At 40.4% G+C, this 144179-nt stretch overlaps 2 protein-coding genes across 4 annotated transcripts; one reads left to right on the forward strand and one right to left on the reverse strand.

Annotated features, from left to right (window-relative positions):
• Nucleotides 1-7998: 7998 nt before the first annotated feature.
• On the forward strand, nt 7999-38848 carry SCLT1 (sodium channel and clathrin linker 1). 2 transcript variants are annotated; one of them, XM_021541614.2, is made up of 21 exons: nt 7999-8130; nt 9922-9988; nt 10645-10697; nt 11568-11637; nt 12446-12501; nt 12871-12976; nt 13662-13784; nt 15538-15582; nt 17011-17081; nt 19460-19550; nt 19706-19797; nt 20380-20557; nt 21538-21636; nt 22129-22200; nt 22912-22986; nt 23459-23595; nt 24549-24741; nt 26119-26315; nt 35537-35615; nt 36707-36802; nt 38607-38848. In XM_021541614.2, the coding sequence occupies exons 2-21, from the start codon at nt 9935-9937 to the stop codon at nt 38667-38669; spliced, it is 1950 nt and encodes a 649-aa protein (XP_021397289.2). In that variant the 5' UTR covers nt 7999-8130; nt 9922-9934; the 3' UTR covers nt 38670-38848. The 2 variants fall into 2 exon arrangements, with proteins under 2 accessions (XP_021397289.2, XP_077639167.1); XM_077783041.1 differs by having other exon boundaries at nt 9927-9988.
• A 2352-nt stretch (nt 38849-41200) lies between these two features.
• JADE1 (jade family PHD finger 1) lies at nt 41201-84748 on the reverse strand. 2 transcript variants are annotated; one of them, XM_077783040.1, is made up of 11 exons: nt 84729-84748; nt 75717-75794; nt 62373-62455; nt 58839-58996; nt 55642-55829; nt 52267-52478; nt 51442-51609; nt 49697-49813; nt 46893-47423; nt 45214-45331; nt 41201-44688 (listed from the first exon to the last, which is right to left on the reverse strand). In XM_077783040.1, exons 2-11 carry the CDS (start codon nt 75766-75768, stop codon nt 43787-43789), a joined length of 2529 nt encoding a protein of 842 aa, XP_077639166.1. In that variant the 5' UTR covers nt 75769-75794; nt 84729-84748; the 3' UTR covers nt 41201-43786. The 2 variants fall into 2 exon arrangements, with proteins under 2 accessions (XP_077639166.1, XP_021397285.2); XM_021541610.3 differs by lacking the exon at nt 84729-84748 and adding an exon at nt 84159-84187.
• Between the last annotated feature and the right edge of the window lie 59431 nt (nt 84749-144179).

A 144179-nucleotide genomic window follows, 5' to 3' on the forward strand; every position in this document is an offset into this window, starting at 1 on the left:
TCTATTTCAATAAAGTATCTAGTCTTATTTACAAACTCATTCTTTTAAACTTGTTTCTAGCTCCATTGCTCTCTCAACAATGTCTGTCCTATTCCATGGCACATCTCAAATTTCCATTCAGATACATATGTAAACCTTCTGTCAAACTCTGAAAATTTTCTACAAGTCCATTTCCTGAAGCAGAACTTCTCCCTGCCCAGCACAGGAGCTGTGTAAGTGCTGTTGCAGGGCACAATGTCTGCAGGAACACTGGAGCTGTGACATTACAGCCAGCAAAAGCAATTACTAAGTAGAAAGAGATCCTCACCTGGTCCAAGAACTGAACCTCTGTGGCTCATCCTCACGGGGTGACCCTGCTCCAGGGAGGAATCTCCACACAGCTCTCGAGCCCTGGGGTCAGATGCTGCCCTACCAGCAAAAGAACAAGGGGTTAGTGAAGCTTTTTGGACACATTCTGTCCTCAGAGTGGTTTGACAAAACATCCGTCAACACGGATCTTTAATAAAGACAGCTTGCACCTATTCTTGCAACAGACTTTCATGTGTTATTTCCTCAAAGTCTCTGTTTTAATGCATTTTGATATTAAAAGTGTCTAAACAAGATTAAACATGAGCTCTACACCCTGCCATGCCCCAAGCCCTAAGGAAGAGCTGGACATCCTCACACTCATGCAAGCTGGGGCAGCTCTCACATAGGGAGGGAGCTGCTGCAGCATTTAACAACACTTAAAAATCACCCCTGCATTGAGGGCATCCAGACCTGGGAGAAAGCCCTTCCCACCACCCTCTTGGATTTCCCTCCCTGCCACTGGCTTTGCTTCCAGCTTGGGAAGATTTGTCCTGGGGCCATTTCAGCACCACAAAGGGCTTTTCCAGCCTCAGAGGTTCCATGGGAGCACAGTGACTGACCCAGCTGCGCACCCAGGCACGGGGGAAGCTCTAAACACAGATTATCCTGCCATGAGCCAGAGCACTCCAGGGCATCCTTGGAATAGCTGCGGAGAGCAGGAAAAACACACAGCTGCAGCACTGATCCTGCTCCCTGCTTTCCCAGAGGGGCAGGAACACCTTTTCCTCCTGATCCTGAGAGCTCCAAGGGAAATCCCTGTTAGGGTGGCACTGAAGGTGCCACTTTTCTGGCACTCTTTCCTTAGAACCACGGCCCAGCAGGTTTCTGTGAGAGCGGGGATTACTGCTGCAGTTCAGAAGCTGCACATCCCTAAAGCATTTCCTTAGAAACATGAAGCTTGCCATGTGCATTTTGTAGTCCAGTTTGTAATTTAAGCGTATTTCAAGAGAGTTTAAATTGGAATGAGGTGACTTGGTGCCAGCACAGCATTAGCTATGGGACATCAGGAGACTCACCAGACGACATTCTCTGCAGAACCTCCATTCTCAGCACTCCAGTTGCAGTATTCGCATTTCCCACAGACTCCGAGCTCTGTTTCCACGGCTCCCATCAGGAAACTGGTGGCCGCTTCCAGATGCAAATCCCCAGGGCACCGCTGATCCCAACCACTGCTCCTCTTCCTCCATCCTTTACCCCTTTTATAGCCACGACCCCACCCAGGACACAAAAGGAGGCTCCCAGGTGCCTCCCGAGACCCAAATCATTCCAGGTGCATCAGGAAATAAATAGAAATTAGCTCGTCCCTTTTTGGGGTAATGAATTATCTTTTTCTCTATTCCCCCTTCTGTCTCCTGTTCCCTAAGGCAAAACACCTGGACCAGGTGGGGGTCAGGGGGAAAATGTCAAGTCCAAAGCCAAACCAAACTTGTTTTTCCATCGGTTTCCATCAGGACTGTTCAGGTTTTCCCACTGACCCTCGGCAGTAGCCACAGGAGCAGCTTCTCCGTGCGACACCCGCTGCTCCCCGAGAAACAGAGCTCAGCCCAGCCCACAGAACGTTGTCACCGCAGCTGGGAAAGCGGCGCGAGCTTTATTCCATGAGACACGATCCTGGAGAGCCTCAAGACCCGGGACAAACCCGTCTCACACAGCAGCGGAGCATTTATTGCAGAGGATGTTTCGGATCGCGCCCGCGCTGTTCCGCCCCTGCCCCGCCCGCGGCCCCGAGGCGAGCGGCGGCCCCGGCTGCGGCGGGCGGCGGTGCTGCCGCCGTGTGGGCAGAGCGCGGCACTGCAGCCCCGCCGAGCGGCTCGGGACGCGCTGGAGCTTCCCAAGATGACGACAAAAAAGGGCAGGAAAATCGAGGCGCCGAGTCCGTCCATGGCAAAGCAAGACAACAGAGTGGTAGGAAGGGAAGGACACAGAGGTGTAAGTAAGGAAATGCAAGGCTGGGATGGGAAAAGGCAAAGCAAGGCAAAGGAATGGTAGACAAAGGTAAGCAAGGCCAGGGACAAAAGTTGAAAGCAAGACAAGGCAGGAAGACGGGCATGCAAGGCAATGAAGTGCCAGGGAGTGGTAAGAGGCCAAGGCAAGTCTAGGGTTGGCTTTGTCAGGAAAGACAAGGTAATAAAAGCTGATAAGGAAAACACCAGAAAATTATCTCAAAGGAAGAAAAGGGGTGTTCCTCTGAGAAGGTGACATGGCTGACAGGCAGGCTGAGGTGCCTTCAATCAACACATGCAGCATGGGCGAGAAGCAGGAGCTGCTGTGTTGCAGGAAAGTTATGACCCTGTTGCACTACTGGAATTTGGTGGAACGAATCCCATGACTGGAGTGTCACTACTGATAGCTACAGCCTGTTCAGAAGATACAGGGGCTGAAGGAGATGGAGGGATTGCCCTCTACATCAAGAAGTGGATTCCACATGAGGAGCTGTGTTTGAAGAACAGCCACGAGCAAGTCCAAAGCCTGTAGGTAAGAATCAGTAACCAAGGCAGCCAAGGAGCCCTGGGGTTAGTATCTACTACAGGCTGCCTGAAAAAGGGGATCCTGCTGACAAAGGCTTCTTTCTAAAGCTACAGGAAGCATTGTGATCATTGGCTTTTGTCCTGCTGGAGGGCTTCAACCACTGCGCAGTGCAGATCCTTTCTTGACAGGTGACTGAAACAGAGTTTCAGTGACCTTTTCAGTTAAGGTCTGTCACATGCAAATAAATGTTGCTTTTGGCATCACTAGAAATTAATGCCAGCTGTAGATATTACAAGATCCCAAATCTCTTGCTCACTGAAAATTTTGAAAGAAAGCTGTCTTCAGCAAGATTTAGGATCAAATGCAAAGAGCCACATCTCCTTCCTGATTAATTTTGTAGCCACAATTTCATGTCTTTTGACTCTTAACATGGATAATCTTAAGCCGTACTTTGTCATCATTTGGTCAGCTCATGAGGTTTTTTTTCTTTTTAAAATTGTATTTTCTCAAGGCAGAGAAACTGTAACTATCTATCTTTGAGTAGAGAGCACATACAAAGTGTCAGGGTGAAAGATTACTCATATCAGCAAGGAAAAGGCAGGTATTGAAGGAGACTGTTGAAGGAGAGGTAAAATCTTAAATGCTAAAACTGAAGACAGAGCATCACTAGTCAACTAGTCCAAAGATTTGTCTATTTGCTTTTAAACTGATACAAAGCAAGAAAAAGTAAATTATTATAACTACTTTAAATCTAGTAAAAAATGTGCTGAGGTGTGTATTAAGACAAAGGTGGAAGTTTACAAGTTACAAATGCTTAAAACACTCCTTGCTAGGGACAGATAGCATTGCATCAGGCAGTTTACTATTCCAGCCATTCTTGAAAGATTTGCATCTCAAAAAGATATGGCATATAAATTCTTAAATTAGACCAATAATGACATACACACAAAAAAGAGAAACATTCTCTTTTCTCCTCCCTTTCTTTTCTGCTTTTTTGTCATAGAGTATGTGACTAAGGAGAAACTGAAAGAATCCATGAGTGACAGAGCTGACTCCAATCAATCCTCCCTGATGGAGTGATCAAAGGCCAACTGTAGGGGACAAAATAGGGCTTTACCTTTTGAAGTGCATTTCATCCTGTTGAGATCAGCACAAACACAAGGGATGAAACCGACTTCCCACGGCCGCCATCCAAGCTATGACACTGTAACTCAGTACCACCTGCACATTTTTTTGCTTGAATCCTCAAAGTAATGATTCTATCTGCATCCCTTAAAATCCAATTCTGTCAGCTTTTCAATGTTCAGAAATGAACTATTTAAGATAGCACAGAGGAAAAAAAGAACAAAACAAACATATTTTATTGTGTAAGTAAGTAGATTTGAGATGGAATTACTAAAAGGTAAGTATAGATGGACCCCCGGACACAGAGTTCTCTTTTTACAGTGGCACTTAAGGATTGTACTTCAATTACACAGATATCTTCCCCCCCACACACATTGACTGCCTCTTAAGATTAGAACCTAATCTGCCACAAAATTACATGAAATAAAACAGTGAGAAATATACTTGAGAATGACTGTTGTTTGCAAAGAAGGTAATTTATATATATACAGTTATTGATAAGGTAGAACAAGAGTTCCAAAACTGGACTGTATTACAAAGCACTTCTTCAAACTAATTTTGGATTATTGCTGTAAGGTACTAACTGGTCTGCTCTAGACTAATTTACAGACATTCATAAAATAGTGACAAATCCATGCTTTAGAAACCTGGGATATTTCATGCCTTTGTGCTAGCAGAACATGAAAATGGAAGTGATTGGCATTTTTCAATGTAGATTAGTAGCATTTAGAGTTTTTATTCTAATGTACTAACTGATTCTTTGTATTTTTTCTCATTTTTTTCAGGTGATTTTTCATCTTTAGGTTTAGTTCATGGAGGGCTGTGAAACTTCTGTAAAGGTAAAAACATGGTGTATAGAATACATATATACATAAACAGAAATAAAAAAGTATGTTAGAATTCCATGGGAATGGAATTTTCCCTAGAAGAGGGTCCTGAGTTCACATTGAAATTTCTCTACTTGTTTTGCTATTAAAAGTGATACATTTAAATGGAGTGAAAATGACAAGGGGTTTTTTTTAAGTCATCAAGACTCTTTCCAGTGTAACAGTGGGAGGGGTTTAGTCATGTTTAAGCTACTGAAGGTAGCCTCTGAGATGATGCAGATGGATTGTTGATGTGGGGAACTCTTTTTCATATTTTCCCACTCTAGACAGTAGAAATAAAAATTGGATTCGTGTAGGGAATAATCAAGGCAGTATTAAATTAAAACAAAGTCTATTGATAAAGCACCTACTCCTTTTATGATAAAAAATCAAACAAAACATCAAACAAACGTGGTTTATGTCTTAGATAAGGACTAAAAAGTCAGATGACAGAGTAGCAATTTTTCGTAGTCTTGTAATACTTCAAAACCTTATAAGTGTGGTCCTGTCAAAACTTCCATTTAAATTATTTGCTCTTAATCTAGATTTAAAAAAAATATTTCAAGCTGAATTATCTTCAGAAAAAATGAAAATTTAGGTGACTTCTAGGTGTGTGGCTTGAGGACAAAAGATACTATAGATTAAACAATCAATAGTATTACATATACATACACCCCCATACCCCCACATGTGTATTTATGTGCTTTTATAGCTATATGTATATATAAACACATAAATATGCAAACACACATAACACATATATCTTTGTGTCCCTCAGCTAAAAATCAGTGGCAGAATATAAACTCAATGAACTAGAATACCTTTCACAACCTTAGGTGACAGACAAAGCAAGCAAAATATGAAACTTCTATGCTAAACAGTGGATTGTTTTGTATGTTTGTCTGTGTGACTCTTTCTGTCTGTCAGATTCCCTCCCATGAGAGATACACTCATTACAAAAGGACAGAATGAGAGCTTGACATGGCAGAAACTATCAAAAAGCAAAAACAATTTACTGTGTTGCTTTCCTCAGCTTAGCATGCAGCCCAATTAACAGATTATCTGTGTGTAAAATTATGGTTATAAAATCTGCATATTGATTGGTAATGTATACAAAATTTGGGAAGTTATGGTATTCAATTGTCCTAGTAAATAACACTGCAAAGCTGGAGAGCTTCACAGCTGGATGTATAAATGACAAAGGTGGATGAACGAAGGGTGCATCTTTATTAAAAAACATTTTAACAAGCCAGTCAGAATTCAGTATGTCCATTGGCTATTAAATTATGCAACTTTATCTGTGAACAGCTGAACAATGTAAATATAAGTATTTTCTACTGCATCAACTCAGCAAATCAGAATTGGCTTTACGGTCAAAAAAATCATAACAATTTAAGGTCAAATAATCAATTCACAAGTGAACAGGAAATCAAGTTTTAAATAAGTGGTATTATAACAGTTTTTGCAGTTAGAAAATAATTCTGCTGCTCCTAAAGAGCATCATCCAGATTTAGTTGACCAGATATTGGAGTTTCAGTGCTCCTGTGCATCACTACTCCTCTTGGCTTCATAGGGCACAAAAAGCAGATAGGGAGGTTGTTTGTAAAGCACGATGGGGGAGAAAGTACTGAGTTAATTCTGGAGAAAATAAATCAGATACAGGAGAAACGAATGGTGTGGTTAGGTTAACTGACAAACTAGTTATCTGGGTTGTCAGGTTAGGTTCACCGTTTACTCAAAGACATGTTTTATCAGATTTGCTCATGAATTTGTTACAGGGAGCTGTTTTAATCACTGTTTAGAAGAAAGACACAGAACAAGAAGTATGTGAAATGTGCATATACCTTTTCAGAAGACACCTCTGCGGTTTTTCATACCCTTTTCCTGTTTTAGATCAGTGTGCTAAGGGGATGGTTAAACTCAGATGATGTAACTTGTTATGACCTTCCTCTTACTAGTCCTCATTTACAGAATGAAATTTACTTTAAGGATTTTATTAGTTTGAAATTTCGTCGTAAAAATGTTTTTTTTTTTTTCTCTTATTACGCCCTTTGGAAAACAATTGGAGAGCGCAATTGAATCAAAGCTCTGAAACTGATTTAAGAATATAAAGCAAAATGCTGTAGTTGCTTAGAAATGTATACAGCAAGTCTTATTAAGCTTTTCAATCACACGTCTACGTAAATACCTTCCAAAACCCCCAGAAACATTTATCAAGAGGACAGATAAACAAAACTACATGAATTTAGAGGATTTGGTAACATCAGAAAAACAGACCGGGGGGAAAAACTTTTAATGTTTGAGGCACAAGGAGCGCAGGCACCTCCGCTCCCCGCAGCCCCCGGGGAAGTTCAGCGAGGCGCTTCCCTCACGGAGGCCGCGCCATGTCCGCTCCACGTCACGGGGCGGGCCGGAGGCAGCGGCGGGGCCGGCCCGGCTCTCGGCCCTTCTGAGGCGGCTCCGCGGGCCCCGGGCCGGCTGTGGCTGTGCCGGGCCCGGGGCTGCTCCTGGCCGGGCACCGGGCTCTGGGCAGGGAGCGGAGGGGCGGCTCTCGCCGCGGCCCCCGCCCCGGGGCGCCGGCGGCTGAGGGAGCGCGTCCCGCCCCGGCGAGCGGCTGCTGCCGCCTCTGCTCCTGCGGCGCGGCTCCGCCTTCCCTTCCTTCCCTTTCCTTCCCTTCCCCTTCCCTTTCCCTTCCCTTTCCCTTCCCTTTCCCTTCCCTTTCCCTTCCCTTTTCCTTCCCTTTCCCTTCCCTTTCCCTTCCCTTTCCCTTCCTTCCCTTTTCCTTCCCGTTCCCTTCCTTCCCTTCCCCTTCCCTTCCCCTTCCCTTTCCTTCCCTTCCCCTTCCCTTTCCCTTCCCTTTTCCTTCCCTTTTCCTTCCCTTTCCTTTCCCTTTCCCTTCCCTTTCCCTTCCCTTTCCCTTCCCTTTCCCTTCCCTTTCCCTTCCCTTTCCCTTCCCTTTCCCTTCCCTTTTCCTTCCCTTTCCCTTCCCTTTCCCTTCCTTTTCCCTTCCCTTTCCCTTCCTTCCCTTTCCCTTCCCTTTCCCTTCCTTCCCTTTTCTTTCCCTTTCCCTTCCCCTTTCCCTTCCCCCTTCCCTTCCCTTCCCTTCCCTTCCCTTCCCTTCCCTTCCCTTCCCTTTCCCTTTCCCTTTCCCTTTCCCTTTCCCTTTCCCTTTCCCTTTCCCTTCCCTTTCCCTTCCCTTTCCCTTCCCTTTCCCTCCCCCTTTCCCCTTTCCCTTTTCCCTTTTCCTTCCCTTTGCTCCAGCCGGACAAGCGGCTCTTCCCCCCGAGGCTTCGTGGAGTTTATCTGGGGAAAGCGCGGCCGGGTGAGTGCTGGTAGTGAGAGTTTATATTCGGTAGCGCTGGAGGTTTGTGTTCCGTAGCTTTCCCAGTGAGGAGCAGCGTGGGTAGTGCTTTTAGTTAGTGCTTTTAGTTAGCTAAACACCAGCAATTGAAAGCTGCTAATGAGGGTGATGGCTAAAAGCACATGCTTTTTCTTATGAATGGCTCTTTAGTTATGAAATCACGGCGTTCCCTACGCTTTGGGAAGATCTCTTTCTCGTTATTCGTGAAATTTGCTCTATGGACTAAAATCGGTATTTTTAATTAAGTGTTGCTTGCTGGGTTTAATGTGACTTAACGTGACCTAATCAGAGTACATGTCAATTACTCACCAACAAAGTAACAGGCCAAACAGATTTGCTTCTGCCGAGTTTCTATTCCTGTAAGTTGGAGATGGGGAATGGGCTTTGTCCCAGGGAATGTCGCTGTCCCCAGTTAGTGCTTCAGGAGAACTTGGCAGCAGGAGCAGGGCACGATGCATCCATCACTCAAACCTCAGAATTCCACTGGGTACCAAGTTCCCTGCGGTGGCAAAGGTGAAAGACCAGCTTTTGGTTCCAAGGATTTCAGTAGCAGAAAAATTTCTGTCTGAGATAACACAGTCATTCTGGATCAAAAAAATCTGTGTCTTTCTTGTGCTTTGCAAGAGTATTTATTATTCTGTGATGTGAAAAAATATGTTTTTTTCAAATAATGGAATGTTGCCTTTTCATATGTATTTCTTTTGCCTGGGGCTTATTTTGTAAATCTTTAGAATCTAAGTAGAACTCGAATTAAATTCACTGTGAAATGGTGAATTCCCTTTCCTATCAAAGAGTTTAATCCTTTAAAAAAAAAAAAATTTCTACGTTTTCACAGGACAAGATTTGAAGTTGGCTTCTATGCCAGCTGAGCCCTAAGTTGTTTTAGGCCTACTCTGAGCCTGGTACATGGATATTAATGTTTCTCTTGCTTCATGAATGTGAAATTAAAGTTCTAAAACACTGCATATGTATAGTACCTCTGAAAAGAGATTCTCTAAGCAATAGAGAGTGTTGTAGAGTGTTGTGTTAAATATATAGCTGTAAAGAAGGTTGAGTTCTGCCTGAATTCTTTTTGAAATATTAGTAGCTGGGCCTACAAATAATAATCCTCCATTCAGTTCCATACTTTTGTGATACACGCTGAACTTTTTTCAGAATGTATTGAATGCTTTACTGTTGAAAGTGAGCTTCTATCAGTGATGTTTAAAATCTGTCCCTTTTTGTACCTTTGGCATCTCACATTTACATCCTTTGGCTTGTAAGGGCAGCAGCTTTCCTGTTTCCTGCCATTCCTTTGCTGTTGCCTCCTTTCTATCCCCACTGTCTTTTTCCTATATCCTCCTGCAGAAGTTTAGAACTAGTAAAAGACAATGGGATGTGTATCAAGAAAAATGGGCAAGAAGTTGTTTAAATCAAAATATAGCCATTGCATTCACCACTTATTTTTTTCTTCTTTGTTACCCTTTGCAGTTACAAAAGCCTTACTCAGATTCTTACAAAACAGAACAAAAATAATTCTTAAAACAGAATGTGAAAGAAATGTAACTCATTATTATTGTTACAGTTCTTGTAGATTTTTTCAAGTCCTCTTTTTTTTTTAACAGTTGTGCTAAATAGAAGAATTTTAGAAGCTTTTTTTTTTTTTTTGCCCTTGAAGCATTATATTGTTAAACATATTTCTGACTGCCAGTCCCATTTATGTAGATAGAGGCCTGTGTTATAGCCATGATTCCCAAACATTGTGTTTTTCAGATCAGAGGTTAAAATGGCACTTGGACACTGTGAAGCCAGTGAGCTTCTGAGAATTACTGCTGAGCAGGTATGTGAAGATGGAAGTAGTAAGAATTTTTTGATTTTGTTTTGTGATAAACATCTTTTCAAATATGGAACACAGCTCACTTCAGCGTTGTCTGGCCCTGGTTTGGGTCCATCATACAACGCAGCAACAGCTGAAAAAAACTGCACTAACAGTGAATTATGGTATTTTTAGTGAATTTCTGAAAGTTTCATCCCTGAAAGAGCCCTTGGTTTGTAATTCAGCACACTTTTTCACTTTTATAGACTTCCCTTTTCTAAAAGATTGGTCTCCTGTTGAGATAGCTTTTTGTGCTGGGTACCATAAGCCTGTCTGAAAGCTTGTGCAGAAGCAGGGCTTCACTGCTTTCCTGATGCTGAGATGCATGGAAATGAGCCAAGCACTTCGACAAACCCATAATTGTTCTTTTAAGATTTAGTTGATTTTCCCTCAGATGTAATTATGCTTTAGATCAGAGCATGTCCAGGAAAAAAAAAAAAAAATCATTATTTTGTCATATTGGGCCAACATTTGAGGGTTTTTGAACATAAACCTGGAAGTGATTCTGTGGCATGTTGTGTACAGATTACAGTACAGATAGTTTCGGGTTTCGTATAGAAGATTAAAACCACATGCATTTATGTGCAATTACTAATGAGTAAATCACCATTCCATTACAGGAACATGCCCTTGGTGGTAATGGCACATCAGGATCCAGGATAATGGACCAAAGGTAACTGATTCCAAGTGATAAGTGGGAATACTGCAGTGTATTTGAAGGAAATTGCCATGTGCTCACAGGAGTGTAAATATCCAGGTGAACTGGGTCTTGTATAGATGTGTCTGTAGAAGTGTTACTGTGATAGTTGTTTTTAGGTGGTATTGTGTTTATTCAGTAAATTGAATTATTGACTTTGCTTCCACAAGCTGTAAAATAAACTATGAGAGATGAATGAAGGAATTTCTAGTCAAAGTTTTGAGAGAATAAACAAAAGTTCTGGTAAGATCACACTGATCTAGGTAACACAGGTAACTGCTGTCTGTTGAGATTGGAGGATGTTTTTAAAAATGTTTTTTTGACACTCTTCAACTAAGAGTTGTCTATCAGTGGATGGTTTCATGATCACTGTAATTTCCTCTTACAAAAATAACCTAGCTTTTCTTGTTAGGTTTTAATATAGAATTTTCAGAGAATTGCTATCAATTATGGAAATATTGGGAGGGAGAAAGTCTAGAACTACAGTGTTCTGCATTGTCTTTTAGGCCTCTTTACTATTGTATGTGAAAGCAACAATGAAGTGTAGTCTTTTAGTATTTGGGATTCTGTGCGAATTGATTAAACATATTAATTTTGTATTAATAGTAATTTATTATGTCCCATTATATGTTCTATTTCTTTTATGTAGGACCCTTGCTGTTAATGATCATTATTTAAAAGTAGTGATTAAATTTGTTTATTTGATTCTGGGGAATGTTGAGCTTGGAACTCAAAAGTGACTGTTCTGTTCTGACCTCTAGATTAAGAATTCTTTAAAATTAGTTAATTTTCAGAGCATTTCAGCACTTCCAAAACTCATTCTGATCATGCTTTTCAACTTCTTAGCTTGTCAGCTCTAATCACAGAGTATGGGAAAAACGTGCAAGAAATGAGAGAACAGCTGCAGCTTTATCAGGTATGGGAATTTCCTACATTTCAGACTGGATCTTCTTGTAGAGGTGTGAATATGTTGGGCACTAGTTTTTATCGTGCTTCACGAAGCTGCTGGACTGCAGGCTGCCTCAAGGGGATGAATGGAGAGCTTCTGTGAAAAGGTTGGGCGATTGTCCAAATTGCAGCAGTGTAATCCTGTGGGTTGAGGTGGAAGGGATCCATCTTCCTTTCACATGACTGAAAACATAAGTGATATTAAAACTTATGGCACACAAAAAGCAATTTTTGCTTGTGATCTTCATGCAGAAGTTACACGCTGCTTTTGGTTTAATGCACTTAATTTGTTTGATCTGTGCATTATAAAGATTTTGCAAATAGTCTTGCAGCCTGATCAATTTCAGGAGGCAACAGAACCACTGTGGCTTCCTTGCACTAGTAAACAAAACAGCCAGTTTGTTTCATATAACTGGAGTTTCTCCTCATTTAATTCTGAAGCTTTCATCACATGCTTGCAGCATATGAGTTATCCACTCTACCCCTAAAGCTTGAGTTAATTAAAAATCAATCTGTAAGAGCCATGAGAATTTCAAAAGGTTAAGTTTAATGTCTGTAATAACTTCCAAATGCTGAGGTGTAACAGGACTTGGCAGCCATTAAATTTGAGTGGAATCTTGTGACTTGCCTTAAAAAAGCAATTGACTTTCATTTACTGTATTATGCTGGATTAAATTGTCCAACTTTTACAGTGTCAGACAGAAATACAGGATGACAGTGGTACCAGAGTTTATGTAATTTAAATGAGTGCTTACTCTTGAATGTCTTTGTTTCAGGCACAAATGGGTGAGATGAAGCTAAAATTGGAAGAAGTCACCAAGGAAAATGAAAGGTAAAAATTGCACTGCCATGTTGCTACTACTGTTTCAAGTGATTCTTAAACATTAAAAAGCTTTTTTAACTTAGGACCTTGAAATCTTTGAAATCTTCTACTAAGTAAATTCAGGATCCTAATGTTAGAATGTCTTGAAGTGCTTGATACAGATTACAACACCAGGTATAGGAGATTTTGCCATGTCACTAAGAACTAGATGTGAAACTATTTCAAACTGTCCCTTTTGTTTATAGATCATAACTTAATAGATTTAAATTTGACTTGGAAGGAAGTAGTATGTACAGGTGAAGGGCACGGTATATTTCAGATGTTAAAATAATCCCTTTTAAAGAAATACCTTGCTGAACTTAGTTCTTTGAATTTCAGTCTGCATGCAGAGTTGAAAGAGTCTCTTGAGAAGCAACTGGAGGCTCTTCCTGCAGATGAAAGCACAGTGAGAACCCTTCAAGAGGAACTACGGCTGGCAAAGCAAGTGTGTGAGATAAACATTTCTATTGTTTTATTTCTCTTGTTGTGCCTTGGTAGACTGGGGAGGGTGTTTTATTTCTTGATTTAGAAATAATTTGCTCGGAGTTCCTTGAGTCTGTTTTGAGCCCCTCTTGAACTCAAAGATTGAAGAAACTTCTTTCCTAGATTCATAAAATAATTTTTTAATATTAATTTGTGTCAGTAATTTTACCTGGTTGACTTGATCTGTATGTCGAATTAACGATCAGCAACTCCTTGAAATATTATGTTCAATCAAGCTTTTTGTAGTAACTTGTCATTTTAATCAAAACTATTGTAATGTGATATGAGGAGGAAAGTGTGGGATGTAGAAAATAGTATCTAAATGTAAAAATACAAGCAAATTTTGTTCAGTTTATTACAATATATCAATTGAATTTTGGTACTTGAATAGTATCTATACTGCAGGCCTGTCTAAAGACCTGTGAAAGTTTGAGCGCTTCAAAAAAAAAAAAAGGCAAAATACTGGAAGTGGAATTTGAACTTCCAAGCACCTATTTTTGTGCACTTGAATTTAAGTTTTAAAAAAACTTATGCAGAGAAAAGTATAGGTAATGGCTTTTCTTCAAAATAGAAATTAAGACCTGTCTTTTTAGACAATGACAGATGAAAACAAACGTGCTGTAATAGAATATTGTTCTGTAAATTAGGAAAAAGACCGAGCAGTTGAGCGCTGGCAGACGTTGTCACAGGAGCACGACCGACTTCAGCAGCAGTACCAGGAGCGCCTGACTGAAACACACGTTCTCATAGCTGAAAGGAAAAAGCAGAATGTAATTTTCATTTATTGTTGCTCTTTTTTTATTTTCATATACCTATATATATATATATATATATATATATATATATATAATACATACATACACAAAATATGCATGTGCATATAAATAATCCTGTGTTTGAATTGCATGGTCAGTAATCATCAGGACAGTAAAACATCTGAAAAAGTTGCTTAAGATTTCTGAATTCTGAGGTGGAAGTCTATCTGTTCTCCTAGCTGGAAAAGTAGTCACCATTTCCTGCTGTTATTCAGTAGAGAAGTAAACAGGTGAAAAAATCAAATTCATTAGTCTTTGTCTAATGCTAGCTTGCATTTAGCAGCCTGTTTTTCTTATGCTGAATCTGGGGAAGGCCTTTCAGGAAATTCTTAGAAAAGTTGTTCTGCTCTGATGAGCTATGTAGAGATGCTCAGTGTGTGGAGAAGTAATAGAAATTTGATGCATTTATGTACTTTGCTACATGTATTTCTAAGAGAGAACCTACAAATTCTTTTAATATTTTCTCTCCATTTTCAAACACATTTGACTTGTGGGCACAGCTACAGCTCACCTCAGACATATTTTTTTACTGATTTTTGGTTTTTTGTGGTATTGAGTTCACCTTGGCAATGTGATAATTTCTGAGAAAGAGGATAAGTGTCTGTGCAGCTGTTGTACTATTTCTTAATGATTTCAAGGAATAGTTAAGAAGACCCTGATCTTTGTGTGGTTCCAGTTTTCTGCTCATGTTTCTAATATTAAATTTTTTTTGGTTGTATTGTCAGTTACTAATAACATATACAGTGGAGTATAGAGAGCCACTGGTAGCTGTTGTAGGGCTTCCAGATTCCATTTCTTATTAGTAAGTAAATTTTTGGTGCATTTTAATGCCACCATGACAAGAACAAGGCTTCTATTCTTAAATGCTAATTGTCTCCCAGAGAAAACTGCTCTCCAGTTAAATAAACTTATTTCAGGTTTAGTTTTCAATGAAGGAGTAGCAAACAGCTGTGAAAAGCAAATAGAAAAAGTCAGATCAAGTAGAATTGACAGAAGGCAAGGAGGAGAGGGGACATCATAAGGACTGGATGTAGAAGGCAAGGGAGAAGCAGGAATAAGTTTCTAGCATATTCGTTGGCCTTGAGACTGTTAGTACATTTAGAAGATACTTCAGCTCAGGGACCTCAGTCCTCTCTCTGCTCTGAAGGCACTTGGCATGCTGCATATGGTTTTTCTGAGTTATGCTAGTTTTCCTAGAATGGTAAGAGTTCACATTCAGAGACTCAAGACCTTAACTGAGCATTTTTTTTTTTAGGGACACAAGACGTCCTTGTATGGCAAAGAACAAATGAAAATGTCCATAACAGGAATTTTTTAATCAATGGGTGCATGTCTGTTACTTTGCTTAGCAAAAATGCTTGTAGTACATGTAGTAGTCTGTGTGTCTCTTTAAAAGCACTGTGTGCTTTAAAAGTACATGCTTTAAAACCACATGTGTACTTTCATGTTTTCATATTAAGTGCATGTGAGTTTTGGAAGGAGGCAGTTTGTGGCCCAGGGAAAATTGGATAAATTATTCAGTAGTAAACCTAATTTTATGGGGTATGAGGTCAACAGCTAAAAACAATCTAGCTGAAATCTATGGAGACACACTGAATTTCCCGCTGCATGTATAGTTTTAAAATGTTTTCAGTTGACTATGAAGCTTTCTAATTATTCACTCTTTCTGACTATAATTATTATAAGAAGTTCTGAATTCTCTTTTTAGGATCAACGGACTAGCGTTCAGCAGCTGACTCGCCAACTGCACATGGTGAGTAAAACCTTCTGAACAGTGAACTAGTAATTTATTTATTTTCCTAGCAGACCCTCAAAGTACAAAAACAAAGCAAAAATACCTTCACACATACCTGATGTCACTCAAATTTGCAAACTTCTCCAGCAACCAGGAAGCAGTGATGGCTTTATTCCTGTACTCCAAACACCAGGTCAATGTGGTTGAGAGGTCAGCTTTTAATTTTATGTGAGCTCTTTCTTTTACACTTCAGGGGTAAGCTTACACTCAGAACTGCAGTATGTGGCTAGTGTACTTCTCACATGTCTTCACAGAGGAAACTTTTTTTTAAATTATGCCCTCTTGCATAAGCTAGCTCTGGCATATTTTTATCCATTCCTGTTTTGGCACTGCTGTCTTGAGTGTCTTTGTCGCCTCTATGCACATTTTGCTGAGCTCTAATAACCTTCCAGTGCTTTATCCACATCCTTAGACTGGGAGACTTCTTAGTTTATAAGCTTTAGCTTAGGCCTTCCAAAATTGACGAGCAGTTTTAGTAGAAAGTGTCAAGTAGTTTCTGTTGAAAAATTGAGGTGAAAGAGGAGGTGAGGTTTTTGACTGAGCAACTTGTTTTTGATTCTTGTATGATTTATTTTTGGGTGTTTGTTCTGAATACTGGGAGTGCAAAAAGACTCCTAACCTACTCTAACAGTCTATTTGTGTTTTTATCACTGAAATATTTTTCCTCACATCAGAGAAAAGAATTAAGACAATATTTAAGATAAAGATAATCCATTTGTTTGCATTATCCAAAAGATATTTGGCACCACCTGTTACCAAAGGCATAAAGATGTCATGGGATAAAGCATCGAACCTTTTTTGAACTAACAAACTGAAAAATAGGAAGTGAGGAGACAAGTTAATTAGCCATGTTTTTTATTGTGGTGAAACAGCTGTGTTTCCTAGATGTGCCAAGGTTGGAATTGTTCAGTATATTTATGCATGCTCTGGAAATGAGAATTCAGTACTGAGGCAAGAGTGTTCACTGCTATTGTTAAAATATTTAACTGTACTAAACTAGAGAAATTTGCAGAAAGATCTCATTGATTATCTGAGTTAATTTCATCTGGTATTTTGTTGTTATTAATGAAACAAAAATAATAGATGTGGGCAAGATGGGGTTTTTACTTTGAGTACTCTATGGTGGTCTTGAAATGAACTGTTAGCACTCAGAATAGATATTTTAGAAACAAGAAAGTGCCCGAAAACAACTCTTAGCAACAGTCAAAAAAACAAGAAAAACATTAGTAATTAATAGGAGAGAGGAGAGAAAAGGAGAATATTGTGCATTTTGAATGCTGCCTGCCATTGTGGTCATTTTTACTATCTCAGTGTAAGGCATGTGTAACACATTTAACCTTTTCAATACTGTAATGAACATGTTACAAATATCTTTTTATTTCACAGACCAATCAGCAGTTTCTGAAAACTGTGACAGAACAAGATGTGGAACTAGAGCAGCTACGAAAACAACTGAGGTATAAACCAGGCAGATTGAAAAAAAAAAATTAACATATTTTCTTTAGCTTTTCCTAACCTGCTGCTGTGTCATGGGCCTTGTTTGTACTGCAAGTTATTGTTATCCTCATAGTTACAATGCTTTCAGTACCTGTCACTGAAGTTTGTATAGACATCATTAGTGTTATGGTAACATATTTCCAGTTAGTGTTGTTTGGTTCAGCTTTTCCCTGAAGTAGTCAACATTTGACCTTTGATTTAAAAGGGAAAAAATTGTATCACATCACAATTGATTCTGAAGATAGGCTTTCATAGAATACAGTTTGCTCAAAAGCCAGTTACATGGTTACTTATTGCAATTCTGAAATTTGAATGTTCAAACAAGCTTCCAAGTCTTAATTTTTAAATAAAATTTGCTTTTACCCTTTATCAATAAAGAGCTCTAAACCATAGGTTCTGTGGAAGTTGAAAGTAAAAGAAGTGTTAATTACATTCCTGAAGTATATGAAGAGAAAGGATAAATAATACCTATTACACAATTCATGATTATTTCTGTTCACAGCTGAAGTCTATTCAATGCCAGTTAATGTAACTCTTCTCTCTTTTAACTAGCAATGGTTGATCTAAAATTAAAATTTTATATCATTCAACAGTGGATTTATGAACTGAGATTAAAACAACAAATTCAGTCATTGTTAATCTCTAGTTACAGACACTGATGACATTCACCTTCCTCTCAGATCATCCTAGAGTCCTTGCACCCCTAAAACCAATGTTTTACTCCCAGTGTTAATGGCAGCAGCTCTGTCTAGCCCTAAAAGGGGCTGCAGTGTTTCTCCAAGAAGTCTGGTGTATTTTCACCAGTTGCTTCTATAACATGAAGATGTAGTCTGCATGGATTATATAGCATATGGTGCAGGCAATTCTAACCCTTTGGGATGTTTTCCACAGTTTTACATGATTTATGGTAATAGAGTACTAAGTCAGGAATGCAAAAGTAGATTTTAAAAAATGACTTGTATGTTAGAGAATTGAGGTTTAAATTATGTTTGTATGGCCTGGATAAAACACACAAATTAAGAAACTTGGCATAGCTAGGGCATGAATCTGCATCTCAGAATCTTAAAGCTCTTAAATAGAGATAACTTGCCAAGATTAGGTTAAAGATATCTTTTACAGTAAAGAATAAATAGAATCAATTTGTTGCCTGTAAAATGCAGACCCCTGAAACTGAACCTGGTTGTTAAAATGCATTGTTAATGCTTAAGGTGTTCTGATTTTTATGACCATTTTTCTTCTTTTTCCCTTCTTATGCTGCCTTTTGAGTTTTTACTTTGTTTTACAACACTTCTAAAATATTTTGTAGGAGGCAATTTAATATCCTCCTGAATTTATAGTACTTCTTGTAGGAGAAAGATGCAATGTTTCAGATGGACTAAGGTCAAAGTTTTGGGCCAACACTGTGTTTAGGAATAATGTTTTTGTTGTAGTTTTTGCATCTTAAAGAAATTGTAACCAAATCAACTTTTCCAATTAACTGGGCTGAAATAAAGTATTTGCTGTAAAATTGCTTCTATTATGTATATTTTGCTTAAGATTTTCATGTCGGTACAGTATGCTTGACTTGTATGCCATTAATTCAAAATCAGTATTTCTAGAAGAAAGATTTGCTTGAAGTTGATTGTCAGAAGTATGAAATATTTTCCAGCTTCTCTCATGACTGTTGGTGTTGCAGTTTGCATGAGCTAATCTAATACGTGCTTGCTGTGTTTTACCTTTGTGATAGAGCCAGTCATTGGTTTTTAAATTTAGCCTCATATGCAGGCTGAATAATTGGGTTACACCCCAGGTGAAGGCTCTCTGTGTCTTTCTGTTCCCAAGTCAGAGGAGTGGGAGGGTTGCTTTTTTCAACAGACTTTTCTACTGAGGATGAAGAGCCACCAGTCATGAACATGATTCACTAACTATTTTTTCCCCTTTTCTCCTTCAGCCCACAAAACCTATTCGGATTACAAAGCACGTTAACTAAGTTCTTTAGAAGTGTATAATGATTGTTTTAATTCCTAGTCCTATTACTTTTAAAAAGTAAAATCTAATTCTGGAAAAGACTTCTCCATTACGTATCTGTGACTAAGTTATTGAATCATTGAAGTTTTTGATTTCCTAGTCCTTCTTTAATCAATGCATACACCTTCCTTATAATCTATAAAGTAATTTCCACAGGACTTTTGGAATTTGGTATTCCTCTCTCTCTGTGCCACATAGGGAGAAGGTGTAATCCTCTTCTACCCTGTGAAAACAGTATTGTGGAATTTTTCTGCTCTTCACAGCAATTGTGACAAACTTTTAATTGAGCCATTTTTTCCCCCTCTATAATAACTGTTTTTTTTATATACAGGCAAGCCAAAATAGATGGGCAGGCAGCAAATGCTAAGCTTGAAGAAATGATGGCATTGAAAGAGAAACTTCAGAGTCAATTGGAGAGAAAGGTATCCTAGAGAAATGAATCATTTCTGTTGCAACTGCGTGGGCTGTCATTTTCTGAATGCTGACATTAAATGAACTGCAAGTTGTTACCTAGCTTGTTTTATGTGACCATATCTTTATTTTGTTCAAATCTGGATAACACTTTCATTCTTTCCAGGAAGAAGACAGGATGTCTGCTCAGGAGAGAGAAACAGCATCTGACAAACGCTTGCAGCAAATGCAGTCTAATATAAAACAGTTAGAAATAAGGTAAAGAGAGCTCACTGTGTGTTACTAACAGGATACATGCAAACCCTACAATAGAAGGGTTGTCTGTCCTTGCATGTTTTGTGGCAAACATGTTAGGAAGTAACAAAGACATGTTTTTGATGATCCCTCTGAGGTTCTCTTCTTTCTCATGTCTGCCAATACTGACAATCATAAACAATAAGAATTCCTGAGCTGTTGTGAAATTACCAGTGGTTTTCTTTCTCTAAAAGCTGCGACTTCATTGCCCACATCCAATTATTCAGTTTCCTCCACAGAGGAAAACTTTATTTCTTTTGGGGCTGTTCTGTTCTGGTTAAATATAGAACATTTTCAGTGATGTATCCCAGGATATCACTGGGATTCTTCTAAGGATCTTCTGAGATTACATATCTGAGTTAACTCCTATAATTCTGTTTCTTTCTAGGACTTGATTGATCATCAAACACAAAACACTCTGTCCAAAAACAAGCAGAAAACAATGCAATTTGGGCAATTTATGAATAGCTACTTACTAATAGCTCAATTTGAATGGATCAGTGTCCTAATTGACCATCTCATTGTCAAATTTCTACTGTCTCATAGATTGTGTGTGACTGTTCAAGATGCTGAACGGCTGAGAACAGAAAAAGTAGCCCTGGAGGAGCAGATCAGTGAGCTTCAGACCAAGTGTGCCAGTCTAGAAAGTGAGACATACGACGCTGTTGCAAAAGTCCAAGATTGCATACAGCTCTTGGAAGAAGCTAACCTGCAAAAAAGTCAAGTAAGGCATTGGATGAAGGTGTTTTCTGGAAATGAAGATTATTAGGATACACAAGCTAGCTTCTTTTGTGTCTGTTGTGCTAAAATTAGTCCTGCATAAAGAGCAAGCTGGGATGTGACCACTCATCACTCAGATTTGTCATACAGTATGAACTTCAAAGCGTATGTTGAGTGCCTGGATAAAGGTCATCTAAGTGGTAACACTGTACCTAAACACGAATCTTCCAAAGTTTTTGACAAGAGTTCAGAGTTTCTTACCAAATACTAGTGTCAGGAAAAAAGAGGAAGGTTCTGTTACAAATTTATAACTGTTAAAGACAAGGCATAGAAAACAAGGAAAGTGCAGAGTCATCAACAAAGAGACCTAGGCATGTGGAGAGCCTTAAAATAAACTTTTATATACAATGTGTGATTGAACTATCATAGAATAACATTTATGCCAAAACTACTGATGTGAAAACATGGCTCAAGGGGCCAAAACAAGGCAGACAATTCTTAATTTACTGCTCTGGCTTAAACATCTTGAATTTTTCAAACTGAGAAGAAAATTCAATGAACATAAGCGAAAAAAAAAATAGTGTTCAGTTAATGAACAAAATAAAAAACATGCACATTAATACACATATCTGTTAACACTTTCTGTTTCAAATTGTTTTCTCCCTGCTCTGTAGGAGACTGAGGTGGAAATTTTGCTCTGGGTTCTTGTGCTTTCTTCTGCGTAATTCCATGTTCAGCCGGAATCTCCCAGTCCCCATAGAAAAAGGCATCTATTGACACTAACTCTTTGTGTGGTTCTGATTTACAGGAATGTGCATTTAGTGTCACGTGTTTTCAGTGTCAGTGTTACTGAGTCTCAGTGTCAGCTACTCCAAAGTAAAAAGGAAAAGAAGGTGTCTTTTGAGAAGTGTGTGTTTTTCTCTTGGCGCTCTTAGTATCACACTGACATATCAGTCATATTTCATTTTGTTATTTTTCTTCTAGGCACTCTTTGGGGAGAAACAGAAGGAAGAAGAGATCAAAAAACTGCAGGAAGAAATGTCTCAACTTGCAGAAAATACTGCTGCAAGAATTAGAAAGGAAGTAAGTTATGATGTTTAGTAAGAATGGGAAGATTTTTTTTTGTTTTCCTCAGAGTGAAAAACTACTGCTGGTGTATGGTCATCACAAGCAGTTTTCTCACAAGAGTTTGGATAATATAAGTGGCAAAGCAGCATGCTGATAGCACCATCCTCTTCAGCATTTGTTGTCCAAACATGTGTTCTAAACAAGAAGCAAAACTGTTGGTGTCTCTGCAGACACTGGCATGGAGAAGGTTGCACTGTGAAGATGTGAATGGTAGTTGTGGTGTCTTCATTTGTGTTTTTTTTCTCCTAAACACCCTCAGTTAAAGTAGTATGGATTGATAATAATCATTCTTCTAACATTTTTGTCTTAAGAGCTGTCAGTTCTTGCAGTCCCAGGTATTTTCATGCTTTAAATACATGCACCACCTATATACGACATATATATGTCAAAAAGCAAGATGGAAAAGTAGTTTTTGGGCCTAATTTTGTAGTTTTGTTTTGGTCACAGGTAGACACTGCAAAGAAGCAATGTAACATGCAGGTTTCTCGGCTGACAGAAGAAGTTTCAGCTCTTCAGATGGTATGGAGTGGATTGATAAAAATATTTTCAGTAGCAAAACATTCAAGACTTCTAAGACTTTAAGTTAGACTTTTGATGATCAGATACTTCCACTAGAACTTAGTATTTTAGGTCAATCAACATGTGATTAATGAGTAATTGTGTAGGACAGTCCTCTCTTACTGTATAGCACATTACATCCTGCCTGTCTCCAGAGATGAGTTCACAGGCATTTTGAAAGTGAGATCTGGGCTCTAGAAAATGCTTCCCATGTGATGGCATTTGTTAAATATCCCTGTTTCTTTCAGAGACACAATAAACTCAACCTTCCATGCTTATCTGTAGTTGTGTGTGTACAAAGGAAAGCTGATATGAAAGCTGAGAAAGTATCCTAAGACAAAGTCTGTGGATCACAGACATCATATTTCTGAGTGAACCAGGAACTTGTAATAAATTATGCAGGTGACCAAAAGAATTCTGTGCTTATCCACCTATTTATGCATTAAATAGATTTTAAAAAGGTTTCATTTGATGTGTCTTGGTCTGTATATTGAGTGATTCTGTAGAGAAAATAATGAGCAGGTAAATATAATCAAATGCATCCAAGGCAGTAGCAAGAACTGCATTTACACTGTGGTGGGGGGGGGGGGGGTGGGAGGGTTTGGCTTCAGCACTTCCTGAATTTTTATTTTGATTTATTAAATCTTATTTTAAAATTACTTTTATGAAAAGGAATGTGGAGAAAAACAAAGTCAAATTGAACGAGCCATTAGAGAAAAGAGAGCAGTGGAAGAAGAACTTGACAAGGTAAGGCAATTGTATGTATTTTTACATCACGTTTAAGATCTCTTTACAGAAGGAAAAATACATAGATATTTTCCCCATTTTTCATGTGTTTTGCCCTTAATGTCTTATTTTATTTTTGAGTCGATTTTCATAATTGCCTATTTTCATATATTTACTTTAAGGTTGTTTGCATTCTTGTTTTTTTTTTTTTTTAATCCAGAGCTCTTTCAAAGCTGCAGCACCAAACTGAAAAAGAAAGTTCTTTGAAAAGTGTAAAAAGTAAAAGAGATGTGTAGCTTAACCAAAAGAATGCTGATACATATTCCAGTTAAGATCAGTAGACAGAAAACAAAATAAATATCTTTGAAAGCTTTTCTCTTTTTCAAGTGGCAGCAACAATGTTAGAAATACAATTTAATTTTAAATTATGGGAAAATAGGATGCAATGAGAAAATTTACATGTGAATTACTCACATGTAAATTTTCTGTTCAGATTTACAGGGAGCACGAACCTGACAGTAGAAAGCTGGAGCAGCTGCATCAGAAGTATTTACTTGCAGAAGCTGCCAAGGATGACCTTCAGCGGAGTCTACAGATGACACAAAAGAAACTGAAACAACTGGAAATGAAGTAAGTGATGTTACAGGTGGTTACAGAAGGAGGGAAAAAAAGCAATGGTAACTATTTCAGACTATTTAAACTGTTCAATGTGTGTTGTTAGAGCTTTGTCAAATCCTTTTATTCAGTAGCAGACATAGTATCAAGATACCGTAATTGTGAAACTGTCTTGGTTTGAAAAGACAGGAGTCTGTGAAGGAAGGGAAATGCCTCCTGTGAAATGAAAAAGGTAAACCCCCTCCCTCCAAATTACCACAATTTCAAAAAAGGCTCTCAGGCAAAGATACAGGAATGGGAATAACAGTTCTTTACTAGGATAAAAATGAAATAAAAGTAAATAATAAAAATGTAATTAGTACAAACAAAACTAGTGATGGAGTCAGAAACCTGTCACCCTGAGGAGTCAGGGTGTTGGTAGTATCCAGTTAAATGGCTGCTCCTCCTGGAGTGGCAGATGAAATGCTGCTGAAGCAGTGATCTGTAGAAGGGTGTAGTTTTCTCTGAAGGTCTGGTAGTAGTTGGGCCTGGTCTTCCTCTGGGAATCCAGCAGAGAAGAGAGCTGATTCTCTGGGAATCCAGAGAAGGGCTGCTTGGTGTCCCAAAAAGTGCTGATTTTATGCAGGTACAGATGCTTGGCTCCTCCCTCTGGGCGGAGCATCTCACAATGGGATGATGTAACTTTACCAGTCATGCAGTGAGTCATTCAATAGTCTATTAACAGAAGATATCTCCCTGGAGGGAGACATTGTTCTTGGAAGAGATAAGAAAACTGCCCAACCTCTAACAGATGGCAATACATGCTTATTTTACAAGCCAGGACAGACACTAAGATTGATTTTATCAATTCCATTATCATGATAAAGTTCTTTGCTGATTTGTGGGTAGCTCCCAGTCTATATCTTTCATTCTCTGGTTCAGGAGATGTTCAGTTCTTCAGTTGCAACCAAACTTTCCTTCTCTTTTAGCTCTGAGGAAGAGAAATCTCGTTGGCAGGAAGTTATCTGTAAATTGCAAAGCACTCTGGATTCAGAAAGAGAAAAGAGTTCCTTTGTCAGTGAACAAAGACTAAAACTTCAGCAGGAGAATGAACTATTGCAAAACGAAATGGAGGGTTTGAGAAAACTGGCAGTAGAGGCCCAAAAAAAAGCTAAAGTAAAGGTATGTTTTCGGTTTGTGGGTGGTTTTTTTTGGTTTTTTTTTTTTCATAATGTAAGGCTAATATTTGCTTAGTAAGGTGGCAGTTCTCAGAAAAAAGCATAAAATGTTTAAACCAAGGTTGAGGCTTTCAGTGATGCTTCCTGGTTGCTGCTTAAAAGTAGTTTTATTATTGCATTGTGTGTCCTCAGAATCCATGGGGGAGCTCAGTGTCTGCTAATTAATTTGTATTTTAATGTGTATTAAATTCTCCTTGATCAGATGACCCTAAAGGTTCTTTGCTTTAAATAAGATGAATAGATTAAATAATGCAAGTCCCAATCTTCATTTATTTATTGTGTCTGATGTGTCAGAAATCTTTGGCTGTCTGACTTTCTGTCCAGAATGTTCCTCTACTTGTGTGTCCACCATGTTGTCAGGGCAGTGTGTAACTAATAAATTATTTAACAGTGTGGCTGTCAGCACTGACTCTTATTTTCTGGACAGAAGAAATTGTTCTCTATGCTTAGCTGCAAACAAGAGATTTAGCTGCAAGCTGGTTTGTTCTTTTTGAACATGTTCATTAGATGCCCCTGAGCAGGCTGCAGATGGGATAAGGAATCAGTAGTAACCTCAACAGATTCAGGGCACCTGTGGCTTCTGGAGGGAGGAACAGCTTTCATCCTTGATGTGCTTTCTGAACATGCAAAGCTGGTACTTTCCCCTCTGCAGTGTAAAGATACCAAAGAAAGGGAACTGAGGATCTGGAGCAATGAAGACAACCTCAGTAAGCAATTTTACAAGGTGTGAGTGGGGACCAGCTCAAATCTGGCTTCTACTTTGCACTACAAGATAAAGAAAGCTGTGAAATTGAACAGGGACTCTTGTACAAGTCCAGAACCCTTTGCTTAAACAAAGGATGAGACTCTTGTAACAGAGAGGTGGTAGATATGAAGCACAGAAAGCAAATACTAAATCTTTGTCTGTCTCGTTTTTAATCAGGCAGGCTTCCATTACAGTCACAGATAAGATTCACTGCTTGATTTCATTTCCCTCTGATGTACAAAGGATTGCAGATGCAGTTATGAAACTCCTAACACATTTAGCTAGATGAAAAAGAACCAACTTTTTTCTGTGGAGGAAACACAAGGGAGAAGAATAAAGATTGCTTACAAAAATAAGCATACACAGCTCATTATCCTTTATTGTCAGTTGTCCTATTTGCTTAAATTGGCTTTGGGAACACGTATCTCTGAGTTTATAATTAGAAGCTTAATTTTGTATGTTACACACTTTCAAGAAATGTTTATAAATTTAACTCAGACGTTGTAAAACAAATGGGAAAAAAAAAAGGCAAAGAGCGAGAGATTTGATTGTGCAGGATTTGTGGTTTTTTTTTAGATAAGCACAATGGAGCATGAGCTTGCAGTGAAAGAACATGGATATGAAGCTCGACTCAGGGAGATGGAGGACACCAGTCACAAGTCCACTACTGAGCTCAGACGTCTCTTGGTAGCTCAGCAAAAAGCAACAAACAGGTGGAAAGAAGAAACAAAAAACCTTACTGAAACTACAGAAGCCAGGATCAATAAGCTGAAGTAAGTGCAGTTTTGTTCTCCTTCTGCAAAGTGTGTTTCACATACTGTTTGGGGTATGGCAGTAGACCTGTGGTGAAAAACCATGAAGAGCAAACCATCCAGTCTCAAAGATGTGCTTGCAGCAAAACAAAGAGTGATCTACACAGAACCTGTGATGCTCTCTGTGAAGTTAGCACTGAAGTAAAGCTTACATTGTTTCATTATCTTGTAGATAATGTGGGAGGTTTTATAATGACAAAAAGTAAATAGAATATATTACTTTTGATTTTTGTCTTTCAAGATACAGCACACTCAATTTAGACAATTTTAACTTTGGATTATGAGAACTTCTATACCTCTTCAGAAAAGCCATAACATCAGTTGTGGAGTGAATCTCCAGACTTCTAAAATAAACGGAACAAAAACCTCTGTATGTGTAATATGCTCTTCTGAGCAGTTGCTGTTATAAATGAAGATAAAAATGGGTTGTATGATTCTCCTAAGAAAAAATATGGTAAACTTTACTTTTCTCTTAATTCATCCATATTTCTAAGCTGATGCTTGTATTTTGCAGTGTAGAATACAAGAATATTTTCAGTTTTGCAAGTTTCCCCTATGCTTCATTTAATTTCTAGGTTCAGGAAATGCTGTCAGTTAGCTCAAGTAGGCTACTAATTTGAGATTAAATTAGCCTGGTATTTTTATTGAATGCAGAGAAGTTTATGTCCTCAAGATCTCCTTCAAAACTGGTTAAAAATTGGAGAAGGTTGACACACTGGTCAACAATAACTGCTGATATATGAAGCCTTCTTTCATAAATCTAATTTCTTTAAAATTAAAGTAGTTAGAAAGGAATATAACATTGCATTCATTACCTTTTAGTGGGTTTGAGAACAAAAAGTCAGGTTTTGCAGCTCTGTTAACTTGATAAATTTGAAGCAGCCCTTTAGTCACTTTAAGTGATGCACTCGTGTGGCTCTTTGCTCAGACTGATTTTAGAAATTATGTTACTATCATGTTAACATGGAAGCAAAATTTTTCCCTATTAAAATTGGGAACCAGTGATTTCTACCTTTCATTTCCTTTGGGGTAGTCGTGGGTTTTTTTCAAGTTTTATTAATGCAATGCTTTACATATTCTCAACTTCAATCATATTTCCACTATCCCATGCAGTTTTGTAGTTACCATTTCTGAAGCATAGCTTGGCTGTCAGAATTCCAGTGGTGTGAGTGGAATTAGAGCCCAGCTCTCTAAACACAGGAAAATCTACCTTGTTATCTACTGTTAACCTGGATATCCATCTTTGCAGTGAAGTATGTGCTCATCTTTACCTTCCCTAAGCAATCACTTACAGGGGGCTTTTTACCTTATCTGTTCAGACACAGGCTGGCTTTATTTTCCCCTAAAACATCCTGCATTTTGCAAAGGTTATTATTAAACAGTTCTTTAGGAAAGGGAAAAGTCTCTTTCAGAACACAAGAGCCTGTTTGTGAGACCCTGGGAGCTGACAGTTTTAGTGCTGTATCTTCACTGTAGGTTATTAGCTGGCTCTTACTGATACTATTTTAGCATCTTTTGTAAATGCAGTAACTGGAGAAGAAAATTATTTTGTAATCTCTCATGCTAAGGTAAATTTTAACTCTTAAACTTATAGTTTATTTTCTGTAAATCAAAATGCAAAACTTCACAGCTGAGTATCTAAGTTCATCACTAGATCCTGGATGTGGTTCAGCAGGTTCCAGTTAAAAGGGGAAAATTGCAGACTTCCAAAATAATTCAAGTTATCTGTGATACAGCTGTTTTCCCTCTAAAAGCTTTACTGTTCAGTGTTAAAAAGTTATTACAGCAGACCAAAAGATTTAGACCATATTTATCTGCAGCAAAATGCTGACATAGAAAATACAAGGAAGTCTGCTTTGTGAACCTGGATGAAAAGTGGGTAATAAATCTTGGAAATGTCCCTGTTTATGTGACTTCAGTAGACATTTTGGTGCAAGCCTAAAAACTAATCAGTTACTTTAGGATATGGTTTTGTGTGTTATGCTTTTTCATACTGTATGAACTAGAAATAGAAGTCTTTATCAGGCATTTGCTCTACCTGGCAAGGAAGCTGGCTATAGAAACAGGAAGGTTGTAATTTAGAATGACATCAGGAATTTGATGTTAAATCTGTGCAGTGATGCTCTGATATCATGGTGACAAGTAGTCTAACAGAACCTTATCGGTATTATCTGGAAATTTTAAAGCCAGCTTATTTTTCACTTCCTATGTATTGCCAGACACTCAGCAATGTAGTGCAGAATGCAGCTGGTATGAAAATTAGCTCCAGGATTCTCATTGTAGTAGTTATTCAGCACAAAAGTCCTTGCTTATACTATAAATGTATAATTATCATATTTCTTTTCATCTATCACAATAACATTTTGAGTGCAAGTACAGAGCAGCAAATAGCTTCTTTTTGTGTTGGAACTAAAATCAAGTTGCTGATTATTTAAAAAGCAGAATAATGTTGCAGCAAATGCATTTATCAGGGAAATTTCATTAAGAATACAAAATAAAACTGATACTGGTAATGGATTAATTAATCTATTGTTAATTAAATGCCGTGTTTGGAAGGTCTCTTGAGGCTAATGCAGGAAATGTTCTCACTAAGCCTCGTGGTGGGGTCCAAGAGAACAGAGGATCCACGTAAATACATGAGCAAATGCACAGGATGTGTTGGTGCCATGTAGCAGAATTTAATTTTTTAACAAAAATACAGTTTTCAACAAGAATCATTACGTTGCAGCATGGTAATGTGTTTTATAGCTGCGTGTTTTTTTAGGAAGTTATAAACGTTCTAACCAAGTCCTATCCATGTGTGGGGGAAGCGTTTTAGATTGCATTCCACCAGGAGGCTGGTGTTAGTGCAGCTCCCATAAACACTGACTCAGTGTCCCATTTGTTGGTGTAGGTGTTTCCCATTCCTTTGCCTGAAAGTCATGTTGGTTTTCCAGTTCTGTCCTCATTGCTTTCATTTTCCATGTGAAGGTGTCTGAAGCATTTTGGCTTCTCTATTGAACTTACCAGCAGCAGCTGCTAACTTTTCCACATTCCATGAGCACATGCTGCTCATTTGTCATGTTCTAAGTCTGCAGGGTTTTGTTGGTGAGGTGTAACCTACATGCACAAAAGAAGCATTAAATAATTTTAAGGAATGAAGCAGCCTCAGTGAATGTTAGGGGGTTTTTGATCTTTAAAAAAATTTAAGAAGTAAAAGTAAATTTTGCAAACTGTAATGGTAGAGCATATGTAAAAACATAAGAATCTAGTAGATCAGTGAAAAAACTGTAGGTAGAAGTGTTGATAAGTAAATTGATACTTCCAAGCTTCATTGAAAATTATTCTGTGCTTTTCTGAACCTTTGCATCTCATTCAAGTTAAATGTGTAACTGTTGCTGATAAAACTGAACTTGGAATTCAGAACCAGTGCTGGAACAGGAGGCAGTGCACTGAATACTTGCAGGCTAAATTACATTTACATTTTCTTCATACAGTCTTCATTTATGAGAAAAGCTTTCTTCCCTCTGAGCATCTTAAGATCCTGCATGCATCTTAAGGAGAATTTATTGGTAACAGACCTCATCTTCACCTTGTAGAAGGGCAAGGAGCCAGTTTTGCCTCACTCTCCTTGTGCCAAGTCAACCCTGAAGGTAACTAAGGAGATCAGTGCTCCTTGTGACACAGGTCATCATTCCAAATACAAACTTTGCTCTTGGCAGCATGGCCAACAACTCACTGCCAGGTTTATTCCCTTTATTCCCACAGTGTCTGCTCTGGCAGAGTCAGAAACCAAACTGCTCTGACCCCTGCTTGCATCCATGTTAAATGTAGTTTGAGTTCTAATGGTATGTACTGAAGTGAACTTAGCAAATGTTTACAATTACAAAATAGTAGTAAAAGAGTATAAAGTGAGTGCTCACTGTAAAAAGTTGTAAAAAAGTGATCTTTCCTATTATTTATAGGGGTTTAATTTGAGAACAGAAGTATAGAAATATTTTAAAACTGTCAAACTTCTTTCAGAACATGAAAAGAGCTTTTTAAGTCTTGGTGAATAATTTACATATTTCATGTTCATTAGTCTAACTGATTCTTGAGTTACTAATTGATTCTTTCCCCCTCCTCCTGTTTATGTGGAATGTTGTCCAAGTAATCTAAATAACCAAATCAGACCTAATGCTGAAAAAGCTATTTTGATGTCCAGTGTCACTTCTCTACAAATGAGTGTTGAATTTGGTAAGAACTAGAAGCAATCCATGTTGCTGCTGTTGCTGATCCGCAGGGCGTAGAGCTTCCAATTGTAAAACTTTAGGCTCTCAGTTTGAATGTCCCAAAAATTTAAAGTGATCTGCCTTTGATAGCTATGGTAAAAAAATCAATGTCAAGTGCTTTTTACTTTTCTTGTCTTTATTTGAAATAATTTATTTTTAAAAGAGGTGAGGAAAGCATGCACAAGTTTTTAAAGGCTCTTGCTTTCACTGAAGCACTATAATCCAGAAGAATGGTTCCTCTGGCCAAATTTGGGGGAAGAGACTGGCTGAGACTGCTCACCTTACAGCATCACTGTAAAGCTCTGTAGCTCATCAGACTTCAGCTGAGAAGAATAAATGACAGCACACAGGAAGGTGGAATCAGCAATACCAAAGGAATGTTTAGGAAATTTGTAAATTGGAAGGAAATAAACTTCAGTAGCAACAGAACATAGGGTAGAATGGGAATAGTTGAAAGAGACAATTCTGACAGAATAATTCAGGCAAAACCAGGGTAACTCAGTCTGCCAGCATCTGCTTAAATAAAATGAAGTGACAGACTATGCAAGTTTTAAAAATAAAGGGAAGATGATTGATTTGTTCTGTAAAGCCCAACTTTACAGGTCTGTAGATAAATGCATGAATAGAAAAGATGGTTAACACTATCTCATTGGCATATCAGTATTTTTTGTAGATTTTTTTCATGTCCTTACCCTGAGAATGAAAAGTTGGGGTAAATAGAGAGTTTTGCAGATAAGCAGATAAACCCTTGCCAGACTCTGCACCAGTTGCCAACACCAAGGGCGTATTTTTGTTGAATGTGATTCTGGTTGGAGCAGGGAACAGAATAAGATTCACATGGATAAACAAAGTTTTCTATTGAATCAAAAACCTGAATCATCACAGAATGCCCTTCAGTGGACTAGATCTGGACAACTGCAGACAGGGAAAAAGGTCAATCCTCTAACTTGAAAACCTGACAGGAAATTGACAGTTCTCTCAACTTTGCCATGGATATTGCTTTGACCTGTCAGACACATGGATAATTGCTCAGTTTAGATACAGTTTAGCTTGAATAGGGGTAGAAATAGCTATACACAGGTCTGTTCTTCTAAAAAACAGTGCAAGAAATAATTTATAAATGTTGGCTTAAACTATAAAGGGGGACAAGTTTGCTTCCATGAAACATTGCATTTGAGGAGCTTTAAAATCTGAACTCTTTAATTACAGAAGTAATAAAATGCAGTAACAAAATACAGTGTGAACAAATTAATAAGTTAATAATCCTGTTCATCTGCCATTATTGTCTAGTAGCAAGATAAAACTATTGGGAGGAGAAAAATAAAAAAAACTTGTAGCATAAACCCATTTATTTAAGTAACTATACACAATGGCTTAATTTCCTCAACAGTCAGTTGTGGGAACTCAAAATGTCCCTCAGACATTTTTGGATGTTCCGGGTCCAGGTTAGAAGCATTTGAGACCCTGGCAGGCAGCTGGAAACAGCTGTGATTTTGGATTTGAGCCATGGAATGATTTACCAACCTTGCAGGAAGAACAAGGAGTCACAAAAGTTTAGATATTGTAGTAGAATTAGTCACAAAGTAGAGGGAAGAATTCTTTAGTGCTGTATGGGGGGGTTTTAACACCTGTACAGGGCGGTTTTAGTTTTGTACATGGGGGTCAGAAGTTTTAAGATGGAGGGATTTCGGCCTGCTCCTGTCTTCCCACTTTCTTCTTCCTTACCTCCAAGCTCTTGGTGATGTTGGCACTCACAGATTGGTTTAGAGTAGAAAGGCACCATTTAATATAGGTAGTAAGTATTGGGGAAAAACTGTAAACATGTAACACATAATATATCATATAAAAGATAGCAGCAGCCCTGGGCGGGGAGAGAGAAGAAGAAGACGAGAGTCAGAGAGGATGTCAGGGTGTGTGTGTGTCTCTGCCTGAGCTGTGAGCAAACCGCAGCAGCCTGAGAAGACAATCTTTTAGATAGCTTACAATAAATAACCATGAGACCGAACAACAGAGACTGCTGAGCCTTTCTTTGGAAGCACAGGTTGGAGGAGAAGCTTTTCCACCACACGAAGCCACCCCGCAGCCTAGGGTGGCCTTGGACAGTCACTTGTATTTTAATTGTCAGTGTTGCCTTTTTTCCACGCGGCCCCGTCCCCCAGGCGCCGGCCCGCAGCCGCCCATGGGTGGCCGGTGTGAGCAGCGCGCCGCTGCCCCGGCTCTCTGCCGAGATCCCCAGGCAGCAGTGAGTTCATGTGACACGGGCAGCACTGCTCTGAGAGCACTAAAGGACCCGAGACAAAGAGACCAAGAGAGGCCACCTGCGTGCAGATCGAAGAAAGTTGTATTGCTCGAACCCCGCAGGGACAAGTGACGAGGGGCAAGGGTCTGGTTAGAATTTTTATAGGGAGTATAGGTGATAAGGTAAAACCAATAGAGATAGTGTCCAGCCTGAGTACATTACAGGTCAAATCCAATGGGAATAACTCAGGGGAGGGGTGAGTGCTCAGGGGAATACAGAAAAGAAAACTTTCTAACTTCAGATTCAGAAGGCTTTTTGCCTTTTGCACTTCGCGCGTCTGCGCGTCACCACAGTCGGTACTTAACAAAAGGGAATCCTTGCTATATGGTTTTTATATTTAAAGACTTTGCTTAGCTTAAACCTTCTGACTGCAGCTATTTTGGGTGTCTTTGTTCCAGTTTTTGCCTCTGACACATTTCTTTGTCATAGTTAAGAGTCCCTGACTCATCGGTAGGCATGCGTGGGGTTTGGAGTTCTCTGTTTTTCTGTGATTTAAAATAGTCTGCCTCTGAGGAATGACGTTTTTTGCTGGCAATATATAAAGTGTTGACCATGAATGCTTTCTCCTTTTCCCTGCATCCTGAAGAGTACATGGAGTGAATTGCATGGCATCTTGAGATGAAGAAGTTGCCTCTTTTTCTGTGACATTATTCTTGGCTGCACTTGTGCAATGTTTGGCAGCCATAGCTGCTTATTTTAAGATGTTCATTAAAGAAAAAAAAATTACCAGGATGAGAGACAGCTGCAGGTACTGGCAGTATACAAAATTCATAATTACTAAGAGTAACTGAAGCATATTACAGTATAATTCAACCAAAGAAACAGCTGGCACATGCTATATTTGTCATGAGAGCTTTGCAGAAAGTACTTGCTGCAGCTGGTGGATTTATCACCCGTCTGCTGAAATGCTGGAAGCTCACCTTTTGTTTCCTACTCACTTAGCAAAGACAATGTGCAGTGGGGGCTGATGTAATTATCCAGCAGTTGCAGTTATTGCTCAGTTCTAATATTGAGATCTCATAAGTTGTATTTGGGGGAGGGCTAACACTCAGATTGAATCAATTGTCTAGTTCAATCACCTTCACATTTCCTTATGCTTACAAGGTTAAACTGTTTCCTTTTAAATATGTGTTCAGTGTGATCTCATTATAAAAATAATTTCTTGATCACAGCTGTGTATGAGCCTGTAAACTCTGTTTATGGTCTGTGCTGCTAAGCATGCTAATTCCATACCTCAGCACAAGCACAGGAGACAGGCACCTTTCAGTAACTGAGAATATTTAGAGCACCTAAAAATTGGTCTCCTGTATTGAAAATGCCTCATTTGATGCTTAGTACTAGAATACAGAGGGCAAATTACAAAAATAGTATTACATACTAACATACTGTCTAGATCCTGCAATCTTAATTCTTACTTTATATAAAGAGTGTTCACATGTGATAACAGGTATAACCTAGATGTGATTTTAACTGTTTAACAACATTGAAATATCTGCCTATGTACTTTCATTTCTATGAAAGTTCAAAGTTGTTGAACTATTTTTGTGATATCTACCTGGGACTGGTGAAAGAAGTTAAGAGGGTGGGTTGAGAATAGGTGAGTGCAAACTCATCACCAGATGTAGTGGTGACCTGATGTTACACATGCATTGCAACCTTGTATTTCAAATGCCATGTATCAGTTTTCAAAATTTTATGAAGTACTACGTTTAGAAGTTTATAAAAGGAAATTATTGTTGAGAACTAAGTGTCATCATTAAAATAGCAGAATTTAAGGTGAAGATCTGAAGTTAAAAGTATCTGCTACCCTACCCCCATTCCTTCAAAAATAAAGGCTTTAGCTTCCCCTGCAGTGCATGCAGCCTCAGCAACAGGTGAAGCATTTAAGGTGAGGTGGTAGAGATTGGTCAGAGGTTAGAGCAGCTCACTTAGGTTTGCATCTTTCCCTGACCAAAATTACTGGAGTTGTGTCTTTAGTCATCCTTCTTCTTGTGCTGATAGAAGGCAATAACTGTTTCCTTTAGGCACTAGCTCAGAGATTGTCTGTCATAACCCAGATGTTTTTTGTCTTCAATACTGTGTAAATTGAAGATCACTAAAACTCATTCAGTATAAAAGTGAAAAGACTGCTTTGAAGTAGGTGGTATTTTCATTTTCCTCACAAAGTGTCACATTGTTGTCTGTCTCACAAGTATAGAATGATTTATTTTTAGGTACTTCAAAGCACCTTTAAAAACGCCTGCAGTGAGGTCTGGTTATGGAACACTAATTAGAATGTTAATCTCAATATTGAACTTACTGTGCAAAACACATCTTATATTTATTGCATACTAGATAGCATGCCTCCAAAATAAGATTCAATAAACAGGAAAAAAAACCCTGTAAAATGTCAAGTGCCCTTGACAAAGTCTTGCTGATTCCAACAAACACATCTTGTTCCTCTGCCATTACAGTTTTGAATGCACAGCATGAAGAAGTGCTGTGTGGTGCTTTTGAAATGGGTGTTTTAAGAGTAACCCTGTAATTAAAACCCACCATAAGCCTCCACAATTCATGGAACTATCTATGAAATTACATTCCAATAACTGAAGTACTACTGTTTGCCAATCAGCATCTTTTCTTCTGATTCCCAGAAGTGAGCTGCATCAACAAAAACTCCGTAGCCAGGAGCTCATTTCCCAGCTGGAAATAGCAAATGAGAAGGTAACTGAGGTAAGATAATGACTGATGTGACAGCTACTTTCAGTTACAACCTGATGTGCATATACTTAAAGTCTTAGCAGAAACCTATTTAGGTGAGTTATGTTGCTGGTTTAGAGAAAATTAAGGATTTTTGACAGAGGTAGTCAGTAACAATTGGGAAGGCTCACCCTTTCTTGCTGACTGACATGTTCCAATGGCAGGAAGACAAATGAACTTTAGTCTCAAATTACAAAAGTGAAAGGGAAATCATCTTTCTATCTTTCTATGTGACTAATCTAGCAATTCTAGACAAATTTCAGGAAATGTTTCTGACCTTACTTCTGCCTCTGAATCCCTGCAAGCCCCAAAACAGGAGCAGGCACATTGGGATTATGAATAATGTGGCACATACAGACACCAAGTTCTCCACGTGCTGTGTGTATGCAGAATTTACATTCTGTGTCCATACATGAATATATCTAAAAACAATATCCATTAAAGATTAAGGGCAGGGTTGTTTTGGAATGTGCACTGTTCAATAATTAATGGCCACTTTAGGAGAGGGCTTTCCTGTCAGCCTTATAAATCTGTGATTACATCCGGTTCTATCCAGGATAAGTTCTTCTGGCTTGTTTTTTTTGTAGTGCTGTGGTATTTAGAGGACAAAAACTATAAGAGAAGTGAGTAAAGGCTGGTTAAGAAAGGCTTTTTACAGACCCTTTGAAGGGAACAGAGGAGATCTGTACCAGATTTATCATCCCATTTGTATTATCTACTGTATTTCTCTTTCTTCTAAGCTAAATAGCTAAAACAGTTACGTTGTAAGGTTTCATGGATTAAATAACCTGAATTAAAATGTCAGCCTTAATCCATCTTGCTTCAAGGTGGTGAAATGAGTAAAACTTCCCTGCAGATTGATTGATTGGAAAAGTCAGATGATGTCACATTTGAGCTGGAAATACTCTATGATGTGTCAGCATTTTGTCCTCAGGCTTTTATTGTAAAGGAAGAACAGTTCCACTTCTGACATTTGTCTTGTGTTAAGCTTTTTTTTCACTACAGAATGAGTAGATTCAGTGAAAAAGAACTTGGCATTGTGATGAGAGATTCTGTTTCCACAGGATGAGACGTTGATGATGGAGTATCGGGAATACATCGACAGGCTTCAGAGGCGGCTGAGCCAGGCAGAACAAAGAGCAGCCACAGCATCCCAACAGGTACTCAGCTCACAAAAAGTGTTATCCAAGCACATGGAGTTTGCAGAAGTACTCATTTTACATCAGAGTGATCACTGATGAGCATTATTGCCAGCAGTATTTTAACAAGCTTGGATTTTGGACGTCCCCTTCTGACATGATGTTTATTTGACAGCTTAGATTTGCATGTGGAAACCAGCTTGCTGTGAATTAAACCTGCATGGTTCAGAATGTGTGAATGAAGGTATACAGGCCTTTCCAGCTTTAGAAATGGCAAGTTAGCAAAGACAAAAAAAACCTTAAATAACTGTAGCTCCTGTTTGCTGGTCTGGGGAGCACCCACTGCAGTTACATTGGCTGTGTATTACAGCTGCAGCAGCTCCTGCAGTGGTGAAAACTGCAGACATAGTAAGAAATGCTTGTTTCTTTCCAGAGAGGTAAAGGAGAGAGATTGTATCCTTCTCGGTATTCTGTTTTTCCATAGTGTTTAAGCTGTACAGCTTGAAGCAAATCCCATGGGGGTTTATACACTGAGTTGTTTTGGTTTGTTGGTTTGTTTTTTTTTTTTTCCCAAAGAAGTTCATTACTCAAGTTGGCCTCCTATTAAGTAAAGATGGTCTTTCTGCCTCCTGCTTTTTTTAGAGTGATTTAGGAAAACTATTTGCAAACTACAGCTTGTTAATGCAGGTGACCCCATGTGAGCTGCAAAGAGGAGCTGTTTGGCTGACCTAAATTGCTCAGTTAGGACAAATGGCATTTTCTTTCCCAACAGCAGTGAATAAATGGGCATAGCTGCCAAGCTGTCATAACATAAGCTGTGGTTCCTGGCTTTAAATGCTCTCTGTCATGACAAGGTCTATTCAGCTGCTGAAGATTTGCTCTGAAAGAAGAATTAATTTTTTTTAACCTCTTGTTTATTATGTGGATCTGTTTAGCTCTAATGCTTCTAAGATGCTGTCTTCCCATAAAAACCCAAACATCCTTATGTCACATTTCAAGGGAATAAACTTGTGGCCTTGGTGCCCATAGAGGAAGAGGTCTTGCTGTTCCTGAAAACATTGGTAATTAGCTGTTCCTGGCCATGCCTTCTCTGGAAGATAACAAAGAGATCTGATGTTGTGCAGCCCAAGTGCTGTTGCCAGATTTCAGAATTGCCTTGCCCTCGTGGCAGAGGTTACTGCAAAGGCTGGCTGCTCTGTAGTTACTTCAGAACCGCTGTGCCAAGCCCCTTCCTTTTTCTCTCCACCCCAAAAAACCAAATACCGGAATCTGGGTCTTTATTCTCTCCTAGGCCCCAGAAGGCTGAATGTTCCCATGTGAATTCCATCAGACTCAGTGATAATTCTCTCTCCTAACCTATAGGCTGAGGGCTGCTTTCTGGCTTGTGTGGTCTCACTGCGTTATCCACTTTCACTGTAAAATTGTATCAAACATAGACTAGAGCTGGACTAGTAGGGAGCCTGGAAATTACACTTTTACTGTGGTCAGTTCAATGACTAAATCTTACCTTATTCTGAAATAATAGTGATTTCACTAAGAAACATAAAAAATACAAGATAATGTTTGCACAAGTTTAAAACATCTATCCTGTAGGTGTCTTAGTGTATTCCTGCTACCTATCATCTTGTATTCTCTGGGATCTGAATTAATACAAAAGCAGTAGTCATCTACAGAGTACATTGTAAACCCTGCTGTTCATCCCAAAGTCACACTGCCTGTGCTTGTTCCCTCTCCTTCATGACACATTTAGTATGGAAGTTCTACTGTTACTTTGATCTTACAAAGAATTATTACAAAGATATCATCTGCTTGTGTTTCATTACAGCTCAGCCTGATAACTACACAGAATAAAAAAGCTACTTCCCTGAAGGATCTGGAAAACATTTAAACATGTGTTTTTATCATTCACCATGTTGGGAGTTAAGAGTATTGCTGGAGAAACTTCATATTGGAGCACTACCGTCAAAAGCACAGCAAGGCTTGTAAAACTTCAATTCTGATAAGAAAGGAAGTGGATGAAGATCCTGTCTCTGTATGCACAATAAAGGTTGGAAGAAGACTGCAAAATGTTGTCATTCAAGTCCTTTAATGTAGCAAATGAAAAAATCTGACATGTGCTGTGGCACATTCATGTTTTTTTGGTCTAAAATCCAGTAACTCCACCTGTGATGAGATTGTGTACAGGGAGTTGGTAACACTTCTATTGAAATTCACTTTGGCTTTGCTCCTATGCAGCCAGTATCTTTAATTTTTCCTTGTAGCACAGAACTTACAGTTCCTTAACTTGGGAACAATTTGAAGATCCTTTGTGAATTATAATTAGACTCATTACAGCATGAGTGCCAAAGAGTTTCTCTTTTGATGGTCAGTGTTTGAGCTGCCTCTGTTGCCTTCCAGTGTGAAGAATTCAGTTTGGTTTGGTTTGATGCCCCTAAGGTGCAGGTAATAATGAAAATACTCAGCTCATTCCTAAGCTCTGTAATCTTCCTGCAGTTGTGCTTTTTCTTCTTACTATACTTAATATTCTTCTCAGTATTTCTTCTTAATAAAATAATTTCTTAATTATTTTAAAATTCCTTGCTTTTCTGTTGGTCTGCTCCCTTGGTCTGGACGTATCTGGAAACTTCCATCCTCTTAGTTCAGTTTTCAAAAAAGTGAAGTCATCCAGCCTTTATACCTTTTGAAATAGTGAATTTCAGTTGTATAGATGCCAAGATGTGGGAATCCTCATGTACATGGGGTTTTTTTGAAGTTGAAACATGTCATAGCTATTATTGTACAATTACAGCCAAACTCCCATTTTTTCTTTTAGCATGTATTACAGGCATTAGGTAGGTGTTTAACTGATTTTTGAAGTGCTCACATCTTGGCCTTAACTGACACAATTGCTTGTCCTTCCACTTAAATGTGAAGAGTGCAATTCTGGTTTCTAACCTCTCATTCAGCTGCTGGGTAGTGCTTGCCCAGTGCTTGATGGAAATGTCTCATTTGGATTAATAAAGCTGTGTGTCCATGGCAGTGGATCTTCAGCATATTTGTATTTTAGAGGACTGAACTGGGCTGATCCCCCTGTGGAAGCAAGACTTTGTGCTGCCTCCTGAAATCTTGGCTGTTTAGGTAGAGCCTGCAAGATGGATGCACTCTTAGAAACAATTCCTGCTTCCTGCAGTGAAAGCCACTAGTTCCTACAGTGGTTGCTTTTCTTTTTGATAGATGTCTCTATCCACTGCAATCTCTAAATCTCAGTTTTGGTTAAAAGATGTTGAAGATTCTCCAAAACAACATGGATACATTTTTCAGAAGCTCCAAGCAGCTGTTTGGATGAGATTTCCATCAATCAACAGAGTGATACAGAGGCAGGCAAGTACCTTGTTTCCATTTGCATGATGCACAGCTGAGATGATGACAGGCCACCTGGAAGATTTTGTGTGAGCCATTAATCCCCTTCACTCTTCAAAGGCAAGCTCTGGCTGTGAAGTGAAACCTGGCTGGAAGGGGCAGTCGCTTCTCAGGATCTGGGTATTTGTTCCTGGAAACACACAGCACCTGTGTGCTTCCCTGTTAATTATGATTATATTCATTTCACCTTGGGACGCAGCTCCTATGTGGTGCTGTTTGTTTGCCAGAACAGGAGCTGCACAAGGGATTGACACAAGCACCTCATGGTGAAGGGAAGGGGCAGGAGAGCAACTCCAGCAGATGACACAGGAAAGGAAAAGGTTTCTATCCTGATCTGCCTTGTAGCACCATGAACAGGAATGTGGTGACATGGAGCTCATCATACACCCACCACCTCCTTTCATTTCCCTGAGGTGACTAAAGGAGGCTACTCCCATGTTGCTCCCAAATTGGGATGTCTTATTTTTTTTCCAAGATGGATTGCTCTGGGTGTCCTTTCACAGCCTTGCCTTGCTTTTCTTGCTCAGCACCAAGTCCATTCTGTATTTCTGCATCTGGAGTTAGAGGAATCTTCATCTCCTGGAAATCCTGCCGTGCAAGAAAACATTCTCTCAAGTAATGCATGATCTCAGGCAGTTTAGAGTGTGAATGAACTTTCAGCCTGATTATCCCAAAGACCCAAGGCTTCAAACCTCATGTTCCTTTTCCAGTGGAACACGTACAGAGATTTTTGTAAGGATCTTTTACATCCTGTCTACAAATGTAAATGCTTTGAGGTAAGCAACATCTCTGTGAGGATGCCAAGGACAAAACCACACAGTTGTGCTGTTGATGGGATGGGCACAGCTGTCAGTAACAAGCAGTCCTGAAAAAAAACCCTTAAAAATTTACAAAATCTTGCAGCTGCAGTGTGCATGGTGATACCTGTACTAATCCATGAAAGCTGTTCACACCATTGCAGTGAAGTGTTTTTGTAAGAAGCCAAATACAAATACGGGGAGGTCTAAACCACTGCTGGCAAGCATACTGCAAAAATGTACAGCATTTATTCACATACAGACAAAAGGCACAATTCTACGGAATATTTTAACAAAAAATACAGCTGTTTCAACTAGGTCTTTAGAAATACTTCAAAAAAGGGAGAAAATAAATACAGGATTGGGCCATGTAATATAAAATAGTCATCTCTACATATACTTTTTTATTTCTGTTTCTCTTCATGCACCTTTTAATTAATTTCAGCTGAATGGACACCAAAGCTAGGCACATAGTGAAAAATCTGTACAAATTTTACAAATGTCATCACAATTGTCTCAAACTTCTGAAATCAAGATTTGTACACAACATGAACCCTTCATTTAGATCTGTGTGAGTTTATAACCTAACAAATGGCATTCCAGGCAACTCTACAGACGTTCAGCTAGCCTACAGAACACACGGATCATATCAAAGATCTCTTGGTCAGTCAGCACAAAGAAAGGTCACGCTTGGAAACAGAAATCCACCAAATGCCAGTAAAACACGGGGTGGGTTTGCCACTGCAGTACCTGTAACACCTCCTGCTGAGGGCCAAGCACAGGGACAAAACTAACTTACAGAGCTGGTCGTACCACAGCCTTTTTGGTTTGGGGTCAGCTCCACTGGAAACCTCACAAAGCTTTCTGCCCTCAGTGCCAGGGGACACAGCAGCTAAGGCATTCACTCTGCACAACATAAGCGTTCCTGATATATAGTGCAAATTAACAAGGTACCTCTGTCCAAGGGCTGTGAGGTTAAAGGTTTACTCAGAATCCAAATTTAGGGTATTCCACCCATGGCTTGACAATTCCTGTGTGGTCATGAGCTTCTTTCTTACAGAAAATACCAGTGCCTGTCTGGAGAATGTTGCTGGATGTTGAGTAGAACTTACTGGCCTTTTCTCTGTCTGCTGATTGTACTTTGAAGACATCCCAAGAGTGACTATGTAACCTCAGTCACCAGTGCCCTACCTGACTATCACCTCCGTAAGTTATGTATTATTCTTGGGACCAGCAACAGGATTTTGAAAGTGTATTACCTTACATAACAGGGATGCATTCTGGTAAAATATTTAATCAATAACATTACCTTGCATAGCAAGATAGGGTTTTAAGCCTTTTTTATTTTCTGATTGAATCCTCAGTCCTATGGCAGAGGAATTGTGTGTTGTCAGTGTTCCCTCCTCGGGAGGCAAAGGTCAAGCATTCCAAGGTGAGTGGATGCCGTAACAGCAGGCTGGGAGTGGGAAAGGGGAGGAGAAGGAGGCTCTTTATGCCTGTCTCTCCATTAACACATTGCTGCTACAACTTTTCCACCGGTACATACCTCTCCTACATCTATGAAAAATTCCAAAATGTACAGGCTCCTAATGCTCCACTGCGATGTGTTCACTCTACTCAGTACAAAACAGTATCCTCACGACCTGTTTATATTATTGCTCACAGCTTACTCATTATTGCCACTTGCAATTATTAAAAAAGTACACAGTCAGAATACAAGTTCCCTTTTCCATCAAATCTAATCCATAATAGAACGAAATAGTTTTTTCTTTGCTTGACTGTAAAGAGCTAATCACAATGTATTGCCTTTGTGTTTTACCCTATTTAAAAATATATATTTGTGTCCATTTAAAGCAACCTTTTAGTGTCATAAGCCTGACTCTCCCAGTACATATCATTAGTGCATCTGTGGTGGCCTTTGGGAAATCCTCCTGCCTAGTGCCATAGAAAACTTCTGTCTGGAATTGTCATCACACTCCCAAAAGCAGGTGCCTGACTATGGGTGACAGGTTATTCCATGGAGTGCTGGAACCCCCAAACCTGCTCCTTGCTCAGAACTGAGCCATTTGGAAACATCCTTTGTGTCAGTCCCAATCTTTCAAGCCCTGCCCTGTCCCTTCCTCCTCCTCCAGTGCAACGTTGTGGCTGTGCCTGGTCATCACTTAGTAAACTCTGGAGCATAGTTTGAGCTGCCACCTGTGCTCAAACTGAACACAACAGAACACATTCTGCAAAGAGAGAAGAAAGAGTTGTCCCTGCCCAGGGACAGAGAGCATTTCTACTGGGACTTACCAGTGCAGTGCAGTATGGTCTAACAACCATCTTCCATTCAATACACACGAGTTAAATTAAGAGCTTGTGCTTTTCCAGAAGTCAGGGGAAGGGAGTCAAAGTTTCAGTGCCTTTTAGCTAGAAGGGATGAATACAGCCTGATTCTGCCTACCCCACATCCAGCCCCTTTTAAAAGATTTTTGTGAGCTATGTGCATCCCAACTCCTGTTTTAGTAGTGATGTCACTTTTTTGCCTACTCAAGAAAATTGCAAATAAGGGAGATTCCAACTTCTCACAGAAATGGGGAGGGTGGGGGGTGTGGATGGGGCAGAGGAAAAAAAAAAAAACAACAAAATAAAACAAAACCAAAGAGCTTAAAACAGCTTTAAGTGCATGTAAACATACTTATACAACTCAGAAAAAATGGCCTTTCATTTTGTCAGTCTGTAGCTCCAAGAATGCTCCTCTCTCACACTGATGAGTAAGGTGGAGTTGGCTTGTAGGCAGTGACTCTGGTGCCCCCATCGCTGTCTCCAGTCAGGTCGCCAGGATGCTCCTCCGAATAATGTCTGTCCTCCTGCCGATGCTGCTGCTGGGACTGAGCCTCTGCTGCCTGCACTTCTTCTCAGCCACTTCTGTCTCCGAGTCGCTCATTTCGGCGTCGGGGACGTAGCCATCGTTCTCACTGTCAGGCTTTAACTTGCTTTTCGTCCTCTCCTTGGCTGGAACTCTGCCCACGCCCAGGTAGGGGTAGCCGGAGTTCTGGCGGCAGGTCTCCTCCAGGCTCTCCCCCTGCTGCTGCCTCTCCCCCTTCTTTGGAATTCGGAATCCGCCCCAGTTTTTCCCCGGGCTCGTGGGCGTGGTAGGCACTTTAACTACTGTCTGATGAGAGTTTACTTTGCCCAGACCCCCGTTACATTTAGGCACTATATCCCTCCGAGTGCCAGGCGCTGACCTACCACCGGAGTGGTTCACAGCCCTTTTGTTTTCCAGTTGCCTCTGAGAGAGTTCCGTGGGTCTCAGCGGTTTGTGGTTCTGTTTAGAAGTCTTTTCCTTCAGCTCTGCTTTCGCCACCTCGCACTGCGGGCGATTGTCTCTTCTCTTCCTGTGCTCTGGTAGAACGGCGCTGCTTTTCTGCTGCGCCGATACAACCCGTGTCTCAGCGAAGGGCTTGTCAAAATTTAAAAAGCTGCCTGGAGCTGCGCCTCCTTCCCTCGGGCTGGGCTGCCTCAGCAGGGATTTGCTGTCGTTCCCAGACCTGTCTCTTACCCTGTCTCTCTTGTGGGGTTTTTTCAAGGAGTGGGCCAGAGATGTGCCCATCTGCTTCCTGAAGAACGCAGAATGCCACTTCAGGTCCTCGATCTTGGGGGCGTTGGGGCCCAGCGACCGGCTGTTGAACAGCACCGTGTTTTCCATGGAGGAGAATGAGGAAGGCACACCTGCACGGAAGCAAACTAAGTTCAAGCAAAGCAATCCCACAGCTGTGTAGATAAATACCAGTTTTTCAATGTACCTGTTTTAACTCTGCTCCTCATGCCTGACGTGTTCACATCAGAAATGTGTATTTGGTGCCCGTCCTGCTCTTTTAGGTCATAACTACAACTCTGTGGCTATGTCATGGTTTTGCAACATCCTGCTGGCTTGGTTTTATCTTCCTCTACCTGTGCCTAATGACACTTGTAGTAAACACAAGTCCTAGCACTCTTCTGTCTACTTAGACAAAGATGCTCCTCAGAGACAGAGGCAAAAAGCAACCAGCAAGCCAATCTCACTGATGCCATCTAAAATATGGATTATTAGTTACTCAATAGTTCAAGGATAATCTGGCCACTGCAGTAATTTTAAAGGTATTCATCTTTCTGAGGAATGAAATGAGAACAAATGAGGCCCTGTTTGTCCTTCACAGCCTGCAAGCAAACCTTGTCCCTGTGCTCTAACATGAGGAAGGGAACACTGAGGCATACCTGAAACTCTTTCTTGTTCCAACTGCTTTGTGTAGCTGTTGAATATCTGTTCCTGAACTTTGCAAACAGATCTCTTGATTTTTTCTCTCCGCGTCACCATGTAAGTGAGGTTACGCACCTGGAAGACAGCAAGGGGATGGGTTTTACAGGAATTCTATTCACAGGGTATTGCCCTTACCTGTGCTTTGAATTAATTCAGGTGGAGTATTATACACCTTTTAAACAAATGGTGTACAATTGAAATTTAAACCATTTAAATTTAACCACCTTCAACACAATTCTTAGAGAACAGTCTATTTAACTGACAAATTACCTGTTGAATTGACAGGCAATTTAATTGACAGTTTATTCCATCAGATTTGGAGAACCATACCACAGAAGTAACTTCTACAAACACCTGAGTTACAGACACACGAAATCTAGGAAAATGTTGGAAATCCTTGAATGTACTCAGTATTAAATTCTTCCCAGATGAGGGAATGATTGAGAAGTAGAGGTAGACAATTCCTCTCTCATTCCAGGGTTCCTCTCTCTCATTACAGGGTGGTGCCCTGTGTTACAGCCTTGTGGACTCATCTGTGTTTGCTTTTGCAAAGGTCCCTTTTTCAAGATGTACAATCAGTGGAAACAGACTAGTAAAACATTAAAAATATTACTAAAATCACATATCCGGTTTTGACATCACATTTAGAAATGGAAGGGATGCACACAGAATCATTTAAGATCCAGGGAACATAGTTACAAACTCTAATTATTTAGCTGATCAAAGAGAAGATGACCAGAAAGCTTGAGCACATGGAGCAAGAACAAAAGATCCCAGGTAACAGCTAGGATCTGGGCCATCTGAACAGCTACAGAATGGCCATGGGCTAGAGTTGAAACTAAGATAAAAATCAGAAGAAAAAATTAGTTGTAAGAGTAATTAGACATCAGGATCCTTTACAAAGGATGCAGTACATCCATGAGAACCTGCTGTCCCGATTTAAAAATTAGACAGTATTTTGAAAGAAAGGCTCTGGTTCACCTACAGGTTACTGAGGTAGGACCTCCTGAGCTAGCTTTCATCCATGACCTACATAAGCATGTGCTGTAGGGACATGAGAAACTAATTTCAGTGTTCTATCTGGCTCTAAGAGCTCTTAAATTAATCCAAAAAGAAAAGAATTCAGGATCAGATGTACTTACTGAAACACCAAACTGATCCTACAGAACTGTTCTTCAAACGTTCAAAACCTAAATAAATCAAACATCATTTACCTCCCAAACCTACACAGATAGTCCAGGGCAACATCATCCTATTCTGGTATGCCAATGAAAAACAGATCTGCTACAAAACAAGCTAAGTTTCATCATCATTTTCACTGGGTGAAAGGAGCATGGAAAGTCCTTAAAGGCTGAAAAGGCTTCAGCTGGGGGCTGCAGTACAGTCCACAGCCTTCAGAGTTAATCAGTAAAAAGGCACAAGCGAAAACACGACAGTGCAGTTGCAGGTGATTGAATGCTACACACCAAGACCTGCTGGCCCCGTGACTGACCTCTGTGTGCAAAGGGCAATTGCTGTGCTCTGGAGAAATTTAGTGTTAATGGCCTTGCCTGACAGCACAGCTGTGAGCTGAGCTGCAGCTTGGGGTGAACACAGTTTGGGAACTGGGCTAACTGTGGCCAGTGGCGGGGCTTACCCGCTCCAGGTCCTGCCGGAGGTGTGTGAAGAGCTGCAGCCTCCTGAACAGAACATCCTGCTCCCGTTTAGCCAGATTGTCCTCCTCATCCTTCTTTGGGGTAATCAAAGGCTTATTGAAATTGGATTTCCTCTTCAGTTTCCAGTACTGGTAAAGGAATTCCACCGACTCCTCAGGCAGCCGCAGCACTTTGGCCACTTCCAAAGCCTCAACAAATGTGTAGAACTCGTCCTCCAGCTGCTGGAGCTTCTGCTTGCGGAGGATGACCCTGTGGGCCTCCTCCTGGTTTTGATCCATGGTGTGGAAGGGGTCCATGTGGGCAGGAAGGGAGCTGTCCTGAATCCCATTCCTGTTCTCCTGACCTGGGCTTTCACTCAAAGTCTCAGCGTCCGCTTTCTTGGTGGAGCTGTGCTTGGGACAGTAGGACTTGAACTTCACCTCGTCGTTCTCTGCCAAGATGGTCTTCATCTCCAAGCCGCGGTCAAACGCGCAGGTGACGTGAAAGGCTGTTCTGCAGTTTTTCACTGAACACTAGAGAAAATAAATTACAATTAACCAAATAAATACAAAAGTTAAGAATGCACACTGCCTAAAACTGTTGGAGAAGTCGGGGCTGCTTTGGAAGAAGAACCATGTCACCATGCTCTGCTTGTAAGCTGCACGTACTTCCTTGCTCTCTTTAATTAGGGTTATGACTTAGTGCTTCCAGGCCAGGCAAGGATCAAATGGTCCAGAGGGACAGGAGTGTTTAACTCCCACCTCTAGCCCCACCAGGCTATTCCATGAAAAAAACCCCATAAGAGGAACATCCCCACTGACACCAGAGCCACTTGTATATAGCACCATTACTGAAGTAAAATGTTCCCCTCTGGAATGTGCCAGCACAAGGGGGAAAAAAAGAAACACTGTGGTGGCTCCAGGCCAGTCTGAGACTTTTAATTAAAAGTCTTTCCCAGCACCTGGACCCATGTTATCCAAACGGCCTCAACCAAAGGGAATTTTTTTTCCCTTTATCCCAATTTTATAATGTCAAATATTAAATCACTGTCAACCATTACTTCATTTCACAGCCTTCACTTCACCTAGGAAAGGAGGAGAACAGGAAATTCAAATGTTGTCATTTTTCTTCCTACTTCGTGAACCCAGCCATCATAGAGTGGTGGGCACCAGTTCAGCTGATTTAGCACTTCATTTCCATTATATCTAATTTCCTTTTGCAAAATGCTATCATACATACCACCAGCCACCAGCTGAAAGGTTTAAATACATATAAATATGTGTATAGATATACAAGTACACATACATATGTGTTTGGACCCACTCACATTTCTGGGGAACAGGATTTGAAATGGAAATGAGCATTAGTGATCCTAACTAGGAAACACCAAGCCACCGACCCTGAAAGAGCAACACAATGCACTGGGATGTTTATACAGTGTTTTGTAAAGAAGCCAAATCTTTCTCCCCTCTGGGTTTTCCTACTCAGGTTGACTCAGCAGCCAGATGGCTTATAAAGGTATGGCAGGGTTCAAACTGTACAGGTTTTAAATGAGCAGTCTTTAATAAAAGCAACATATAAAAGGAATTAAAAAATACCAAAACATCTTTTGCCCTTTCCTCTCCTACTAACAAACAGGCCAGGAGCATCCCAACTGGAACACTGGGCAGTAAAGAGAAGTGCTTTAGCCATAATTAGCTCTTACTGCAGCTCATGTTTTGTTGGGAGAAGAGGGGAAAGCCTGTCTCACTGGGAGGAAATCTGTTGAACCTGGGGGAATATGCAGTCTTGCTTTTCCCAGCTCATTGCAGCTGCTCCCTGACCAGCCTGACACACACTTCCAGCTGCCACTTTCCCTAATTGTTGGGCACATATCAGAACGTGGCCTGGAGAACAGACAAAAACAGCTTCAGCTACATAACAGCAGCCAAGAGGAAGCGGATGGCCCTGCAAGGAGGGATTATGGTTGCAAATTTATATGCTGTGGACAGATTTATTTTCTCTAGTTAACACTTACTATTTCATACATTCCTCACATGGAAGTGGACTGTGATAGATTTCACTGGAACTACTGCTGTGTTGCTGATTTACAGCTCTTCTTGGCAGCCTCAATCACATAACTTGAGGCAGAGGAGAAAATGGAAATGATATAAACTCATTTCAAAGTAGTGTAAGACTTGAACCATTCTTGTGTCTTAATGCTGATCTGACCACCATGGATCCTGTAACACCAGGCTAGCCCCAGAAGAAAGAGCTCTACCTCAGCCCCCTTATGAGACTGAGTATCATCCCTCTCTGTCTCAGGGAGCTTCCTGAGGATTGTTTTGCTGCTGGAAGTGCTCTGAGGATGAGGAGCATCACCACAAGTCTGAGCTACATCTTACTGTCTTTTTCTACACAAGCACAACACTGCCCCAGATGGGTCACCTGTCCTTACATTTATTCTCAAGTCCATCACTTATTCTCAAGTAAAGGAGATCAACATCTTGTCTGCTGTCCCCGTGTCTCCTCTTTTAAAAATCTGAGGTTTGGTAATATGTTTTCTCAGTCTTTATAGATTTTTAATTTTTTCTTAAAAGGATTTTTTAACATTTCTGAATGGTTTTCCACTGTAAAGAATCTACAGGTGCTTCCAGCTAACAACCCCAAAATAAATAAGCACGTGAAACAACACTGCCCAGTGTAAAAATGCTCTGGGGTACAGATCAGTTCAGTTATGTCCATAGTAACAACAAACAACACATTTTCCTATCTACTAAAAACTGACAAAAGAAAACACCTGTGGTTACTTGTATAGTTAAATTACCTGTATAGAAGCTCCAACTTTTTCATTACAAAGGCTGCACACAAGTGCCCACCTACTGCTGGGAATGTGGGAAACTTTTGTGATGGGCTCCATTTTTTCAGGGCTTCCGATGCTCACCTAAGAGAAAAATGGGCAAAAACCTGGAGTGACTATGACACTGTTAACTGAAAAAAATAAACAGTTTTATTAAAGAAGTCAAAATCCTTGTGTGTTTATGTAACTTAGTGTGTCCCAGATTCCTCAGTTTATCAGGATCTAAAATTATTTTTTAAAAAAGGAAACAGTTTCTCACTTTGTGAACAAACCAACCAGTTTCAAGGTAAGGCCCACCAATTTAAAATTATTATACAGGATGAACACTTTGACTATGAGAACCCAGAGGAATTCTATCAGATTCAAACTTTCCTGATTCACCTTTAATGTTCTGTTTACAAAGTGAAATGATATCTGGTGTCCTTGTTAAATGAGCTTGGCCAGCAGCAAAGGCCTCATTTTCCAAGGCCTAATTCTGATTGACAAAGGGGATTTAATTAGTTTCATTACAGGTGAAGCATCATCCCCTGCCAGATTTTTTACCTAACCAAGTCACTATTATACCTCATTTTGAAGTTAAACAATGCTTTAAGGAGGGTTTTTTCTCTCCTAGAATCCCAGGACCAGCACCTGTGGAGTCTTTGCTTCTTTTTTGCCAGGGTCAGGACTAAATGTGTGAGATGGTATTTCTTGTTGGGACTCAGATGCTTATTAGTTTTTATCTATGTTACAGTCTCACAAACTGTGAGTTCTACACCACCTCACTCTAACAAACTAAAAATTGAGCTGTATCTCCCTCTCTCTACAAGGCCTTTAAGGATAAACTGTCCAATTAAGAAATGACACCTACATTATTTTTACTTTTAACCCAATAACTAATCACTCAAAGTCCACAATGTGGACTTTTCTGTCCAGTTGCACAACACCACCCAAACCCACAAAGAAGAAGGTGAAGAAGGAAGGATCGCCCTCTGCCCTAAAACCTCCATCTTGCTTTATGTATATTACTATATTCTAAAACCTTAAATGTAGGGAGCGCTGTCGCTGGGACGGTATAAATGAATGGAGATGAGAGATCTCTCAAGGCTGCTCTTGGGATATCAGGTTTATTAGGGATGGAGAAAAGGTCCTGCCTTGAGCTGCCAGATGCAGCACATGGCGAGGCTTGAGAGGGTGGGGGAGGGGAGAAACAAAAGGATGCTCTAGGAGAGGGGAAGTTCCAAGAGGGGGGAAGTTCCAAGAGGCCGTGTGGCCCCTCGGAGCCCCCTTTTCAAGGAGCTTCAAGGTGGGCTGGAACAAGGCTTGGGCCAATGGGGTTACATGCACTTGATGTTTTAGGGGAGGGTACAGGTGCAGGTGAACCATACATTTTGGGGGGTGAGATGGAACAGTCCATCTGACCCCTGGACCCATCTGTAGGCAGGGGCATTGTCCGGCTAGCAGAGAGGACTGTTCTCATCCTGGCTGTATTATTTATGAATAATTATATTTATCTATCCTCTCCAACACTTAAACTCTGTGTTTTTCACCCTGTGATATTACACACTTCTATTCAAACTACACACCCATAACCCCAGTTCTATCATTCCATTCTGGAATCCTTCCCCACGGCCTCAGGTCAAATGCAGTGTTCTCCTGGGGGTCAGTGCCTTCCAGCACAGAAAGTCTACAATTCCCAGCAGCCAGGGTTCCGAGCAGCAAGCAGCACCCACCTCTGGAATCCAGAGAGCACAGCTGACGTGCACCCACTTGGTGCCGCTCCGGGTGGGCTTCATGGCGCCGCCCTTCTTGGGGCAGAGGAGGCACTTGGGCCGGACGCCCAGCGCGCAGGTCCGGCACAGCCAGCTGCCCTCGGGCACCTTCAGGATCCCATAGCACGCCTGCGTCCCCACCAGCAGCGGGGGCAAAGAGAGCAAAGCAAACACCACCGTCTGTCTTTGGTTACACGCAGCCTCGCGCAACTCTCCGAGTTATTTTTACTCCAAAGGGAAAAATGCAGGATGGCGAATAATTAAGAGCGCATTTTTCAGAAGATTGCATCTTTACGGAGCCCTCTATCCCAATTACTATCAGCTTTAATGCACTTAAGTTTAGGTTTGATGTGGGTAGAGAAACCCTACAGGTCTGAAAATACCAGCTTTGCTCTGTGTATCTTGTGGGATAGTCATTTGTACTTAGAGCTGTCACAGGCCTAGTCCTTTATCATTAGTACAAAAGCAGTTAAGTAACATGCCATAAAATGTGTTTCCTGCTCACCAGACAAGTTTTTCCAAACATGAATGGCAATAGAAACTTGTTAACGCTGGGAAGGAAGGACAGGCTGATGGGAAGGCATCTGCCAGTGTAAGAAGCATCCGTGGAAACAGATAGGCTAAAACTGCATCTCTTATGTTAAGAAAACTTCTGAACTACCACAGAAAGGTGTCACACAGTAGTGCCTTTTTAGCACAGCTCTCTGGAATAAACCCCACATGTGTCCCTTCTGACTGCCCTTTTGGCAAAGTTTGTTACCACCTGACACCCTGCTGCTGCCATACCTGGTGCACACAAATATTGCATTTGTCACAGAACACCATTTCATTGCCATCCTCTCCATCTGGAGACTGACAGACGTCACAGACAACATCCTCATCGTATTCAATCCCCAGCCCTTCCTCCGTCTCGATGGCGTGGTTCATGTTATCGTAGCAGCGCTGCTCAAACTCCTCCATCACCCTTTCCATGGTGTACTCATCCAGCTCCAGCATCCCTGCAAAACAGGAGTTGTTCAGGAGTTGAAGGAGAGTGATAACCATCACCACAAACAGCTCCACCTTCTTTCTTAACAGCTGAGTAGACACAGCCAATCCCCACATAGACACATTTCATTCCTAGACAATCATGCCTGCTCCAGCATAAACCAGGGAAACTAAAAAAAAAAAAATGGCAAGGTTGTCTTACAAGTGTATTAAACTAACAAAAGTGGATTGTCCAAATCTTTCAACTTCTAAAAAAAAAAAAACTTTCCAAGACTGGTTCTGGCTTCTTGGTCTTGTTCTCATTTTTCCTTCTGGGACAGCACCATCTATGGCTTTTTCTCCAATTTTGCCACCCAGATGTTGACTCTGATGAAAGATTTGAAAGTATTTTGAACCAAGTGATGGAGCAGGGGGAGAAAATCAATAACAAAATCTGCTATGATACTTGGAAGGAATCTGCAGTTTCTAACAACAGTTGGTTTATCCAGCCCAACGGGATGCAATCCCAACTGAGGTCTTCATCAGACCCTACAACAATAAATTAATTTGTTTTAAAAAGTGAAAACCTGTAATAAATGCAACATCAAATCTGAGACAATAACTAAATGCAGTATCTCATGTCAGATTTCCTCTTTTCCAACAGCATCCATCAGAAAATTATTCATTACAAGGCTACAGACCCATTACGTTGTGGTATATTATAATTCAGATTTATTTTGAAATTGAAAGGCCTCCCTTCTCAGGTGACTCCCCCAGTTTATATCCTGGGCATGACCTTCTACATGTAGAATATCCCTTTGGTGAGTTTGGGTCACCTGTCCTGGCTATACTCCCTTTCAGTTTCTTTTGCTTACCTCCTCCCTGACAGAGCATGAAACAAAAAAGGAAAGAAAAGGAAGAAAAAAAGCCCCTGACTTAGGATAACCACAGACTCCAAAATATCAGCATGTTATCAACACCATTCTCATTAGAAATCCAAACCGCAGCACTTGTAACAGCTACTAATAAAAATCCAAACCACAGCTACTTGTAACAGCTACTGAGAAGAAATTAGCTCTATCCTAGCTGAAACCAGGACAGACAAGAGATGGCCACCTCAGGATGGGTGTTTTAACAAGAAAACTCTCAGCTCTCCCTGTGAAAAACTGAGCCAAAATTTCCACAAAACAAAGAGTAAAAAACCTCTCTACCTCCTCCAGATCAGAAGAGAAACACTCCACCAAAGTACTTCAGCTTCCCTCACTGACAGGTCAATCCTTGCAGCAGGGATCAACACATCCCATGCTACCCAAACTGAGCAGCTGAAAAGGAGCCAAGAGGGAACATCTAAAATCCTGCTGATTAAAGGATTTTTCCCTGCGACCCAGAACTGCTGCACCAGCAAAGCACATGATGGCAGGTTTTACACCAGCTTGCAACTGAATTGTATCTGCTCTCACTTTGTAAGTGACCCTTAGACATGTGACTGACTGCCTGTGCATTTGCAAGGGTCACAGAAAGGGAAGCAGGGGCTGCAGCTCCTGTTCAGATGTTCACAGTCATTCTTTTACAGAACCACTGCATGTTCTCAGTACCTGAAGCACTCCTACAGGGATCAAACAAAAACCAGGGAACTCACGGCCCCAGGGGCACTGTAAGGAAGTGCTTCAGGTGCAGATCAGGAAGTAGCTCACTTTTCAGATGCCCACTTGTAGTACCTGCAATGTGCAGTGTCTGACCAAGCACCCAAGAACAAATTTCAAGACCCCAAACACACTGCCTGGTACTGACAGGAGCATTTCCTTCCCTCTGCATACAGCAAAACTGAGCGGGTAACGATTTAGAGCAAACAAACTACAAGAAACTACACCAAAACACAAGATCCAACAAATTCTAGCTGTTCACTGTGCCATGTGCAGCATGTACTTCTAAAGGTTATGCTGATGTAGCAGAATGGGGCTCCCTGCAGAGGTACAAATCTGCCCCTCCTGTGCTGCTCACACCCCACTATAGGATCCCTCTTCTGGTTTTGGCAAAAAACAGATAGACTGGATATAAGGATACCAGGCAAACAATAAAAAGTATTTTTCCCTTAAGAAAAGCCAAGGGAACTTGCTGCTGCTGTTCTCCTGAAGGTAACCTAAACTTTGAAATTGTAAACTGAAATCCTCTAAGCCCAACACTAAACCTGAGTAGGGCTGATGTGAGATCTGGAAAAAAGTCCTGGATAAGAGACCAGGCCAAGACATAATTTGTTTCTTTTATGTGTTGGTTTAAAAAGGAGAAACAGAGTTATAAATGGTCATTTTGTGCTTTACCAGTTCTTCAGTCATGCCATCTATGGGCTACAGCCAGGTAAAACATGTTTGACTAAACTGCAACTCAAAGCAGGGAACTGCCACAACGCCAAAACAAAAACCAAAGGTGTTCACCAACATGTCCAAACCCCTTCTATCTGGCACAGCATTTTCCCTCAGCCAAACAATGCGGCAGAAGTTCTGTGCTGACTCACATCCTATTCAGTTCCACTGAGACCCTCTCCTGAAGCACTCAGCTAACCAAGAAAATGTTCCAATTTGCCCCTCTCCCTGTGTCCTTTCCCTCACACAACCCACTCTGCAGAAAAGCTCCCCTTGTGACAGCTCTTCCTCCTGATTTGGAACTACAGCACACAGACACAGTGAGGCTTGGGAGCTCCCTCCAATAAATCAGTGCAGGAATTCCTTCCTGTCCCATGCCCTGTGCCACTCAGCTGGCACAGATTCTCTAAGCCTGACAAACAACTTGTCTTGCCTTCTCTGTACCAAACACTATGAGCTAAAATGACAACACAGATTTGTGCTGAAGACAAAAATAAATAAATAGGACTACATGGAAAAACTACCTTTGTCTCTCCGACATTCCCTTTGAGAACCAAGATGGCAAACTGGGAACTTCGTGAGATGGAAAGCAGCAGAGAAAACAACAAAACATATGGCCAGATTCTAAGGTCTGAGACCAGGTCTAAGCAGATACAACACAGGAGTTATGAAGGCATCTATCTTAGGGCTTAATCACATCAGCTCTGCTCATATAATTATTATCTCCTCATACCTCTACTACTTCTTCTTTCTCCCTGAAATTATTCTTAAGATTGCCAGCTTGAAAAAGAAAAAAAAAAAAAAAAAAAAAGGCAACAAATCCCTCACTGCTCACCCATTTCTTTGAATTCTTCATTGGCAAGTTGCAGCCATGCCACGTCCACGTCGTTGAGGTCGTAGCGGCACACGCTGTCTGCCAGGGTCCGGATGTCCACGTAGCCCAGCTCCGGCGGCTCCGCGCCCGAGGACACGATGAATTTCCTGGGCCGCGTGAAGGTGACGGCTTTCGTCTCGGACACCACTCTGAAACAGACAGGCAGGCAGGCATGAGGAGTGCTGAGAGGCTCAGCTCTAGAGAATTCAAAATGCTCTGCTCTAAGTGACTAACAGCCACCACCAGCAGCCACCTAACCATCCCAGCAACCACCTGGCACCACAGAGGTGGAAAAACAGTTCCCTGCACTTCCAAAACTGATTTGTGGTATTGTAAGAACTTGACTAGAGTTAAGAACTTAACTGGAGTTGTCTAGAAATCCAATTCATTGCCAGAATTCTAAGTAAAATTAAATATTAGAGGACAGAGCTGTGCTTTCTCTTACCTGAAATTCACACTTGCTAAAGCCAAAGCAGGGACGCTCTATTACATAGTGGCTGCTATCTATACACACGTTAAACTATGTTTTAAAACTTTTTTTTATATCAATCTGTTTAACTAAAATACTGACCATAAGAACATTCAAGGAAAAAAGAAGTATTTCTGGCTGTCTCAGTAGAGGACATTGCCCTTTCTCTTAATCAACAGCACATACTGAAATTGAGCTTGGATGAAGCCTGCTTCACAACACAACCCCGGTCCCTCCAGGAGCAACAGGCCACACTGCCAAATGCCTGCCTGCTACACTACCACTGGAGGTGATTTTTTGGGGTGCTAGTGCTGCAAGAGAGGAGATTGCACCACCCAGTGTTGCCACAACTCTCTGCTGGTAACAGCCTAAGCCCCACAAGGAGCAGGACAGCCTCCACACCCCACTCTGTTCTGCCCCCATCCGAGGTCCAGCGTGTTAACTCCTAGCAGAAACCCTGATCTGCTGCTGCTGTATTTGCACAAACAAATCTCTGTAAATTCTCTACCTTTCTCAGCTTTGTACATCCCTCAAGCTTCCCTTCTTCTACTTATTTCAGACAACGAGAAATGGTGAGCAAGAGCCAAATGCTGAATTTGGAGCTTCTGAGGTGCTGTGAAAAATACAAATGTGAATGACTTTGCCAGCCTAACTGCACTGCCTGAACTGTTTCTGGTCATATTGCAAAGACTACTGCATCTTCACAGAGAATGTACTTTAAACTGGGCACTTCTCTCCAAATAAATTCCTTCCAGAGTACCTCTCTGTGGAAATCATAACCTCTGGGCAGCACCCTGCCACAGTAGTGGCACAGAAGAAACAAGCACAGTGACTCTGACCTCAAAACAACTCCCTTTCCTGTCTTTATTTCTGGGCTAGAAAGAAATTTTAAAAAGGCAGCCCTCAGGACACACTGAAAGCTGAATTGTCATTCTGACCACATGTCTACAGTGAATCTCCACACAGCCTCACTCCTGCCTCCTGCTCCTCTGCCCTCACCAGACACTACCTTTTATTCACTGTTATGTTCCTTACTAGCACCAGCTCCTTGTACAGCTTTGGCTCCTATCCTACCCCAGCTATGATCTGTCTGTTGCTTATTCCATGCACAGACCTACCCCCTTCCCTCCCAAATTCAGGATCAGAGCAGTTCCTGCACTCCAGCAGCAAGGCAGGGCTCTCTGAGTGTTTTGTGAGGGAGTGAAGAGGACAATAATCAGGCATCAATGGGCTCCTCTGGCCAGCAGGTGCTCAGTAGGACTACACAAGATAGCTCAGCAGAAAACAAGGAGTGGTGCCTGCTGTGCCAATACCCCAGCTGTGATGCCTTCTTTCCCTGTCTCTTACCATCTTAAATTTGGAGCAACATCTCTATTGCCCTTTGGCAGAGAACAGCTCTCTTCTAAGTGAGTACCTGGACCTGCTATAGCCACCAAAGCATCTCCCTGACAGATACAGGGCAAGGATCCCCTGGGAGGTTTTTCCTCTGCCCAAGTCCCCAGGTGTGTGGCACTCCCACAGCCTCAGGAGATGCTGAAGAGAGGAATCAGTGAGGAGCAGGCAATGTGAGTGCACATCTACTGGGTGTGTGTGTGTTTCTGCAGGGACTGGGAGAGGTCAGTGTGGAACAGGGAAAGGGTATGTCCCCATCTCCTATACTGCAGAGCAGAGAGCAAAATGCTAGGTTGTCCTTGGAGCTCCAGGTCCAATCCTTTAGAAGAAGAATGGACAGGATTTCCCTGATGTGCAGGTTAGTCCCTCCTAGTGGGGCACTCCGCAAGTGGCTGCACAGAACAAAATCAACACTAACAAACCTTCCTGAGGCTTAATCCAAGGCTAAAGGTGACAGATACACACCTTACAAGAAGCAGTCAGTATTCTATCATCACAAAATTTTTGCTGTGTACCAAGGATTGAGCTGCTGTGGCCCCACCAGCACTGGTAGGTCCTTTGGTAATGCCTTATGGGCCAGCCTGGACTGACTCAAAGAGATCTAGAATGATCAAATGGCAAAAATCCTTGCTCTTATTTTCCCCTATCCCTAATAAGCATAAAATGGACTGCAGCACACTGCTGCCCTTAGAACTGCAGAGTTTAATTGGAAACAGGAAATAGTTTAACAAACATGGCAAGGAAAATAAGGGATTTTTGGATAAGAGCTAGAAAATCTCACATTATTTAGTTACATGAACATCTGGAGGGCTCTTAAAACAGTTGAAATGTTGTACAATCAATTTCTTAGGTTAATAAAAGAAATCACAAAAAAACCCCTATGAAAATAAAGTAACTGCTGTGTTTTCTCTAGCCCTTAAGCCTGGTTTGTCCAATTGCTCCTCGAAAAGAACCTATGGCTTGGAAATAAGCAGAGGGAGTGCCAGAGAAGGGCTCTTCCAGCAATGATAAGTAAGCTCAAGTCTGCCCTAAAATAGAAGCCATTTTAAAGGTTCTGTTATCACACTCCGTTGCCAAAAACAGTTCTCTGACATTTGTGTTTGACATGGGTAGAATAGGCCTGACTTTTGACCTCTCTGACTGTTCCAAAAGGTGATTCCAGGTTGCTCTTCATCTCTGAGAACCAAGGCCTTCCTAGCTGGGCACTGCACAATAAAGCTCAGGAAGCCAAGGCAATGCAGGCGTAAGCTGCTAGCACAAACATGTGTGTATTTGTTCCCATTCCTCCAAATTATACCTGGCTACTGGTTCTGGGATGGTCCCTGGGCTAACTGGCACCTGAACTCCCTTTTCCCACTCCTGCCTCCAGGGATCTGCCAGCACATAGTATTCATCAGGGTTCAGCTGGAAGGAGTCATGTAACTTCATGGCAGTGATCAGGTCCGTTCTGAACACCTGCAAAGAGAGTGACCAAGAGAGAAAAATAGAGACACTGACATTTGATATCGACACTACCATTCACAGCTTCAGGGTAACCATGGAGCACAGCGGGGAACACGGTCACTGTACCACCAGTGCACTAGCCCAGCCCACTGCAGAACAGGGATTAGCTTCATGGCAGGGAAAGGGGAGGCTGAAGGCACAAATAGTGACAGGATGACTTCCACCTAACTGCACTACAGGTCCTGGAGCTCTCCTGCACTGGAGACTTGCTCTAAAAGGGTTACTCGCTTTCACCTCCATATTGGCTGCAATAAAAGCTGCAGCAGCTCTGGGTTGTAAAACAGCAGCACAAGGAAGATTCGTTTTTGCTTCCCAGGATTTTTGGATTTTTTTAATTATTGGAGCTCTGACTCATACCAAGACATTCTAGAAAATCCCTGTGGTAGAAATCAAGGCATGACTCCACCATGACCAGCAGCAAGAGGAAATTCTAAGAAGATGACTCCGTGCAAGTGCTTATAAAAATAACCCAAAAGATAAAAAAATAAGACCCAAACTGGAATTCTGGTGGCAGCTCCCCATTCAGTACAGGTATTTATTCAATCAGCTACAGACACCTCTGTGTCACAGTTGTAATTTTCCTTTGCTCTTGCAAAGGTATTCAGCTCTAAAGCCAGCAGGATGTTTGGCAACCTGTGGGCTAGCAGCCATGAACAAGTAGCCATGCTGTCTTCAACAAACCACTGAATGAAATAAAAAGATCCCTTCACTCCTGTGGCAGGCCTGCTGAGGCAGCTTCAGCCTGCTGGCATTACAGAAAGCCGAGTGCTGCTATCACAGGCATCCCAACTACAAGCCTGCACTTGCTAGCATGAGTTCCAGCCCTTCCCACCCCCTCCTCTCTCCAAAAGACAGGGTTCTCTTCACCTCCACAACACTAATTTCTAACTACTCCATGCCTCATTCAAAGGAAAGGGTTAAAAAGTAACCAGGAGACAGAAGATTAGCACCACCAGGACAAAAAGAAAACAGGTAAAGCTCCCTGCAGACTTCTCAGTCAGTGGTGGTCAGAAGCAACATTCACCGAGCCCCACACTGCAGATACATCAGAAAAAAACATGGATTTTCAGGGCAGTGCTCCTAGACTCCCTTATGAGGCTGCTAAGGGGGCCAAGTGACCCATCCTCCCAGCCCCAAACCAATGGCCATGCTGTCACCTCAGCCCCAGCCTGCTGCTGTGTGTGGCTGAGGCAGAACCTGATGTGCACAGAGAGCTACCCAGGCAGCCACTTCCATCATCCACTACTCACACACCTGAAAACCCTGGATTTTTGGAACTATTTTAGTGTATTTGATGGCCAATTGCACTTCTGAGAATATTTTCAAGTGTGATTTTCCTTGCCATACTGCACATCTCGAAACCCCTCCTCCCTCCCAACACACATGTGCTGTCCCACTTCTGTCTACATATGTTTCTGTTTCTACTCTGGTTTTGTCATTAAAATAGCATAAAATCATGACATTTTTCTTAACACTTGTCTTCATGTGTTCAGAAAAAACTGCCACCATTAAAAATAAAGACAATGATTGCCATATGAAGAACAGAGTGAATGCTGGTAATGAAATATATTGAAATGTTTAAAACAATTAAATTACGAGTCTTGTGAGGCTTCAATCAAGAAATGAAAAGTAAGCCACAAAGTAAATGGGCTCACAAAACAAACAAGCACAGCTGGCCAGGGGATTCTGCACTTTTAAGTGATTTGACTTAAAGCAATCAAAAGTCAAATTAAAAGAACACTAAAAATATAAAATGGGACACAAACCTCGCTCAGTCTCAGGGCCAAAATAACTCAGGCTCTTGGATAAATTTGTCACAAAACTCCCTCAGAAGCAAAGCTAATGCAGCACCTGACAGCCAAGAAACTCCTTCCCAGGCCAGTGGCCCCATGACACCATTCTTTCTGCTCTAGCTGCTGATGCAATCGGAGTGCCTGGAGGAAAGCAGAGCTTACAGAAGTGCTGGCTCTCAGAAGCACTGAACACTTCAAAGCTAAAGGGTGAAAGCCTGGCCACGCTGAAGTCAGTGGGAATTTTGCCACCAAGTTCACTGAGGCCAGGATTTCACCCGGGGAGTTTGCGCGCGTCGCTTTCCTGCCAGCGCGCTTCTGCTGCGGCGAGCAGGGACAACGCAGCGGGGGAAAGGCTGTGCAGCAGAGCTAAAGGGAAGCACAAGAGAAGTTCATCCAGACTGAGAAAACATGAGAGAACAGCACAAAACTGCAAAGATTCTGACAGCAAAAGCAAGGTAAGGGAGAGAAGAAAACAGAAGCACACAAAAAATCAACTGCAAGACTCCTAATTATCTCCGATGATTTCTTGATAGCCGTTCACGAGGTGGTTCTCAAAAGCAGGTGTAAGGGGCTACTTCTAAGCAATGCACAAAAGGTAACTAAGGAAAATAAGCTTATTGCTCACAAGAATAAATTCACCAGGGATCTTCACAATGGCAAAAAAAAAAAAAAAAAGGTCTGTAATAGCCAACAGTCACAGGAGTTTGGAAACCAGCAGTACTAGGCATAGTTCACACTGAACAATGAATGGCATCTCCTTGTGAAAACTCTTCTCTGAGACTTAGGTACACTGTCATTAGGGAGATTAATAAAGCACTTTTTCCTCAATACTACTTACTAATGTGTAAGTACAATAAATGAGAAATTCCGTCTCCCAGAGCTAATCCTTTCTTTGCAGCTTCTACAAAGTCTGCAGTGTAGTATTTTGCCTGAAGACAGGAAGATTCAGCAGGAACATTTCCAAAGAAATGGATCACATTTTGTGTGTTACTAACAGCTGATTCAACCTGGAAAGTTCAAAGATTTTTATCTCCCCTGATAGCATTTCTTCAAAGCACTAGAAGAGACAGGACTGTCAGGAAGCAGATTTCTAGTTTGACAAGCACTTTAGCAAAGATCACACACACAGAGCTCCAGTACAAACTATGAAATAAATGCACATAATGTAAATTTCCACTGTTCACAAATCAAGCTGCAAATAAACCCCAATGCCTAAAATAGCTCAAGAAAGACTCTGAAGCTATGCTGAATGGGTGTCAGACTACAACAAAATTCACAGATAGAAACTGGTGCTGGCAGTAGCTGTGCCAACAGCTGAACTCTCTAATCTTCAGGGGAGGGGGGAGAGGGGAAGAAGGGGTGAGGAAGGGGAGGTATGTGCCAGCCAAAATGTAGGGGAAAAAAAAATAATAATTAAAAAAAAAAAAAGTAAATCAGAAAAAAATTGATCCATTACCGGAAGACATGCATGTATATATTGTGTGTACAGGTACTGTGAGAGATGTAACAAAATGCAAGTCAAATTCCAGAAATACCTCAGAAGGTTTCCGGTCCTCATCTCTGGAACATGAAGTCCTGCGACGTTGAGATCTGGAATGCTGGGACCAGGTAAACAGACCTAGGACACAGAAATGATAATTTGCAGGCTTCTGTGACAAATCCCCAGGAAACTCTTTCAAAATAAACCAGAAAATAAAAGCCACTCAATCCTAAATTTCTCTGATCACTTTCTTGGGTCTGTTTTGTTTCTCATTTCCCAGCTGAGGTGTGCCTGTACTGGTTGCACTGCACTTACCTGCCTTCCACCCAGCATTCCAAAAAAAGCCACTTCATAACATCCTTCTCCCCCTGAGCATCAATAAATGACTTCCTGCAGATTAATAACTGACCAGGAGCTCTGCCAATAGCTTGGGATGTATTCTTTGAAGCTAATGTCCTAGATACCTACACTGGTTACCTGATTTCTGCTGGCAAAAGCCTCTGCAAAATGAAGCACACAGCCACACACACACAGCAGAACCCACAGAACAAGCTGTTGTTTCTTCTCCCAAGCAAATCTCCCAGTGTGGCTGTATGATTTTTGTCTGTGTAATTATTCACTACATTCCAAACAAATTATACCTTTTTGCCTTGAAACTGTTTGACAGGGTCTCTGTCAGCTTTCAGAAATATTGTAACGGGAGGAAAGGAAAAAGAGAAAGAATCTGCACTCCTTTGACAAGATAGTGCTTTGACACCAGAATATATTGCACCTGTGCAAATCAACTCATTTCAACACAGTTAAGATTTACAGGTACAGCAAGTATTTTCCACTGTCAACTACAAAGGAGCAATGAAAAAAAAAAAAAAGCCAATAAATCTTTCTTGGTTGCAGAGATGAAGGACTTGTACTAGGTCTCTCTGGCATGGAAGCTAAGACCTATGTCATTAACTCAGTATTTGCAGATCTGGATGTTAATTGAAGCAAACTGATGCAAAGGCCTTCCCACACTGCTCATTCCTTCACTGTCTGTGCACAAACATGGTAGGAGTAAAAAGGGTAAGGCTACAATCTGTAAGAACAGCACCACCTCACACCAGCCCACAGAAAACTCTCAAGGATTCCCTCAAGAAAGCCCTGTTCAAAAGCACAGGATGGGATAAGTTCTCTATTAAAAAAAAAAAAAAAATTTAGAAGTGAAGTATCTATACAATGCTTTCACTAGAAAAATTTGACTGAATTCATTAGGTTTTAGTTATCTGTCTTCTCTTTTCAGTTAGTGATCCATTAAGAAATCTGCCCCAGTACAACCTCTCTGGAACACAGCAGTGAATAACAGACATTACACAGAATATGCATAATGCTCAAAACTGAAGCAATGTTCCCAGCAAATAGCTAAAAAACCTTATCTCCTGAGGTAAGAATACAGAGAGGATCATTTAAAGTAAATGTTAGTGTTTTAATATAAAACATGGTGAAGTTATCAGCACTCTTTCTTCTTTTCTTCCCTTCATAGAAAGAAGGAAGAAAAATAGTGAGTGACTGCCATTTATTACTCTGTGAGAAAAGCCAGACTCCCAAGATCATTTAAGTACCATTCCATTTAATTGTTCCATTGAAAACTGAAGAAGAAACACAAGCAGGAGTACAGAAACACAGCAGGAGCACAGTACACAACACAAGCAGTTGCAAGGATCCTATCAGACCATCCCCAAACTCTGCTTAAGGTCAGAAGGGAATAAGTAAAATCCCTCACAAAAACTGTGAGATATACAGCTAAAATGCATGACAAAAAAAAAAAAAAAATCCAGATTTATTTCCTGTAATGCAGCAATGTAAATATTAACATTTTAACACTCAGACAGATGTGATTTCTTTAATCAACAGCCTCCCTAGAAGACACAGACCACATACCTACCCCCACAGATTACTATTCAGTTCTCATGGGTTCTGATATTTTCCATTGGCAAAACATTAATATCTGATCAACTAGCTGCCACTGAGGTGTTCAGCAAGTTAAACCACTGCACCAGCAAGTCAGCACCTGGAAATTTCCAATTCTTTTGTGGATCTGAGTGGTTTTTCTTCACTGTTGGACCTGGGAGAGAGAGCCTGCTCACATGAAAGATAATTAAGAACAACAAGCTGTATTGGCATGGTGTGTTTGATTCAAGTTTCTGTGACAGATGAGCTCATCAGTCTGGAGGATTTAACACAGTTGTTCCCAAGTAAGGAAAGCATGTGGCAAAATTAGTGTAGTGGCAGTGTGATGTACTTCTGGGTCTTTACCAGTGTCCTTTAACCCAGCTCTGATGACAACTTATCATAAACTGAATTAAAAAAAGAGTATGGGCCACTTTTTCCAGGTCCCTCTCACGCCACAAAGAAGCTCCAAAGGTGAGGAGTAAGACAATCCCTGCCACATCACCCATCTCCATTTCCTCACTGTGTCATCTTACACATCAGAACAAGTGTTTCAAATGCACACTTCTATGTCCATTTACACAAGGGTTTGGTCACTGGATTAACTAACTGTTCCAAGTTTCACAAAAGGGTAATTCTTATCATCAAAACTACAAGAACTTCACTTTAAATTATTTTTTTAAGTGCTAGATGAAAGCACACTATGTAAAATTTCCATGCCTGAGAGACAAGTCAAACACAGCCAGCCTTCCTCAGGATCTATTGTAAATAAGGGTTTTTCTTCCAAGCCAACCACCTTGCTACACTGAATAAGGAAAGAAAGTTTTTATCAGTTTTGTAACAGGCTCTTCCTTGGACACAAGGCTGGTGGACTCACAGTGGAAACACTGTTACTGAAGGGGTTGTTGGGTTTTTTCTGAGCAGCGTAAACTACATAATACCAGGAGAAAACAGTGGAAGAATTCCTCACGGGACTGAGGTTTTACTACAAACTGCAGCTAGCAGATGACCTTTGGCAAGGGCTTCACATCAGTAGGGAAAACATTTACTCACTGAATAAACAAAGCCAGCCTTGAATTCAGATTCAAACCAAGCACCGCTGCTTAGACAAGAAAGTAAGAAATTGAAAGAGCCAGCCAAATGACAGCAAAATATCCAGCCCATAACAGTATTGACTCTAGCTACTTTTGAAATCCCAAACAAAAGTTGCAATTCTGCTTCCATCACAGCTAATGGCAAAACATCAGCGTCTTCACCAGTGCCAGCCCAAGCCACTGAATTTCCCAAAGCCCTCATTAATAAACCATCCACCCACTCTGCCTACACCAATAAAACTGCAGGAGGAAAAGTAAGGATGTTATTTGTCTATTAAACATCCTTTCCATATTTGCACACTTAATCCAGAAAAGGGACCTCACTGAAAGCAGAAATTCACAGTCCATTACACCTGCTTCAGTGCTTAATGATCTGATTTGTACATTTGTACATTTGTACATGTGCATGAAGAACCATCCCTGGATTATACAAAAGGCAGAATCTACTTTGGTCAAAACAAAACACAGGATTCGAAACAGCTCTTCTGTACTATAATAAGCACATGAACTTAGTTCAGTTGTTTCAGGAAGATTCCAGACACTTCACCAAAATCATTCTCTTTCATTAAGTATCCAAAATCACTGTGTTCCTCAAGTTTTATGAGTACCATCCCCAGTCCCAAACTGGATTAGAATCATCAAGACTAGAAAAACAACTAAAGATCAAGACAAGAGTTAAACTCTGTTATGGTAAAATATTTTTTTAAAAAAAACATTGTAAGGCAAGTCTGAATCACTGGGATTTGGATGATATAAAAGTTCTGTAAGATACCATTATATACCTCATGGGAAGAATGAGTTTCACAGCAGATGGAAAAACAGTGAGATGTTAAGAGAGCTCATGTTACCATAAGCCACGTGAGAAACAGTAAATATGAAAAATACACAAATCCAAGGCATGAAGCCAAATATAACATCCAAAATATGCATTTCCATCATTGTTAAGACATCAGAGATAAAAGGTATCTTATTAAGTGTTACATGATCACGGCAAGTCTAGGATGAATGCAGTAGCCTACTCAGCATCATCACTCTAGGAGAGAGACCGAGATCATTTGGATTCTTCCACAATTCAGATTCTTTCAGATGACCAAGGTGTTTGAGTGTTTTAAAAGGCTTTCATCACTGAGAAGAACGGGGGAGGGATCATACTGCTGTTACCTGCTCTTAGCTTTCCTTTTGCATTTATCTACTTGAAGACAAAAAGCAAAAAGGAATCCCAAACCACTAAAAAGGTGTAATCCTCAGTGAGGGAGGCAGAGTTCTAACACACCATTGGTGCTGCAAAGACTTCTCAGACTCAAACAGGAATTTTTTCTTTTCCCCAAGGCTGCTATGAACACTCACACTGTAAATACAGTGTTCTTATAATACCACCACAGGGTGTACGTAGCACACACGCCTCCTGATAATAAAAGAAAGCAATCAAGGAGTGTGCATTCTTTTTCCCCACTTGTGAAGAACACATGCTTCCCAAAAGGAAAAACTTAATCAATTTTAACAGCATCATTTTATTAAATGATCTGTCAAGAATACATTTTCATTCCCCCCCCCAAAAAAAAAAAAAATCCAATCAAAACAGAAAACTGCTTGGAACCAATAAAACAATTCAAAGCCTCAGGGAATTCTACCCCACAGCTAATGCACTGCTCAGCATGAGCAGAGAAGTCCCAGCTATTAAGCATCATGCACAAGGCTGTTGTAAAGCCACCTGTAAGGCACCCAGCTGCGTCCCTGGAGAACTACGTGCTGCTCCAGCCTCTGAGCGCTTCGAAGGCTCGGATCCCTGCGTGTGCTTCTCTCAGTGTAAATACACTGTTCTACCCCACTGCAGCAGGCAGCACAGCACAGCAAAGCGGCCCTGACACAGATCCATGGCTGCCTGTCACTTCTGCTCAGCAGCAGCCTCCCCAGACGCCCGTGCCGCCCCGCAGCTCACTCCGAGCCCAACGAGGCGCCGCTGCCACCGCTGTCACCGAGATCTACGGCCGAGGAGACAACAGAGGTGCTCAGTCTCTCCATTCAGTGCCTGGCCCACAACTCCTTCCTGCAGGATCTCTGCGCCACTCAGGAACAGCTCCACACTCGGACTCAAATTCCAGCACGAAGCAAACAGAAGCGCGCTATTCTGCGGGCAGTTTCCACTATGTCAGGTACAGAAAGAGCCGGCCGGGCAGGATCTTCAGGCCTTATCACAGAGACAAGCAGCATGCAAGCAAACACAACCTAAGACACCATTTCACAAAGCCAAATTTTCTTTCTCACTTTTCTGTTGCTGGAGGGCTTGCCCATCTATCTTCCTTATCTTTATAGCATATTATAATACAATAATCTCCTTCAAGATCAAAACAGAAGAAGCAATAGCCTTTTATCTTTTGTCAACAGCAATGCTCCTTGAAATTTACTATCAGTTGACGACTCCCCAGTTGCAGCTGCTGAACAATGTGTCGATCCACACGATCTCTGCAGTGCTTTACAACACCACAGCACAAGTGCTCAGTCTCTGACACACATAATGAACCATCCCTGCAGCTCCCTGCCACAGCACTTTAACACAAGTTGCCACCTGTCATCCCTTTCCTCAGTAGCACGTAGTTGAGTTTTATCATCTCACAGAACACACACATAACCACGCACAGGCACACAGCACTCTTAAAACAGTCAGGAATTCCTAGACCTCATCTTGTTTTCCAGCAAAAGACCCAAGTGCCACTCGAGCCCCAGACTAACTCCCATGGTAGCCGTGCTTTACCATAACAGTTTGAACTCCAGTTTACCACAGGTTATCAAAGTCAATTTGAGCACCTCCCATTCATAGGCTGATAACATGATGTCGTCAAGGCTTGAAAGTCCAGTGGACTTACGTGTACTCAGTCTAGCAGTCTTGTAAAGAAAAATTAATGTGCCTCTCCAAAAATGAATCATGGTATCACAGAATGTGCTGAGCTGGAAGGGAACCATTAGGATCAGGAGTCCAGCTCCTGGCCCTGCACACGACCAGTCTCAGGAGTCACACCACGAGCCTGAGAGAATTGTTCAAATGTTTTGTGAACTCTGCCAGGTTGGTGCTGTGACACTGCCCTGGGGAGCTGTTCCAGTGCCCAGCCACCCTCTGGGTGAAAAACTTTCTCCTGATATCCAGCCTAAGCCTCCCTGGTTCACTTCATGCCATTTCCTTGAGTCCTGTCCCTGGTTATGAGAGTGAAGAGATCTGAACCTACCCCTCTGCTTCCCCTTGCAAGGATGTGGAAGACCACAATGTCTCTCCTCAGTCTCCTCTTTTTCAGCCTGAACAGACCAAGTGCCCTCAGCCACTCCTCATATGGCTCATCTTCCAGACCCTCCACCATCCTCGTGGCCCTCCTTTGGATGGCTTCTCAAAGCTCCATGTCTTTTTTATATTGCAGCACCCCAAATTGCCCCCAGCACTGGAGGTGAGGCCACCCCAGAGCAGAGCAGGACAATCCCTTTCCTTACCCAGCTGGTGATGCTGCACCTGATGCCCCCCAGGACAGGGCTGCCCTCCTGGCTGCCAGGGCACTGCTAGCTCTCATTAAACTTTACGTCTAACACCACTCCCAGGGCCCTTTCCACATCACTGTTTTCCAGCCTCTTATTCCCCAGTCTGTCCATACATCCAGGGTTGCCTCAGCTCAGGTGCAGAATCCAGCACTTGTCCTTACTGTCCTTTATATAGTCGGTGATTGCTCATCTCCCTTATTTGCTGAGGTCTTGCAGGGCCACTTTGCCCACAAGGGAGTTGACAGTGCCTCCCAAAGAAGTGTCCTCAAGCATATTTACTTAGTATTCCTTCCAGTTCCATGTCCAGGCCATTTAGGAAGACACTGAAGAGCACAGGGTGAGGATGGAGCCCTGAAGAGCCTGGACACCAGTTGATGTCTTTGTGCCCGACCCATGAGCCAGTGGCTCACCCATCACGTAACACGGTTATCCAGCTGTGTGCTAGACGTCTTGTCCAGAAGGATTATGAGAAACAGTATCCAAAGCTTTGCTCAAGTCCAAAAAGATTGCATTTACTGGCTTTCCTAGATCAACTAAGTAGGTGACCCTGTTGTAGAAGGATTCAACAAGCAGGAGTCTCCCCTCACAAAGCTGTGCTGGCTGTGACCAACACTAGTTGCATTATCCTACAGCTGTTTTTCAATACCTCCCCAAATAATCTTTTCCATGATTTTACCATGATTAAATTAATTTTTTCCATGATTAGGCACCAAAGTGACACTGACAGAACTGTAGTCTTCAGGATGCTCCTTCTCACACTTTTTGAAAATTGTGACGATATTTGCCAGCTTCCAGTCAGCTGGGATGTCTCAGGATTCCTGAAACGGTTCAAAAATCATCAAAAAATGTTTTTCAGTGACATCAGCTACCTCCTTGAGGATTCTGTGATGAATCCCATCAGGCCCTATGGATTTGTAGGGATCCAGCTGCAGCAACAGATTCTGCACAAGTTCAGGGTCAACTGGGAGTTGATTCTCACTGTCATGATCCTCCAGCTCAGGGCACTGAGATCCCCTTGGTCCATCATCAGTGTTGAACACAGGGGCAAAGAATGCATTAAACACCTCTGCCTTGTCCATGTCCATGTCCCTGTTTGTGAGGTGCCCATCCTCATCCTGTAACAGGCTGATGCTATTTCAATACTGCCTTTTGCCATTAATGTATTTAATACAACTCTCTATTGTCCCCCACATTTCTGGCCATCTTCAACTCCAAGTGAGCTTTGGCCATATGAATTTCTCCCTACAGTGGCAAGCAGCATCTCTGTACTCTTCCCAAGTCACTTGACCTCACTGTAGTCAGAATGCACCTTCCTTTTTCGCCTTACATCCAAGAGGACATCCCTGTTCAGCCCAGCCAGCCTTCTGCCTTGCCTGCTTGACTTGTAATGTTTAGGAATTGCCTGCTCTTGTGCCCTTAGGAGGCAGTGTTTAAAAACTGACAAGCACTGATGGACCCCAGTACCTGCAAAAACATTTTCCATGGGGACTTTACCTACTAATTCCTTGAGCAGCTCTGTGGCCTGCTCTCTTTGTGTCCAGAGCTGTGGTTTTCCTGGCACTTTTCCTCCTGTCAGTTCTTTTTTGCTGTCAAATGATGGTGATCATTTTGTGAAGTCCCTTCCTCAGATGTGATACCCTATCAGCCAAGATAAGCCTTTCAAATCACTCTTCCAGATCGCTCCAGCAACTTCACCACAAGCCACTCTGCCCCACTCTGAGATTAACCTTCAGATAAAATGCTCGTTCTTACCATCTGTCATCACTCACCAACCCTTTTCCAAAGGCACAGAGTGACCACTACACTTGCTGCTTTACTCAAATTCTGAGCTCTGTAACTACATTCTGTTGTTCAGTCACCATCCCTTACCTCCTGTTTTCAAATGAAAACCAAAAAAACCTTCCTCGCTTCCTTTTCACAAAGCTCTGCACATGCAATCACCACTTTTCAGGCCAGCAGCGGCTGCAATTCTACAGTAAATGACACACACCCACAAGGTTATGTACTCAGTAACCTTTGTGAAGGCACCCTGGGATCCATCTCAAACACTACAGGAATCCACTGGGATTCAAAGCCCTTTCTAAATCTAAGATCCTTGTCATTCAGTCAGTGCAATGGATATTGGCAAATTTCGTTTAACTTTAAAATAACATTTGTTTAGCAATGATAGAATAAGGGTCTGCCTAAATTACAGAACTCTATTCCATAATCCATAGGTATTAAATCCTTCATTTCTCAGAACTCACGTGAAACTCTGTAAATCTTGCAGGTATTTTTCATCTGTAAGTGTATTCAGCTCTTCTCTTGGTCACTCTGCATGTAGGAGTATGATAAATTGATAGCCCCTCCAAGAATAAATGAAAAAGCATCATGGGAGCAAATGAAGTCTGAATAAAATCATGCTTTGAATTCCTTGCTCACAGAAAACAGTGCACAAACTTACTTTGACACCAAGGAGTGCCTGGATTTCACACAATATCCCTTATACAAATTTCCATGAGTTTCAGCCTTTCTCAAAAACAAGCTGTCCACATGTCAAAGCAATTTATGCAAAAAGGAATGCCTTAAAGCTATAAATGGGAACTCCTCCACTGCACAACTTGATTTCACCAGGAAACATCATATGGAATATTCAGCACAAACCACCTTTGCAGATTTACAGACCAACGAGGCTAAAAAGCCAGGTGTCAAACACTGAGCAGAAAAGCTAAAACAGTTTCACTATCTAACATTTCATTAGAGTGAGACCCCCAAATCACAAAGAGAAGGTTTAGCAACAGAGGAGCAAGCTGAAATGCAGTGTAGCAAAATTTGCTTAGAAACTATCAAAGCCAGCCACCAGAAAACAGGAGCATAGTGGATTTGAGGTAAACATTACTTATTTCCTTTCTACAGGCTTTGAAGAATGCAGCATGCACATCACAAGGCTTTTATGATGGACCTAGCTAATATGAATGTTCATTATAGCTTCTCTACTACACTATCTGGAAGGCCACAGGAACAAACCAGCTCTGCCAGGTGACCAAAAAAGAAAAGCTTTCAGGAGCAAAAACTCTCAGCTCTCAGGCACTTCCCCAAAACCTCCTCTCTCAACACCATTCCTCTGTATTTAGACAGAAGTTCAAAATCCAGAGCAATGCCTGCAGTCATTTTTCATTCAATTATATTTCACGGGTAAGATGTTCAAAAGTGACCTCTAATTTCAGAAAATGAAATCCCTGAGAACACACTCAGATATCCAGGGACTAACTTCAAAACTGCCAGGCAAAACTGGCACTGACACCTCCTGCCCAGTGCTTCAAATATGCTATTTTGGCTTTGTGTTGAAATGAGGATTTAGAATTTTGATTCTAAGGGGACACAGCTTAGTAGTTAGGTTGAAGTACGTGAAATAAATATTTTTGGGAGCTTAGCTTTCAGAAAAGAATCAAGTCTGAGGGTAAGGAAGTGATGAGGAAAGCAAGGGTGCTGACTTTAAGCTGCAAGGCTCTAAAATATTGTAAAAAACACATAAACATCCACACGAAAATATCTTACATGAGTCAGTAAACACATGTACATACTCTAGGACTGCAGCCATGTTGTTAAGCTTTCTTCTCCGCTGTATTTCATCCCTAAATGAAAGCCATTCTTCCTTCTTTCATCTCACAAAATGAGAGCACCTTTTGCTCCCTCTGAAGAACTACTGTATCTCCAGAATAATGTATTTTTAGCACTTGGGTATGAGCTTTGTTTCCTTGTGACTACCAAGGAAACTGATTCAGTTCAGTGATCCAATGAAAAACAACTTTTTTTTTAATAAATTCCATTATTAGTGGCATCATTACTATTACATTCCAAATATTCAGGATCTTGAGCTCAAGAAAATAAAATGTAGATTTTTTTTTTATGCCAAGATATTTTCCAATTTTTTTTTGCAAAAGCCTACATGCTGGAGCCTAGCCCAAAAATCCACCATCATTCAGGTTACATTTAGTCAGTGACCCTATGTTGAAACTGATCACAGTCCAGTAAAGCATGGTATGCAAAATCAGCTGCAGAACTGCAGCAGCTGAAGGCACAATCCTCTTTTAGGATGAGGGAGAGCAAGGCTGAGCCCTAAGCTTAAAGACCATAGAGCTCATAATGATGCAACAAGTCCACTGGAGGGTCAAGAGGCACCACTGACTGAAAGGGCATCAGATGTTTGATAACAGGATTCCAACTCAGTGTTGACTAAAATTTCAATTTTTCAATTAGATGATGTCTGTTTAAAATGCCCAGAAGTCAAATGTAATTGTTGTCAGCCTCTAGAAACCGTGAGAAGGAAAAACAGCCAGTGAAAAACTTGAAGCCTTCAATACAGACCATAAAAAATCAAGAGAATTTTTTTTTTTTTTTGAGAGGGGGGAAAACTTGCTTACTCTTCTAAGACTACTGTAAGTACGGTGGATCAGAGATACTACTGACAAAGTAAGAATACAGAAACAAACACAGTGAAGAGTAATCAGTAATTCTACCAAAGGCAAGAGAGATCCTGTGAAGGTGAAACCTGTAAGGGGACACCCTTGACATTCAAACGTAGGTGCAAGGAACCGCTGGTATCTCCTGTAACAGGAAAAGAGGAAAGGACCTGAGCTAAGTCAATCATTCTTTTCAGGGAAGTCTGAATGACAAAAAGCCTTGGAAGTGCTGACCCCACATTCAAATTATCTGGGTCTCTGATTAATAATCCTTGATCCTTCTGAATATGTATACAGTAATAGAATAAATATGCAGGAACCTGTATCTGAATTCAACCTGTAACAAGAGGGGAAAAAAAATAAACCATAATCAAGGAAAGAACAAATGTAATGCAAAGGAAGTGGCATATATTTAAAATAATTCTTGAAAATGCTTTTAAAATCTCCCTACCTTTGCCATGCAATGTATTCAGTGAAGTTATTTGCAACAACCAGGCTTTAAAATAGACAGATCATAAAAGGGTAAGAGGTTTCCTTTTCTTTTCCAAACTCATTTTCTTATATCATGGCCTATGGATATTGTGGAAAATAAAATTCACTAAGTTGGTAACTCTATTCCAAATAGTCATACATCAAATGACATTACAAACAAGCACTGTAATCAGCAACAGGTCAGTCAATTGTATCTGTTTCAGAACTTCAATTCCAAGATTAACTGCTTCATATTTTATTTGGTAAAAGCTGTTACACAAGGCACATGAAAAGATCAAAGGCTTTAAAAAACAGCTAAGAGACTGAAAATAAAGACTATTATTAATATGAAACACTATTTTATAAAGTTGCTAGGGAATGAAAACAGGGTGAAGCTAAATTCTAATGGAAGATATCATGCTTGCTGCTACTTGTTTATTTTACAAATAAAAACACAGCTTTGTTTCTGGGAAGTACACATCACCTTTAAGGAAGTACACTGACTTCAGTTTTAATAACCTCAACCAAACTTCTAACCAATAAAAATATGTCTGATTTGTTTGGGGTTTCTTCTTCCAAAATCCCCCAACTGCAGGTAACTCTCCAAAACCAAGCCAAATTCCTCACTTGTAACAGATTTTGCTCAATCCTTATTTGGATTAACTCCTAATCAGCCTGCTAGTTCTTACCTTCTCAAATCCTTTCACCTTTACTACTTCATTTCAGCAGCAGTTTGCCCAGGGCTGTTTAAAGAGGCAGCTTTGGCCATACCTGAGCAGATCCCAGGCAGCACAGACACACCTAAGAAATGCAGGTGAAGCAGTCACCTACGTGGGGCTACAGTGTACCACAGGGCTAAGTTCTCAAAGTGAAGCTTTCAAAAGAACCTAGGAAACCACCCCAATCATTTTCAGACTGAAATGCTACCAAAATACCCAGGTTTGAAGATGTGCATCCAGATAGATCAAATCAAAACCACAAAAACCTCTCTGACAACTGCTAAGCTGCAGTATTGTCAAGTGCAACCTACTTGCTCATTTGGGCAAATAAGACACCTTGGCACATTCCCCAAACTGGTATTTTGTCTCTCCCCCCCACCCCTTGTTTTTTCTGCTTAAATGAAAGATTAAGATTTTGCTTAAATGAAAGATTATCCGTCACTGGAATCCAAACACAAGACAGAGAAGAGACACCACAGTGTGTGCTATTTACAGCAGTACAGAAACAGTTAAAAACCATAAATATGTTCTGCATCCAAAGTAGTGGTTTGCTGAATTCAAATTCTCGTAACCAATTTCTCAAAGAAAATCTTCAAATGCAGTGAGGAACAACTTTTATGCCCGTTAACCTTTTCTGCTTAAGCTTGAAGCACTAGACTTTCCCACTGTGTAAGAGGGTGTGAGAAGACTGAAACAAATTTTAAATCCTTATGCAAACTTCTATGGGCAATGTCAGCAGATGTCTCCATGTTCACTCTGTCCTTATAAAGATTACGTTGTGCTGCTTGCCAAGATTTCAAAGATGACCACTGACTTTTTGTGGGACGTGAATTTGTAAAGAATTTTTAAAGTTTGATAGAAGGTTTATATAGTATGCATTTGTGCATCAAATGACATTGCAAACAAGCGCTGTAATCAGCAACATGTCAGTCAATGGTACCTATTTCAGAACGTCAATTGCAAGATTAACTATTTCATATTTTATTTGGTAAAAGCTCTTGTTTTATCTTATTCACTAAAACCACATGTCAGTTCAGCAGCAGGGGTGGGGATCCTGGATCTACTGAACACCTGTGCTCAGAATGACTGAGATCAAAACTAGATCCTTACAACACACATTGCTACCAGTTCAGCCAAGATGCAGAATGCCTCTGGCACATGCAGCACTGCATTAGAACACGTTTTCCAACTCGGAACCTCCTGCACTCTACACCAAAGGAGCACTTACTGCCATTGTCGTCAGAGTCCTCGCTGCTGCTAGGAAGCCGCTGGCGTTTCATGATCTCCCCGGGAAACAGCAGGCAGCCTGGGAAGCAATGAGACAGCACTTAACCCCAGGTAATAACACACACTACTCATCAACTCCTGCTTCTGATGGCATGCGAGCATTTCCAGCGCACAAAGGAAAACAAACAACTCCACCAGCAGCTCAGAGATGAACAGTGAACCTCTCAAGGGTGCTTCATTAGGCTGCTATAGCGTGAGCAGGTGAACAAGGCTGGAGAGTGGCAATGACAATCCCACCGACGCTTTCCCCCCACCAGAACGCTGTGTTTTGTCCCGAGAGGTGTTAAAATCACTAAATATCCCCAGCCAGTGTGCTTCACTTCCCCTGCCTATTCTGACACTGGATTCGCAATACAATAACGTTTTTACTGCTTGTGTAAATATTTACTTTGGCTAATATATTTTTGGAGCAATTTTGTTCCTGTTTTAAGTGCCAGATTTACGAAATCGGAGATTAAAGTCATCCACTTACACATAAAAAGCAAAACATCAGCAGTAGCAAGCCCAGTTTTCCCAGATTAACTAAACATGCATCATCTATGCCCTGGAAAGCACCACCCTCTAAGATGAGAGAGTTACTTCCTCCTGCAGGCACATTTCTAGAGCCATGCCTAACACTAACTGTTCTTTGGGAGTAAGATTATTCAGATGATTATTCAGATGTTCCTCCAAATTGCCAGATTTCTACCAATACCGAATTCATGGGCACATGCCCATGTGATAAAAGAATCATTTTGGCCTCTGTGATAAAAAGGCAAAAAATTCCAAATCTTTTTAACTGCAGTTCTCACAGCACTGACATTTTCACGCGTACTCCCTGTGGAACAAAGCCAAATTCAGTAAAAACAAAGAAGCTGTACATAGCTAGTCAGTATTTACATGTAAAAAGCTATTAAAAAGTGCAAGTTGAAGAGCAGACAAAAACATGACAAGACAAGTCCAGAAAGGCATAGCCACCATAAGTTAAACTGACAAGGACTCTAGATGCACATCAAAACCCCTGAGTCTTCGCTTACCACATATCAGTTGTATCAACAAGGTCTGGGCACTCTGCTGGCAGCAAATCCCTCATACCTATCTCTGCACACAGATTTGGAGATTAGATACCAAAATATTCCTTTGCTTCTAGCTAAGTGCAGAAAATCTAACCTTACTTCCACGTGAGTTCAGACTTCCTCAAACCTCTCAGCAAAACTCTTACCATTGGTCCTTCGGGGTAGGAATTAACTGCTTCAGCTTTGTTCACTGAGAACACAGCTCATTTTAAGAAATTCAATAATGCTTTCAACTTTTGTAAGACTGATTCCCAAAATAAGGAAACCCAAAAAGCCTAACAAAGCCTGACACTATTTACAATAGAGCACAAAAATATCTGCTCTTCCAGAAGCAGTTCATCTAAAAAGAATTTTATTTTTGAGGGAATTCATTTTGTCACCGCTAGCAAGTAACAAGCAACTGAATCTGAGATACTATTTTATACTTGCAGAGAACTTAATACAGTCCTAAGAGCAGGAGCATTGCAGGATGGCCTCCTTTTTCATACTACACGTGCAAACAGAGCTGGGGGGAAGCCTCCCTCCCACAGAGTGACTTTTCAGAGTGGGATTTAATACACCTGTCATTGAAATGTGTAACAGTTTTGAACTGCAAGCTTTGCTCACTAAAGAGAAGCTGAATGATTCACCTCACCAAGACCTTTTGTCACCATTTCATAGAGTAAAAGTTCACATACAGTGTCTGATGCCAGAGAATAAAGAATCATCAATGGGAGCCTCTTACAGGGCTAGAAGAATTCTCTCCAGAAATTGCTTTGAAGCAGGCCAGAACTTTGTGTGTATGGGAGATGGAAATGCTGCCAGTGGATAAATACCCATACCAGCCAGAACCATCAAAACCACTGAATATACACCTGGTATAAATTTAAGAGATCCAGAGCCAAGCTCCTATATAGTCACTTAGACAGAAAGCCAATACTCAGATTCAAAACAGGCTAAGACAGAACTGAAAAATCAATTAGTTCTTACAAGGCCAAAACTAGGAGGATGAACATCTATCTGTAAAGTACTTTTTCTGTTAGTTCACATATTAATAACAGCAATGTAAAAGAAGATATTCACTTAGCAAAAATCTCCCATAAACAAAGTAAAGAAAATTTGGAAGAAAATACAGGAAAATTGTCCTGTCTCAGAAGTGTAATTTGCATGTTTCTGGTTCACTTCTTGGTTTATTTCCCACACAGTCTGAAAAGCACAATACACTGTTAAGCAAAGCAACAGAGTTTAAGTACACTAGGAAACACCTGTGAACTTGCAACAAACAAGAAAACTTGGAGTTCTCCTCCTTCACATCTTTCTGGACAAGTTCATTTTGACTTAATCTCCCCCTAACATACATTCTGCAAATTCAAAAACATAAGGAAAGAGACGAAACCTTCTTGCTTCTACCACCTGTCTTTAAAAAACAAACTGACCATCCCCTTTTTGGTTGCTTTTTGGAGGAAAGAGTAGTAATCACACCTCCCAGTTTAAGCACTCTCCAGAGTTCTTCAGGAAATAAGCCAGAGCAGAAGCCACTTTTGTGAGCACAGAGTATTAGATAAGATAGTTCATTTCCTTGTCCACTTTAGTCAGGCATCTGAAGTTGGCCACACTGAAAAGCCTGTGTTCTCAATAGTAACATTAAAAGAAATATCCCATTTGATGAAGCTCCTGGGAGATTGTTTTATAGATCCATACGGAGGAAAAAATAATTAAAACTCAGAGATCTGATTTTCCCATTTTTTAACCTAACCTGAGTTTACAGGGAGCTAAATCAGAGATGAAAAACCAGCATTTGGCTTCTTAGAGCAAGACTCAAACCTCATAAGATTAACCCCCTGGAACTTTTGTCACTAGAAGAACTGCTTTTTTCAGCTTCTAAAATAATTTTAAACAGCTGCCACCAGATGTTCATATCCACAGACCAGAACACATGTTCTAGAGACAACACTGGAATAGCTAGTGAGACTTAGAACCATGCACATTGAAATCCTACTGGTTTCTGCCAGGTGGTGGGTGACCCAAAGTCACACAATAAACATGTTAAAAAGTGCACATTAAAAACAAACATGGGTCAGGGATAGCGAGGGTTAGATGCAGACTGATACTGCAAATTTTTGCCCTGTTCCAGCAGGCATACACTGTGATCACAGTGTATGTAAGCAAAGTGGCTGTAAGCAAAGAGAATTCCTATGTAAGCACAAAAACAGTAAAACATTCCAGACCAGCTTTAATACCAGGAGTAAAAGCTATGCACCCCAGCCTGCAACACTTGCAGGGCAAGAAGAGACACCCAGATGACTGAGCTCAATTCCTAAGTACCTGCAATCACATAATTGCTGTCCAGCCCAGAAGTTCCCACAAAAATCCACTGCACCCACCCATGCCACAGAACGAGCTCCCAAACCCCTTTGCAGAACGAACAGCGCTCTGAAGCAAGGACACAGCCAGCCAAGCAGTGCTTGTGGCTGAGCCCTGGATCTCCTAACAAACATTTCTACACCTGTTTTTCCCAAATTCTTACACCAGCCCCCAAGGGGTGTTTGCCCAACACACTCTCCACCTGAAGAGAAAGCCCAGCACTTCCAAAGCTGCTGCAGAGTCTAACAACCCTAAGCTGACAAAGGCTGCATCACCAAGCCACACTTTCTATCAGTTTCCAGTGACTCCTGTAAATTCTTAGTAACTCAGCAACTTTTATATATAAACTTTCAGTTTCATTTCTTCGAAAGACAATGGTTTATTTTGTTAAAATCATCCATTCAGAAATCAGTCAGACCAACACAGAGCATGCTGATCATGTTTTCTCCCAACACTCCAGTATAACCTTTAGCAACTCATCGGGGAGGAACCAAACTGGGCTCAGGCTAATGCCAGCCTTCAGCCAAACACAGCTTCCAAGAAACAGCCACGATTCTGCTGGCAATGTTACTCCAATTCCATGGGAAGCAAAGCATCCAAGAGCACTTCATTGAACCACCATGATAAATGGCACCAATGGGACACAGACGATGCCTTTTTAGTCCTCAGTCACCCTCAGATGAGCTGGCCATACCAGGGCAGCACTGTGAGGCCAAACACAGCTTACAACACACCCTACTGTGCTTTTCCAGAGGCTGAAGGTGCTGCTCTGTTTTCCAGAAACACATCACCAGTCGCTTTTCCATCCTTTTTAATCATGCTTGCTTAAGCTCCGGGTTTTGCTCAATGATTAGATACAAACTTTAAACATAACAATGCAACTCTGGACTTCGATGGTGCATTTGCTCAAATTGTTTTTGAAGGCAAAACTACACCACCTGAAACTGACTCCTGTGTTTTGGAGAGCGTGGGAAGCCTTTTTCAAAACACTTGTAAATGCTGTGCAAATGAAATGACAAGACAATAATCCAATATAATCAATGTCAGGCCACACAACAGCATTTGAATTTATATATCCTTGTGGAGCTGAGCAACAAACATCTTAATCCACACAAACAACTAGATGCAGGCAGGCATACAGACTTTGTTGTCCACTTCCAAGTATTGGATGACAGATGCAGTGCAATGGGTTAGACTCAGCAACTTGACACAGCACAGCAAAATCATTATTTTTAGCAGTGTTCGTTTTACCATGCTAGTCCATCCTTACCTCTCCAAGAGATAAATTACCAACAAAACCCAAAGACCCCACTGGACATGGATGTCAAGACCTTTCCTTTTTTCTCCCACGCTGAAGTCCCAGGAGCTGCACTGATAAGAGTGTAAAAAATACAAAGGGCAGAAATCCAGACACTACCCCAAGAAACTGGGACAACAGCGTGCACACACACACCCCCATGTGCCACATACACAGTTAAGAACCCCACATGGTTCTTCACTAAGTTTGACCTCAACTAGAGAGGCAATCGAAGGGAAAGATGTAAAGTGTGTCAGTCCTTGTTACGCATATAGCTAAACAGAACCAGATTGTAAAAAAAAATATACATGGGAAAATCTACATCCTCAGGTCAAAGGTTTTCCACAGCACAATTCTTACTGAAGTATTTTCAAGGGCTGCATAAACCCCTGGGTAAAAGAGTGTATAATTCAAACTCTGACAGACAATTAACTGTAACCATGTTAACGGGTGTCACTGTAACAAACTGCACTGAACAGCTGCAGAGACAGAATGGGAAGAAAGCAGAGTTATGACAGATGTACACCCTGAAGACAAACTGAAAAACTGGCTTTTCCTGAAAGTAACCCACTAACTGCAATGAAACGAAGACCTAATTATCTCTAGTACACAAGAAATTGCTTCAGAACACCTACTGTACAAATGGAAGCGAAGTGTGACACAGTATAATAAAATAGAAGATGGAGACATTTGGGTTCTATTATTGGGTTCTTTTTAAATAGCTTATTTATAACACCACCCCTTCTTCACTGACACCTGACATCACAAGAAGCTCTTTTGCTTCTACCCTAGACCTAAAACAAACAAACAAACAAAAAAGGAAGCACATCAGAAATAAGCTATTACTAAAATTTACTTAAAATTCTATTACGGAGCACCATCCACAGTGCAAAGAGTCACAGACCTTAAATCTGGAGGAAAAAAATCCTCCAAGTGTCATGAAACAAGGCCAACAGTGTTCTCCACAGGGAATATTTCTACCAAATTCAGCACACCTATCCAAAATTTATCAATATAAGAGAAAAGCACAATTTGGCCATATCAACCCAACACTTCTCAGGAATCCACGTGCTTATTTATGCACCTGTGCAAGCCAGCCCATAATATTAACTTACTACCTGAACAGTGGCAGCAAATTATTCCCAAACTGTGGGAGTGAGTGAAACGGACCATCCAAAATCTCGAGCAATGCATGAACTGCGTTCCAAGAATTATTGCAACTCAACCTGCACCCACTGCAGTTCCTCTCTTCCACCTAGGAAATGGTACCAGTTTGGCCATCTCCAGTTGAAAATGGGAGCATGAAGCAGCAGTACTAAACACATGGAGAAATCATTTGAGGAAACACTGGAAGTTTGAGGGTTTTTTTACTAGGTTCTGTGAATTGGGAATGAAACCAGAGAAGCTGGAAGGGAAATCTGCAGCTGTGAGAGGAAAGGGGAGTTTATTATTATTATTTTATTTTAAACATATGTATTAAACATAGCTCAAAAGCTGGGAGCAAGTGCTATCTGAAGCCAGAGGGAAAATCCTGCCACTAAAACATACAATTCTTGCTGTTTCAACAATATCCCACTGAGTGTGAGAAACATCTAGAAATAGAATCATAACAAGCATATTTTGGCATAACTTTAATGAAGGTTTTAGGTTTACAAGTGTGGGCAGCTTCTGACTTAGTTAAAAGACAGCACCTGCTTAAAAAGGAAATTATTCAAAATAACAGCTAAAACCTTTCTCTAAAAAATGGGGCTGGCATAAAAACATCAACTAAGATGTGCTGCTGAATCCTACTGGAATTTCTAATACTTCCACGGCCTGTTTTACTGGGAAGGGGCAGGGAGGTGACAGATCTCAGGATGCCCCGACTCTCACCTGCCGGTGAACCTAATCAACTTTCTCAGAATAAGGCGAGCAGCTGAGGACCAGCCGGAGAGAGCCGGCAGGAGAAGTTGGCCGGCGGCAGGCGCTGCTCGCAGGTGCGCTGAGCCCACGGCTGCGGGATGGGGCCACTCCCCGCAGGAGGAGAGGAGCCGAGCCTTCGGGAGTCGCTTCCAACGCGGCACTCACGCCGACAGCCGGCTCCAGCCCGGCCGGGCACCGCTCAGGGCGGCTCTCCTCCTCCTCCTCCCGCAGCGATCCCATCTCGGCCCCGGCCCGGCACCGCGCCCGCCCAGGGTTCGCGGCAGCGGCGCCGACCCCGGAGCCGCCAGGGCACGGCCGGCTGCGGTCACGGAGCAGCCTCCTGGCCGGGCTACACCTCCCCCGCGGGGGTGGCACCTCCCCGGCCAGCTGCACGGCCGCCTTCCAGGAGAAGCGGCCCGGCTGGCCCCCTCCTTCTCCTCCCTCCCGGCTCCCGCTCCTCCCCGCCGCCGGTCGCACCAATCCGCTCGGCCACGGCTGCAAATCAAACTTGGTGCCCCCGGCTCCGCCGCCTCTCGCTCAAAGCGCTGTCACTGCCGAAAACGGCCACGGCACCTTCCCCGCCCGCCCCCGTGGCCACGCTGCCACCGAGGGGGTGGACGGGACGGCGGATCGAGCGGCAGCTCGGAGACGAGCTCATTTTCTCTGTCCGTCTCTCCTCCCACTCCCAGACAGTTCTGGAAACTGTGTTATCACCTCTTGTCACAGGAAACCAACCAGCAGGCGGTGCAAACAAACAAACACCCTTTGCCTCCACCCTTCCCAAATTCATCCTATCGGGAACGAACGGGCGGGCGCGAACGGGAAGGGAAAAGCAAATTAAAAAAATTTCTACAAATAAAACCAAAACAACCAAACATCCTCCAGGCTGCCCCCCTCCCAAAAAAAAAAAAAACAAAAAAACACAAACACCACCAAAATTCTCCTGGGAGCTGGCGACTACGCGTGCCCAGGGCTGGGCAGGGTGGCTTTGTCTAAGAGGAACAAGTGGAATGATGGCTGGAGCCGCACTCACCTCCCCAGGGAGAGCGGCCCGTTACACAGCAGTGCCGCAGCCCCGCTCCGTCCCGCTCGCCAGGCACGGGGGCAAGAGCCAAATCGCGGAGCTGCCCAGACCGCCGCCCGAGCAAGTTGGGGCGTTCGCCGCCGCCCCCCGCGATGTTCCGTTCGCGCCCCAACACCGCCGGCCGCCTTTCCGCTCCCTCGCCCACAAACTCCGGCCCGAGCACACGGATTCGCCCCTCGGCCTGCGCCGGGCAGCAGCAGCGGGAGGGGGCCGGACCCCCCACGTCCTGCCCAAGTTCGCTGCGCGCCCCCCGGCCCGTTGCCGCTCCACCTCCCACGGCCGGGGCGGGGGCCGGCGCGGCGGGGTCGCCGTGCACCTGCCGGCCGCTGCCCCGATGCCGCCCCGCGCCCCGGTGGGGCCGCACGCATTTCCCCGCCTTTTCCCACTCTCAAACACGTGCACTTCGGGGCTCGGGCAAGTTGTTCTCCAGCAGGAGACACCGCGCACCCGTCTGGGGGGACAGAGCCAGCTCTGACAGCTCGGCGCTCCGCGCCTCCAGTAGAGCGCCCACCGGCGCCCATCAAGCGGGAGGCAGACCGGCTACGGCTCTCCCGCTCCGAAAGGCAACTTCTGTTTAATTTCACCGATGAGCAGTTTTTATGCATTCCAAGCATTTACGCCCCCCCCCCCCCCCCCGCCCCAAGCCAAATCGAAGTGCAAGCGGGGTGGTAAAGGGAGGGAAACAAAGCTGCTCCTGCATACCGAACACCTCCTCTCCCACGCACACCGCTCCCCGCCCGCGGCGAGAGGCGACGGGTCTCGTGGGCATCTGGGTAACACGGTGACACACAGTGGCCATGACTCTCCCCCACCCCCTTCCTACACATCAGTATCCGAGCAAGACTTGCGCTCTGCCATTGCCATCTGGCTACCAAGTTGCTCCAACGCTTCCTACTTTCCGCGGCGGGCGATACCAGGCGCTGCCCCCGCGGCGCAGCCTGCAGCGACGCCTGGGGCGCAGGGCCGGGGGCACGGCACGGCACGGCACGGCACGGCACGGCACGGCGCAGACCGGCACGGCACGGCACGGCACACCGGCGGCTCACTTGGCCGCTGCACCTGGGCAGCTGCGCGCTGCCCGCTCGCCCGCAGCGGAACAAAAAGGGAGCCGGCAGCGGCAGGTCGCGCCGGGCGGCAGCGCTGCCTCCCCTCCCGCCTCCGCCCGCCACAGCCCCGCACAAGTTGCTTGTGGGATAGCGGAGCCGCAACTCGGCCGCCTCCCCTCGCCCCGTACCGAGCGGCGCGGCTCTTGGCGCCATGTTAATGACGTACTATCTTATTTCCACTAGGCAGCGACCTTCGGCACGAAACTGCTCTCCCGCCGCCTCCGGAGCGACAAAAAAACCCCATCAAATATGGCTGTGCTGGCGGCTCCGCGGCTGGCGCTGCGGCGGGCACGGTTACCTGCTGGCGGCGGCGCGGCGGCGACGAGGGCGGGCGGCGCGGCCGGGCTCCCCCTGCGCGGAGGGCTCGGGGCCGCCGCATGAGTTCGGCGCGGCGCCGGGCAGCGGGCACGGAGCGCGGCTCGCTGCGCCACACACACACACACTCTCACACACACACACAGATTCCCTCTGACTGACGTTTGTACTTGTTATGGAGGAAGGACTCCGTGAATCAAACTCGTTTCTGGGTCACTGCTGCCACAGGGGGGAGCTGCTTTAATCCCCTGCCAAAACTGGAAGGCGAGGGAAGGGGGGAGAAATAATAATAATAATGCAGCGCCGGGGTGGGGAGGCGGCGGCGCGGCCCCGGGGGAGCCGCCGTTAACTCTTGGCGGGCCCGGCCGCACCGCGCGGGGCTCCCGCCGCCCCTCGCCGCCGGAGCCCCGGGGGAGCGCGGCCGCCCGGCTCCCGCCGCCTCCCGCTCGTGTTCCAGCGGGCTGGGAAACGCAGATGGGAGGCAACGCCGCGCGGCTGGGCAGCTGGGAAATGATACGTGTCTGCACCCGCATCCCGCCCGCGGCACTGCTGGCCTTACCCTGCAACCATTAACTCTTCTCTCCAAAAGATTTAAACCGATTTCGCAAGCAGGAATTCTAGCGATGCACTGGCTCCCCGTGCAGAACGCGTGAGTCACTATTTGTCAAGCAGAGAAACTGAGGGTACCAAGAGTTAAACGCTGTGGCCACATGCGTAGCGCATAATTGCCGGGGCAAGAATAAAACTGCACGCTCCCTATTCTCAGCCCCCAGCGTTATCCCTATGGCTCGTTAACTTTGATACTTCTCAAAGACTAGAAAGAGCCAACACAATCTGCGGTTCAGTTCACATCTCTCTAGCAGGAGAGGAAATTATCTCAAATTGGCACCAAATGACATACTAAACTTCCCATTACCTAAAAAGCGTGTTTGAATGCAGATTTCCTTATTTTTCCACATAAATCGCTTTACCTCACGCCATACACCTGTGCTCCCTGAGTGAAGAACTCCCCCTTTTGAGCAGAATTCCTGAGCAGATATATTCTGAGGTAATAAACACCACAGAGAAGATTCAGCATAAGCTCAGACACAGAATTAAGGCGATCTGTGTAAAGTAATCCCCATAGTATGCAAATACAAATTAATGCAGCCTCCACAGAAACATCAGTCTGCCAAAGAATCACACCTTAGTTCAGCAGAGGAATTGGGTCGTTATTCATCCGTGCAAACCGAGTCATTTCTTCTGCCGTCTCACCCACCCACCCAATAATGAAACAGTACTTACATTGAATCTGCACATCCTAAAAAGTTGTGCTTTACTACAAAAACATCCTCCCCCCTGGAGATATTCTTTCACTGTGAAAATCAGACAGTTGTGATTTTATTCACAGAACACCCTGAAGCACCTTCAGATTTTTGAATCTAAGACTTTGATTCCCTTGTTTTCTACTACATGAAAATACAGAAAGGCATGCATTCCCTACTTTCTTCCTACACTTGCCTTGGCATCCAGATCTGTAAAGATACCTGTTGGCATAGCTTTCTGTACATCAGCAGCTTAATTAGGAACATCCATGACGATCCATGCAACACACCCCGTCACGGTAACTGATAATTATAATAAACTTACTGACACACCCCTGTCACCTTACCCCTGAACTTCCAGGGCTGTTAATTTTCAATACTGACTGGAGACTTAGTTGTTCTGTATTTCCTAAACCTGTTGCTGTGCCATGGTATAAACCCCAGAACAGAACAGGGCAGTTTATTCCCTCAGTGGTCTGCAGGCCCCTCAGGGGTTCAGGGACTGCTTCTCATAAATCCGTAAAAAGCAATCAAGGTTAGCAAAGCTACTGTCAATTGGCAATTACTGTACACAGGCATGCACTTCTACTGGGTTAATATGATGATGTTTCTTCTAAATAATTTTAAATAATATTGTCCATTGTAAAAGACTGAAGAATCACAATAAATGCTATTTGTTCCACTTTCCTGAATTCTTTCCAAGAAGTTCAGAACAAGCTTCTGAGAAGAGCTTAAATGTGAATGGGCTCTAATTTCTCAAGAGGAATGACAGAAACTTTCCTGTCTCAAGCTCCTTGGATTTGAGGCAATATTTTTGTTTCCCTGTAATTAGTTTTCCTTTGCATATGTAGCCAAGTTTATATTACACATTGTATTTTAGGAAACATTTCTCTTGGAAGCCATATGAGGCCATACATTTAAGATAACATGATTGTTTTCACATTTAAGATAACATTAATGTTTTCATGGTACCATGAATTATGGGCTGTGTTTTTAAAAAGTACCAACTATCTCCATTACCATAGAAAAACTCCCCAAATGTGAGTCCTCTGTGCTCCACAAGCAGCTAGCCCAGTCTTTACAAGAAGGTAACACAACTGGAACAAAGATGCTATTTTGTCTCTGAGTACAGTGCATCCACAGAGATTCCTCTGGAATAATACACTTCTATGTTTTAAAAGGAAATATTTAAAAAATCAAAGGGCTAGGAGCTGGAAGAATAATTTTGGAAGTGTCTGGAAAACAAAAAGGGAATGTTACTGCTTCAGCATTACAGGTATGAAGTTGGATACGAGCATAGCTATGGTCAAACAAGAGAGAGTAGTCTTCTGCTACCTGCACTGACTAAACATCAAGGTGATGAGGAAAATTCTGCTTTAAGTAGAGTCAGTAGGAGTTCTAAGATCACCCCTCGTCTCTAATAGGTATTTACCCTCTCAGCAAAACAGGCACTTTCTTATAATAAATAATGTCATAAGGTTCTGTGCCTCTCTCACTTATCTTTCTACCAGCATTATCATTTATTCCAGGAACATTCAGAGAACATGTATCCAGCTTAGAGTTAGGCTTTGTGCTAGCACACAGAACTTCTGATCCCTTCTGTAAGTTGTTTCATCAGATACACTCACTCATATATTAAACTTTATTTTAATTCTTTATTGTTTTATTAGTTTCTTAACATTTCCTTCTTGGATTGTTAATATTTTAGCTGATACACAAATCCAAGGAAAGACTATGTAGCTTTTCAGCACCCTTCTGTGGAAATTTGTTGCTGTAGCAGTGGCTAGTAAAATTAATTTCCTTCCTTCTTCCTTTTTTTATTTTGATAATACTTTAACAATTGAAATATTTTCTGCTAATTGATACAGTCCTCATACATGAAGGTGTAGCTAACAAAGCTGAGTTTCTCCTCACTGTTAAATTTAGTCCAAGAGTATCACTTAAAATTCAAAACTGTTCTTTTGCTCTTTTGGCTCGAGCTTTCAGGAACTTCTATTTTCTATTTTTTATTTTGAAAATTAGAAACTTGAGGAGAAGAACAGTACAGATCCAAATCAGCACTGTCAACACTAGATTGTACTTAAAGAGTGGGATTTTCCAGAGAGTTTTCATATCTCCTGTGACAGGTATTTTATAGAGCAGAGCTGTAAGATGGATGCATAGTTGGGCCAATTCATTTCAAGGTCCATTTTGTCTCTAGCTGGTCTAATCACACAAGCAAGGGGAAAAAAAGATTTTGACTCATGCATATGTAAATCTATACCACTTACAAGTTGCATAAATGCAATATTTTTAAATCCTGCAGAAATAAAACTTACTCAACGCAGTTCCTGTATGAGCCATAGAGGAACACAGTTGTCACAGTTTTGTCCAACCCAAATACATCTTTTATGGCATGGTGGCACCTAACTGCTTCATAAAATTATGCACAGAACCCTCCACTAATTGGTGGTCTGTTTTTTTTGTCCCTCTCATTATCCACAACTACCAAAATTTGGTGTGTCTGGATTAGGCAGGTCATTATTCCCTTTGACTCTGAAGCTGAGGTTTACAGCTGCCAGGATTGCTTGTGAGAGTGATTAGTTTATTCATAAGCCATACACCAAAGATGTGATTTCTCCTGTGCTCACAACCCTCATTCTTCTGGTTTACAGTTTCTTTGGCTTATTGAGATGAAGTCATGAGAGATCTCTAACTCGGTGTATGGGCCAGAGCCCCAGGAAGGAGAAGCTGTGCCAGTGAAGGATTAGGATAGAAAGGGATGAAAATGAATCCTCAGAGGTGAACTCTTTATTTAGTGGGCTTGCACAGACAGACCTGTGTACTCTTTTTAATGACAAAACTTGAGAAGTAGAGATTGTAACACTAATTTTATCTGTGGGTAGACAGGGGCCTGTAAAGGTTATATCACTCACACAAGTCACATGTTAAGTCAGCATTAAAACCAAGAATAGAAACCTGAAGTAATGCCTCTCAGTCCAAGGTTTCTAATGATTAAACCATATCCTCCCCTTTGGCCTGGTTCACAGCACAGAACACAGTACAAAGTATACCTCCATGACATTTTGCACATAGATATCTTAAAATGTTTCTGCAAGTTAGACACAATCATTGCATGAATATGCAACTGCTGACAGTGTGCATTCATCTAAAAAGGAAGCAGGGACAGGTATGCCCAATAGGTAAAATTAACTACATTCCAAAATCTAAAAGTACAGGTACTGAAATCATGTGCTTCCCAACTGTTGTAATTGAAAAGTAGAAGCTGACAGGAAACCAGTAGAACAAGAAGCTCAATGGAACACTGGAAACAGACTTGCAGGTCTGCAAGTTAAGCTGGATGAAGGTGATGCATCACCTTTAAGGGAAATAACACAATTTTGTACATGATGAGAGAAGTAATTAGCAGCCGAGGTAATGCCCTAAGGATTATGAAAACCTCAGGCAAGTGAGAATTTAGCAGCAGCAGATCAAATCTTGGCTGAAGTATCTACACGTGTCTATCTGGCAGCTCATCAGGCAACATTACAACAGCTAATCTAAATGAACTTCAACATTAAATTGTGTTTATGCAGGCAGAAATCACATAGTGAAAGAAAGGTGCTGTGACAAAACTTCTGGAAGAGTTCAAAAGAATCTGATTACAGATTTTCTGATTGCAGAGTGCAACCTGATAACTGGTTGCTAGAAGTGGAGCAGTGGTACCAATTTATCACAGAAGTGCAAAAAAAAATCAATTTTTTTTTCAGTAAAAACTTAGGGCCAAAATTACTTTGAAGAAAATTTGCAACTCTGGATCTTTAGGAATCGGATAAATATTAAATCAAAAAATAAAGATCGGGTGTTCCATTTGCTATGAGCAGTTTGAGATAAGATGTCTACAAAGAGCAGAAATCCTGCAAGTAACTTCCCATGTGGTCCTTTTGGGTTCCCTTTAGTACTTGATGGAATCACCACAGAGCTGCTTCTATTTCTTCTTCCAAATGCAATGACTCACAGTTCATTGAATTTAAAGCTCTTTGCAGGCCATGAAACTGAGGTCTGCCACAAGGGCAGAGAAATCCTACACCCTCCATGGCAAAAAACAAACTTAGGACAATTAGCCATGAGATAGGATGTATTCTGTTTGTCCTCAGTAGGTATAAATAAGCTCCCCTCCTAAGTCTCCATGCTTGAAATCCCTCTTAGGGGATGTGGCAACCATGATTTCAACAGATGGCAAATTTTCTCCTTAAATGGTCAAGAGGTCCACTTATTTCAGATGCAGTTGTCCTGAAACCTACTTCAACTATTAAGTAACTCAGCTCAGTAATAGACAAAATAAAAGGGTGTAAAGAAGCGACCACTGCTAGATAAAGGAAATCTAGTCAAATAGACAAGTGTTGTTTATTTCAGCTATTTTACTTTACCAATTATATGTTTTAGAAATTAAGTTTCTCAGTGTTTAGCAAGCAGAAAAAAAATTGAGAAACTTAAACTAAATATCTTTTTCTTGTGGCAATACTGATTGTTGAGCTTTTCTACTGTGTAAATAAGCACAAAAACCAGTTTGGGATGTTTTACTCAACATCAGTGTTATAAAAGCTACCTCATGGATTTAGATTTCACTACTGTTTATGTCCAGAGGTTCAACAATATCCAACAAGACTTGGAACAAAAGGTTTGGAATATTCAGCACAAAAGAATGTTCACAGAATATAGGAAAGCTGAGCTGTTATCTAACCCTCCTCCATCTCTCACACCCCCTCAAAGAGGTGGGGAGGTATTGGGATAAAGAGGGCAGTTTATGCCATATATCCATGGGCAGAAATAACCCTGCAGAACCCATAACCTTTCAGAAACTGGCCCGAGCTGACCGTGTCATTAACACATACCCAAACCAATACAGTTCTCACTGTTACACTTCCACTTTGCTAAGAGCTTTTCAGAAATACACACACAACATAAGAAAAGCCACAGGACTCTTATCAGGGAGAGAATTATTATCTCTTTTCTAAATAGGATACTGAGCCATAATTGTAACGAGATACAAATAAAAACTGCCTCTGGCAAAGCAAAGAGACTTGAAATCATGATTCAGCCCTGACATGTTATAGCAGACTAATCCTTCAGTGCTGTTTGAAACACACACAGCACGAGGGGGAAGATACCCTTAACACTGCATTTGCACAGGGAATGTGTCTAATCCCAAATTTCTGCTCCAGACTCCACCTGACCAGTGAGGAGTACAGGAGGTGGCATAGTTTCTGCATGAGGATGTCCAGAGGGAGAACCCCAAATGGTTGCATGGTAAATTTTCAGGGCTCAGGATGTAAACAGGCCTTGAGTGATTTCATACCTTTTATACTAATCGTTTTGAGGTTACTTATTTTTTTTAATGGACAAAGGAGTTTATTGCTTATTTAGAAATTACAGCATCTTTGCTCAAAGGCAAGACTGTCACGGTTATTTTTAACTAAGTACACCGGGAAGAAAAGTTGGAAATCAGATCATCACTCCGGTTTCTGTGAACTTTGCTTTACTAAGCTAAAAAAAACCAATAAAAATAAGCAAAAAATAGTCTCAGACCTTCCAGAACAACATTAAAAAAAAAAAAAAAAAGTCTGATCTGCTTATGTGGGCAGATTTTGGCACAGGGTAAACACCCATGTTTGCTCCTCAAATTGCACAAGCCAGAAAAGATTGTGTCTTTCATTGAGGACATGCTTTTAAACCATCACACATGTATGTCACTGACAATCTGAGGAAGGTTATTTTCTTCCTGTGGAAATGTAAGAGCTAGGACAAAGTAAATGTGCCAACTGCCTTTAATCTGGTTCCCTAAAGTGACATCTATAGTGGGCACACAAATCCTTAAGTAGCTGCCAAAACCCCAGTCCCAGCCTACTCAGCTCCTCAAGTATTCATCCAGCCACAGCAGCATCCCTGCTAAAGATGAGCTCACAGTGCCTCAGATCTCTTCTGGGGAAGGGCTACTTAAGGTAGAGTCTCAGGTCACAGCAGACAGAGTTTACAGAAGATACGTTCTGGAAAGCCTGAAAGAGTGCCAGCCCCAGTGCCATGCCAGAGTACAAAGTGTGCTGGCACTCTGGTGTGGTGCTTTGGATCGATAATGTGTAATAAAGCATATATTGACTGACAGGCTGGACAGGCCCATAGAGACAGCAAAGGGGTTTTTACTCTCCTAGCATGTTGACAGTGGAGCCTAGAGACTCAATTTGTCTTTTCTTTACATGTTCATCTTCTGCAAGAGCTGCTCCTGTGGGTTCTTTGGGGTCTCTTTTTAAGGAAATTAAGCATCCTACACGCCTTCCTTAATAAAATGTTGTGAGTACAGTGCAATCAGTAGTGCCTCACACAAGGTTTAGAGATCCTTGATCACTTGTTGGCAGGAGTTTGACCTCAGTGAAGGACATCAGGGATAGCAAAAAAGTCCCCCACCTTGGACAAAGAAAAAAGAGCCCAAGATCACTGGTTGTGTGAGCCCTGGCAGTTCAGGTGAAGGGAATGGACAAGTATAGAAAATGCTGGCCCCAGTGGGAGAGCCTCAGTGACCAATTAAGCTGGTTGTCCTTCTAAATTAACATCATCTGGTTAAATGTCTTATATCCCCTTAAAGTTGCCAAAGATCGTCTAACATCCTGAATGCTCTATTTTTTTCCATGGGAAAAAAAAAAAAAAATCAGTCCAAGAAATCAAGCTACAATATACACACAAAATACTTTGCTGCTCTATACACACATGCTTTATTTTTTTATGAGTATCTCAAAGCCTGTAGGTCTCCAAGCCCAGCTAAGGAAAGAAGACACTGATATTTATTTTACTTTAAAACTTATTTCCATATACTTAGAGTTTGTAAGCAACCATTGAAACCAAAAGCATGAGTTGAAAGTCTCTTTTCTTTGTGAATGGGTGTTTATGCCACTAACATTTGTGGTGTTAGGCTTTTCCCCAGGCCTATGTTTTATAATTACAGAGAATTCTATATAGCCACTGCCATTCAAACACTATGATACTTCTTAATAAACTGATGTGTCACACACAACACATCATGCCCTGACTGAAAACCATCATCTCAACCTTAAAATCCAGTGAAGAATTAATTGACAAAGGGTTTAAAAGCTGTATCTCATTTCCAACATAAGCACCAAATGAAATCCTACCTAACAAGGTGTTTGCTGATCCTAACTCTTTTCACACTTCACAGCAGAAAAATAGACACTTTCAACCCTGTGAAAAATAACACTTTTGTTCACATACTATATACATAGGACACCAGTTAAAATATCTTAACTTTTTTGTACTCTATTAATAATTCCACTATGTTCATCTTGCAGTTCTCTATTGAGAAAGAATTTTGTTTCATATACTGGAAAATCTCCTGTATATTTAGGCCAGCGCTTGCAAATATAAACAAATAATCCATTTTGTTATATATTTGGTAGGTGGAAAAAGTTAAAACAAGGGACAGAGACACTTGAGACTAAGCTCTGAAAGGTTTATCCCATCAGTCCCATCTAATTGACATCCTGACTGGACTCAATGATTTTAAAGGTTTTTTCCAACCCTCCTGATTCTATGATTAAGTTCCTAAAGTTTCTTATGCTGCTTGACAGTGCCAAAAAACCACAAGAATTTCCTCAAGAGAAAAAAACACTTTTGCAAACAAGTGAAGTTGCAATTTTTTTTTTCTTTGCACTAAGGTTACGTCACTTATCTCTTGGGTACAGATGACATTCATAACCATGTGCCTGGACCTCAGCTAAATTATCTCTTTCCCCTAAACAGTCAGAGGGGATAAAAACAATAAAAGTTCTGTACAGGAAATTAGGAAGGCTTAGTCTTGAGCTTAATTTTGAAAATTCTTTCAGTTGAGCCTCCAATATTTTTTTCTATGGCTTTTTATGTATGGAAGATTTTTATCATTTGTGCAGGCAGGCTCGGCAGTTGCAAGTGTAGCTGCCCAGCTGCAAATTGTGGGCACAGCACCTGCTGCACTAAAGCTCTCTGCAGACAAGTAGACACATTCCAGCTATTCAATCCAAGCATTTAAAATTATCTCCACCCTTCAGGAGACCTCTTTTTGCCTTTGTGGAAAATACTTATTTTAGTGGACAGGGTCCTGCCCACCTGGATTCAGCCAAATTCACAGCAAGTAGTACCAAAAGCATTCTAAGATTTCTACAGTAAAATGTAATGACTTCATTTTAATAGGTAAACATGATGAGCTCCACAAATGACTGCTGAGGCATTAGACATCATTAGTCCCACAGAGAGAGCCCTAATGTCCTGCAGTATCAAATTGGTTACCACTAATTTACGGAGGCTGAATCCACAAATACATTTCTATCATTTTGCAGTTGCCTAATTAATTACATATATTAAGCAAATTAAACTGAAGGATGCAGCAAGTACTCCCAGGGCAACCAATGGCTGTGTCACCAGCATTTTGCTGCTTTTACATTCATACACAATTTTCTTTTAGTGGCAAAGACAGTCATAAAAGGATGAAAGCAGGAATCTCACTAGTACAGCAGAAATCAAAAGAGACTTCTATTGTATTGAAATTAGTGAAATAACTCCAAGAGAAGAACTCTATAAACATGTGCAGGAATGAACACATGTTCAGTCCTTGAACCATGTTGTGCCTATTGTGTACATGCATATTTTATGTCAACAGACAACAGAAGCAATGAGTGAAATATTACTACAGTCATTTATTTTAAATGTATGCACATTTTTGTTAATTTAAAAATATACTGATTTTTCATGGTCATGCAAAATCATTCAAAACCAAAATATTTTCTAATACTTCTAGAGCTCTATTTAGATTAAAAAAAAATATATATTGTTTGCATTCTTTTTTCCTGTACTACAAGAGCACAGGACAATTGAGGAGCACAGGACATGTCTTCTATTTTCACATACAGGGAAAAAAAACCTCAACAAACCAACACAAAACATAGCCAAATCAGAAGGAAACATACACAAGGGCAATTCCACAGCTATTTGGTGGTAAATTATAAACCACAATATGTCCCTTAGTGAGTGTGCAGAATGTGTGATCCAGAGTTTGGAATGTCCTCATTTCCTGACATTATTTTCCTTTTTTTTGTTTAATCTGTGGAAGAACTGCTGACTGACATATTTGATAGGGAGAAGAAAACTTATTCTTTGATGTTTTAAGTGCCAGAGTTAGAAATTACTAATTCTTCTGTTAAGTACAGTAGCAGTTCTGAAAGAAAGCAGACATAAAATGCCTCTACCCATCTGGTTTTTTGGGTTTTTTTAACACCTATTTTGAGACTAATTATTAGAATCTTCTTGGAACACTCTGTGAAATCTTAAATGTGCCCCATGACACTAGGTCAAAGCCCCTCTCCACTTACTGATAACAGCATTTGTACTTTGAATTCAAGGTCAAATAAATCAAACAAATCCGACACAACTAAAAGAACTCTTTCACTCCGTATCTTCCAGACCATTATAGTGGTTTTACTTCAAGGTCCAAATCTATGCCATTATTACAGTAAACCTTTCTTGGATGAACAGAAAGTCCTCTGATAAAGGCAGTAAACTAAAGAATTCCATCGATACAGACCATAGCAATAACATTTTCAGGAGAAAATTGCTTGTAAGATATACCAAGCTCCAACCATGTAAGAAAACAATCTGCAATTTGTTTTCTTACTTCAAAGCAGGAGATGGCTATAAAGATTTTCTGGAAAGTGTACAATCTTAAACCCAAAATCTGATGAGCCATCCCTTCCTAAAAATAGGTGATTAAAGCATAATAGAATTTCACCAAAATATTTATAATCTACATGAAGTTGATGGCACTTTTCAAAGTATCTTTGCATCAGAAATCACAGGCTACCTCTGTCTGCCAGAACAGCCTTTATATTCCTTTAAAGGTTGCTCTGCTGCAGCCAATACAGTTTCTCCTTCAAAATTCTTCTGTAAATTGAGGAGAACCTGTCTTGAGCCTTTTCTCCCATTTTGATACTTATTTCCTCTTGGATATCATCCTTTATCTTGTTTCCATTCCTGGCAGTTGTTCCTCCCAGCAACTGCCCTGGCACTTGGATTCTGTTGACCACTCAACAGCATCACAATCTAGGCAGTCTGGGCTTGCTTAAGTGGAACAGACTCAAGAATCCTCTCTCTCTTTGGCATCTTTGGTACGTGTCCAGAGCACTCACTAGTTCTCTATCAGTCACTTTTTCACACAATTTACCATAGCCCAATTGCTGTTCCAAATCAACCAACATGAACTTTCCCCAAAATGGGCTGTGCCTCAGGATACTCCATTTTCCTGCTTGGATTTTTCAGGGAGCACATGGTTACTGAAGCAAACTGATTCTTAACTCTGTGTGCAACATATCACTTGTAAATATCCATTTTAGCAACCGCAAGCAGTTTGCAGATTTAGCTTTTAAAAGACTCTTACATTCAAATTACATTCATGTGCACCAACCTAATTCTCTAAAGAGTCTAAAAGACTAAGATTAAAGTCCTCTGAGTACACAGTTACCCCTATTCTACACAAAGCTGCTTTCTGAAACAGGAGGCACACCAAGCATTAGCTTTTCCTCACTTCTCAGTGTGTTTGTTTGCACCATCCCAAATGCAACTGGCAAAAGACCTGTAAATCCAGATTTTTTTTCATGGTAATACTCATCAAAGCCTTTCAATTCCTTCACCTGCCAGCTGAGCCATTACCTGTTTACCTGGCAGAATGGTTAGGGCTTTGGCTTGACCAGTACTTCTGCCATAAATCACATTAGATTTGTGGAACTCTTCTTAAAAGTAATGCTGAAGCAAATTTATCCTTTGCATCCCAAAGCTGGCATTTCTCGGAGTGCATTGTCTCAGTTATTGTATACTTGGTGAGAATTAAAGAGAATTTAGAAAGTAAATCAAGCTTGTTAATTTATCTGTAAATATTGATGTTTATTTACACTTTGGGACCTCCTTGTGAAAGCCATCTGCAGAAACAGACAGAAAGCAGCAAGACTCAATTTTGGGTTTTTTGGTTAGTATCAAACATTCATAGGAAAACCATAATGGTATCTTTTTTTGAAAGCATCCATGCCATGGTTTGAGCTGTGGCAGTGTCACACTATCCATATTCTTGCTGTTTAGAAGAAAAAAAAAACACCATGTATAAGCAAACAGCTCAAATAAACAGGAAGTATTTTCTCTGGAAAAACTCTCTGGAGTTCTATGATGCCAGTGAGTGAAATTCAGGTCTGCAAATACAGTTCCATTAAAGTCATCAGCATTAAGAGACAGTCATTCTGCACTTCAGAAATGTGTTCCTTCTATAGAGATAAGAGTCCCTAGAGATTATTTTAGTGGTGAAAATAAGATCTACTGCTCTTTTAATTCACCAAAGATTATCTGTGAAAGAACTGAATTCTATTTCAGTCTGGTAACCATCAACAGAATTTCCTACTAAAATTCTGTCATGTACATCTGAAAACACCAGGATTAAAAAGATGCTTTAAAGACTAAGACATCAAACTACTGTACTGATGCATTTTTCAGTAGGAAGTGTTATTCTGTTGAAAACAGCACCAAAATGCAGATATTTAAGCCTATTTTTAGGACTCCCACCACACTTTTAATATTTTTCTTTTAGATGGATGGGAATACAGCATAATTGAGGCTATAGCTTCATTAGCAAGTTGTGCAGCACACTCAGAGCAAGTCTGAATAGCAAAACAGGTGTAGCTGTAAATGAAAACCTCATGCTTTACAGGTGTTACTGGAGGGAAGGAGAAATGCTTTATATTGGCTCTACCCTGCACTGAATGACCATTAGCAGTTAAAGCACTATAAATATATGGTCCTGTAACCTGCTTTTTGTTTTAATTTAAACTAAGAGGAGCGCAGTTTGTGCTCTCCAAGACATTTGACAACACAAACCAACAAAAGACAGGGAAGGTGGATAAAGATTCCTGTCACAGGGCATCCCCTCTCAGAACCAGCACATTAGCACATATGCACCCTGTGATGATCAGCAGATATACTTGAGGGAGAAACTATTTTAAAAAACCATGGAAAAGTACTAGGGAAGAAGAGAATAGAGAAACAGCATGTTTTCTGTAAGGGTTCTATCCCTAAAAGCTCTCCTTGATTTAATAACCTAGTAGCTTTTCAGGGATATTACAAAGCCTGCTAACTGTGAAGTAGCCGTTTAGGAAGAGGAAAAAAAACCAAAATGTCCATTTAGTATTAAAGCACTTTAAGGAAATTTAAATGGGACAGAGGTAAAAAAGTAAAGTTGGAATAAAATGTTGCGTTTCTCAGACATTTTTTCCTTTGAAAGAAAAGTTGCCTGCAGCAGTAGCACACAGATATTTTTCAAATACAGAAATGAATACTGATGCTGAGCACTAAGTGAACTTCATATCTGTATACAGGTCTAGATTGTCTCAAGAAGAATGAGAAACAGATTCTGCTTTCCATTTCAGGAGTGCACCATCACTAAAGCATTAAGGAGTTCTCCAAGTTGTAATTCATTCATTACTACTAACTACATTACATCTCCCAGTAAGTCTGACCATTCAACATTTATTTTCCCTAAACTTAAGGGATAGAAGGAATCAGTGTAATTAAACAGGAATTCTGACATACTGAGCCACTGCCATCTTCTCTCTAAACTGAACCCAGGCTCACGGACCTAGGCATAGTAAAGATATTAATACTATAAATTTTGATAACTATTTTTATATCAATAGATATTGCTACTTTTTGATATCAATATCCATTGGCATCGCTACCCATTGATGCCTATTAATTTCAAAATTGTGATATTGACAGGCATTGATATTTGTACATATTACCTTTTGATATCAAAAGACACTAATACTTTTATTTTTAATGCCAATTTTAATATCTATCTTAATGCATTGATAGGTAAAGTTATCAGTACCTCCTAATTTTGAAAGCAAATTTCAATATTAGAATGCATCAAAACCTATTACAATATGAATTTTTAAACCAAAAGGCAATAAAAGATTAAGATGCCTGTTTAAATGAATCAATAACCTTAATATCAATGCCTGTCAAAACTAATCTCAGTATTGGTAGGCACCCACAGCTATCAATTTCAATGTTGATTTTTATATCATTAGGCATCAATATTTACTGATATCAATAGGTATCAAATAATAGGAATTAATACCTATCAATTTCTGTGGTGATTTTGAAATCAATAGGCATCAATAGACATTGCTAGGCATGAAACTCTATCCATTTCAAAAGCTATTCATTTCAATGGTCACCTATACCTAATGATTTTGATGCTGATTTTGATGTCAGTAGGCATCTATATCTATTGATACTGATACCTTTCAAAAGCAAGAGTAGTTAATATTTATAATTTTTTATAACTACTGATAGGTAAGTATTGATACAGTGATTTAGATAAGAATTTCTACCTATCAATATGATACTTTTTGATAGAGATACTTCTTGTTATGGCAGCCATCAGTAGACAGTAATACCAACTGATAAGTATCAATACATGTGAATCTGACACCAGTTTACTTTCATACCCATCAATATCAATCAATAACTGGGTATATTAAGAGGCATAAATTCCTGTGGATATTTACATACTGACCAAAAAGCCATGTGAAGCTCTGGTATGTAGGTTACAGGTTGTATTATTTGTTATGGAGCTTGTCCACTTCTGCTGTGCTTCATGGAGCAAAATGTTGAAGAAAAAGCACATTAGGTGTGCAAAATCCTCCATTTAAAGGTTCAGTGAGTGTGTGCAAAATCACCAATGCACGGGTCATTTGTTAATAACTGATCCTTGATATTTAGACAGAGGAGAAATATGGAACAGTCTTGCTATTTCATTATATCTAGGAATTCCAAGTACCTGCATATGGCTCAAATTAATTTGGTTTTCTTGGAAGTCAGTTCTCTTTAAATCAAGTTAAGTTTCTCTTAAGCATCTCTCAAGATAGTTCAGTTTCAACCCATGGAGATGTACTTCCTCCCTTCAGGTTTTGGAGAGTTACTAGTTCTACCTGGATTTCTCTGCACAGTTCTGGAACCTCTGCCATGCCCACAGTTTTATTTCTGAAGGCTGAGAACACAGCCAGCCCTGCCCCTTTTTTCCTTTCAGCTGCAAACATCCTCCCTCTGTCCCACACACACCTCCAAACCCAGCAGGGTGAGACAGACACACTCCCACAGAGCTGCCTAAGAAGCTACAGTGCCACATGGAAAGACAGTTGGATTTATTGGCATTGTTTCTAACTTTCAATATTTTGTCAGCTTTGGATTTGGGGTTTAAATTTGCTTATGTGACTAGAGAACAAACAAAAGCTACTGCTTGCTCATGTTATCCTAGCGCAGATCAGTGCTGCAAGGAGAGTATCAGCATGTGTGTTATCACTGGCACCTCCTGAAGAGGCAAGCTTTCAAAGTTCACCTCTTGCCTGCTGGAGAAGGCTAGGATGCCCAGACTGACACTCCTTGCTGGTGGTAAATGTCACCATGGTATCACATTACCACATCTAGTTTAAAAAAGTCTGACATTTAAAAGATACAAGCTTGGAAATCTCCTCCCAACACTGCCACAGATGCAGTACTGAGTGGCAAAGAGAAACCACTGTCTAGCAATTCAGACCACCTCCCTTCAGCACTCTCGGTTTTTTCAAGGGCATTTTCCATGCAAATAGTGATTCTGCTCAAATCCTGTTACCTTAAAAACATTGACAGGATCACAGCCTTGAGAAGCACAGCTGATGGCTGGTACCAAATAAGGAAATTCAGGATGGATGTAACACACTACAGCAACACTTGCCACAGCAAACCTGAGAATAGAAACTGAATGGCCCCCACCCTTCAGTAAAGTCTGTCAAAATAAATGGGATCCCAGCATCTGTGCAGCTGCTTCATTAACAGAACAGTCATGATATGCAGGACAGAGATTTTCAATTAGAACTGGAGTATTTTTTAACAAGTCAGAACAGATTCATTCCTGAGTATTTAGATACAGAAACAGGGTGATGCTCTTTGAAAAAAAAAAAACAAAACAAAACAAAAAAAAACCCCACAAGTTGGAAGAAGAAGATTAAATGGCTCAAAAGATAGGGCCAGAACCTTGGATTTTAAGTTATTTCTCACCATTTGTCAGCCTAAAGTGATCTGTTCAGCAGCTCTATGAGGTTGGTGCTGAAACACCTCAATCTCCTTTGTACTTGGTTTATGAGGGTCACATTGGATCACAGCCCGGCTTAAGGCCAAAGCATCTTCACAAAACTGCTCAAAACTTTCTGTAGGACAATTATCCTTCACAACGTAAACTAAGGGTCTCTCCAAGCACCTTCTGTCTTCTCACCTCTTACAAATACTTCAGCACCACATTTACCTCACTTATGAATGTAGTGAGACACAAGGAAGAGGGGATCATTTGCAGCATTTAGATGCCCATGGGTACCACAGGATGTGCTACAGACCCCATGTGACACTGGATTCTTTTACTGGGTCTGTCTGGGATGGAGTTAACTTAGGAGACTTTCTTTAGCTTGTTCTATGATTTTTTTTTTTGCTTTTGGTCTTCCTAATCTCTCCCTCACCCTACTGAGGGAGGAACCAAGTGAGCTGCTATGTGAGTGCTTAGCTTCTGGCTGAAGTCAACCAACAACAGTCATTAAGCCATTTATCCTCAAGCTACAAGAAAGCAGAGGTGAAGGAAAGCTTGACAAGAGCTGTTAAAGCAGAAACCTTAGCCCAGCAGAGGGAAAATCAGTAACAGGGAGCAGCAGCCATCTTGGGTGGGAAGGATAATAACCTCTCAGCAGAAAATCCTTCTCTTTACCCCTTGTATTGAGACATGAACTTCTGTGCTGTGTAACATCAGCCCCTCCACACAGAAACACACACAGAGAATTTGTGTTGCCTGTGCCATAGAGGAAGGAGGTAGAAAACATTTCCCAAGAATAACTGATAAGTGATTTCCCCATTTCCCAAGAATAATTGATAAGTGATCTCAGCACAGCAGCAGCCTTTTTGCTGGGAACCTGCTCAAATCCCTGCAGACTAGGGAGATTCAAAGAATGATGTGGGCTGCCCACTCTGACATTCCTTCTCATGCACGGGTCTGCCTACATCTGCATCCCAAACTGGTAATGCTGTGGTACTGCATGAACCCAAAGCCTCATTTGGAGCAATGGCCTGATAGCACACAACAGCCAAGAGCCCTTTCTCTCTTTCCCACCCCAAAAGACTTATAATTTATCCTGTCTGTGAGCTCTTGGCTGAAAGTAGGAATCAACACAGCTCCCAGCCTCCTGAAACAAGGGCCATGGCTCTGTCCTGCACAGCATTTCTGCAGACAGACTGTCACAATTACAGATGGTCACATCCTTGTGGCTCCCCTTCGGGGCTGACACAGGATGGGTGACACAGCAACTCCTGATGTTGAGACATGCAAAGGAGGGGAAGGGCTACTGCAATCCACCAGCACCTCAGCCAATAACTGCTTTGTGTGTCAGAAATGTGATAATAATCTCGTGTTTGTGGGTCAGGGACAAGCTCCACAAAGTTGCTGCCCTGTGAGCAGGCAGCGAGTGCAAGAAAGGGGCTGCAATAGAAGCTCTCAGCACAGGAATCTGAGAGAGCTGTGCTTTTGCAGCATGCATTAAACACAGCTCCCCAACACTGGGAACACTCCCCTCACTCAGAGTAAGGACTGGAGAAGGAAGTTCTGAGATAACTGTCCCATGCAGAATTTTTTCCACAGCTGATGGCTCTGAAGGAGATGTTTTAAAGGTATCAGGCCAGCAATGCACAGCTTTTTTTTGTGGCCCTGAGCCCAAAGCTATAAGGCTACCAGAAAAGTCAGGCATCGACTTCCTGCTGCTCCTAGAGCAACATAAAGCAGCTCATTTTGTGGGGCTGGGATCCAGGGCACTGGCACAAAGGGTCACTGACTCCAGGACTGCCTGGAAACATGGAAAGAGGTATTTCTTGGCCTGTCCTTGCAGAAGCCTTCTATGTGGAACTGGGATCGTGGAGCAAACTCCAGAATAGTCACTGTCTGGACTCTTCTACATGGTGCCTCTGTTAGATGTTGTTCTTGAGCCCTTTCAGGGCTCTACCTTCATTTTTTAGCTGTCTGAATTCCTCATTGCTTGCCACTGTCCTCTTTCAACAGCCATCATGAGATTAATGACTTCCAGGTCAACAGCAGATATATTTAATGGCACTAAAATCCCAATTCTTGCACAGTTCAAAGACTGTCAGATCTTTGGGGACCCCAAAGCTGCAGGTTTCAACTGCAGGTTTCATGAGGTAAAAGAGGCAGCTATAGACTTGGCAGAAGGTGGTGAACAAAGCAGAGAAAGCATTATGCAAAACGGGAAAAAAGAAAAATAGCAATTCAGCAAGGGAAGACAGAAAGAGAAAGACAGAATCCTTTCACAGAAGGAAAAGGATTTCAATTCCAAATAGATACAGATAAATGAGGGAGGTTTCCTCAGGATGCTGTGAGAGCCATCAGCACTTGAGATCCTCATCTTGACCCTTCTATATTTAGTCTTCTAAGATAACCTCATAGTAGCAAACCCCAAACTGAAGGATAGAGCCTAACAAACTCCAACACTGGAGCATATTTGGACCTGAACCTCCTAGTCAGATCCCTCCTAGAGGAACCTAGCTGTTTCTAGATTCCTTTGAGCACTGAATACATATGCAGTAAATTGGAACAATCAACAATCACTTTAAAACCACTGTTATTTAAAATTCAGCTGCTAATATAGACACAGTTGTAGCCTTCCCATTACTGTTCTAAACTTTGGCCAGGTATTTTCTCTCTTCTGTTTTTACTTACAAACAATTATTTTCTTGTTCTTTCTGGAGAACCCAGTATTTGACATTTACAAATGTTTTGATCCACCTCTTAATGAACTACACCCAGTGCCTAGCAAGGAAACTTCCCTCCTCCCCATCACCATTGGTGTCTAAATGCTTATTTAACCTCATAGTCTAAGGATTAAATAGACACAGAATCTGATGTTAAAATCATGGTTTCTGTTGAACACAGCTAAAGCCTAAAATTAAAATTATTTTTTAATTAATTTACTTCCTTTGAACCAGTCATTGGATAAATAGGGTATCCATCCCTTGGAGTTTCCATGCTCACAGAATAAAAAAAAATGCCTGCAATTGTCTGGGAGAGGTGGGGTGGAACAAGTTAGCTTTTCACTTATTTCTTGGAGTCAGGGTTGAAGAGAATGTATTAGGCAGTATAAGTAAACCTGTAAAATCATTGCTTGTGCAATACATTTTTCAGATACAAGTTAAGATTATTTCACCTTCTGTGGGGAAAAAAAAATCTTAAAGTCTCATTATAAAAAAATTTAAATCAATCCCTGCAAATCCTCAGGACTATGAAGTCTAAGGTACATTCTCAGTTTTGTGGGGTTGAACTAAGAAGGGTCACGTGCAATGTTTGACCTACATAGTCACACCACATATGCATACAGAAATGTTCCAAAGCTTTTCAAGGGCACAGGGTTCTGGAAAAAGAGCAAAGAAGGACCATTCCCATAGAACATACTTGCCAAGTATAAATATTCCCAAAGCTACATTATCGGCTATAGCTTTGTGCACAGCACACCTGAGAAAACCTTTAATTACAAAGCACTACTGATCTTTTTTGTGGATTTAGGTGCCTCTGGAAAAGGAAAACAGCAAGTTGCAATTCAGCAGTTAACAAGAACACAGATACACACACAAAAATCATTCCCTTAATAAAGCTGAAAAGCTCACATAAATTTCAGTGTCCTTGAGATACTGTAACTGCACCCGAGGTCAGTTCCAGCTGATGTTGGTCCCACAGGGAGTTTTTAAGCTGCTGTTCACTAAGCTGTAGTCATTCCTAGTTTTCATGTCAATAAATCATGGGATTATGCAACTAGCTAGAACTCGCTATGGCCTCATATCCCCATCTCATCATTATATGGGGGTCTCATGAAATTGACATAACCAGCACAGTACAGGCCAAAATATAAGCTAAGGAGCCTTGCCTATTATTTTGTCCAAAATTTAGACTCATGTTCACTCCAATTCAGTAAATTAATTTTTGATAGAATCTACTACTAGAGTCAAACCAATAATTTCTGAGCTCTGTTGCAAGCCAAGGAGAGGTTGACCATAGTTCTAATACCTTTTCCCAATAGCTCCCTTTAAATAATACACTTTCTCCATTGACCTGAGTCCCAGGAATCGGAAGGAAAATTAAAGAATCAGTCAAATTAACCTTTTGGCCCTCCTGCACTCTCACATTTGCTTACCCACTCTAAATCTGTACATTTCTTTGCAAATGCATTGCTTCCAGCACTGCTTGGGACTTTACTGCTATTATTGTAACTTGCCCAGTCATCTGAATCATGTTCCTCATTGTTTGTCTTCCTTGCTGAATAACTGTTAAAGGGAAAATTCAGTTTTTCCGTTAGGGAGATTCTGTCTAGCAAAATGCAGTTTTTTGTCTTAAGAGGCTGCATTTCTACTAAGCTGCTTCTGAAAAAAAATATTTAGAACATCATACAGGAAAAGGTATAGGCATATAAGAGAAACACACACACAAAGACAAGCTTGTATCATTTACAAACATCAGAATTGTGTCATTTCTTCCAGTGATAAAACTACCACAAAGTCTGGTTTATTCTGCAGCTTCCTAAACTTTGGGTGTCAAATGCCACATGTTTTTACCATTTTTTTCCCTAGCAATGGTCTCTGTCAAATAATCATGAAATTAAATTTTTTTTAAAATAATAAAAATAATAGATAAGGGAATAAAAAGTTCTACAAGGCACTTGTAGTTTTTGAAACACTGTATCTATTTAATATTAGAGTTATTTCAAATACTGTGAGCCATCTGGAACATTATGGCTCTGTCTTGACTGCCAGAAATGGGTTTCTTTTGTTTATTCACTAGTAGAGACAGTTTCCAGTCTACAGAGATTGTTGGTCTATCACTGAACAAACCAGATAGTCAGTGATGAACAAATAAGCACAGTGAACCCTGTCCTTAAATGGCCCCACAGCAACAGCCTGCCTGCCTCCCTTGGGATTTCACAGTAGGTGGTTCATCTATCAAAGGTAGGCAGTGCCTGAAAACCCATTATTGCTGCTGGTAGAAATGGGTTTTCCTCTGTGGAAATCCTTTCTTTCTGCAAATGCAAACCCCAGTATTTGAGAACTTGTAATTTCTAAAGAATTTTCTGGAGAAAATATAGACCCTGTGTAGAAGGAAAAAGATATCTCAATGTAGATGTACATTGAGATGCATCCAAGTCATGTTCTTGCATCCAAGGTTTTTTGTCTTTACTCTCAAGAGACATCTAAAACTTTACGCTAACATAATATTTTTGTGTATGTGGAATAGGTGTAACATCTCTGTTACTCTCACTTAAAGGAAAGAGTTCTTAAACCCCAGAACTTGTAAACTTATCACTTCTGACATTATTAGGAACAAAGCATAGAAGGAAATTTCTTGCAAAAGAAAACCAAAGCCCAAATCACACCTCACCTCAAAACTATTCACCCCAGAAGTTTGGCAGAACCCTTTGGCCAGGCACAAAATGGAGCAGCCTTGTTTTCCAAAGCCAGTTGACATCTGTGTGCCTCAGACAAGCCTGTCCTGTCCTGCCATGATGTACTCTCAACCTCTCAGCAGCCTCCTCAAGGCCTGATCTGATAACTCCTGGAGCTCCAAGGAAATCCTTCTCACACCACAGCTGTAATCATGCCATTCTGAAGCAGATGTGTGCTCTTATCATCGTTTGCTTGTAAAGCAACAAAGTAATTTACTCTTGCCTAATCAATCTCAGTTGCTAAGAGTAAACACATTTGCTTTAGGCATGTTCTTTATTGTTAAGCTACTTTACTGTTTTTCTCTCTCTTTCACTTCCTTTAAGGATAGAGGAATATTTCTTTACTTTCACACTCAAAAATCAGAGCAATTCCCTTTTCTTTTTTCCTTTAGTAACATCCATGCACATTTATTTCCTTTTCTCTTTAACCATCACAACTTTGTACACAGAAACCTAATAAATCACAAAATGGGAAAAAACGGTAATATTGTATTGAATTTTATGCTTACATCTCCAAGACAGAAAATAAGGAGCCAATGGATTTCTGCCCCAAACCAGAAATATAGTAACAGCTACAACCTAATGAGTGTTTTTCTCTGCCATTGGATTGGCAGAGGTTACATCCTGCATCTCTCAGCTACTATATGCCCAATTCAAAAACCACCTACAAAGTGAGATACCATCAGCATCCCTTTTCTCTTCAAATACATTTTTTACCCTTTTTTCAACCTCTTTGGGCTATGGCGTTTAAGAAACGTATTTTTGCCAATTAAATTAGTAAAGTATTTCAGAAATTTACCTTAAAAATGTTTGGGAAAATCAGGCATCAGCAAAAACCAAACCAAACAATTTCTTTGTACAAAACTGTGAGCAGCTGAGCACAAGGGCAGGAGTGCCACTAAGAGGCAGATGTGCCCTCTCTGCTGTCACACCCACCTCCGCCAAGTTTGGGGACTTCCCCCCCTACCCCCTACAAACTAGTTCTAGTTTTTTGACTTTTAGGGCACACTAAAAGGCCCATTTGTTCTCCCTGGCTGGGAGAAGACCAAGAGGACCCTGGTGAGAGATCATAAAATTGGCTCTATTCTCACTTCCAAGAGCAGTGATTTGGGTGTTAATAATAGACAAAATGAGGGAGAAGAGAAGGCTGTGTGCAAAACTATTCCTGAAGTGTATCAGAAACTACTCCCAAACTGTATCAGAGCTGGACAAGAAAGAAAGAGAGCAAGAAAGAGAGAGAGCCATTCTGGTGCCTTAAAAAAAAAGTCCCTTATTTTCAGAGGTGCATAGCACATACAAATCACACTCACCCAGCAGTCACTTGCACAGAACATGCCATTTGCTCAACTTTTTGGATTTGACCAAAAGGGCAGGAAGATAAAACAGGCAGCCTAACACACAACTTGGAGCCATGGGTAAATTAACACATAGGATCATGACACATTCATGAAAAAATAAAAAGAAGCATAAAATAATTTTTTTTAAGCAACAGCATTAAGAACCTGTGTGAAGTAAAAGTACAGTGAAAGAAATTAATACGATTAACAGTGAAATAAATCTTGACTTTTAAAACAAAGATTTTTGGAAGCTGAATTGTATACATTACAATTTTTTCCAGTCCTTGGGACTAATAATTTTAAATATGCTTATTTGCTGCTATGTACTTGACAAAATCCTGCACATACTATGCTCTAAAGAAAGAAGAGAATAAAAGATAATTTCCACAAACTTTCATCCCAGATCAAGGTACAGTAAAGACCTTCCCTCAAGGTGGCAGATCAATGAGAGCCTGGTATAAAAGGTGTGGTACTAGAACAGCAAAAACACTTGTTCTGCCTGAACAAATATCTACCACAGTTTGCAAAGCTAGCTGTGCAACCTTATTTAAATTAAAAATTGCAGTGAAAAGTCTTTTTTCAGTTAAATTTGAATATAAAAGTATCCAATTTAGCAATAATTCTGGTGGGTTTTGCTTTAGATATAAATGAAGATTCTCTCTCCTGGGTCATCATCAAATGGAAAGGAATTGTGCCACTGGAGAAGAGCATGATGAAACCACAATTATGTACTGAATAATTAGAAATGTTCAGTTGACAGTGCTAAACTACAAGTATAAGTGGTTTATAATGATTAAAGTAGACGAGCAAAATATATATCCATTATAAACTAAACCTTTCCAAAGAGACAAAACCATGATGATAAGAGGCCAATGTGCAATTAATCAGAGCTACAATGGCAATACCAACATTTATCTTCAAGAGATGATGGCTGAACTTGTCAAATAACAACCAGCAGAGAGTTCCTTACTGAGGGTAGATAAGTTCCACCTCTACAAACTGAATATTTTATAATCTGCTTATACAGCAGCTCATCCGTACAGCTGTCCCTTCGTTTTAAATCCACCTGCTGTTTTAGCTGTGCAATAAAGTGCTGAATTCGGTCTTCAACATCAAGAAGGGTGAAAAATACACACCTGCTGTTCTGAAACTAAAGATAAAGCAAACTGTTTGCTTTTCTTTTAACTAAATGTTCTTCCTTTGTACCCCGCTTCAGATACCTTGTGGCAGAAAAAGAGAGAGGCAAATTATTTGTAGTAGACACAGATGCAATGCACTACATGATGTAACTATCACAGATATGATGCTGAAACCCTTCCCTCAAGCTGGCAAACATCTCCATGCTGACAGACCCCACTGGTATCCAGCTGGGAAGGAAGGTCAGGCTAAGAACATCCCATTGTAGGACCTTTTGTTTTCCTGTGAACTGGGCCTTGTCCATCAAATTAGTCACTTAACGAATTGAAACAGTTACTTGTAAATGACTGTTTCCCCTGGCTATTGGACAAAATGTATTACATCTCCAGGATCTCCAGGCATATGATCAAATGACAGAGTCTGACCTAAATTTACTTACTGTGCTAAACAGCCATAGGAAAAAAAAAAAAAAAAGAATTATGCCTCACTTCCTACTGTCAGCCACAAAGAATATCTATCAGTCTGTAACTGCAGATGAAATGCAGTTTTGTAGTTTTCTGTGCCAGCTTTTTGGAGCAATTGCAGGTCAGGTGACAAAAGACATTTCAGAGAGTTTAGGGCTTTTTCTCATTATTTGGTGTTTTTCTTCCTGGAAGCTTTATGCTAACTGTTTTTGCTCTTTGGGGACCCTTAAAATGATATGTTTTAGAAGTCCTTTGACTAGGCTTTTGTGGAATTTCCACTTGAGACAAATGCAAGATGAATCCTTACAAAAATGCCAATCTCAAATACAGCAGAAGTACAAACAGATCATAGTCTCACACATTTGCTACACTAGACTAAAGACGTGCACTTTTTAGAAATAAGCTTTCAATGGGAAGAGGGGGCATTTGGAAATTTCACAGACTCCCTTGATTTCCAGAGCACCTGCTCAAAGCTATTAATATGCAGCCATTTGAAAACAGGTTGAGTTTTTTTATCATTATGTCATTTAAAAGAAATCTGGCAAAATATTATATTCAGTTAACAAGTCCGAATATTTCCAATTGAAATTCAAATGTTTTGGGCATCCAACTGGCTTTAATTCTTTTATAAAATATTAATTTTCTTGTAACAGTAGTTTTTTTGGTTTTTCAGTCCATAACACCCCTGAACATGGCCATTTTGAGAAGCTGCAGGTGATGAGAAAGAGGGCTAAGGGAGTGATCTGCACCAACAAAATAGGATTTGTGTGCAAAGCAGAACGTGTAGGTGAGTGTCTATGCAGTCCCCTTTAGGTTATGGAATAACCTGCAGTTTTATAGGGAAAAAGAAGGAGAACTAGGAAATAAACCCCAGTGTATGGCAAACCTGGATGCCACAACTCAGAGGAGCCCAAGGACTAACATGAGTAGGGACTGCCTCCACCAAAAGCAGCAGGACCTGGATCCTGTGTGAGAGATCAAAGGCTCTGGCTCAGTTTAATGGAAGCACTTGTACCATGCCATGACCAAAGGCTGTCCAGAGAAGAGGCCACTGCAGGACTTTCTCAGGTGCCACCACCAGCAGAACAGGGAATAAAAGACCATAAAAAGCAACTTCCTGGTTGCCAATGAACAAGCAGCTCACAGTGACATGCTTGGATAGCTGTGTGCATGGGTGTAAAACTTGTGAGCTTAAGGGACTGTCCTTGCAAATGCCATTTAGAATATTGTCTCCCCAAGTGCAGCTTTGCTGTTTGCTCTGTTACAATGTTCAAAATGACAAATTGCACTCAGTGTCATAGGTGGTTTAACTTGACAGAAATGTAACATAAAATAAATTTTATTCATATTCCTCCTTTCATCTTCAGCTTCCTTTTGGCACCTCTCAACATGCTCAACAAAAAGAGTTTGTTCTTGGTTATTCCTTTAACCACTTTTCATTCACAAAAGCTGCTATCGTAGGACTTTTTGTTCTTATGTGAATATACCTTTTTACAAAAACAAACGTCTTTTATCCCAGAAGAACCAACTTTATTCCCAGTCCTAGGCACAGCCCAGCTTTATTTCACAAAATCAAGCAACAGGACATTCAATAAGAGGCAGGGTGAGGGGAAGAGACACACATTCTGACACATTGAGAGCATGTTGACAAACTTCTTTAAACATCAAAAGGCTTCCTTCTTTTTGTAATTCATTTAAAGCTTTTGCTCCAAGGCTTTTGAACAAATTCTCCACTGGCAGTCCCTCAAGGATTAGTTTTTTTAATATTATAGCTCACAAAAAATAGCACTGCTTACAGATGAACCTTTGCTTCTGCAAATCAAACCAGTGCCCCCATCCACTTTAAAGTCTGGAGAAAACGAGCATTGTAGTAAATGTTTTAAAGACACTTTGAATAGATGTCTGGTGGCTCAAAAATGTCTCAAGCCAATCCTTTTTTCCTTTCTCTGGAACCTGATGCAGTGACCATTTCTCTAATGTTTCAGTTTATTAACCCTGGATAATAATTCCTTGTTGGAGCACAGTGAAGTTCTCCCCACCTGCCATAGACCCCCACATTCCTCCCTCCCCCATCTCCCCATAGTTAAAATCTCTGCTCTTCATATACCAAATAAAGAACTGCAGCCAGAGACAAGGGAGCTGCAGCTGAACTGACAGAGACAAACTTCAGGTCGTACAAAAGATCTCCTTACAAGCTATGCCAAGCAATATTACAAGCAGAGCCAGCAATCTGAACCAGCAGCCCTCTAATTCTCACTGCCTGCACTGTATTCCCACCTTCAGCAAAAAAAAAATCCTTCAGGGTGGCAAGAATAGCAGCAAACCTGTCATTAACAGCCACGGTGCTGTCACATCAGAGACCCTCCCATGACAGCTAGTCTTCAGCTCAGCTCTTTGCCTCTTTGGGGACAACTTACCCTGGCTGTCAGGAAATAGTGTGTACATCGGTTTCCTCATAAGTTTATACAGAGCACAAATAAACAAAACAGCCCTATTCTTTGGGAAACCAAAAACTTTGGGATTTTTTTTAGAAAGAAGCCAAAAGCTGCCTCTTAACAGTCCTGTACATGAAGCAACACAGTAGAACTTATATGTAAAGAGATCATGTAGAATCACTGTGGCTTGTTTCCTTTCCCTGCACCAGCAGTGGGAAAGAGATTGTTTTTAGCACGTGCCTGCTATAGAAATGTGTTTCCAAATACATTTCACTGAAGTCCTTGAATCACAGACACACAATTGGCTGAACCTCTAGAAACCTACCTATCATTTCCTTGGGCACAGGCATCCAAAAGCACAAAGACCTTATTTTTAATGTTTCATCATCCTTTGTGTCAACAACAACAGAAAACAACCACCACAGATCAGTGAGCAAATCTGTTCAACAACAATCCTAGGTGCTACCCATTAGCTAACAGCATGTGAAGAGAAACTTTATAAAAGCGACTTTTCGATGCAAAGCATTTACACCCCAGCTGAGCTGTTGCAGTGGCAAACTTAGGGCATTCTGATAAAGTAACACAACTTCAGAGAAATTTGCATCATCAAGACAAGTGTTGAGGTGACCGAAATTCTTGGTGCTTATTAATATCTTTTCCACCTAAAATATAGTGGCTAAGGGATATCACATGGGAGTGAGTTGAGAAGTAACAAGAAGTATCAAAATTTACTTGGTAGCATGGTTAAGAGACAAATGAAATAAAAATTATAAACATCTTCAGGTTACAAAGCTCCACAGTACAAAAATTGGCAGGAAATTATTTCACAGCATATGCTGGAAAACTCAATTACCTAAGTATGCTCAGAAATCCAAATTAATCTAATAAAATACTTAAACCACTAAATCCTCGTGTAGGTACTCTCATTCAGAATTATGCTGGATTTTGTGTTGCTCATCCTGAAGTCTTTTTAACAATTAACCTGGAGGAGTAGACTTCATATCAACTGTAAGCCCCATTTTTAGAAGTATTTGAATAGTAAGCCCAAAAGGAGCAAAGGTGTGACTGAGACACTGTGTACCTGATAAACCCCTGAAAAAAAGTAGATACGGACAAATATATGTGTGCCCCCCACTAGGCATGCTGCTTTCATAGCATTACAAACCAAAGACAGAGATAAACTAAGCTATAAAAATGTTGAGTTTCCAAAATCCAAAGATACCTTTACATAGTCAGTGCTGACAAAACACAGATTTATTTCTTTTTTTTTTTTACTGTGGAGTAAGCATCAGGACCTCTAAAACAAAGCAGCACCACCAGCCACTGGACTTAAATGTGCAATGATGTATATCTTCACTGGTGATGAAGTCACAAAAACTTTGTATACCATGTAAAAAAAAAATTACAAGTCATAATCAACAAATAAGGTATACACTCAACATGGCTTGTCCAATATTAAACATTGACAAGCCATGTTGATTTTAAAAGGGTATGAGCTTTGTCTATTCCTTAAATCAGAAATAATTTCAAATAACTCCTTTAATAAAGCTTTACTAGTGATGAGTTGCACAGAAGACAGAGGAAGCCAGAGAAATCTCTAGAACAATCTAAGATCCTTCCTGTTAGCACCATTCCAAGAAATATAAAATTTCTACAAGTCTTTTCACAAGTTCTCTTCATTAGAATTGCTCAGCTTTACTTCAATTTGATTAAATTTCTGAAAAGGAGCCTTCTCTGTTTTACATCCCGGTTTTCTGCCAACACTGTTTGCAGCAACCTCGTCTCTGGTGGTAACACAAAACCAGAACTGCAAGTCTATATATAAATATGCCATAAGATCCCCATATCTGTTGGGAAATATGAGACTCAACTCAAACATTTGAAAGAAAGTTTAAAAATCACACATCATTTTTAAACAAGGATTTCAACCCTAATTTTCTTCCTATTTGGTATTGCAAACTCCTCCAAACTCACAGCATAGCTCCTAGATATCCAACCACCTTAGTCTTGATCCATCTCACTGATAACCAGATTATTTTTGTTGCCAAGACAGCCTGAGCTCCTGGGATCCTGCTAAAAACAGATAAAAGAGTGCCTCTTCCACAACTATTTACTCTGGAATGAACTTGATGGTGTTAGCAGCAGGTGTTATGAGAGAAATAAAAAGCTTAGGAGGAGATCCCCTGCTGTTCTTTGTGTTCTTAAAGTCACACTCAAGCATACACCTGTGACAGCTTCAAACTCTACAAGCTGAACAACATTCCATGTCATTGGAATTTGCTGCTATTCCAAGACTGAGGAAAAACAGTTGTCACAATGGGTAGCTTCAGGTAAGTGAGTTTGACAAATTTTCTTGTTTCCTTCCATGATTATACACAAGACTATGAGTTTTGATTAAAATGAAGACCTCTATTTTGAATTCCCTATAGAGAAATTCTCCACTTTTCATTCTTTTATGAAAAAGTGGTTTCAATGAAGAATTTACTCAGCACTTCTTACTTGTGGGAAGTAGTCAATGCATATCTGAAAAACAATTATATGAGGATCTGCAAAAAAGACTTGTCTGTTTTGGTAGGTGGAAGTAAGAACCAAACCCTGAACTTAAGAGACATTCTTTCTTCAAAGACATTCACCATGTCAAAGTTCTGCATCTGGAATTCCTCAGCAACTAAATGAGAATCAGGTTTTTTAATGCAAAGAGTACAGTAAAGATAATATAGGTCAAATACTCCAGAAACAGTCAGCTGCTTTTCCACAGTAATAAAAGGCTTTGAAAGTTAACAAGACTGAAGGGTCTAACAATTACATTAGAAACATAACTGACAACCAAGACAAAATTATCTAAGGATGAAAGTAAATTATTTTCTTTTAATTGTGAGACATGACTCTGTAATCTTTTAGAGCAAGCACTTCCTTTAGTGGGGAAAAAATTCAGATGATTGCTTGTAATCGGACACCAAGTCTTGGCCTCTTTTGGTATAACCTGGATCACCTAAAAATGCTTTCTTTTATTTGTCTGTCAACAGCTCCCCCACTGCTTCCATTTTCAGTCTCTTGATTTTTATTTTGTATAGCTTGATATGAAAAAAAGAAAAAAAATATAGTTTATATTGATCCAAGATGCTCACATCTGTATCATGGGATTAACAGGATAATGCCAAAATAGAAAATATGTAGAAAACATGACAACAGAAGAAATACTTTCCAATACCAAGCAGAAAATATGAAAACTGACACATAAGATTTTGTGATGTAAAAGTATTTTACAGTGTCATTTGCAGACTATGCATGATGATAAGCAATGGCAGGGACATCAACTTTGTTTCAATATATGAATCTTGGATAAAAAGAAACCTAAAAAGCCATCTGCATTCATCCATAATGTGCAATTTCACAGACTTGCATATTTGCTAACTGTCTATCAAAAAAATCAGAGTCAATTTTAAGAAAAGAAACAAACTGATAGATCTGGAGGCCAAGGAATAGAGAGCACATAAACACAGAATAGACACACAGCAGGAACAGAATTGCTACAGGTTCTCATGTTTTTGACTGGGCCTGAAGAAAACCCTCATGCATATAATTATAGCTTTGATTCACCTACACATGTATTGATTATTGATTCTCCTACTCATTTATAGCCCCATTATCTATGTGATGGCACAATGTTACACCATATGTAATGATATTAATGTGCACCAAACAGCACGTGATTTAGGTCTGCATAAAGTACTAATCCAGTGCACACCATCTTTAAAACTCCCCTGCTAATATTTGAAATAGCGAATAAAATGGTATTACTGTTGTTTCCCTCAACTCCTTTCAGTCAAGACAAGTCACTACAAATTATCACTAGAATTCTTACTGAGAAAATGTGTTTCTTGGAGGCACTCGCCACTTAAGAGAAGCTGGGAACTTTTGGGTTTAGAGATTAAAGGAATGGAGAGCTGACAGCCAAGAGATGGGATTGGCTGGAAGCAGCAGCTCATACTGCTCTCCAGCAATTGTAAAGAGGATTTCACAGGAGTGCTCCCTATAAGCCATATGCCATCAAGAAGCCAGAATGGATATGATCCTATGGATCATGAATGGATGAAATATCCTGGAGCCTGTTATCTCTCCATCTAATGTGACTCACTGCATCCAACTATTGAAGTAAACTTAGTACAGGTCCAGGGCACAAACAAATTCTACAAATGAAGGGGAAACTGGATTTCAAATATTTCAAAGGTTCTGCACTATCATTTTTTGCTCACAGTTAGTCTTCAGAAACAGAATAATTAGCATTGACTAACATAATCAACTTCTAGTCAGGTTTTCCTACTGCAAGATACATTAGGCTGTTTCTATATTCTCTTCCCACACAAAGCTGCATATATCCTTTTTGCTGGATGAAGAAATTGGAACTGGCTAACATTATGCTCCTACATGACAATTAAGTTCAGCAGTGTTAAGAATGCCTTCATTCAGTTATTCATATTCCTGAGATTGGGTTTTCTGTAGCATAATCATTGCTATTTCAGATACACTATAACAAAAAAGAAAAAGGAAATGTTTTCTATTCCCTCTTTATTCTTAAAAATCTTATTGAAGCAAAATTTCAGTGAAAGATTAATGCAAGACAGGGGAAGATAAGTTTCTAAGAAACAGCAAAATGTGAGCATTAATTATCAGTATGAAATGAGACCAAGTTCCTCCTCAGGATGTTTCTATCCTGAGGTTCCAGTGTCAAAGGGAAGAACTTGCCTTTCCCTCTTATCTTATATATTACACTAATTAATTTACTTTACACAAATTGAGAGGTGTTATTTCCCTGGTTCTCCCTCTCCATATTATACATTTCCTTGCACTGGTTTTAATTCAGAGCTACATGCTTTGGGAAGAATTTAGAAGGGCTTAGAGTTAAAGAGGGGTGTTTTATTGTGATTTGGGACTGACTCAGTAGCACAGTTCAATTCTTTGAGTATTTACTAAAAAAAGTGGAAAATGCTCAAGACAAGTAAGGAAGAAGTTTTCCAAAGCAATAGGCAAAGAGAAATGCCTGTGTCACGCTTAGAAAAAGAAAAGCCATTTTCCTTCACCTTATGAAAAGAATGAAAGCACACAATTTTCACATCACAAGCATATCCTGATGGATGTTATAGCTTCCAGTGTATGCAAAGCAATGTATTTTAAAGGTGATCCACAATTTAAAAAAAGACCAAAACATAGAAAAAAAACCAACAAAATCACATAAAAACAAAACACTAAACAGAAAACAAGCCCAAACCAGGCTTAAACATTTTGAACTGCCCTGTATTATAAAGGAATGAAGAAAAACAGAATTATTTTGTAAGCCTGCACTAAAAATAGTTATCACTGATCTTCACTACCTTAACAAGGCTTCCCAAATAAGTGATCCTTATCTCTCCCTCTTACCAGTAATTTCTGAATCAATAAACTAATTTCCTCAAAGACAGTGATTTTCATCAAGCGTTATGATATCAGATAGTTAAGCTGAGAAGAGAGAGTCTGAACACTTCAGAGAGAAAGGATGTAACTTTTATTCCAGATTTACTAGACAGGTAAAAATGCCCACACAAATGTAGGCTTGAAATCATCTTATCTGCAAAAAGGCATCAGCTCAATCTCACATCTTCCCAGACACCAAAAACTTCAGCTACTCAGGCATATCTGTAAGAAATCATGGTCTGTTTGTCCTGCTGCTGGTGGAGTGACTTGATTGAGAACTGCTTTCACAGTTTTTATAAAGGCAGTGCAATTAACTTACACAGATGAGTAGATGATCCAATCATCTGATTTAATTAATCTATCTTCCTTTTATTCCTCTTTGAAGACACAAGCAGTATACATCACATCTGCAAGACAACTTGAGATGAATGAACTCCTCCTATGGAAAACATTCTCAAAATCATCCACAAATCACAACATAAAAGTTTTTGAGAAAAAAAAGTACCATGTAATTTAAGCACATGACAATTATGATAGAGTGCATAAGGTGACATATATGTCCCCTTCAGATTCTCTTGAACCAGATATCTCAGATCTGAGGAGATCTGAGTGGGAAAATGTATGCAAAATCCTTACAATTACATCACAGTCATTTCTCCCTTGGTCTGTTATTGCAATACTATTGTTGGTAATGTGAAATATTTTAAAAACGGAAATAAAAATCTGCAATAGCCAAAGTATCTTCTTGTGAACCAAAGTGTTCTAGCTTTGGCAACCAGAGAAGCTGAGGTGAGCACTCACATGTAAATTGTTCACCTACTGTACACTTTGTAATTAAAATTGCTGCTGTTACTGTTTGTTTCTTATTTCATTCCTGCTTTCAGTACATTGTTTGTATCTTGACCAGTGATCTTTGCTTTTCCTGCATCCAATTGTCCTCTCCATTCCACCTCAGGGGGAGAGAGACAGGGAATGAGTGAGGGGCATGTGGTTAGAAATGTTTCAGTGGGAGCACTAAATTGGAGAATACCATTCCTAAACCACAATAGCATTTTTTGGTGCCCAATGCAGGGCTCAAAGGGCTGAGATAGCAACAGGTCTAACCAGAGCAGGCTGGAAACAAGTTTGGTCTAAATATTTGTTATATTAGCTATGGACCTGCTGGTCACAGAGTTGTTTGGTCTGATCATGTGGTTGTGGTATTGTTTTGCTTGATAACTAAGTTTAACAGCAGAGCTAGAGAAAAATCCCACATGTTGCTGCACAAAAGGCAGTGTGATTCCACAAGCAGCAATACCCAGCACTGGTTTTGTCAGTGTGCAGAATGCAGAGCCAGAATTATTTTTGGGTGAATAATTCATGTACATACTGCTTTAGGGAACTGCATGCAGCTTGTTTTCCCCCATAACTGAGAGAACAGTTTAGCAAATGAATGAAAACTTTCCATCCTGATGTGCAGTTGTACAAGAGGGCAACAATGAATTCAGAATTAGATGGATAAGTTTTCTCTCACTCCTCCCTGCTCCATATACAAGCAAGACTAAGCCATTTGTTGAGCTTCATTTGGTTTTAGAACAGCTTTGATGATTCAATACTCAAATTAGCCCCACAGTCTCCTATCCAGCTTTGTTGAACTAAAAATTGAACATAGTATTATTAGCAAACAGCAGTAAAAATCAGTTTGCCAAATATAACTTGTTTTATCAAACACCAGAAATATTTTCCTGTGATTTACTACTTTATTACAGCTATAGAAGTCCACTCTTGGTGGTTTTTCCTTATATTTATTTTGTGGGTCTTTGAGAAAGTTTATCCTAGAATTAGGCCATGGATGAAAGGCACCCTAGGAGATTTTATAAGGAGCAAGTATTCCTTTACAGGATACCTGAAGCATACAACATTTGTAGGCAAAGTTCAGAGGTACAATTTATCAAAATCTGTGAAAAGAACACAAATGCTGATGACAGGTTAAGGTCATCTGGTCACTTTTTAACTTTCAAGCACTTAATTTTGCAAGCCCATCTCTGCTAGCAGACATATTGAATAATATCAAAGACTTGTGAAGACTTTAGGAAAAAAAAGTTACCTCAATAAGGCACATGAATGCCATGTCATTTGGATTTCACATGCCTTTCTTTCATTTTATTAACATAATAAAGTGTTTGTTCTCCAGTCATGTATGTTTACCTGCAACTTCATGTTCCCTTTGGGAGATCGTTTGGGACAAGAGCATTAACAATGTATAGCTATGAGACATTCTCTCCCGAAATAACAATTGCAATTGTCACACTCACTAGAAAGATATTAATTGACAAAGCCCAACATAAATCTGGGACTCCCAAAGGGAAGAATTGGAAAGACAGACAAGACTCTGCACTGGCCATGGACATGGGGCATTTAATTGCTCTAGCAATTGTTTCAAATATTGGAAGACAACATTTACCCAGTAAATTGAATAAATCTTCTCTTTTTATGCATACTACTATTGCATTTCCTTTGTGCCAGGCTAAACAACTGCAGGTAGAAGGCACCACAACATTACCCTGACTATATATAATGAGGAAGAAACTAAAAAAATTAATTTAATTTTAATTGAATAGGAACACCTACAATTTCTACTGACTCTAAAAAGCATCTGGAAAACATATGGAAGGAAGAAGTCTAAGTGTACCTGCCACAAGCCCTGATACTATTCCTATATAAAAAACTATTAAAATGAAGCTGTGCCCACAACACCTTCATACTGTGATACATGTATATAATGACACATTTCTCAGAGGTTCTCTCTCATTGCTTCACTTTTTTCCTGCTCTCCTGTCCCCCAGAAAACCCAGCTCTCACAGATGTAGTGGATTTTAAACTCCATTCCTCAGATCACTGGTGGTCACCCTCAGAACACACATGGATCTGATCCACAACTTGTCCTATGTAACAGATTTATGTGTTCCTGACTTTGAAATCCTTCATGCTCTTCAATTTTGCTGTTTAAAGGCAGACAAACAACTAATCAACATATGTTACTCTGGAGTATCTACCTGAAATTCCCATGGCTGCTAATGGCCTGGGCATTAAGATCATAGACAAGAATATTTAACATGGAAGATATTTTGATAACCCTGGGTTTCCAGGGATTCATTCTCTTTTTCCTTACTTTACAGCCATGAACCACAACACAAGTGTTGCTTGGTTTCTTTAAACACACAGAATTATAGGAGCTACTTGTTTTGAATTCTCTCTCACACAGAAGGGAGTCTTCAGCAGAGTGCAGATTAAACAGCAGTCCAGATTATCATACCGTGATTTCACAGCACTGTATCACAGAACAGAATGTCCTGTTCCAAAATACAATTGAAATATCTTTTTTTCCTTTACTGATACCAAGCTTTCCTGAGGGAGGTGGTGAACCACATGCCTTCTGAAGCTACATTTCTCTTAATTGTTGTCTTCAGTCAAAGCATTCTCTGCAGTTCCAGGAATGGAGACAAATCTGCAAAGATTTATACACCACAGAGACATCCAGTTTTCACTATTCTGATTTTATTCTTTGTATTTCATAATCTCTCTTCCTTCCCACTGACTTGTAGGATTTTGTCATGGTTTAGGAATGGTATTCTCCAATTTAGTACTCCCTGGACAGAACCAGAACAGATTTTAATATTCGATTCAGATTATTTAAGATTACTGTACTTGATAAGAAATATTTTAGGATGTCTTCTTCCTCTCTTCCCATTAAGAAAAAGAAGAAACTCTTACTCTACACACATTTCCAATTCTGTGCACTTCATGCAAATATTAGCTGAACTACGGTGCAGAACTGCAATCTGCTACAATGGTGCACAATTTAGTTATACAGTACTAAAATTTTCACTAAAAGCCTCCAATTACTGCCTAGTTTCCTACTCAGTGGGACTTTGAATTTTATCTTTAAAAGGAAAGAAAGATTTTGTGATATTCTTGCAGAAGTGCTTATATACACATAGTAAGAGGAGACACTTCTGAGAGGATAGACCCATTTCACTCTCCTCTCAGAGGTAGTTCACAGGATTCCTACAGGAATATCTCTCTCCACCAGCCTAAAGCAAAAGGGAACCCCTCAAATGAAGTGATTAAAGTTATGTGGTGTCACCATCATGATTTACATTTGTAGGAGTCATGTTTGTCTGAGCCCTATCTTAAAATATCAACATGGGCACAGTCAAGTACTTCAGTATATAGTAAACTGGCTATGTCAACAGAAAAATCAGATCCACAGGTGAACATACTCAATGGCCCTATTTTATGTTCAAAGCTTGTAAATCTAAAGCCAAAGAAAAAGATTTTTAATGGAAATTTTAATTTTTAAAGAGACCAGAACCTTCACAGTAATTTCACTCTTTTCTAGAAAAACAAAAGGAGAAAAAATAAAACACTACAGCTTTCTCTGAAACTACAGTTAGGGCAACACAGCTTGCCACTCTTAGAACTAAACATAAATTCAGCAAAATACATATCCACTGTGTTGAAGCAACAGCTGAAGTTTGATACTAGCCTGGCTGAATCTCTGCCAGCATCTTAACATTTGGATATACATTTGAAACTTACTTAGACATCAAATCAAACATGTGTACATGCAGATTTGCATGCATAACCTTCTTTTCAGCAATGAAATTTTGCCTGAATAGCCTTAGATTTTAGCAATTACTCTCTTTCAGCTTAAAAGAAGGAAAGCTCTAAAAGGCAAAACCACTTTGCTATTCAACTGTATTCAAATAGTATCCAAAGTATTTACACCCTGTTAAGAGAACCCAAAAGCAAATCTGTACTGTCCCAAACTGATTATTTCATATTATATTTCCTGCCTATGACCTGCTGTTCCTTGTGAACGGCCACACTGAGCCAGACCCTATGTGGACACAGCCAGCAGCAAATACCTGGATAACGAGCACAAGAGAAGGGCGAGCACAAAGTGATACTACATCCCTCAGTTCTTCAGGCACCTTCTGCAACAGAGAGGACATTTTTGCCTTCAGAACAGCCTCATGAGATTTAATTTGCCTCATCACTTCTGAGCCCAAGCCTACCTAAAAGCATTTGTACTACCACATGGCAACAAGTGCCCCAGGATCAGCGTTGTGGAATGTTTCCAGCCTGCTACTGCCTCGCTGTCACTTGAGGCTATGAGAAAATGTGGTTATTTGCTCCTTAGTCACATTTTCTATGCCACCCAGGATTTCACAGTCTTCTGATCTCTTCACAGCCTTGTTTTCCCCAGCCCTAAGGAGGCCAGGTTAAGCAGCTGGGGTTTGTGTGGGAGCCATTCCCCATCTCTGAGTATCCCTGCCCCTGTGCCTGCTGCAGTGTGAAATGAGGGAGGGAATATCAGAAGTGCTCTGATTTTCAGAGGGGAAGCACAGAGGTATTTTAGATGGGTATGAACCCATTAACTCCGGTTGGGTTTTTTTTCAGTCAGGGTTAGAAACTTGGCAATCTCAGCCTGGAACTGGCTAATTCTAAATGAACTAGCCCAAAGACAGAAAGCAGTTCAGCAACTTCAAGCAGCATTTTGCAAGTGCTAATTAACTTAGCTTAAATTTTTTAAGAAGCAGTCTCAGCTAAGTACAACAAACATGTTTCATGCACATTCTTCTGGCCATCTTTTCTCCTAGTTTCCACTCTCCCAGAAAGCTGTCATAAAAGGCTCCCACCCTGGAGTCATGCCCTGTTTTAGCTCCAGTCATTTTTCCTTCTCCAGGCTACAACACACACAGAAACAACTTCTGCAACTCCTCTTCTCTAGCTCTCATGCACTTGGCTTCTGCCCAATAATTCTACAGCAAGGAAAACCCCCACTTAACTCTTTTCTGAGCTTCCAACTTCCAGATTTTTTCCCCATTTCCCTCTGTCCTACAGTTGTTTTCAAATCTTGAAAATGAGGAATATCATGGGAGAAAGAAAATAAAATTGAAGGTAGGAAGGAGAGGTATCTATATAGTCAAAGATATCAGGCAATTATTTTTATGACCTCCACAAATCAAAAAATAACTGAAAAAAATTCAAGGTCTTGATCCTATGGAGACATTCTGAAGAACATAAATCACTCCTAGTGTAGTGCAGAAAAATGGGAACTGAGCCTGAAACAAGGTAATAAGGTCAATACTGCCCCTTCCCAGGGTCAGAATTCAGGACTAAAAAAATTATTCTTATCTATCAGGAGTCAAGATTTTCCTAACCATGAAGTGGAGGCCATAAAATCACTTCTGAGATTGCACTCCTAACATAGAACTTACATAAAGGAAGAAAAAATTTCACAGTCAATTTTTCCAGTCAATATTTCATGGCACAAAGAAGGAAGACTGAAGTGCAAAGTGCACAAATCTCCATCAGACATATTCTGAAGGTATGGATTCTACCAGACCAGTAGCTGTAAAATGCTAGTAAAAAGCATGTAATTGGTTTATAACTTTGTGACCTTAAAACCCACTTATGAATAGGCTTCTGAAATGGTCATCTCATTTCATTAGTAAGGAAATTATTCAGCTGTCTCTCCTCTCCACAGTTTTTAAATTCACCCTGCAGCGTTCCACACGAAGACACACACACAGCTGAAATAAACACTGGGCATGTTTTTGAGCTCCTCCACAGCAAGTAACAGGACAAAAGAAAACCCTAACTCTGTTCATATACTGGAATTCTCTGTTAGAGGCCCTGAAGATCCATTACCACTTTTCTCATGTGTTTCTTGCTCTTCCACATGCAGCCAGTGAGAAGCAGGGATGTTCCATATTGCATTTGCTATAAGCTATACAAACTGGGCAGTGAACAGGATGGCCAGAAATCTTGCAGGATTTAATTTACAATCTTGTATGTTTGTAAGCCCTTCAGGACAGGAAACTCTCATGGTTTTATATATCTATAAAACAACATGCATACCTATCACGCTGTATAAATAACAGGATCAGATTAAAAACATCTGTAGTCATTCTGCCTGATCTATTGTCTTTCTGCCTGTTGTCTCTTCATAATTTCTGAAGGCAGACAAGTCATTTCACACAACAGGAATGCTGGGGGTGCTGATGCAGCTGCATGTAAATCTGTAGCAACATGTTAATAAGAGACACAATGAACAGAGAAATTAAAAAATAATAACAATCTGTCCTTCAGACAGGACCTCCTGACAGATTTTCACTTGATTTTTGTTTACTTTTGGCTAAGAAAATATAGGAAATATGGATAAGTCAAACAAAACAGTTTCCAAAATGTGGTAGGAGGTGGTAAGGACAACATTTCTTTGATTCAGAGCTGAGACTGTTATGATATTCTTTTCTCTGCCTGCCTAGAAGTGTCAACAAGGATTCATGTATTGTAAATTGCTTCTGTGAAAGCAAAGAGAATGTATGTCCACAACATGGTGATAGTCACAGAAGATATAAAGAGATTCACACGCTGTGCAACTATTGAGTTCAGAAATTACGCTAAAAGGGAGGCAGACTGTTATTGATACCAAGCAGGGAAGGGAACAACTACATTTCCAAGAGAGAGGCAAAGAGGAATCCTAAATTTAGAACAAAATTCAGAACTAAAGCCAAGATACTGTCACCACCAGAGCTGCATGAACATCTCACAGAAAATCCTTCAACAGTTTTCAACTCAGCTCACTTAGGTTTAGAAGAGGGGGGGGACAAAAATCAATTCCCTTCATGTGAATCATCTGTGTGTCCTTCAAATCACCATGTAGAAATTAAAAATGAAACACCTCTCTCCTTGCCCAGCTATATGATTTTCTAAATTGATTACAAGCCTTTCCCTTTGACTCCCTAGTCCAACTTCTGGCAGCTGGTCACACGGTAGGTCTGCTGAATCCGATGAGTCTGCTCTGGTTTTGCACTACCTCAGGCTGCTCTCATCAAAGACAAACATTAATTAAATTCACTCCATCTAATAAGAAACTTCCCTTTTGCAGTGAGGAATTAAGAACAGCTTGAAAGATAGAAGAAAATGTCATAAGCGTGAAACTGTGTGACAGATGTTTTCCTCAAAAATAAGATGTTCCAAAGATGTTCAGTTTGATCATTTCACATGCAAGTGCTTCCCTCCACCTTTCCATGTTATTCTCTCAGATCTATCCATATTTTATCTCATCCATTTTCCTCTGTCCTAGCAGCAAGTAAGTGATTTACTGATGACACTTCTACAGTTTTACATGGTGTTTCCTTTTTGACTTTTACCACTAATTTTCAAACACTCTGAAGCCTAACAAGAAAAAAATGTTATGGAGCAGAACAATTCTCCCGTTACTCTTCTGGGAAAAAAGATGGACATATATGTACAGATGTATGAAGGAGTACATATAGAATCCACTTAGTTTCCAAATTTAGATCATGTGAAGCCTTTACACTGAAAATGCTTTTTTTGTCTTTCAAGTCACAAGTCTGGATACCAGAGAATTTTGCTCTGCAAAGACGACGGGAGGCTCAGTTTGATCAGGACGTTCACTTAATAAACGTCATCCATAAAAACTGGGATTGTCTAAAACTGAAATTAGACTGTGATCAAACTGTACTCCTGCCTGCTACACAACCAGAGGGTGCCAGGCCATCTTGCTAGCAAGGGCTTAGCAGGTGTTAAGCACATCTGTTGCAGCTGGCAGCATTTTATATGCTGCTGCTGCATGACTGCAGGTATACTTAAACCCTTCTTCCTCAACCTCCTCCCTGTGCCCAGGAAGGGACTGACAAGAAAATAAGTCAGAAGCTTAGATAGTTTATTGCTTACTATAAGGGATTTTTATTAAAACACATGAACTGCAACAATAAAGCACTGTGGTGAGTAAGGACAGAATCAGGTTACTACTTGCACCAGCAAAAACAAGAGAGGCTCTGGCATGTTCCTGCTGCTGCGGAAGCAATTGGAAAAGGAAAGCACTTAATGAAGGCAATTGAGTAGCTTTGAAAACATCAAAATCCAGGAGAATCCTAAATTCTAATCCCTCAGCACAATACAACCTTTCCTGCTACACACCGTTCTCCAGCATTTACTAAAATCAGATGGTGCTTTTTAAATGTAGTCCACATTTGGGAGTACTATTTATTTGGAAGAACTGCAGACCATTAACTCTGAGCCTACTAATCTCTATGGATCCATCCTAGATGTGCTGTTGGTTTACCTATATAACTTTTGTTTCTTTTTAAAGCTCTAGAGAAAAGACAGCTCGCAATTTAGAATTAAATTCTCAAGGATGCCAGAAACAGCTTACAAGAACAGTCCAGCTGTTTCATAACAAATCCTTATTTATAAAACACTCAAGTATCTCTTTGGAAGTCAGGAATTTAAACAAATTGTAATTGTGCCTTTTTTAGGGCTTTAAGATTAATTTCACCAAGGAGCACAAGCATGTGTTCATTCATCCATTCAGACTGATAGGTAAGAGAGAAGGTTTGAATGTGTTCTCTAGCATTCAGGGGCTTTTTTTCATTGTACGACATTAAAAGTCTTCACAACTTATTTTGAACACACTAGAAAGAAGAGTAGCAGCTGTGAAGTTCTTGGCCAAAGTCAAAAACAGTTCCTACTAGACTTGGATGGTGGTAGGGGAAGGAAAACGAAACACCATCACCCCACATACACACACACCACCACCTCAACAAAGCCATTTTCTGCCAAAAGATAAAGAAAAAGAAAGCTGTTACACAAAATTGAGTCTTCTTCCCAGAAGATTACTTAGGAAAGAAGAGAGAAAGCAGAAAGGGTACACTTTAAGGGACACTTACAGGAGTTTTGAGCATTCATTTTGACCTTCCATTACCCTGAAGAAGAGTCATTTTTGTTTTTGCTAATATGAGCAATTGCTGAAGAAAAACATTAACTGGGTATCAGCCTTTTCCTCTTCTGTAAGAACAGTTAAAAGTTTTTTGGTTAGCTTTCTAGTCTGAAGAGAATGGACTCTGAAAATCCTCTCTTAAATCAAACTTTTCAGCTAGGACTTCTTACCAGCTGTTACCTACAGTTATTTTCCAAACAAGAGGAGAAGGGAGAAAGTTTTGAAAGAGCATGCAAAATTTTGATTTATCTTCCTTATCCCTCCCCTAATACTCATTCAAAAAGATATTCTCAACCAGCTCTTCAAATGACTCAGTCCAGTTCATCACATGCAGTTAGTTGTTCATCCATTCATCACTACTGTACCTATAGTCACTTAAAACAGTTGAAAAATCTGACTCTCTGTGCCTTTTGCCTTTGAAGTTCTTGACAAGGAACCCTTTTCAATACACAAAGGACTCAAGGTATGGAGTTACACCTAAATCACTTCCCTTTAGTCTTGGTTCTTAAGCAAAGCAGCTTTGTGTCAATGCTTTCTCTCACGTTGCGATTCTTCATGTGACTTGAGGGGGGATCTCAGCTCTGCTGCCTGCTGCCCCTTCTTCTGCTCTGACCTTGATGTCTGCAGAGTTGTTCCTCTCCCACATTGCTCCTCCTCTCTCCAGCTGTGGCTGCTGTTTCACAGGGTTTCTTTTTTCCCTTAAATCTCTTACTTCAGCAGCACTACCGTGGTCACCCATGGGCTTGGCCTCAGGTCCACCTTGGCTGGCATTGGCTGTTGGACATGGGGAAAGCCTCCAGGAGCTTTCCACAGGACCTTTTTAGGGCTTTGACACACAATCCCAATACACTTGGAATGTATCTTCTGCTTACATTATGAATACAGAAATTAAAGGCAGAAATTTTATTCAGTGAAAGGTTTCTAACTTTTTCTAGAACAGCAAAAGGCTGTTGCATAAGCAGAGAAAACAAACCAAAAATTATCCCAAGGATGTTTAATTTCTCTCAAGGTGCATAATGATCCCCATTCTACACTGGCAAAATTTAAACATACCAAGTGCCAAAAAAAAAGTATAGAAAACTTTAAGACAGACACACTATTAGCAATAAATGATAAAAAACATCTGCATGTGAGGACACATGGCAGGAAACACAAGGAGTCATATAAACAATGCTCTATGATTTATAATACTGGGAATTGCAGGATGAAGGCTTTTAATCAGGTGGTCTTTTGCTACAGCCCTGCTGCTTGGGAAGCAAACACACACATGAATGTTTTTTATAAAAGCATAATACAACATGTGCCATAAGATGAGCCTTCATTTTGCAATGAAGTAAGTTTACATTCATCACAGCTATATGCATGTAAAGTTCTAAAGACTTTCATAGTTTCAGTCCTGCTTGCAATGGTATTTTCTTTCTTACATTTCTGTGTTTAAATATATGTACCAACTTCCAGAACAAAGAGAAAGGCAGACACCAAAAGGATTCCCCAGGAAAAAATTTCTGCAGAAGGAGCATAATAAGCTCTTTGAGATACAAACCTGTCTTTATTTTCATGTGTTATATAGCACAAAGCTACCAACAATAAATCCTAATAGAGGAAATAAGCAAACATAGCATTCAATTCCATCTCACTTTTCCTGTATACTTTTAGCAAAGAGAGAATCACTGGATACAGAGTGGCAACACTTGAGGGAGACATAACTACTATAAAGCAATGACAGAACAAGTAAGAAGAAAAGATTGATGCCACCCACTTCCTTCACACTTCAGAGTGAAGGAAGCTGTGACTGCTCAGCTGCCATTTAGATGTAGGGCAGAGGCTGGTGGGCTGGAAGCAGGTGACAATCACTGGGTTCTTTAATGACAAGCTGCCACATAAAACAGGACAATGCAAACTGATGAATCACACAGACTAAAGAGGAGGTGCTGATGAGTAGCCCAACACCAAGTGTGAGGAAATAATTGGCAAGATGAAAAGATATTCCCATGTACTGTGCATATGGGAAGGAGATGTGAGTACAACTGTCTGGGTTTACATCCTCCTATTGGAAACAACACCCTGGTAAACAGGACTGGAAAATGCTCTGTGATATGTCACATGTTGTTCAACTGCTTTTTCAAGTCCAAAGTCTGCACCTTCTAGATCCCAAAGCAGTTTCAAGTAAAGAAGATGCTGTTACTTCAGTGAATTCTTTTCCATTGACATTCAGACCACAGGTTCTCAGGATTTCTAAGCATATTCGTTTTTGTTGAATACAGTACCACAAAAATCCAGAGGCATTTTGAAGAATTTCCTTTTGTTCATCTAACTATAAGCTCTAAACAAGTCCCTGTTCAGCAGTTTAAGCACCCTAGATATGCTCTGCACATTATCAGGCCAGATACACTGTCAGTGATATTAGATGAGCCCAGTGCAATCCTTTCACTGACCAAGGTATTTTTGCCCAAAAAATAAAAATAAAATTGTCATGTTTTATAATAGTGTCCCAAATTCCTATCTATCCAAACCACTATCCTCAATGCCAATCACAGTTTTACACACACCAGACCCACCACATCCTTTAGCTGCAGTTAAGAAAGTTACTTACACTTTGTGCTCTGCACAGTAGCAATTTATGAAGGAAACATCCTGCAGTGTCTTCCACTTGAGAAAGTGTCTGTACCTTACATGACAAACCACGATTAGATGAGGCACCATCACTAGATTCCTTTGCCTAAAAGCTTAGGAATCTCAGCTAGATTCACTGCTATACTCTAATTAATTTGTACAACAATAAAGCTTTTTAACATTAGGGTACAGATTCAATTACAAACAGGATATAATATTTATTTAAAATAACAGAAAACTGATTAACATCTGCAGAAGCTACCCAGACTACAATATTCATGTAGGTCAAGACCTGCTATTTTTGTTTTTTGAAGTAAAAGGACAAAAACTGGTACATTTGCACTGTTCCTTCACCAGACAGCTAGCGCTTGCCTACAGCTGTGACAGCCTACATTCATTTTGTCAGAAAGCACCACTTTTGGATGCTGATGTTTCTGGGTATACTCACTGGAGAGGAAGAACATAAGTAGTTTGGAAGATGCAAAAATGTCATATTTCTTTCACATTCTATCAAGAGCTGAAATGGTGAACTAGGTCAGGAAGATCAATTCCTACTATGGCAGCACTTGTTCTTCTCCAGAATGGGTCAGTAAAGGAGCTGTTTCCTTCCAGGTGGAAAGCTGGGTCAGACTCATGTCCACACCAGAACTCAATAGTAGATCTCTCTCTTTGTTTTATGAACAAGTGGATTTTTAAAATGGGTTATTTACTGAAAGAGTTTTAAAGCTCCAAGTGGCGAAACTGTCTTGGTTTATGTACTGTGTTGAAGAAAGTCAGGCTTGGCACATGTTTCTCATTAACTGTGCTAAAGCAGCTCAATTTCCCTAGAAATTCCCAGATTTTCCTTTGCAATAGGGTACTCTAGAAAGTCCCTAATTTTAGCTCTTGATTCTGAAAGGATGGCACATACATAAGCAGTGCTGAGTGGATGCTGTTGAAATGTCTATGATTGTGTGGAATGCTAAAGAAAGTGGGCTTTCTTGGCATACACCACATCATCAAAATCTTCCAAATAATGCCTAAAAGCAAGGAAGTCTTAGAGATATTTGTGTAATGCATTTCACATAGGAAGCTTTCACACTGCCACCTTACACATCTGTCAGTGCAGCCAGGTGACAGTGTGAGATCCAGGATCACAGTCACATAACCTGTTGCAAAATGGTCAGAGCTAAAAGCTGTTCCCTCTGTGACCCAGTGTGTTGTCTGTGCCCAAAGTTTAAGACAAAATTACCATGTCTTCAGGTTAACCCTAGAACCTGGATACCTACCATTTTTAAAATGTGTTATTACTTTTGAACAGGGAGAAGTAAAATGGGCCAAAGACATGACATACTTTATCTAGCGCTCATTATAACAAAAGTGTTATGTGCTTTCATCTGACTTTCTCATTTTCAGGCAGATTAAATCACTTTGGAACTGCCTGCTTGGTTTTTGAGAACAGCTTTCAAGATGAGGTAATTGAAGGAAACCTATCAATTTAGTATATATTTTCAAGTTAATAATGTTGACATACTGTTCAAATAAACCCCCAATTTGGCACAATCTGTTTTTAGACAAGCCCTCTATTTTAACCTCCACATGGAAGGAAAACTAAGTGACTTCCTCATCTCACTTAATAGAGAACATATGTTCAAAGATAATGCTGTGGGCTTGCTCTGAGAAGCTGTTCCTCCTCTGACAGAGAAGCTGGGAGCTCACAGAGTAACACTGATACATAAGGAATGGACAAGGTGCCATAAATCTCACTCACAGCAGAGATAATTTCAGAAGAAAAAACTGCTGATCCAAAAAACACACACACACAAAAAAGTACCCTGGCAACAGGTGAAAAAAGCTGCTATAGCCACTGGAAAGGTCAGAATTAAAATCCCCCTCAACCCTAATTATTTTGGAAAAGTTTGAGGGGTAGTATTTAAGACACAGAGAGAGGATGGAAAGAAAGGGATCTCAACCACCACAAAACACAAGAAGTATCTCTGGAATAAAACTGTTTTAAATCCTTGCATTACAAACTCTCTGGAATAATTTGAGGTGGAAATGCTGTGGTAATATCAACAGCCACTTATTTTATAAATGTTCACTTATTTTGTAAATATTTATGTAACTCAGATTTACTTTCCTAACTTACAGAAAGGATGTAATTGTCACTTGCTTCTTCAAATCTCAACTTTTCAATCTACAAAAGAAAGTCAACTCACCTGCCAAGGCCATTGTACTTGATGCTGGAAAAGACATTAATAAAACCCACATTCTTTGAATCCCAGTCAGTTCACTGATTAATCAGGCTGTACCCATAAGCAGGCAAACACTATCTGCATTTGGAGACAAATCAAAGCCACCTCATTCTATTTTGCTCAATACCATGCCCTTGGTCACTAATTTGGGGGCCATGTACAATCACTTATGACCAATAATAGAAAAAAAAACAAAGATTCATCACCAGATATAATTAACATTTCTTTGCAGATTTATATGATCCTACAAAGCCATCAAACTTTTCAAGTTCATCCCCACCAAATCAATGACAAGAATCACTGATCAGTTTTTCAGTATGTTTTGGCATCTAACATCCCATGTTAGAGACACTTGCCTAAAATTCAGACAGTATAAATTGTCTTAACAGGAAGAAGGAACAAAAATACATGGGTAGAAACTGGCCACATGAGAAACCTGAAAGCTACATTCTCTGTTCATTCTGTGCAAATCATCATTCAGCTCACAAAAACACATTCAGGAGATGTATTTTAGATCAGAGGAATGCTACCCTGGAGGACACAGCTAACATAGCCTAGACTATCCCCTCAAAGTCACCACTTAGAGCAAACCTTATCAGTTCAGGATCAGTCCTTGTACCTCCCAGCTGACAGCCAACACCAACTGCACACATGTCCCAAAGGCTGAACACCTGGAACAAATAAGGGTAAGCAGATCATGACAGTCATTCTGAACAATGGAACGTTCGCTTACACATTCAGAAAGACAAAAAAAAAAAAAAAAAACAAAGCAAACAAACACACATATTACAAACAAAAAACTATTCACAAAGATTTTGCAAATAAGCCTTTAAGGCTGAAAAATGAAGCTATCCTTACACCTTGGAATTCCTGGGAAGAAACATGCTCAATAACTCGGTAACTTAGATGTTCATGTAAGTCCAAAACATTTCTTGGCCCAAGATCTGAAGCCAAGCTACTGGTTGCCTGTTGCTGTGTATGTCCTAAATATTTATCAAGACATAAAGAACAGAAGTTTAATCTTTAGGGAACCCTGAGCATCGATGCCACAAGAAAGGGACCACTTCATATGCATTAACTTGTGTTTGGAAAACAGACCTGAGCCAGAGCCTGAACTTCCTGCAGTATTTATACACCATCCCTTGCTTGACTACAGACTTGGTGCTCACTGCTCTTGTCAAAGTTGAAAGTTAACCTTATTATGTCAACCCCTGGCACAGCAGTAACAAAAGCTGTGGTTTGTATGGAAATGTGCATGCTCAGAGCAATTCCTCAGCCACAAAAATTTTGATGTTTCAAGTACCAGCATATGACAGACATGCAATCCTGAGCTTCCTCTGCATGGCACAGGGGTTTGGAAATGAAGCAAGAGGGATACTTCATTCTGCATTCCTGGGTAAACCTTGCATACAAGTTTCTGAAAGGTGGCAACCTCAAATGTAGGCATGGATCATAGAAATGAAAGCTTCAATGAAGAGCAGGTCACAAAAAAACCAAAATAAACAAAAAACCAAACAAACACCACCACCAAAAAAACACCAAACCTTATCTGTATATTCCAAAAGACATTTGGGGGTTTTTAAGCCTTGCAATACTTTTCTGTCATGCCACACTTTTTTCATGATGTTATAATTTCAGCCAGGACAGGGTTAATTTTTGCAGTAGCCAGGAGGGGGCATGTCCAGGACAGAAGACATTACGTACCACTTAATATCATTGCTGGGAGCAGGAGAAAAAGTTTCTTCAGAAAGAAGAAGCTCCATCCAGTTGAGAAAATGTGGCAGAGGGAGCCATCCAGTATTTCTGTTATCAAGGATGTGTCCCCATGTGAAATGCTTCTTTTCTTATACCTTTTGTTATTATGATTGTTGCTGTTGCTGTGCATTTCTTATCTCATTGCTGTTTCCAGTAAGCTATTCTTATCCCAGCCCATGATCTTTGCCTTTTATGCCTCCAACTGGAGGATGGAGGGGAACAGCATGTGGTTTTTAGTGGAAATACTAAATTGGAGAATACCATTCCTAAACCATGACACATGTGCATGTGTATTACAAAATAAATTTAAATGTAAGGTGAAGGTGTTTTAGTCCACCTTATTGCTTGGAAATCCTTGCAGATCCATGTACAATGAGTTGCTTGGGCTTAAAAACAAAGCTTGGAATACCAGGGTGAAGAGGAGACAAACTGTAGCATCAGAACATATGCAGGATGAGTTAGTGAAGAATTAATCCATAAGCTCCAGCTGGTTTGTCACAGATGTTTCTTCAAAAATACAAAATTATCAACCCTTAAGCCACAGACCAGATTTCAACAAACAGGAAACATAGATAAATGCAGAAGCTATAATTTTTAAATTTTTCATCAATGACACCAAGAAAATACAAGTCAGTATAATAAAGTACATCCTAGGTTTCTATAACTCAGAAGACATCTTAAAATACTTTTTTTTAACCATTTGGTAGAGATTTTTGTTTTAGCAGAACTGTTTGCATCCTGTCCCTATAAAATGGATCAGTCTGGCACCAGTAAATATTACTAAGCAAAGCATAAAGAGAAGTTAGGTGTAAGAAAGAAACTTAGCCAGCTTCAGTTGGCCCTGCATGCATGTTGAAAAACTATTTATTCTATTGTTCTAGTTTTGAAGTAGATTTTAAAGTTTGTGGAGAATTAAGTCCTGGGCACTCAACAATTGATGTTTAATATATGAGTCCTTGACTATATTCTACCCTCAACAAAGCGAGCAAGAGAAAACACTGAGCAAGCTATAAGCCAGCAGTGATGTGTCTGCAGAAGGCACTATCTCAGCTATCAGGAACACTGAAAAGATATTTTGCAGTGTTTTTTATTCACAGAGGGGTTCCAGGTCACTCCTATTGCCAGGGCCAAAGGCTCCCAGGATCCAAGAGTTTACTGTTCTAGAGTTTAGTCTCCTTAGCATCTGGTCATACACCAAGTCCAGTAGATTTCAGAGCACTGTTCAAAACACTCCTTTAGAAAATGGTACCATGCAACTCCAGGGATTGGAAGAGTATTTTAAAGAGAACCAAGAGTACTGATGTTTCAACAAAGTATTCTTTCCACTGTCTTCTGTAAGATTGAACATAACCATAACTACTGTCTGAAGTTTAAGTAAATCAATAAGTGAGATATTAAGAATGTTTATTACTATTTATAGCAGGAGAAATTGTGACATTTAAAAAAAAAAAGTCTTTGAAGATTTGAAGATCTGGAGTCCAATGCTTACAGATACCATCCTTTGTATCTGGTACTTTAAATGGAAATTAAGATAACACAGAAAAGAAATGGAATAAACACACAGCTGGTAGTCAGATCTAGGGGATTTTTAATAGCTCTTAATATTTTTAATAATATGAAGCACATCTTCCAAATGCTGTTGGCATCTTAATATCGTAAACTTTTAGCTGACCATTATGAAATAGTCAAACACATTAAAGTTTGCAATACCCTTCTCAAAGCATATTCATAATCATTATTAGGAATTATCCATATAGTTAATTCCAACATTTGCCAAAAACATTTTACAACATTTTCGTTTTAAAAACTAACATCAGGAATCAATTATAAGCTTTAGCTCAAATGACCTTTTCTCTTCTTGTTGCACAATACCAAAATGGGCCTAATTCTCTCCCCTGTCTGCACAGTGTCTCCATTCTGTACTGTCTCTAAAAGCCAAGCTGCTGGATCAGCCAGCTGCAGGCTCCTCTGATTTAGAGATCTAGGAAAAAACTCACTTCCTTTTTGGAATGAGTCCCTCTTGCCTTTCTCATTTTAGCAGTCCAAATGTAATCACAAGGTTATTCTCCACACTCACACGGAGATTTGGCCCTTTGACATTTTGAGTCATACTAAGTAGTCCATTTGTCTTTAACAAGATTACTCCTTGATTATCTCTTTGGAAGGCAATTGATCAATCAATACTAATTAATTCATTTAGACAAAGGACCTAGCATCCAAATGCATGTATTCAAAATTGAATGTCACATTTACCTTCAAGTTCTTCAATATTTTTAGGAAGGAATCTACAGAAGTGAATATCTTATTAGGTGCCGATAGCTTCATTACAAAATATTAATCACCTTTATAGCTTCTTCCTACTGGTGCCTGAAGTGAAACTGATTTGAAAGATGAACAGCAGAATTAGAAAAAACTGACTTTCTACAGCTTTAGCTCTCACACTGGATTCTCATGCCCACAAAAGCTGACAGAAAAACTGACAGAAGCAATCAAGGCAATTCATACCATTGCTGCCACCTACAGATTATCTGGTAACAGATAAGGGCTGAGCTGACACTCACATTTTCCTAATGAGAGCACTGATAGATAGCTGTGAAGGAGAGATTGATTGTATTTTCAGGAAGCTCAGAGAAATCAAATGGCTTAAAGACTGATCTCCATCATCAACTTTGGTTGAAATGGAGTGAAAGAAATAACGCAATGAAAGAATGGCTTCAAAAGTTATTAGGGGAGGGACAAGCATCAAGAAATTACACTCTGTCTCATTTCCTAAAGCAATAGGCTTACAATGTTTCATTTATTACCATACACACACCTTTCAAACATCTTAGATCAATATAAAGACCTACTGCAACATATTTCACATTTCACTTTTGTTGGGAGAAACTGAGAACCCTGTCAAATGACCATGACCTAATAGCTTGATGTACCAGGCCATAATTAGAAAAAAAAGTGAACTGTTGAGGGGTTTAATTCCCCTCAATAACACTGCTCAAGACACTGCAAAATTACTGTCCTGCAAATCCTTGCAGTTTCCCCATGCTCACAGAAACCTCACAGATTACCACTTGGTTGTCATTTTATGGGAGATTTTATTCCAGATCATCCCATACCCTGAAGCACAAGACCAGTGAGTCTTAGAGAGCATTTTCACCAAGTTTCTCAACCATTATTTTGAAGGGTGTGATCAGACCTGTTTTAGCACATTTACGAAGGCTGCTTGGGAAGTCTGACTTTTACTAAGCTCCTGTTGCACTGAGATTTCAATTAGTTTATTTCCCTTTCTTCAGCTGACAGCAGTTGATCTGGCTAACCAGCTTCAGAACCTCTGCTAAACTTTTCTGAACCCTGCCCTGAAGGAGGTACTTTTTGTCTTTGACATTAAAGGAAGCTTCAGCAGACTAGGATTCCAGTTTTGTCCTGCTATTTGACTGTATTGTAGCCATTTTTTGGTGATATATTTAATGAGGTCAGCATAACTCAGCATAATGTACTCCTAAAAATATTTAGTATTGATTTCCTTCTCTTCTCCAGCAAAGTAATGTTGGACGGAGTGCCAAAATATTAATTCATTTTCCAGGCATTTTTCTCTTCCTAAGGTTGATTCCAACAGTCAGATTGAGAAAATTTAATCTATCATCTCCAAGAATGCACTCTACATCCAGGTGTCCTACTGTTTCTGCCTCCTAGTATCCTTTTCCTCACACTAGAAAGCTGGGCTCTGAGCTCCTGACAGCTATTTTCTTCGGCATTAAACTCTGCATTCAGCATTTGCCTTTCCTTTCAGCTGCTGCAAGTGAAGAATCTACTTCTTCTCAGTGGCAGGCCAAATCAGTCCTCATCCAACTGACTGTGAGGACATTTTAAGCTCAGAACTGCTTTCCTCAAATACTCACAGAAGTATATTTTTCCCAGGAAATCTTATCATTAATTCCATAGTTTTTGGCTAAAACATGTCAGCTAGCATCTGTTCACAAGCCTGTATAAGGCACACTCCCTATTTTCTACAGATGGCATTGCAATCTTTTTATCAGCATTTGTATAAGATAGCACATTTTCATCCAGCTTCAACAAAACATTGAAGTAGGTAAACTGACCAATGTATTTCAGCATCTCTCAGACAACAGCAGCTAGCTGGGAAGACTCTTCCCTTCAAAACATCCACAGGTATCCCTTACAAGCCAGCTTACTGTTTGCTAAGTTTTAATAAGACAACATTAAAAACAAACAAACAAAAACCCTTAAAAGTAAACAAACAAAAAAATAAAACACCCAAAACCCTAAAAAACAAACCAAGCCACAAGTATACCATCTTTCTTTCTTGCCACAGGAGAACTCCAAAATGAAAAAGGATCATTTGGAAATAGCAATACTAGCATGCAGAGTTTTCTTTAACTAAAATCACAAGCATTATTTATTTATGAGCATGGAAGAAAAAAATTCCAAGAATTCAGGAAACCCAGAGGATACCAAACCTACAGTAATTTCAGTTTTGATGCTCTCCTTGCCTGCAGTGTTTTTGGTACCATTTGGTGTGTTAACATCAAACATAAATTAGAAATACATTCAGTGCAATCAAATCAGCTTTCTGAAACATTCCCTTTCACTTTCTCAAATACACATCACTAATTGCATGTTAATTTTTGTACTTTTAATATAAACTAGGAATTTTCTCTCCTTGTTTACTAATTCTAGTGTATTTAATTAGCTGCATTGATAGACATTTGTTTCCATAGGATCTATTCTTAATGAGACTGGAAAAAGCTTCCAAAGCTCTGTGATAAGCTGTAGTAAAAGCACACTCTGCTTTTCCCAAATGTCTCTTCCCAGCTTTTTCTAACTGCCCTCTCCTTCCATCTTGTAGCTTACTCCTAAATATTTCTAAACTGATCTAGCAAAAAAGCACAGTCTAATATTTCACAGGTGCACTCGTGCTCTTGAGGGTAAATGTATCACCCTGTCATCACTATGGTCAACACATTCCTCACAATCACATTATCAGCTGCTTGTGTTGTTTCTGTCCTTATGGAGTGGTTGGGAATGCACACAACTGCCATGTGAAAGACTTCCAGGTGCAAGACTACAGCTTTGCATCTGTTTTGCCTCTCATGAGAGGTTTTTTTCCCCTCTCTAGTTTTTATAGGACTTCCATGTGGCCTTATTATGTTATCGCTAGCATATGAAATATACACAGCCTTTAAAAGAACAGAAAATACCATGCAGAGTGAAAGCAATGCTGGATGACAAGATTAAGGTGATTTTCCCAGGGTTTCATTAATAGAAACACTTTAAATAAATTATTGCAGACTTATACTTCACAATGATTATGCTACCCATCACTCTCAGCTATCTTTCACTGTCTTTTTTCTTCCAGTTACCTATCTCCAAACTGCCTTTTACCTAAAACCCAAGAGCTATCTTCCTTACAAGACACCAATGTAAAAAGCAATCATCACTTAGACAACTCCATATGTGAATTGCCAAATTATTTCCAACAGCACTTCCAATTCTCAGTTTAGTTTTAAGGAAAAAAACCATCATCCCTTCAGGACCTTAGTAGTAGTTGGGTCCACATCTGAACTTTGCATCCCCATAAAAGACAGGAAACAAAAGCTCTTCTACATCTGAATCCAACCCTGGAAGCTGAGGAGAATCCTCAAAGCACACTACCAACATGAGATTCTGGATTAGATACTTTAGATTTCAAATCAATAAGTGAGAATGACACTGCGTGTACAGATGCAACCCTCAGTTAATCCTTCTGTTATTACATCACAGACAGTTGTAACAGAAGGTTACAACTGAAATCTTTTTTAAAAGAGGAAAAACCTGATTCTAAATTAAGAGAAACATTTTATTTTCAAGCCCTAAGCAATTCACTTATTGCAAATTACAGGGGTTTTTTGTTCCATCTGAACTTATTTTTAAAGGGTTCCTTCCCATGAACTTCATTAGCACCTCAACAGTATTAGTTGCAGGTTTGCTTGGCTAAACACAAAAATGGAAATTTCATGACAAATCTTTAGGCTTTGTCACCGAGCTTTTATAGAACATCACAGTCTGTCTCTTTACTTGTCCCATCTATCACAGTTTAATACAATTCTCGCCATTCTTCATTGTGTGAGGTAGACAAGTACAAGAGCATTGGCCTTCTTTTACCTCTCCAACTATCTTAATTTTCCAGAATTCATTCACATATAGAAGTTAAAAGATGAAGATTCTGGAATTACCTTATAAACAGACCGAAACTTCTACTACATATCAGAAAAAACAATCCATTTCTTTTTATAAATCTGTGTCTACTTCAGCTTGATTCAGTGAATATAGTAAACATCCCTACAATGTATTTGTAGGTAGCAATCCCTGCATCACTTGTCACTCAACTAAACAGCACATGGAGTCTTAGCAGCTGTTATGTTAGAAAACACGACTCAGAATTAAATTATGCCAAAACTGGAGTCCAGAAGATGTATACTCTGCCAGACTGCATACAATATTCTTGTACTAACATAAATGCCAAGTTCCAATGAATATATTCCTTTAAAATTATTTGAAACTCAGTAACTTTGACCCTGCTTTGGATTTCAGCCTCTCTTAGTGCTCCCCAACAAGTAGCTTGCTGTTACAATGTCAACTGTGCTGCTTTTTGAGTAGACTATATAGTGATATTTTTTCTACTATTTAGAGGAAAATTTGTAGAAAGCCATAGACACAGAGAAGAAGCAGAAAGGAGATGACCAGGGAGGCCAGTTTTCTCCCAGGGCTCATACAGCTTGATCAATACTCAGTATCATTGAAGAAGATGGTTTTACATATGAAAAATAGTAGAATAGAATAGCCAATAACCTCTAAAATAATTTAAAGGCAACCATTTAAGTATTATATTTTGAATTTTAACTACAAAGGAATTTTGAACATTCCTTAATATCAAAGTCATTTGACAAGAAAGCTGAAGTGACTATATTCTTAAGTATTTTTTAATAATAAAACTTGCTAACTTAGTTGAAAATTAAGAAAAACATGACAAAAGTACTGTAAATTTAGGAAGAATATGTTCTATGTATAAGAAAAATATTACAATAAAAAAGTTGAACATTTATATGCAAAATTGAAACTTCCTTCATTAGAGACTTCTGAACAGCTTTACATGGCATGTGTTAATAGCATCAAAATCCACTTTCTACCATCTATGGATTCAAACTATTAGAGAACAACTTTTTTGTAACACACCTACAAACTAAATCTTTTGGAAAATAATTTTGTTCATTTTGCCTACATTTCACCCTCAGTGTAACCATACTGAGATCTACCAAGAAGCACAGGAACAGCTAGGTATAAATACTAGTTTAGCTCTCCTTTCTAAAGCAGCCAATTTTATAACATGTTGCTTTCTTACCAAGAACAATTTTACTTTGACACATAAGATAATTTACCACCATTTGAAGGGGGGAAAAAAAAAAAAGGCCTCACATGACACCATTTTGCATTAAAATGTCCTTCACTGACTTTTAACTCATTTAGGGAAGAGTTTCATGTCTGTAACCCATCCCTTGGAGATCCAGTTGAGTAGATCATGGATTCTGAAAAAACAATGGAAAACCAAGACTGTCCTCTAGAAAGCATTAAACAAAGCCAGCCACTACACTAATTAGATTGGAGGGGGACAATTTCTCCAAAGGGTGGGATAGAGGCTCAGCAGCTGAGGTGGGATGGGCAGCTGTTCTCCCTGGTGGAAGGTTTGAGCTGGGTTATGAGCTTGTGATTGAAACATGAGCTTTTGAGACCTTGCAAATCCAGCAAATCAAAATACTAATTGTAAATTTTGAATAAAATTTCTAGTCCTCAAGAAGAGCATGGTCTGGAGGCACTCAAGATCTTTCTGGGTTGAAATAAGGGGTTTGAGGACATGATCCAGTGTCCTCAAACCTACTTTGACTACTGTGTTATGAGCAAATTAACTCCAGCAATGCAGAGTTCCAAGTATCTGACGCAGAAAATGTTGACACTTAGATACAAATAACCACACAGCAATACTCCAAGAGTGAGGGGAGGAAAGAGGGGAAACACTCGCAAAACCCAACCACTATTTTCTCACAAACTGTATGGCAGAGGCATCAAGATTTCTACACAAGAAGCAAGTTCTAAATTCACTGCTCTTTTCTGTGTGCTCTGAGATTTGTGTAGAACATGGAAGTCTTGCACTAGAGACCAGGGCCATCAGCAGTGGACTCTCTATCTCCAGTCATTGAGATGTGGATTTTGTTGGCATGGTAAGAAAACTAACTCCATTTTAAGCTGTTTTATTTTGTTGGTAACAGAGACAACACCAAGAGTTGTTGTAAAAGTGGGGTAAAATTAGCTGTGATAAAGTGTATGAAATTTTATCCCTTGGAAATTGATATCTGGCATTTTTATCGAAATAAGCCATGACACCTGTAAATTGAAACTACATATACTAGTGGCAAAATTATGCCCTTAATGTTTGGAATAAATCCTGTTTTATTCTTATCACTCACAAGTCTTACACACAGGCAAGCAGACAGATTCTGACATGCTATCTGAGCGTATCTGTAGTGTTTCTCAAAGTTCAGATGAACTTCAGCAGTGAGATTTCCATGGGAATACACAATGCCAAAGCTCTAATCCCCCAAAGCCCTGAAATACATGCTCAAAATCAAAAATTAGTTTTGCACAGTAGAATATATTTATAGATGCACTTACATTTAGGTGAGTGCCTTAGTGCATGGTTGAATACAGGCCTAGATATTTTTGCTTATTGAGGATGATTTTTATTTCAGCATATCACTGGTCTGAACTTTATCTGAGCAGATTTTTTATACTTTTATGTATGTGAATTATGCTTAGATAAGTAGACAGACACACACATGGATAGTTATTTTCCCCTACTATGACAGATACATGAAACACTGTCCTGTTAAGATCTATTCTACACTAATTTCTTCTGACTACCATAAAATATTAATGATGTACAAGATGTTCCATGAGAAAAGCATATGTGTTAAAATTATAGGTAGAAAATATCAGAAAAGTTGTCACCTTTCAATTAAAAATAATGAAAAATTCATCTATAGGGAGAATGTCAAGATTTAGCAACTCAAAGATTATGCATTAATAACAGCAAAACTACCTAATAGGAACTGCTGAGCAATCACACATTAAAATGACCTGCATAAACAATTTGGTAATTATTGCAGAAAGCACCATTAAAATGGAAATCTGTACAAATAATCTGTCTGAAGCATTTCACTGAATTTGCATATTTACTGTCTGTTAATTACCTTTGAATAACAGGTGTAATTTTCACCTAAAAATGGTATATGTTTATCTACAAATATAATTTAATTGTTATCTTTGCACTCCCTATATTGGCTACAGAGAAAACCAGAAAATCACCATGGAAAATTTATGATTACATTAATTTTATTGTATTTGATGTAAACACCTATAGGCTAATTTCTCCACAGATACAAATTGGGATAGTTCACCAATCTCAATTAAAGCAGTTTTTTGCCAGCTGAGCAGCTAGCCTTGTTCTTTTTGTTTTGTTTCAATAACCATGTGGAGGTAATTTGAAAACACAGACATGAGACTTTTTAGAGAAATTATTAACATTGCATTATAACATAGTTGGGGTTTTAAGTTGAACTGTAAAATCAGGCATGAAAACTTAGATTCTAGAGTTAACTTACTTTAGACTATTTCTTTAACTTAGAATCCCCTCTCACCTGAGGCATTCAGAAATCCCCTTCATATTCCCAAGGGTTTCCTACAAGTTCTGCTGTCACAGCACATCTGAAGTAACAGCTAGTGTCTGGATAGTACTGTGGCTTCATTTTCCTAACAAGATACAAATTCTTGGATAGAGTAGAAGAGCTCAAAACTATTCTCAGTAGTGCGGGAGGAACTAATAACTCAAGGAATATGACATTTTTATTAAGCACCATAGCCTAAGTTTCCTCAGGAACTAACTTTAATAATTTGGTAGTACATCGCCCTGAAGGGATTAATATTATTTACTTATAAGGATGGCTGACACACCCTGTACTCTTTAATCAGCTTGGCATCTGATTTGGGCTACACATAATTCAGAAAAATCATCACAGAGTGATTTTTCCCACTACCTACGTG

The sequence above is a fragment of the Lonchura striata genome, chromosome 4, assembly GCF_046129695.1.
Source record: "Lonchura striata isolate bLonStr1 chromosome 4, bLonStr1.mat, whole genome shotgun sequence".
NCBI classification, from domain to species: Eukaryota; Metazoa; Chordata; class Aves; order Passeriformes; family Estrildidae; genus Lonchura; species Lonchura striata.

Excerpts from the sequence above, each read along its gene's own strand:
- SCLT1 (XM_021541614.2), top strand. The coding sequence starts at position 9,935 with ATGGCACTTGGACACTGTGAAGCCAGTGAGCTTCTGAGAATTACTGCT. Across the intron at positions 21,637-22,128 it reads CTGCAAGAATTAGAAAGGAA|GTAGACACTGCAAAGAAGCA; the intron begins GTAAGTTATGAT and ends TTTTGGTCACAG. Across the intron at positions 22,201-22,911 it reads AAGTTTCAGCTCTTCAGATG|GAATGTGGAGAAAAACAAAG; the intron begins GTATGGAGTGGA and ends TTTTATGAAAAG.
- JADE1 (XM_077783040.1), bottom strand. The coding sequence starts at position 75,768 with ATGAAACGCCAGCGGCTTCCTAGCAGCAGCGAGGACTCTGACGACAAT. Across the intron at positions 49,814-51,441 it reads GTGCTCTCTGGATTCCAGAG|GTGAGCATCGGAAGCCCTGA; the intron begins GTGGGTGCTGCT and ends TTTTTCTCTTAG. Across the intron at positions 47,424-49,696 it reads AAGTTGGAGCTTCTATACAG|TGTTCAGTGAAAAACTGCAG; the intron begins GTAATTTAACTA and ends TATTTTCTCTAG.